General features: G+C 41.8%; 1 protein-coding gene across 1 annotated transcript; it reads right to left on the bottom strand.

The window, feature by feature from the left end:
• Positions 1-14,176: 14,176 nt before the first annotated feature.
• CUL3 (cullin 3) lies at positions 14,177-115,066 on the bottom strand. Its single transcript, XM_037909781.2, has 16 exons — positions 114,608-115,066; positions 91,877-92,074; positions 78,496-78,609; positions 64,116-64,276; positions 62,656-62,770; positions 60,000-60,228; positions 57,012-57,157; positions 52,371-52,547; positions 50,463-50,633; positions 49,206-49,313; positions 41,881-42,005; positions 41,471-41,567; positions 34,172-34,306; positions 27,280-27,466; positions 16,334-16,479; positions 14,177-15,385 (listed from the first exon to the last, which is right to left on the bottom strand). The coding sequence occupies exons 1-16, from the start codon at positions 114,671-114,673 to the stop codon at positions 15,254-15,256; spliced, it is 2,307 nt and encodes a 768-aa protein (XP_037765709.1). The 5' UTR covers positions 114,674-115,066; the 3' UTR covers positions 14,177-15,253.
• Positions 115,067-129,770: the final 14,704 nt, after the last annotated feature.

The raw sequence follows: 129,770 nt of genomic DNA, 5'->3' as shown, positions 1-129,770 counted from the left end.
AACACACAAAACATTTCCTCCCAGCCCAGCCTGTCCCTCCTGTAGACTCTTCCTCCCAGCACTTCCTTGGGGAGATAGTTGTATTCCTTCCACTTGAGTCCTTGCTCCCTATCCAGTCAAGGCAACAGAGCCCAGCCCAGCTGACAATGAACTAGAAGTAATAGGCATTTGTACCTGCCGCTCTCCCTCCAACTCACTGCTGCATTCCGACCCCCTCTGAGCACAAGTCCTCGATCCAAGGATTCTCCTTTAATCTATTCCTGATTATCCAAAGTGGGCACTTCACTGACAAAGAAACAAATGAGGACTGAACACAGGACCAGCAGCTATGGACTAATTAATTCTAATTCTGCCTCTGTCACTAGCTTAGTGTGTTGTGGTGAGAATGGGGCTTAAGGTATGCCTGTTTTTTCATTTGAAAAATGAAAGTAATACCATATACCTGTTCTATTCACGGCATACACGGAAAGTTAGAAAAAAAGGAAAATGTACACTCTTCCTGAAAGGGTGCAGCACACGACTAGACTACTTTATTCCTTAGAACCAGAAATCTAAAACACAACCAATTACAGAGAGAGAGAGAGAGAGAGAGATAACAGACTACTGTCTAAGGCCAAGAAGCACAACTCTACCCACCTTGCTCCAGACTGGCTCTTGCAGACTGACTGCTGAAGACCCAGCCCACAAGCTTCCCTACAGAGCCTCTGGTCCAACTTGCAGGCAAGGTTAACCCCTTACAACTTAAAGTGAGCACTTATAATTTCAACACAGTTTGCAACACACCACATTGCCTGTCCCCACCACACAAGGGAGTTGGGAAGATGAGCATTAGTACAGTGCTTGGAAGATGTAAAACATATGAAGTGTGAAATAATTCAGCAAAGATAGCAGGAAGAGCAAATTCAGTTTTATTACTACACAAGGTAAGTCATGTTTGATGATTCTATGCGCTAAGCATTTTTGCACTTCTGAAGTGACTCTGCTCTTTCCCACTCATACAGTGCATTCCATTTACCTCAGTATTGGCCAGGTTGGGGAACCCTGTTCAACAATTCAGTGGTCACTGAAACAAACACCTCTTTCAAATTATATTGAGAGGTGAAAATGAGTTGAAACTCACAGCAAGTGAAGCAAGAAGCACTTATGTATCGAACAGCACAGCTGAGTATTAATTTATTGTGCAGAGCTTTAAAGAGCAAGCTTTAAGAAAAATAAATGTCCAATAGAGAAATGAGTATAAAAGGATGAATGCAAAATAGCGCTAAACTATGAAAGAAATCCAGGGAGACCATCTAAAAAAGTTTCAGTGCTGGCATAGCCACTTTGTTTGTAGTCACATTACTCCATTGCTTGAAATCCCTGTGCTTACTCTCTCAGCTTTCTCAGAATTAAAACTAACTCTCCATCTTTTAATTCCTACTTCAAGCGTTGATTAGACAACTCACCCTTTTCTCTAGAATCCTGCTGCCACGCTGCAGTTCTCTAACTATAGGAGTTCTCTTCTCCTCACCTCCATGAGTGTATAAAGAAAGCATATGTTTGATCACAGCTCTGCATTCACTCTGTGTATTGTGTCTAAGGAAGCAGAGGGCAGACTGTATGGGCAGAAGCTCCAGGTTAGAGCTGGCTTCCTGTACAGATGGGCCTGAGCCAAAATGCTAATGATCTGGATAAAGGAAAAAAAGACACAGCACTACAAGTTTCAGAGTGCCCTTGACAAGTACAGTCAGAGGAAAGGGAAGCTCAGAAATCTTGGTGGCAGTGACCAAGCGGAGCTGGGATTTCAGCATCTATGTAACAATTCTATAATGGAATGTAACCCTCTACATCTCCCTGATTTTTGGTCTTCCTTCTGTTTCCACTTTCCCTCTCTACTTTATATCCTGGTTTAGATTTCCCATCATCTTTCTTTCTGCTCGCTGGCATGGGATGCCAGCAGGGAATTTCTCACCTTCTCACAGAGCTCTTGTGATGAGAAGCAATGGGAGTTCTGCAGCAAGAACTTCCCCACCCCATGAGGAAGGGTAACACTAGAGACAGGTACCAAAGCCGTTAACTCTCTTTCCCTGAGACAAGGGGAGATGGGAGCACCGGCCGGGGAAGCATCAGGGTCTAGCTCAGTCCTGTTCAATACTCTACCGGGGCTGCCTCTAGCAGCTTCTTCAGCCACGCTCCATTCTGATCACCTCAAATGAAGTAGAAACACATTGACAATGGCTGAAAGAGAGAGAAAAAATCATAAAAGTAAAGGTTAATAATATAAATATTAACTAGACCTTCCTTTAATCTAACACTGTCTGACCATGCCAAGTTTCTGAGTTACACATATCACAGAATATTTCTAAGGGTAACCTCACCTCCATAGCCCACTGATTTCAAAGGAAGTTAGGAACCAAAATACCTTTTAGGATCTGGGTGTTTGCTTAAGAATCAGAGCCAACGCCTACTAAAGTCAACGGAAAGGCAGTACAGGATAAGTCTCTAATTTATCCTTTGCCCTAGACATATCAACTATTGGGTAATTCTCACTATGCACCCATTTCAAAGATCTTTTCATGTATAAATGTTCTGTTCTATTCCTTGGTAAACATATTATCTCTGCACGTTCTAGCTCCAGGAACAAGATTTATTCAAGTAATAGACATTAAAATCAGTTAGACAAGCTGTGCACCAGCATTTTAGTACTCTATTATGCATTTATTGTAAAACTATCCCTAACTGGCTGCTTCTTGAAAAAAATCAGAAAGAGTAACAGTTTAAAAAAGCACCGAAAGCCCATTTTCGAAAGTGACAAAGACACTTAGTAGCCACAGTGCATTGAAAGTTTCAGTTTCTGAAAATTTTACCCAAAGAGTTTGCATGAATTGCTGTTACCTGTGAACTCTGTGAAAATACAGAAATGGATCCGTTGTGGTGGATGTTTTTAAAAGGAATTAAGAACCACCAGTGAAAGGCATATCAAGACCAATGACTGGAAGCTGAAGCCAGACTAATTGAAGTTAGAAATAAGGCACACATGGTGTCTCTAGTGTCTGTTTGTCAGAGGGTGGAGATGGATGGCAGGAGAGAGATCACTAGATCATTACCTGTTAAGTTTACTCCCTCTGGGGCGCCTGGCATTGGCCACTGTTGGTAGACAGGACACTGGGCTGGATGGACCTTTGGTCTGACCCAGTATGGCCATTCTTATGTCCTTACAGTGAGGGTGATTAAACACTGGAGCAAACTACCAAGGCAAGTGGAGGATTGTCCCTCTCTCAAGGTCTTCCAGAAAGGCATCCAATCTTGATTTGAACATATGCATTAACCAAACACAAATTATGCTTTAGAGGGAAACAGAAAAGGTTGATCATATGTATCTATGAATTAAAAATATCCTCTGAATAATTCAATCTACAAGTTTCTGTTCCCCAAACTTAGTGCAGAGTTTTAATATTACCTTATTGATTGCTATACATACTTGCTCCTTTTCAGAGTGCTCTTAGGTGTCTCAATAGATTAATTTCTGAATGAGTCACGTGGAAGTCAACATCCATCATCATCAGTCAATGTGATCATAACACTGTGATGAGAAGATGCGTGTGTGTTGTCATTTACAGTGTCTCTAATGGTGCAAATACCATTATAGAAAGACTGCAGCCTGTTGCCATAAAAACAGCCCTTCTCAATACAGAATACATCAATCACTATCAACAAATTGCTGCTGTACATTAATATCAGCAAGGAACTCCACTGAGATTTGGATAGGAAACTAAAAGCAGTACATTCTGGTACCTAAAAATGGACGTGAAAGGAGGGACTGATACAAATGTGTTTAAAGCACAAAGGAATATAATTCATAACTGGCACTGCACAGTATTAGCAATGTATCGTTTTATAATTACATTTGAGATGACAAAATTTGCAACCTGTTGTGCTGTTTGTGGAAGTTCCAGAAATGCACTACAAAAATAAAAAGGGAGTTTTTGTGGACGTCAGCGCAAAAAAGTTGTGCCCAACTAGGACACTTACGAAGAAGATCTGTATGAATCAGACTGCATTTGTGTAAAAGCACAGCAAATATGAAAACAGCCATACACTTAGCACAGCTCAAGCAAGACAGTAGGTTGTGCACTCATCAGGCAATATCTACACACCTTGGATAGGCTGAGATCAGGACCTTCTCTGATCCTTCCACTTCTTCACTGCTCACAGGCATGTATTATATACCATGCTAGTAAAGGGGGAGAATTAACATACTCAACTGATTAATGATCCAGGTTGTGGGTCCCCCTTTGTCCTAAGTCTGTTTGTAACTCCCTCTCTGTCAGGGATCAGCTGGCACAGCCACAGAAATGGCAGGATCAGCCCACAAGTGATGATTCAGCACCTCAACTGGGCAGTTTGCAAAACAATGCATATATAGGGCCTGATTTTCAGAGTTGCTCAGCCCCCATAGCTCCCATTCACTTCACCTGGAGCTGTAGGGATGCTGGGCATCTGAAATGAGTCACTAAGGGGTGACACAATGTGAGGTAGGCTGTTAATGCCATTGAAGATCTGGGCCTTAGTTTGTAAATCTCTCATCCTATGACTCCCTCCAAGCCCTGACCTATTGTTGCTCCCGTTTGACCCTCACAATTCTATCACGACCCCTGCAGTTTGTGCCTCTGGGTTATTTAAGCTTGACAGGATCGCAGGAGCAGTTTCAGGCATCATGTGACATCCTGTTCTCTCTAAAAGTGGCTATTGTTTCCAAAGGGTATGAAGGCAGGTTGCCCTCATCGAAGATGGCTACATCCCAAGATGGTGTGTATTGCGTCTTTAATGTTGTAGCCTGACGCCAGGAAGGAGGGTGGTAAGGAATTTTGTAGCCCAGCTGCCAAATCTTGTTCTGCTACTTGTGTATAATTTTATGCCGATTATTTAGTGTACTAATCTGCATATGTAACCCCCTTTGGAGTTTGTCACCTCCTGGAATGCTGGCCTGAGCTCAGTCTAAGGGTACGTTTGCACTGGAACAAAAGACCCACGGCACAGCCATGGCCGGCCTGGGTCAGTGACTATGGCTTGAGCTGCAGGTCTAAAAATTGCTGTGTAGAAGTTCTGCCTCTGGGACTCTCCCACTTCACAGGATCCCAGAGCCTCAGCTCCAACCTGAGCCTGAATGTCTACACAGCAATTTTACAGCCCTGCAGCCCAAGCCCAGTGAGCCCAAGTCAGCTGATCCAGGCCAGCTGCAGGTGTTTAATTGCTGTGTAGACATATGAGTAGGGACTTAACCTATGGACAACAACTAACAATGGCTCCAGGGCCTCCTGACACCATTTCACAGCCTGCAAAGTGTCCGGGGCAGAGACAGACTAGACTGGATGGCTTCTGCCTGTGGAAATATGGACAAGCAGTTTGCTGGATCAGTGATGAACCAGGGCTACTGGAGGCGGTGGGGGTGGTGAGAGAGCCTGACTCAAAGACAAATTAGTTTTAGTTTCACTCTTGGAGCTTTTGAGTTTGGAGCTGAGAGAGAAGCAAAAGTTTCTGCTTAGCTCCCAGTCCCCACAAAGGGGGACTTTGAATTGCTGCAGGATCCAGTGTGTGGTCAGACAGTTCCAGCCCAGCAGAGAGCAGCATCAACCGAGGCAGAGAATTGAGCCAGCTGAGACCTTCACAGGACTCCAACCCAGGCAGCCAGGAGGGGACCCACTTGTAGGCGAAAACAAAGTAACCGAAACCCTTTTTGTTCTCTTTAAGCTTGAGAACATTTGCAGCACTGCTACACCCATCTCAGGCCTGGCCCTACGTGTTCCCTCTGCCTGAGAAGGAGCCAGGAGGGTCCTGGGGCTGGTGGTACAGTTGTGAAGTGTTAGGAGGTGGGGAACATGTTCTACTATTAATGTTTTATCGTTTATTAGTTAACAGTGACTCTTTCCTTCCCTAGACCCTCTGTTTTCTGTCCCCAGTAAAGCGTCCCTTTGTTACACTGGCGTTTTTGGGTGTGGCACTTCATTTGTTGAGGTGTGTATTTTGTTTCTGGTGTACTGGGCTAAGAGTAGCAGTACCAGTCATTTTTACAAGAGACAGCACCCCTTGTGTTCCAGGCACAGAGAGGCGTCACCCTGCCTGGAGGCACCAGATGTCGCAACAAAGAACCCAGGAGCCAACCCAAGCAAGGAGGGGGGAGAAAGCCCTCAGATTAGCAAGCACCAGGGTGGAGGCTTGAGCCACGCCTCTGGGGAGGGGCTACAAATGTTTACATATATGCATCTATATGTAACACACGCTGCCGCAAGCAATGGCAAGGGTAGGGCAAGGAGCTGCACAAAACTTGGCAGTTCTAGCTAGGACAGGTGCTTGATGGTATTGGGACAGGAGGAGCAGGAGTGGGAAAGGAAGGGGTGGCCAGTGAGTGCAGGGGACCCCTGGGGGGAATGTAGGAGTACTAGTACTCCTGAAGGAGCATGGTGCAGGTATCACATCCCTCACCTTGTTCTGTTTCTGCTTCCACCTTCTCTCCTCCAGCCTGGAGTGGCCCTACCCATTGTGGCAGCTAGGGTGCAAAATGTTTTCAGCATTGCTCCCAAGCAGCAGGGGGTCGGCGGTAGGGTGGAGGAGGCCAGCCAATCAGCAGGACCAAAAAAAAACCAAGTGGTACAGTCATATGACACCCTAGAACCAGCCCTGCTTCCAGCTGCTGCCACCGCCTCCCAGCTGGTTGCTCTCTGCCCTGATCCAGCTGGGAGAACAGTGAACACACCAGGCTGGCTGCTTACCAGATACCACAACAGCTTCTAGCAATGCAAAGGCAGGACTGCAGGCAAATGTCTGCAGCCACATGCACAACGTCTCCACTGAGATGCAAGAGCACGTGATAGGGTGGCCAAATGCTCACTGTTGCATGAGATGCATGACGTGGCAGCCCTGTTGTAGGGAGCTCTTCAGTCAAGCAAAGAGAGGGTAGATGTAGGGCTAACAGCTCTTTTCTCTCATTCAGACAAATTACTTTCTTCAGTCCCCGCCCCCCCCCGAAATTAGGAGATTAATTCAAACTGACCGTTTTCCATCAATAGGTTCATTTAACAAATTGGCATTTTCAGACAAAAAATGTTTCACTGGAAAATTCCTGGCCAGCCGCAATGAAGAGGCAGTTGTGGGGCAGGACACTGGGAGAGGGGAAAGACAACAAGAGGCTAGGGGACAGAAGAGTGAAAGAAGAGGCTGGTAAATGCAAGACTGGAAGGAGGAAGGGGTACTATAAAGCAGTAAAGAACGCCAGCTCCTTCCCCAACTCCGAGATTGGAAGGTGAATGGCTTCTCCTTCCTCACAGGCAGGCCCTGCATTGTATGTGTACATAAGTGTGTTTTACATTGGGTTGTGTGTTCATTTAAACTTACTGTCAGTCTTGCAGTGATCACACAAGTGCTGTGGAATTGGGGTAGGATAGGGAAGTTAAAGGGATTCCTCCTACATGTTTTCAAAAATTGGGTGGGGATTGCTCTGCCCTGACTTTTTTTTTTTTAATGAAGAAAAATCTCCTGGCATTTAAATTAATCCCTTGATTCTACTGGGAATTTCTTACAGCTTGAGCTCTTGGCCTTGGCAACACTGCTTGGTCTGCACTATAACATTTGGCCTCTACACTGAGCTCTCAAGTAGAATGGGCAAAATTTTTAAAATTCAGGGGATGGCACTGCAAAGAGCTTCTAATTGAATTCCCCTTGGCCAGAGAAAACACCAGTTATCTGGACTCTAGCGCCGTTGCTCACCTTGACTTGGAACAGGAGAGGCCTGAAAGCCCATGCAAGGCTTTGAAAATGGAGAGGTAAGTGTTTTAAAATACTAACAGTCTTTCTCTGGAGGGATTGCATGTTTTCATACCCATATTGCCTCCTCTCAACCACAAAGAGTTGAGAGTTAAACAGAATAGACAGGAGGAGCTGCTAGTGATCATTTCCTTAAAGGATCAATCCTGCAGCTGTTGGTCCTGTCGTCGGTGGGATTAATATAGATGAGGCTGAGTATCAAAGAACCAGGCCTTTTAAGAACTTGCTATTATAAATTGTGCCCGCTGTTTAGAAATAGTATCTTTCCTGAAAAAGGAATAAAAATTAGGCCAAAGGTTATTCCATATTTATACTTAATACTTACCCTAGTTGATTAGAAGGTATTTTAATGGTCATCACTAAGGCTTCAAAACAAAATCTGTTTTTGAGCAATTATTTGTACTTGTGAAGCAGATGTCAAATCCATTTAATTAAAAGCAGTCATGAAGGGAATCAATTTACCAAGTTCATATGGGGAAATAGACAAGAAATATATACAATTTACCAAGGTTTTCGAGTGACTAGTGATTTTGAGTGCACAATTTGAGACACCTTAAGAGCATGATCTTCAGAGGGCAGCTAATCAGCACTTTCTGAAAGTCAGGGACCTTTAAAAGGCGAGACAAGTTGGGCATCTAGAAAATGAGGTCTGAATAAGGGTCTGGATCAGAGCAAGAAACTAAGAAAAAGATTTGATACAATCATGTGCCTTATCTTAAAGCAAGAAGAACCAGTAATAGAAATAAAAGATAGGGGAAAGGGAGGAGCTATTGACTACGAACTAATCCACGTTGTGACACAAAGAAGGACTGCAGAGAGTGGTACCCCAAATATTGACTAAACAAAATGAAAGTCAGCAGAGTAAATTAGACAAGAGTAGAAACTGTAAGGACAGGAATTCAGGACTCAAGCTAAAAGCCAGTGGATTAAGTATACCTCTTCATTTCAAAAATACGAGAGAAAATCTATGTCTAATCTACATCACTCCAGATACTATATCCGTATTGGACTGGGAGCGTACAAAGCTATGTCCCTTCTACTACTACATTCCCCTTCTGTGCATGTAGCTCAGGAGACAAAAGTCAAAAGAAGTGGGGAACAGGTGAAAGAAGGGGGAAGTGACAAATGTGGCAAGTGGTGAACTGGGGTTGAGAAATGGAGAGCGCACCACTATGAAGTCCTTAATGGGCTTTAATGTAGTAGCCTTTGGAAAAGTGTGAAGTTCAAAAGTAACAAAATAGGAAGCGGATAGGGAGCAGCAGGAAAAAGCAGAGAGCAGGGTAGATAATGAGACCATCTGCCTAAGGACTACTGGATATGAACTTTTTGGTAACTCAGTTCTAGAGCAGAGTCAAAACCTCTTGATGCTAACATAGGCATCTCCAAATTTTGTATCAAAGTGGTAAATCAACTTGTCAAGGGAAGAGAGCCCTAAATAAAACCATTTGCACATGATGGTACAGCAACACCAAGCAAAGAGGATAATCGATGCTGTGTTAAACCACAGGAGTTGTGTACTGGTTGTTTTACTTGGTATCCCAAAATGCACTTTTCTACTGACCCTGCTGTAGGATTCTCTATGGGCAGTCGATGCAATGATTATTCTATTACTCCATTGCAAAAATGGTGTCACTTGTAAATACCACTTAAATGCCACATACCTACAATCTAATATGAGTGTGTACAGCTTACTGCAAGACAGCTAGCTGGACCAAAGTTTATTGGTTGTTTTAATTTCATTTTTTCAACTTTGGAAGTGCCCTTTGCCACCTTCTTTTAAGGACTCTTCAAGCTAGAGTGTAAATTAATGCCTAGGTGAATTAAACCAGGCAATTAATTGTTTGGGGGTATGCTTTGAATGGAAAGGTAATGTGATTGGAGAGTGTCTCAGCATTTGCTGTGCTTGTAATAAAAAGAGCTTTTTGCATGGTGGATGGTTGTGATGAATGTAAGTTATCCAATATGTAATAAAGCATCAACAATAAAAATACCACTGCAGCAAGTTCAGGTATACGGTACTACTTCGTTACCAGAAATGGACCTGCAAACTTTTATCTCACTAGTGGCGTTAAATGTTACTAGCTTCAAGGGATCAACACTGGTCTGAATTCTTACTCCAGTAACAGAGGGCTGGAAAGAAATGAAGTTGCTTTGTAAGCTTGACTCACATTGCTGTCAACACAGCAATGTCGTTTAGCAGTAGCAAGTTCTGTCATGTAAATAGGTTAGACCAAAAATCTACGACAGGTTACAGAGACATGGTTCAACAAACTTGTGACTCCTAAAGAAACTAAGTGTACCTACCAAACATAAATGGACTGGTTACATCAGCTATATGGATGTTGCTATGTGTCAGCTACTGTATGCTCCACTTATCATGAAGTGACATCATGTCGCTGTTTTCTCACAGTCATTTGTTCCAGTGCTGAGTTCAGTGTTAGTTAAGCGTCCACTAGCTATTCTCGTCTAAAACTACATAATCCAGTTTTCTCTAACTTTCATTTCTATCACAGTAGATACATGGCCAAGGCAGAAGTGAATTTGCTTTGCAGAGATTCAAAACACTAAATACATTTTGTGCATTAGGTCCATCAAGTTGCTCAGTATACTGAAGGACAGAAGTTGCAAGTCAATGGCCCTCCAAATCTTTCGTTCTGCAGAACACTGTACGAGGAGAGATCCTCCTTGGACTATCTCCCCTCCTAACCCCACTCTGCATGCTTCCAAAATACAGGCAACCTCTCCTGTAACCTGATTTATCAGGAACATTGTAGTTGCTGGAGCCCAGGATGAATTTATCAGGAACCAGTCACTTATGGGGGCAGGTCCTCATGTGTGCCATGCACTACAACTGGAGATCAAAGAAAAGTCCACGTTGTGGCTACTTTGGACCACAAGAAAGGATTCCTCTCTTTGTGCAAGCCTTCCTCAATAAAGGCTGCAGAATGACTCAAGTTTCTCCTGAACAATTAAGGAACTCTCCACTTAAGGAGACAACATGAACAATGCAATGGTAAAAAAATATGATATTTTATATAGGGCATCAGAAAACTACAGTAATAGCTGATTCAATCCATAGATAAAGGGCATTTCAGTCAATGGGTGCACTTAGCTTATTATCCCTTTTGTTCTGCAGGTCCACAACACTGGTATCTTGCAGTTGCTGATTTCCTGATAATATTATAACATCCCAGTATACACTAGAATTGAGTGGGAGAGGGATTTATGTGAAAGGCTTTGGGGCTGTCTGAGCAGGTTTTCCCCAGCACTGAATTCACTTTTACAAAGGAAAAGGAAAGTTCAAGATTCCTGTAATGACTTGCATGACTGCAAAAAGTCTAGGGAAAAAAATAACTATCACCATTTAACTTATGCACTTACCCATCCAAGACTCTGAATCTGCTTTATAAATATTAAGCTTAACTTCCTCACATACTTTTGTAGGCATGGGGGAATTTTTTAGATTGGATTATCTGAGGCACACAGCAAATGGGAATCATAGCTGCTCATAAACCAAAGCCTCCTAACTCCCAATCCTGTACTGTAACCACTGAGCCAGATGTCTACAAAGTGTAGGACATGCCTCCGCTAAGAGGTGCAAAGGAACATTGAGGGGGGGGCGGCTGGGGCCCAGGCCAGTCCACATGGGATGAGGAGGGAGCGCCACCCAGCTCCGCTCCTGGCCTTGGTTCTGCTCCCAGCCCCAGCTGTGGCCCCCTTACTCCGTGCCCCTCCCTGGAGGCGCAGCCCCGCTTCCAGCCCAGGGGGAAGGGGAGGGAACAGACAGAAATAAAGGGGGGCATGCAATAAAAAGTTTGGGGACCACTGCACTAAACCATGCTGCTACTAACACTATGGTATAAATTTTGAATTTACAAGGAAGCTCATAAAAGAAAACTCAGAGTGGCGATGTGGATGGGGAAGGGAGGTAGTTGAAGTTGAGAAGTGAAAGCGATAAGTGTAGATGGGGTAGTTATTGATGCAATGACTTTTTATCATGTGTTGCTGAAGTTGCAGTCATGCAACCTTAACTATTACTTTACAGTTTGCGTGGGAATGCTCAGCACATCTTAAAGTCTGGCCATGTGTGTTTAGAGACCTAAAAATGGATTTAGAAGTCTAATTTTAGGCACCATTGGCAATATAGATTTAGGAGTAATTTTAGGCACCACTGGTTTGAAATTCTGCCCTGAGATCTTACAAGAAAAACTGCAGGGTATTTTTTCTTTTTAGTTTTTCACTTCACTGTCTTAGATGAATATAAAAAAATAAATTTAATAAAGGAATTACACATAGCAGTATTGATAATGTTCATATTCTCCATCAATACAAACAGCTGTGTAAACTCTATATATGCCATTTTAATAAATTTCAGTAGGAAGAGCCTAACTCATTAAGAAAAGAAGATCAGAAGTGAAATCAGATAAGGAACAGCAGGACATTTCCACAGTTTGCACAAGACATTTTAAATTCACATGTATACATTCTAAAAACACAGTACTAAACTCACCTTAAAAGGAGCTGTAGCAATTTTCTGCTGTTCTCTAAGTCTGACTTCAGTTTGAATATCCTCATCTTGATACATAAAGATATCTTCTGCTTCATTACCTCACATTTAATGTTTATGGGTAAGATTTTTCAAAGAATCACACAAGCAAATTTTAAAATCATTAATGTCTTTAAAATTTTGTTGTTTGCAGTATTGTTGTAGACATGTTGGTCCCAGGATATTAGAAAGACAAGATGGGTGACGTCTTTTATTGAACCAACTTGTGTTGCTGACAGAGAGAAAGCTTTCGAGCTACACAGAGCTGCCCAGATCTGAAGAGTTCCGTGTAGCTTGAAGGCTTGTCTCTGTCACCAACACAGGTTGGTCCAAAGAAAGTATTATCCCACCTATCTTGTCTCTTTAAAATTCTAGTCATTTTAAATTGTAAAAAATTCCATTCGTTGTTACTTAAGGAGGTTTAAATTACCCTGCTATCCTTTCACATACTATGCTTATGTAGGTTAAAAAACATTAGTTACACAACTACACACAATTATTTACACATAACATTAAATGTGAGACAGCCAAGAGCTAGAACACATGCAACATTAACATCTATCCCCATTGAAATAAATCCTAAAACTTCCATTGACTTCAATGGAATTAGAATTTCACTTTTCCATCCCCCCTTCTTTTCAAAAACACAGATTATATAGTGTTAAATTTGAATGTCTAGGTTTTTGATACTTTACCACATCGACGCCTTTTAACAAAATAAACAATTTTTTCCTGTATCTGAAAAGAAACCCCTTTATGGAAAATTTGTAAAAGGTACGCATCAGAAAACATGAGACAAAGCACATATTTGGGGAAAATTTTAAATGTCTTAGGACACAACAGTCGATAGAGGCACTCTGAAATAATTCTGTTATCTCATTTAGTAGGTGTACTGTACTTGGAAAACAATCATGGAAGGGTGCTACCTATCCATAGCATTATTGAAAATAAATACCTTTGTCACTTAATATATATTATTCATATACACACAGGTATTTACTAACTGACACCACAGAGACCTTCCAGCCTGGCTGCTTGCCAAATATCAATGTTGAAACAGAAGTTAGTGAAATACAAAGAAAATGTTGAAGCCTGGGAGGTTTCTTTCACTCTGATCACTCAGAACTGGTCTAGTCAAAATTTTTGGAACTTTTGGGGATAAAATGAAAGACACTCTTTTATTTGGACTTTGAAGCATGTTGCATAAATTACAAAATATTCAAGATAAAATGTTTGAGATAGAAATATATTTTCTTAGCTGTCAAATGCGGACAGTGAAACAAAAGTAAAATCAATCTACACATATGCAGACCAGAGTAAAAACATTGCCAAAATGCTATGGAAACAGCTATGTGGCATCTTTATCCATACTGAAATTACGTTGATATACTTTACCATATATTTGAACAGAAACCTTTGTCAGATACAGTTAACAAATGCACCAGCAGTACCTTAATGCTTCATGATCATCAACCAGGTGTTTTTACTCCAAATTGGTGTCTATATTATAAGCAGCCTTTCCCAATTGTATTTTTAAATCTCTTGTGAAAAAGCACAATTAAGGAGAACCGAGAATAAAAGTACAGTAGTTTGATGAAAAATGGAGAAAACCATAGTTATGGAAGAGAAGCTGAATAGAGTACATTGTTTGTAAGGTCAAAACTATATCAATCAAAAGAATCTTTAGTACAATACACATCCGCAGGCAGTGAAACGGACTTATCAAAGAAAAACGATGCCCATGAATCACAATTTTGAAATCCACGGTTTGAACCACATTGACAATATTTGAAAGAAGTTTTGCTGTAAGAACTGAAGATTTCATTAAGATTAAAGTAAGAATATTTATTGCATTTTCAGATTGCATTTTAAAACAATTAATAGTGCACAATGGCTTCACTTTAATCTCCTGAAATACGTACTTAAGGGGGAAAACCTTCTGGTCGGTCATGACATTAATAAACAAGGTGTAGTCTTGGTGTGTTTCTTCAAGGGGCAGTATTTAGTTCAACAAATTGTACTCCCTGTGCTCTAAAACAACTGAATTAGTGGTTTGTGTACACTAAATCCATTTATTTTAAATTTATTGTGTCTACATTAAGTGAAATAAAAACATCGCCCTGTACAATCCACTATCAGCAGTGAGTACAACAGCAAAAATTATTATACAGTTTATACACACTAAAACCTTTTCCTTTTTCCTATAAAGAAACCAGAACAAACCTAATCAATATAGAATTTAATTTGGAAGAACTCAAATTACAGAAGGGAAAGCCAAAATTATTACGGTCTTTACTGAGCCCAAAAAGGTTCCTGATCATATTGCCAGAACAATAATGAGTGCAGCTGGAAGAGTGAAGCATGCTAAAATTGTATTCTTGGGTCTTTATAAATTTACCAAATATTTAAATTAAACATGGCTAGTTAAAGAAATGTCTGAAGCAGAGCAATATAACCGGGAATTCTGTCTTACCAGTTGTGTTGTTTTTAAACCCAACTTATACAATGCGCAAAGTGCTAAGCAACACTACAGAAACACATTTACATCAACACTGAAGATTTGGGGAAATGAAATTCCAACAATTTTATTTTTAATGAGCTGTATTTTCTAAATTTGTTTTTATTTTTTCTGTTTTCATACAGTTTTGAAAACAAACGCAGCACGTTCACATTTTCCCGAGGAATTATAAGAATGATCTCTACAGGGATAACGTTGAAAAGCCTGAAGCTCAATCAATTGATGTTGAAAACTCTCAAAAGGAGTAAAAGGCTTGATCTGCATGGTCTAGAACATGTATTGTAATTTAATAGAAGAGATGGTCGTCTTTAATATTAATGATTTAAAAGAACTTCCCAGTTCATGCGAAGAGTATAGTCCAAGAATAAATCAAATTTGCTGAACGCATTTTATGCTACGTAAGTGTATACTTTGCGATCCTCAGGTGTTCGTGCCAAATATTCTCTCTCAATAAGTCCTTCAATACGTTTTTTAATAACAACTGGACTTGGTAAGAATCGGGCTTTCAGCTGCTGAGTTACCTAGGACATAAAAACAAGAACAATTAATGCTATATTGCGGATGATAATGCGTTAGGCTGCACAACACAAATGCACACTAAAAATAATCATAAACATGTTAAAACAGGTTGTGCGTAACCTTTAAAGTTTACATGGCCAGCTCCACACTTCAGGTACTAATCAAGAGAAAAATGTTGAGATTGTAATAGAAATTAGATTAATCCATATAAAAATTAATTTGTTTTTTATTTCTGTACCAGTGGTCCATCACATCCAATATTGGACCTCCTTTCTTGTCAATAGCTGATATTTCAGAGAAAGACAAAAACCTAATAATGCACCAGGGAAGGCCATTAAGCAGTTATACATATGGGGAAAAACATGCTTCCTCACACCAGCAGCCAATCAATTTATGTCAAGAAGAATGGTTGGCATGAACTCTGTGCTGAAGTTGCCTAATCGTCAGCTTTCTCACTTCTTGGTGCAACTGAGTGTTCATCATGAAGCCTCTCAACCTACACCCACCATGGCAGTTAGAACTGGCTGGAAGACATTTGTTTTCTGTACAGCCTTCAAATTTAGTAACTATGAGTGTCAGGACTCTCCCTACAAAAGGTTCACTCTTTGAAACTCACTCCCCTTGGCAGCTCATAAGACCCCGTGTTTAGCAATTTACAAGTTCAATACAGGATATCAATCTTTTGCAGTCAACTTACTGTTTTTTGTTATAAACCACTGTACTATAAGCAACTGGTTGACATAATAGGAACTAAAGGAATTAAATACATCTATGCTTCCAGAGGTATGAGATAAAAATATAAAGTCTCTCTAGAATCAGTTTAAAAACCTAACAGCTGACAAGGCCTTGTAACTTTGCTACATTAATAGAAGAGTAACAATTGACAGAGAAATCTAAGATGTGCCCTCTTCCTAACCTCTTAACCACCTCAATACTATATGTGATGTTACCTCTGCTACTAGCACATTGTGCTGCATCTTCTTTCTAGATTTCATTATCCGCACTATAGCAGCTTCTATCTCATGTTTTCTGTCGTCATCTACTTTCTGCCTTGTTTCTTTTCTTTCTGGGTCTGATTCCCCTTGTTTGGCAGCAACTAAAAGAGAAGATGAAATACCTTAAGCAAAAGTCAAAATTATTAATTTCAATAACATTAACATGCACAAAATTTAATTTCACCCACAGTGGAATTAAGTTTCTTGGTTTGTAACATTTTCAAGTGTGGTTTTTAATGAAACGTGGCCTCAAGAAGACAGACATGTAAGAAAGTACTTACACATGCATTGATTGCTATGTATGTGTTACTGTGTTGTCAATTGCTATTTACTGTTTAAAATTTAATGTAGTAAACTTCTCTGCTTTTCAAACAGTACTGAACTTTGCAAAACTTTTTTTGGCTACTGTCAGATTGAAGATTCTTTTATTTAAAATTACTCCGATTTTGCCAAATTAATTTTGGAGCTATGGGTTATATATGGTGTTTTCTTATTAAATTGCACATAATTTAGAGTTTGTGTCAAAGAAAAAAATTCTGACAGCGTAGTTGGGTTTTATTTCCTTTGCTTGTCAGGAGACTGTTTCAATTAAGGCAATGTTTCAATTACAGTGGGAATTGCAACATAGTAAGGAAAGGGACAGAATTTTATTTACAAGTTTACTTTCCAAACCAGTTAAACTGCTGAAGATAATTAGCCAAAAGAAAAATATTAATCAACCTATTCACTTTGTTCTCTGCCCCTTTTGGATTTTGTGCATTTTCTACCAATTTCTTATTTCTGTCCTTGCTTCCAGTCTCTCTCCCCCTACAGCTATTATTTCTGGGCACCTCTTCTCCCATACACAAATTCAATATCTCCTGCTTTCGAATAGGATTCTTCTAGCTTCTACTATCCTCTTTTCTCATTTTACTCTCTCCACTCAAAAACCCTGAACATCATAGCAGCCTTCCCTCTGGCTAAGGATAGAAAGAACCTTCTTTTTCAGTTGTTCACTAGAGAATGCTGCAAGATACATCCTCTCATGGAGTCAAGAATTGGTTCTGCTGTGCTGCTAGCAGAGAAAACAAGAGGCCAAAACTCAAATATAATCTCCGATGAAAATAACTGTATGAACTTTGCATCAATGAGTATTTTCAATTAAGAGCCACATTGTACTTGTTTATGTAGTGCAAAGGGTGATGGGAATAAGAGGACCGCACAGTAAGAGAATAATTTAGTATCCCATTGGAATTTAGGTGTTGCCACAGAACTTGGTCCCCTTGTGCCACGGAGTATGTGAGGCCCTAATTAAGGTGCTCTAAAACACCTGTAACCTGCTATTGTGTCTCTGCCACCTTAAGAATACTCCATCCAAGGTAGACATGTTAAATCATGGATACCTTGGCATTTTGCTTGCATCTGCAGACACCCAAGTCCACTGTAGTTTATGCAACAACATATATGTAGTGTAATCATAAGAGCATACTGCTGTGTTTAAGACGTTTGCAGCCTTGTCCACATCCACTGTTAGGAAAGGGTTAGAATGTCTGTAATATTTGCAATGTCTGGCCTGAGAGAAGTACAGTGATTGCAGTTAAAACGTACCTGAGAGACTACCAGTCCCAGTAATATGTTCTATTACACTCTCTCAAAATTACAGAATATTTTAAGATGCTTTTTAAATGCTACCACTGTATATTGTGGGATAGGGGTTAGACAGATCTTAGTTCATACATGAAGTGTATAAATAATAAGTACTAACACACTGCACTCACATATGCATACACATATACAAGCGTTTCAACATATTTCACAAACAATTTAACTTCAAAACTTTAGTGAGCTAGGCAAAAATGGTTACTTACCTGTACTGTTATTCTTCAAGATGTTGTTGCACACAGGTATTGCACTCCCAGCACACCCAGCATGCTGGAGCCAAAGAGTATTCTGCAGAAGTACCCGTCAGGGCATTGCATGCACCCTGCACATACTCATGGCTTCTCCTGAGTCTGTAAAAGGGCAGCGCTGCCCCCATCCCCCTTAGTTCCTTCACGCCAGAAATATGAAACAGGACTCCAATGCACAGGGAAGGAAGGGTTTAGTGGAATACACACATGCAACATCATCTTGAGAAACAGTGACAAAACAGGTAAGTAATAGTTTTTGTTTCTTCAAGTGGCTGCACATGTGTATTACACAGACGTAACTCACAAAGCAGTACTGTTAGAAGGTAGGGCTCAGAGTGACTTTAACAGGGACCACAACACAGCCTTCCCAAAATTTGCATGAGATCTCAGAGCAGTCACGATGGTGTAATGATGAGTGAAGGTATGCACTGAGGGCCAACTGGCAGCTCTACAAACATCCAACATGGATGTGTCCTTCACAAAAGCCACTGAAGTAGTTTATGTTTTGATTGAATGAGCAGACGGTCTCTGTGGAGGTGATGTGTTCGCTATCCATAAACTACCACAATACAGGAAATATTCCATCTAGAAATTGTCGGTGATGTGACCTTTCATTCTATCAACATAAGAAATACACAGTCAAGGAGTCAATCTGAAAGATTTAGTCCTGTCCAGTTCAAAGATTAATGCTCACCTTACTTCCAAAGTACGTATATATTCGTCATCTTTGTGTAAGTGTGGTTTTGAAGGAAGAAAACCAGTCAGTATATTGTCTGGCTCAGATGAAAGGCAGATACCAGTTCAGTCAGGAACTTCGGCTGTGGCCACAAAGCTACATTATCTTTGAAAACATAGTATATATGGGAGTCCTGCCATGACAGCCTGAAGCTCACCCACTCTTCTGGCTAACGTAATGACTATGAGAAAAGATGTCTTCTGACACAGGCGACACAAAGAACAGGTGGCCTACAGGTTCAAATGGAAGGCCCATTAAAGCGGCCAATACAATATTAAGATTCCAAGGTGGCAATGCACCCTTTACCCAGGGAAAGAATTACACAATCTCTTTTAAAAGTCTAGAAACCATCAGCTAGCAAGAAAGAGAGAAAAAGAGAGAGAGAGAGAAAGAGAAAGAAAGACCCCCCTCCCCCCCCAAAACAGATCTTCCCCGAACTGGAGGACAAACTGAACAAGTTCTTGGAATCCACTGGAAACAACTTTTTATTTCAGAAGGTGAACAAAGCAACTAGGGGAGAGGCTGTTCTAGACTGATTCGGACAAATAGGGAGGAAGTGGTTGAGAATTTGATGGTGGGACACAGCTTGGGTCTAAGTTATGAAATGATGAGCTCATGATTCTAAGGAATGGCAGAAGGGAAAATATCACAATAAAGACAATGGACTTCAAGCAGGCAGACTTCAGCAAACTCAGAGAATTGGTAGGTAAGATGCTGTGAGAAGCAAGTCTAAGGCAAAAAAAAAAAAAAGAGTTCAGGAGAGCTGGCAATTTTATTAAAGAGACATGATTAAGGGCACCAGAGCAAACTATCCCAGTGTATAGGAGAGACAGGAAGCATGGTAAGAGACCACCCTGGCTTACCCTGGAGATCTTCAATGACCTGAAACTCAAAATCGAGTCATACAAAAAGTGGAAACTAGGTCAAATTATGAACAATGAATATATATTATATATAAAAACCACAAGCATGTAGGGACAAACTTAGAAAGGTGAAAGCACAAAAAAAGATTAAACTAGCTAGCAATATAGAGGCTAACAAGAAAACATTTTAAAAATACATCAGAAACAAGAAGATCAAGACCAATGACAGGGTAGGCCCATTGCTCAATGGGGAGGGAAAGAGTAACAGAAAATGCAGCAAAGACCGAAGTGTTACATGCCTTTTTGTTTCAGTTTTCACCAGAATAGGTTAGCAGTGATTGGACAACTCTTGCAGTGACCACCAATGTAAATGGGGAAAATCTGAGGCTAAAATAGGGAAAGAACTAGTTAAGTATTACTTAGGCGTGGTCTACACTACAGAGTTAGGTTGTCATATAGCAGTGTATGTCAACCTAATTAGGTCAGTGTACACACTACAGCCTTGCTCCCGCTGACGTACGTGCCCTACTACACAGACATAATAACTTCATCTCCATGACAGGTGTAGGGCTTATGTCGGTTTAGTTAGGGCAATGCAGTGTCCGTGCATTAATTATATTGGTTGTTGGCTGTCATTCTTGTCAATTTCATGGCTCCAGCATGGAGCCGTGATATTGAGAAAAAAGCTGAGCGGTCATCCTGGGGAGGATGGGCAGCTCCAGCTAGAGCCCCGCTACCCCTGGGCTCTCCACTCCGAGCCGGGCTGCGCCCACCTAGCTACCAGTTCCGCACTGGGAGCCTGGGTACTGCCCACAGGGAGCCCAGCAGCTGCACCGCAGCCCCACCAGGAGCTGCCCGGACTTTGGGCGTGGAGCCTAGCTGGGTGGGGGGAGCCGGGCTCTCAGCAGGGAGCTGCGTATGGAGTTGAGAGCCCTGGCTTGAAGATCCAAGAATTAACACTGTCTCGACCATGCTGGAGCTAGAAGAATTATCTTGGCATGGTCTTGCTGCAATTTGAGCCTCACATATGTGATGAAAGGAGAGAAATGCATACATGAGACTCTGCCCCCATGAAGAACAGAATTGATGGCATTTCTTTTGTTGAAATTGGCTGACTGATGGAATACTCCAAACTTGAAAGATGGTTCTTCAGAGACCAGTTGAGATTTTGAGAAAATCCTGAGATGACTGGCCAAAAGGTATTGGGAGCTTAGCAGTAAACTGAAATTAAAAGTAGTAATGCCCTTCTTGATGCAAGTTCCCAGAGTTTCATTACTTCTTGACCAAATTTATTGGACCATGCACCTCCTCATCTGTTTGGGTAGTATATAATGGTTGTATTATCAATCAGTATCTGTGGGACGTTGCACTCCATATTCCTTATGGAAATATGCTTATGATATGGATATGACAATTGAGATGTATTTTATGCAAGATGGATCTTGTAAAGTATCATTGGAAAGGTTATAATTTACTGAAAGTGATTATCCAATTTGTATGCATTTATTATTTCTGTATCTAAAGTTAGAAATATGGACTATGTAACCATTACAACTGGGTGTGTATTGGGAAGACACCCACCAGACAGGCCATCAAATTTGATGAGCCATCAGGAAGGAACAACAAAACCATGAAGATACTAATCTCTCTCCCTCCTTGGAGGTGTCTGGGGATGTAACTGTGACACTACTAGGTCAGGTGGTCTTGTCACCTGATACTAAACATTACAGTGGAAAGTTAAAAGACATCCCAGGTAAAGGAAGGGGGATTAAGTTTGGGAAACAAAGGATTCCTGCCTTATGTAAATCCTCTTTAAGAGTGGGGAGGAAGGCAAATGGGACTCCTCCTCTCCATGGCATGTCTGCCCAAGAAGAAAGACTGTTAAAGCCACCTGAAGGGAAGGCCGGGGGGGTGGGGGGGAGGGGAGGTGGAGACTGAAACAGGGGTCCAGTCTGAAAAGAAATAACTGGAATGCTGAACCACAGAAACTTTTCAACCTGCCTAAAACACCATTTAGGGTAAGAAATTACATTTTGTAACCTGTTTCTTAAGTATATTGATCTTAGCCTGCGTACCTAGGATTATTTGCTCGGTAATCTGCTTTTTTCTGATTTGTTATCTCTTATGTTCACTTAAAATTCACTTTTGTAGTTAATAAACTTATTTCTTGTTTATAACATAACCCCGTGTGTACAATTCATAATTGTGCATACCTTCCTCCACATTGAGGGAGGAGGCGGATTTCAAAATATATCTTTGGGTCTGCACTCCAAGGGAGGTGGACACCCGAGTGTTGGGGCAAATCCCTTAAAATGAGCCTTCCCAGAACTAATCTCAGTGTCTGTTTTGTTCTGCAGTTTGGTGTGGCCTTGCCTGTGTGTGTGCTGTAGGAAGCTTAATAGCTTGGCTCGGCAAGACAGGTAAAAAGGGTGCCCAGGTTGGCATAACAGGCAGGCTCAGTGGTATCTCAGCACATCAGGTGGCATCCAAAGGGGGGCAACCCGTCATAATCTGGACCTACAATATCTTGACATGAGGGAGAACAGCACAGCAAGCCTTGAGAACTGGCCAAAATTTGAGGATATTAGATATGAGGGGTCGATTTGTCTTCTGTCCATAATGCTTGGCTAGCAAACCTATGTAAGCATCCCATCCTATCAGACATACTGATAATGAGAGTCTTGGATGGAAGAGGACAAGAAAATAGTACCTCCCCCGCATACATTTTTTTAATCCATCCACCATTCTAAAGACACTAGGACAGAAGGAAGTACATGTACCAACTTGTCTAAGGGATGTCTGTTTGTTCAGTAGACTGACTTTAGTCATCTGTAGAAGATGTGCACGCACAGCCTGACAAGTTGAGTAACATAAGTACGTGAGGCCTTGTGGCCTAGTAACCTCAGTCAGGCTCAGACTGTGGTAGTAGAGTGTGACTTGAGAGACATGCACAACTAGTGAATTGTCTGAAATCTATCTCTTCTGAGGGAGAAAAGCAGTCAGAATCATAGGACTTCTAAAGAACTTGATTGTGTGTTGGGAAAAATGTACATTTCTAGACAGTTGAAAAGACAAAGGATAAACCTGATGTGGTGGAGAACCTGATGTTCAGATCTGCCCTGAATGAACCATTTGTCCAGATAAGGGAAAACATGAATTCCTTTCCTCCAGACAGGCTGCCAAAATGACGAGGCACTTGGGAATAGTGGCAGGGCTAATGATAGGCTGAAGGGAAGTACTGTGTACCGATAACGCTGTCCCACTATCACAAGTCTTAGAAACTTCCTGTGATTTGGCGTGACCACCACATGGAAGTAAGCATCCTGCAGATTGAGGAAAGCAAACCAGTCATTGCAATCTAGGGAAGGAATAATTGATGCTAGGGAGATCTTGCAAAAATCTCACATACTTGCTGAGATTTCAAAGATCTAGAATGAGTCTCACATCCTCTTGGACTTGGAAATCAGAAAGAATTGTGTATAAAATCCCTTTCCCTGGGGTTGAAGGGGAACTTATTCCGTGGCCCCAGTGTAAGCAGAATCTGAACTTCGTAAGGAGTATTGATTTGTGAGATGGGGCCCTGAAAAGGGATGGGCAGAAACTGAAAAGGATATTCGTTCTTACAGTGCTTAGAACTGATTACTGAGTGATAGCTGTGTTAGTTTGTATCAGCAAAAACAACGAGGAGTCCTTGTGGCAACTTAGAGACTAACAAATTTATCTGGGCATAAACTTTCGTGTTTGTCATTACAAATTCCCAAGCACTGAGAAAAAAGGAAGAATGCATGCAAATGACTGTATTGAGCCGGCTATCCCCTGGGCTCCCCGCTCCAAGCCGGGCTGCGCCCACAAAGCTACCAGCTCCCCACTGGGAGCCTGAGTGCTGCCCATAGGGAGACCAGTGGCTACACCGCGGCCCACCAGTAGCTGCCCAGACTTCGGGCTTTTCCCTACAACTGATTGAGCATGAGCTGCTTGTGTGGTGCTGGAGTCAGTGATTTATGTTTCTTTTTGAAGAATCTGGTTGCCTTGATGTGTTGAAAGACTGCCTGTAATATTGCTGCTGGTATTGGGGTTGTTGAGGTCTGTATTGTCACCTGTTAGGGACTGGAACAGATATCTAATGAGCGAAGCGTAGCTTGAGTCAAAAGAATGTAAGGTCTCATCGGTTTTATCCAAAAAGCACCACAGACCATAAAATGAAAGCCCAACAAGCCCTGCATACCAATTTTTGCATGTCTGTAGCTATTCCTGAGTTCCATAACCAGGAAGCTCTCCTCATTGTTATTGCACAGGCCATCACCCGAGCAGCTGCATCAAGCATAGACTGGACTGATGTCTCGGCTACCGTACAACCTTCTGCGCGGAAAACCTTAAATTCTTCCTTTGTCTCCTCTGGTAACCAGTTTCTCAGTAAATTTACACATTGCATCCCAGTTTGCAAAGGGACATGATAGTGTTTGTCCATGCAGTTGGCTGTTAGAGCTAAAGAGGCTGGTGAATGCCTTAAGGTTTTTGACGGCCCTAGAACAGCCTCATTAATAGGGAGGGCTACCTTCCCTGGAGCACAAGCCTGGAGAATGTCAATAAGGTTGTGTCTTCTTGTTCAAACTGAACTTGTATGCCCAAAGCCACAGCCATTCTTCTCAGAATCTTCTGATGAAACTTCAAATAACCTGGAATTGGAAAAGAAGTATCCAGAATCATGGAGTCAACATGTGAGGAGGAAAAAAGGTTAACAGTAGCAAATGGATCCTCCTGTGATAAAAATCAGTTCCTTGTGCAATGGTTTCTCCTGCAGCACTGGCTGGTCTGGGGTAACAGTGCCTGATCATACTTGCAAGGCAGCTCTGGAAACTGTCATCGTACGCTCTGGTGACCTTCTCCTAAACTGCGCAGATGTTGGAGACCTAGGGGAATGGGAAACACCCCAGGGAATCCAAAATGGCCACTGAGGTAAAGTATAAGGCATGGGATACCAGTAAGAACTAGGCCAGTCAACTGTCCCCTGCTGATGACCTGTCCTGGGACCAATGCTCTCCTTCTGGAGGCAGTCTGGAAGATTTGCTAGACCTTTTGCACCGAGGAGGGAACAGCAAACTACTGAAGGACTCCAAACCACACTGCAGGGAATCATCTGAATAGTCATAAGGCATTTGGGGTGCAAAATCAGATGGGGCCAGGAGGTGACTTGGTTGATCTCCAGCGCATCACAAAGACGACAATATTGGCCATAATGAAGTAGATATGGCGGTCTGTACCCTAAAGGCATCATGAGACATCAATGGTACAGCATCACGAGAGGGTGCCAGGAAATATCTCATAGTTGGTGCTGTGGTACAAACTGTAGTAAGTATCCAAGCTAATTCTCACTCTAGTACCAAGGCTGACTGTGCTGGGACAGAGACAGACAAAAAGAGAGGATGGAGACCATACTGATGCTGACATAATGTGCACCGCGCGCCAAAGATGGTACCAGAGAAGAAGCTGAACCCTGGCCATGCTCCTTAACTGGTACTCATGTTGGTACCACTACAGTCTCTGTACCAGAACTGAGGAGAAGGACCCTGTACCCCAAGAGTTGCCCTCAAAGCAATGGACTCCTAAACTACAGGAGAGCCTGGAACAGAGAAGAAATACAAATACTTTGCTGCCTTGTAAGCTTGCAGATCCCACTGGTATCGGACTCAACAGCTGTCCTGCAGTCAGTTATGGAGTTGATGGCACAGTACCAAGTTCCTCCCATGCAATACTGGGGAAGTAATAGGTAAATGGCTCAGCTCTATCCTGGATACCTGATGACCCCCAAGGATGCTCTGAATCCTTTTTCAGAGAAGACAAAGTTCTTAGACTTCGAGTGACTTCAGTCTGTTTTATGTGTCCTTTCATGGGGAGGCACTGGAAAAGACGACTGCCCACTCTTTCACTGTGGAGAAGAGTCCAAGTCCAGGGATCTGTCTGAGTGCAGGAAACAGGGCGTCAAGACAAGCCTGAAAACCTCTCCATGAGGTCACGGTCTCTCAAAATCTGCATTCTTTTCTTGAAAGAGCAACAAATACTGCATCTCTCCTTAATGTGCCTCTTGCAGAGAAGAAAAGGCAGCACTTCAGGGGGGTAACTATTCAGGATATATACCCACATGACAGGCAGTGCATAAAGCCCAACAAACCCTGCATGTCAATGGTGCCTAGCATTGAAACTAACAATGGCTAAAAAGCAAACTTTAAAATAAAAATAAATTAACAAATATTAACTGCTAACTAACTACTTAGAGATCAGAAAACTAAACTAGCTATCTATGCATAAGAAAAAAATGTGAGGAAAACTGCACAGCAAGCTCCAACTCAATCCATGGGAAAGAACTGGGGGGGTAGAGGTGTCAGTGCCCTTTTGTAGCCTCAGGAGGGGCCACAAGGATGTGCAGGGTGCATGCATCAACCTGATGGGCACTGCTGCATAAAACTAGCTTCAGTGTGCTGGGCATGTGCACACCTGAGCGGAATACATGTTTGCAGCCACTCCAACTAGTAGCAGTATCATCCTGACTCCACAAGTGAGGAAAACGAATCTCGGATTAAATAATAATGACTGAGCAAGGACACAATGAACATCTAGCACAGCCAGGAACAGCACCCAGTGTTCACTGAAGAAAACATCAAATCAGTAATTTCATAGCAGAAGAGCAAATTATACATCTATGAGAGAGACCAGCGGTTCTCAAACTTCATTGCACCACGACCCCTTCTGACAACAAAAATTACTACACGACCCCAGGAGGGTGGAATCAAAACCTGAGCTCGCCTGAGCCCTACTGCCCCAAGTGGGGGGGTGGGTGGGAGCCAAAACCCAAGGGTTTCAGTCCCAAGCAGGGAGTCTGTAACTTGAGCCCCACTGCCCAGAGCTGAAGCCCTTGAGCTTTGGCTTTGGCCCCAGGCAATGTGGCTTGGGCTTCAGCTTTGGTCCCGGACCCCAGCAAGTCTAAAGCCAGCCCTGGCAACCCCATTAAAACAGGGTCGTGATCCACTTTGGGGTCCCAACCCACAGTCTGAGAACTGCTTATAGATGTTTCTCTCGCCAAGTAAATCAGAACACATCCTAGTAAGTTTTAAAACATAGTAATTTAATTTAAAAGTCCTACAGTCCTTCCACCTTCTTCTCCTAGTTGGAGAGGACTACATACTTTTTTAAAAAAAACATCCCCACTTAACTCAACTATTACTTTCTGTAAGTGCTTTGGATTTCCTCGGCATTTAAATTTTCGCTTTCAGGCTACTAGTCAATGACAACAACAAGTTTTACAGATTAATATTTTCCTTTTGCTAGTGTGATGCATTTACCTTCAAGGCAGGTGCCAACATTTTACAACTTAAGTTATTTTTGGAGTATAAGAGCTGAATATAAAAACAGACTTACCTGTTTGAATCTTGACTCTGTGCAATTTGGACGTGAACTGGTCATTCACTGTAAATATATGACCATTTTCTATTTCTTTTGATTTAGGCTCTTTTGTGAGAACTCGTTGTGTTGGTTTGCCACATGCAAGGGACTGTAGGGCTCTAACAAGCTCTCTTTCAGGGATATCAGTTTCTTGTTGAATTTCCTGAAGGAAAATCACAACATCATCAATAGCTTATAAATAATGTCAGAACATGTTAAGTAGATTTATTTATTTATTTATTGGGGGCGGGGCAGGAACCACGACTGCTCAAAAAGATAATCCTGGTCTCTCAAAACTAATTTCTCAAATTTAGATCCTTTAGATGCTTGAAAAGTTAGAATTCATTTAGTGATAGTCTAAGAAGCACTATGCAAAAAGGCTTATGATGAACATGGGTTGATTTAGAGAAAGTAGATTTCTTCAATTATAATTTAAAGTGAACAGCTGCCAGTGTGATGAAAGGAACAAAATTAATAATTAACTGTTATCAATCAATTTATCTCCTGAAAAAGCCAAAAGGGTTTATTTCCATTCTCTCCAATGTTGCTTTATGGAATGAAACCTGAGTTCCAATATTACTTTCATCATCAGTTCAATGAAAAAAGTATACATCGCGATCAAGGACATTTCTGACAGAAAGCTATCAAAAGTACCTTATCAAGCCAGGTAAGGCAGCTCGTTAACATGAAAAGGCGACAGCCTTACAAGAAATATCAAATAGGAGTCTCATCCTGGCACCAGCTTTTTCACAAAAATGTGTTTTCTCACCCTTCTGCACAGTACACTCCTAATAAAGTATAGAGCTGCTTAAGATTAGTTTTGTTTCCACCTTACACTCAGCAGAGAACAAAACTGAGTGTCTGGTTCACCTCAGCTCAAAGTACAAGAGATGACATTTGGAAGATGTCTACTAAAACACTGTTAGAACCATACAAAGCACAAAATTCCTATAGAAATATACCCCAGCAGTGCTTTGCACACAGTCTTCTAAAGCAGAGTTATCAGCTTATCTATCAAGTCCCTCTGAAACTTCCACCAAGTGCTTCTGTAGTTTTAGTGCCTCTCAGAGTCACTTTTTGTTGGGAGAAATATAAACTATGGCATGTTTTGCTGTCTTCCTCATAAAAATGTTAGGAAGTCAGTGTTTCTGAGAGGTCTACTGAGAGCCATTTAGAAGCTGAGGCATCAATCCTCATTTTCCACTTTCTCATGGATGCTGAAGTTTTGAACTACTGCAATGTGCTTTCAGACTGTGTTAGCGGAACACCTTCACATTACACCTGCCAATACCCAAAAAGCCCACCTCTAGGGTGACATGAAGAACTGATATTTGCTCATTTCCAGTTTCATTTAAATAAAACCACCAATTCGGTTCTATCCTATATTTGTTTATCAAGTTTCAGCTAAAGTGCATTTTTAAAGACTAAATTACAGTCATTTTTGTCTTGAAAAATGAATCTTATTACAATGGCATAATCAGGATCACTTCAGTAAACCAGAAGGAAGTGGATCTTGACCATATAAATTAACTGCTTACAACGATGAGTAAGTAAGCTTTTTAATTATTTATTTACATTTAATGCCTCAAGACCAGCAGTTCCAGCACAACCTACCGCTGCCAATGAGATTTCAGTCCAACACCCTGATTTCGAATGCGAAAGGATTAAAATCAATCCATCAATAATCATTGCTGTACTTTTCATCTTAATAAAGTATTCTGACTACTGCCATTGAAAGTGAAATACAGAACTAAAATAAAAATTAAGAACCAGTTTTTATGCTGTACACCCTTATTAACCAGGCAGTGTGGGGCATTCACTACACACTGCGTATTTTAATTGTTAACATTACAGTTCATCCTTAAACTGACACTTGCACTAAATCTGGTCTTTCAGAAATTCACAAATTGGCTTTAAATAAGCATCATAGAAACGGTTTGATGCTGTGATACGACGAGCACCATCCACTAGTTGACTTCGGTGGGGGTGGAGAGTACTAAGCAATTTGTAGCACAGAAAGGTTTCTAGAAGAAGGGTAGAAGAATTAAATTTTTTCTATTAACATGAACAACAGGAGTTACTGCATCCTAACAAAGTTTAAGTCATCAGCATGTTATTTTTAGAAATGCACATCTTTTTATAAAGACACTTAATATCTTTTTAAGATTAAAAATAGATATTTTAAAGTGGTTTTCCCCCTACTTTCAGTTATCTGGTATGCTACAGATTTCATTTTGGGGAGGAAAGCTATAATTACAACCTATTATGCAGCTGAACATATCAAACAGATCTAAAGGAGCTATGTCTGGAAAACTACACAATAGGCTGCAATAACTAACAAACAAAGTGTTAAATTCCAGACATCTTAAGTTTTTTTCTTAGAGCAAGGAATTAAATAATTGTTTCAACATTAACATGGTTGAAAAAATCAACAGAGCCAAAGAATTTTAAATTCTTAGGCTTCACCAACCTTTAAACGCTCTCCCAACATGGAAAAAGGGGAAAAAAGGAACAGCATGAATTAAGAAGTCAGCCTAAACTTTTAATGAACTAGTTTTGCTGAATGATGTAACAATTTCATACATCAAATTTTGAATTTCACATTGGACATGGTTAGGGATGGGACAAATCTTCAGTTTATATTCAATTTGTGAACAAATCAAGCTTTTGATGCTATATACTTCAAAATATTTAAGTATTCTTCACCAGACACTGAAATGAGCAACAACATAAGTTTTGAATATAAGGAGTAGCCCACTTGGAAGGAATGGGATAAGTTATTAAGAGAATGCAAAAGCTTAAGCTATTCAGAAAAACCTCCCTCTCATGTGGAAGCACCATTAAAACAAGCCCATTTTTTCTCCACAAAAATATCCAACTAGTTACATAAAGCCCTAACATATGAACCTCCAACAATTAAAAAGCAAAACTCTTTCCTCAAAGTCTTAGTAATACTCTGTGCTTCTATAGTACCTCATCAAGTATTAAGTGTCAGCACTGCTCCAAAAGAGAAAGTATTTGCCTTAGTTACCACTTATCCAAAATGGGGCTAAGAGCTTAGGGAAATTTAAAAGTTGGTGCATCAGTGGCAGAGCTGGGAACAGAAGCCTGATTAGACAAAACTCCTTCCTCTTTTGCTAAGGCATAATTTTTTATTGGTGCTTCTGCTTATCGTCAGCACAGAGGGTACTTGAACTTCTTCTGCGTTATGCTGTACTATCGTGTCCTTTACAGTACTGACTTTATAAAGTGCTGAAAGCAGAATGCTGCAAATGGGAGCTGGGTCACTCAAAGGTCTATAGAGTGTCACAGGGTAGCTGGTCCCTGTGAGTAGACCAGAACCAGCTTGCATATATCAGAGCAGGTGGGCCCAAATGAGCCAATTAAAGGAACCAGGATTACACCTGGGTCTATACAGACCTATCAGAGGGCAGGAAGGGGATAAGTCACTGGGACAGGCTGGGTCTGAGAAGTGAAGCCACAGAGAAGTGGAGCTAATTCCCGTGGAGAGTCCCTGGAGCAAAGGGCCAGGTACCCAGGAAGTTATCTCTGGTGCTGGTGTTCCAGAAAGGGAGCAGAGCTGTCTGGAACTGGGAAGCTGCAAGAAGCAGGATCACCAGAGACTGTAGGAGGGGAGACCATGAAACCCTAGGACAAGGGTGAGCTAAGGGACTATTTGTGTTTCCTTTATTCACTTATGTTTGGACAATAAGCCTTCTTAAAGGAGACAGTGTGGCAGCGTATGATTGGAAGCTGGGGAGAAGCCCTGGCCTTCCACAATGAGATTTTCACACATACCAAGCAATGTCATGGCTATTTTGGAATGGGGCAAAAGTCTCCTGACCCCCATCAAAGGATAGAAGAAATCACTTCAAGTCAATCTAAGTGGGAGACTTAAGTGGCCTCTCTCCCTCTTGGGCTCTGGCTAACAATAGACCGTGACCCCACAAAAGTGACGAGACCTCCTCGTCCACCTTTTCCTGACACTGGCCAAAATGGCCATCCATCACATCAGAAAAGGAAGCTGGACGGCAGGGTGCTCTGTGACTGTGGGGCCTACTTCTAATCGCTCTTTAAGTCATGTCTCTGGGCAGAGTTCCTCTGGGTGATGTCTACTGCCTCCCTGGATGCCTTGAGGGGCAAGGGGCGCTGTCTGGGATTCTCTGCTCGGTGTCTCCCCCTGGATCCCTGTGACCTGCACTCCTGGTCCTAATTTTTAATTTGTTGTCCCCTGGATTTAGTTGATGCCTGGGTTTGGTGGCTCCTCCCCTCATGCTCGCAGCCTTTAGCAATGGGCAGGGCCAAGCCCATCCACCCCAGTGCCTCAATAGGTTCCCACTGTTTGTGGGGACAGCACTGTTAAGTCAACAGGTCTATAGAAGACAATCTGAAAACTAGAACTCACTGTCCATTTTGGCTGCTGTGGTGATCTCTACCTGTCCAACCTCCCATCAGTACTTGTTACTCCTGAGGGAATTCTGTGCCACTGCATGTGCGCAGAATTTGTGTCCCCTGCATAAAAATCACTTTCTGACAGGGAAGCCAAGGGAAGCTTCAAGAGCTGTCACGCTCCACTCCCTAGCAGCGCAGGTACATCGTTTCAGGTACCCGGAGCAGCTGGCAGAAAGGTAAATCACTGCTGGGCTGGGGACACCCCAGCAAGTGGCTCCTACCATGAGCTGGAATCAGCTGCTAGTCCACGCTGGGCTCCAGGCAGGAGAGGAGTTGCTGGGGCTGTGTCAGACCCACCCCCAGAAACCTCCCGCAGACGCAGCAAGCTCAGTATTCTCCCCTGCTTCCTGCCTCCATCGCTCCTCAGCTCGGGGGGGGAAGGCTCACTGTACGGGGAGCTGCTCCCCCATCCACCCAATCCCTGTTCATCTGGACCTCCCATACCCAGACACCTGTGCCAAGCCCCACGCGGTACATCCAGAACTCCCCGAGCCCTCCATACCCAAACCCCACCCCACTGAACCTCAACCCCTGCATCTGGAGTCCCCCTGCACCCAGACCCCCTGCCTCTGGACTCCCACCCCTATACCTAGACTACCCCCCAGAGCTCCATGCATTCAAACCCCCACCAATGCCTGACCCCCCACATCCAGACCCCCATGCCACTGACCCCCCACTAGCTGCACCCAGACCCCCACCCCACCAAGCCTCACTCCCCCAGCACCCAGACCTGCTGCTGAGACCCCCACAGCCAGACCCCATTGCTGAGCCCCAACCACTTGCACCTGGAAGCCCCTGGAGAGTCCCATTGCCCCTGCACCTGGAACCCCCACCCAGCATGAATCATAGAATCATAGAATATCAGGGTTGGAAGGGACCTCAGGAGGTCATCTAGTCCAAGCCCCTGCTCAAAGTAGGACCAATAAGCCTCTGTGCATCCAGATCCCCCCCACTGAGTTGCTTGCACCCAGATTGTCCCATACAGAATCCTCTCACCCCACACCTGGTTCCCCCACACTGAGCCCCTCCACACTTGGATCCTTCCTGGTTGAGCCTGCCTGCCCCACACCTGGTGCACCTGGCACAGAGGGACAGGGCCCCAGGCCTTGTGCTGTGTCAAGGTCGGGTGCAGCCTCACCACGGAGTGCCCGTATCCCAGGGGTAGAAACTGGAGGGCTGCAGTGATCTCCCACCTTTACGCAGCCAGTGGCTTGTGCTCCCCACCGCAATTCTGGAGTCTCTGCATTTATTTATTGAAAAATAAAACTTGCAGAATTTCTAATTTTTTGGCATGGAATGCCCTCAGGAGCATACTTGTGTGAAACAGAAAAAGAACAGCGAAGTGCAGTTTCAAAGGCAACTGAAAAATAAAATCAGTCTATCAACCTCTATGTTTTGCACAAGCACTTACACATCAGTGATGCTTCTATGTTCTGGCAATCTTATGCTTTTGTGAATGCATGCACTACCTGCAAAGTCATGCTATCATAGGACATCATGAGGTCAACAGAGCAAAGCATCACTATTTTACTGGTACTGAATATATTAACTACTATTCAGCAATCAAATAAAGGCAGATTCTTCCTATTACATGTTTCATATTCTGAGTTATCAAACCTTGCATCAAGAATAAAGATTTCTTCAAGAAAAAAAAAGACCAAACAAAATGAAATCAGTCTTTTTAATGCTTTCGGTACAAGTGGATCCTCATATTCATGAAAGAATATTTAAATAAAAGGACCAAAAACAATCTGGGCCCCATCTTCACTGGCTGGCTATACTGAATTAAAACCTTTTAACTTGAAGCAGTCTTAAAATAGTATTTTATACTGCTGTGAAGAACATCATTTCCCTAAACACAGCTGGGGTCTAAAGGTATATACTTCTAAATCCTGAGTTTCTGGAACAGAGAATGACTAAGGCTATCAGCCAATTTTCAACACCTTTAAAGGAAACAAACGGTTAAGGGCCCTGGCCCCTTTGTAAAAGTGTTCCAAGGAAGAGGGGCTTGCAGCTACACAGCCCGCATCTTTAATATGGGTTTCACAGCATACAATCCCAATGGGGAAACTTCTCTAAAAAATGCACATTCCGTATGTTAAGGGATTAACAATACATCAGACAAGATTATGGAGCTAAAAACAATCTCTCTAACCATAAAAGTAAATTATTATGGACTCTGAACTCTCACTATCAAGTAAAAAAAAGGGGGGGAGCTGGTGGTGGTTAAGGACGAATGAGGTATATCCCCTTGGCATCAAAAAGGTCTGAGTACATAGGTCAAGATTTCCTACACAACTTCTGAAAGAGTACAGGCGGATATATAATACCATAGATCTACATATGCTCTGCATCTATCTGCAGAATACATTTTAACAGTTTTTTTAAAGTCAGCTTAGAAAGCCACAAATCGTACCTCAAACGTGTATTTTTCTCTGTTGTTAAAGAGCATTAGTATCGTCATCTGGAAAGTGGAGACTTGCAATATGTGCTTCCTTGTATTTGAGCCAGTTACTTGGGCACCTCCTACACCAACCTCTGAGCCATCTTCCTGTTTGAATTTAAAAGAAGTCATGAAATCATTTTAGAAACATTTTTTCCATCTCCTGATTAAACTTTTTATGTAGCCAATGGAGAACTAAGCTTAAGCAATATTAAGTTTGAGATTTTAAATCCACAAGTTCCAGAGTAATATATGCTTGGTTCCAATTTTGCCTAACTACTGTAATATACTCTTCAGGTCTTCCTGCTTCCCTTCCTGCTTCCCAATTTATCAAAATAGCTGCAGCAAAAAATCTTTGTCCCTTTGCTCCAATCAGACCAGTTCCAAAACTTTTTAGTAATCCATATTATGGGTGTGTCCTAATCTTACTTTTATGTTTATGTTGCAGTTACGCTTCGATTACCTTCTCTGTCCTCATGCACCATACAATCTCTTCCTTCCTTCTAACCTTTGCTTAGCTTTCCAGTGCTGATCTTTCCAGTGCTTACTACTCCCCATTTCTCACAAATGAAATTTACTTGTTTTGTTTGTATAATTTAAACTTTAAGCTTTCTATAACTTTGAAAAGTGTAATCGACAATAGTGGCATTATGACACCACATTAGGTTTGCCTTGAAAATTTTTTTAAAACCTTAATTCCAATGTCAGGTTTCAGAGTAACAGCCGTGTTAGTCTGTATTCGCAAAAAGAAAAGAAGTACTTGTGGCACCTTAGAGACTAACCAATTTATTTGAGCAGAATTCCAATGTAACAACTGCAGAGAAATTTCACTTTGGTCTGAGTCACAGCACAAAATAAGGTGGGAGGGCAAGGAAGAACAGCTAGTCCTATAAGAAGAGGGGAAGAATCGATGGAGATACCCAGAGTTCAGAGTTGCAGGAGGATACTGGTTGACTCAGAGAAGATTGTAAGGGAGAATAAAAGACAAGAGGACTTGCAGCCAGAATGAACAGGAGAAAGGCCGGAGAATCACACCATCCCCAGGAAAAGGCAGATCTATCTGATTGAGGACTCCCTACTAAGAAGAACAAATAGGCATGTCACCAGAGCTGATCCAGAGAATAGAAAGGTGTGCTGCCTGCCAGGAGCTAAGATACAAAATATGGATCTGAGGCTGAAATGGATCCTAATGGGAGCAGGAAAGAATCGAGTGATTGTTCTTCATGTGGGAACAAATGATACAGCTAGATTCTCGCTGGAATATATCAAGGGAGACTATGGCAGGCTGGGGAAGATGCTTAAGGAAATGGAGGCTCAGGGATTCTACCTGTCCCTAGAGGAGGAGAATGAAGGCGAGATAAGATTATGACTATCAACAGATGGCTTAGGAAGTAGTGCTATAGGGTGGGCTTTGGCATGTTAGATAATGGAAGATAATGGCATGAAAGATAATGGAGCAAATAATTAAGCAGTCAATTTGCGAACATCTAGAAGATAATAAGATAAGTAACAGTCAGCATGGATTTGTCAACAACAAATCCTATCAAACCAACCTGATAGCTTTCTTTGACAGGGTAACAAGCCTTGTGGATAGGGGGAAAGCAGTAGACATGGTATATCTAGACTTTAGTAAAGCTTTTGATACTGTCTCACATGACCTTCTCATAAACAAACTAGGGAAATGCAACCTAGATGAAGCTACTATAAGGTGGGTGCAAAGCTGGTTGAAAAACCATTCCCAGAGAGTAGTTATCAGTGGTTCACAGTCATGCTGGAAGGGCATAACGAGTGGGGTCCCGCAGGGATCAGTTCTGGATCTGGTTCTGTTCAATACCTTCATCAATGATTTAGATAAGGGTATAAGAGAGTACACTTATAAAGTCTGCAGATGATACCAAGCTGTGAGGGGCTGCAAGTGCTTTAGAGTATAGGATTAAAATTCAAAATGATCTGGACAAACTGGAGAAATGATCTGAAGTAAACAGGATGAAATTCAATACGGACAAATGCAAAGTACGCCATTTAGGAAGGAACAATCAGTTGCACACATACAAAATGGGAAATGACTGCCTAGGAAGGAGTACTGCGGAAAGGGATGTGGGGGTCATAGTGGACCATAAGCTAAATATGAGTCAACAGTGTAACACTGCTGCAAAAAAAGAAAACATCATTCTGGGACGTATTAGCAGCAGTGTTGTAAGCAAGACATGAGAAGTAATTCTTCCGCTCTACTCCACGCTGATTAGGCCAGTTCTGGGCACCACGTTTCAGGAAAGATGTCGACAAATTGGAGAAAGTCCAGAGAAGAACAACAAAAATAATTAAAGGTCTAGAAAACATGACCTATAAGGGAAGATTGAAAACAATTGGGTTGTTTGGTCTGGAGAAGAGAAGACTGAGAGGGGACATGATAACAGCTTTCAAGTACATAAAAAAGGTTGTTACGAGGAGGAGGGACCAGAACTGTTCTTCTTAACCTCTGAGGATAGGACAAGAAGCAATAGGCTTAAACTGCAGCAACGGAGGTTTAGGTTGGACATTAAGAAAAACTTCTTAACTGTCAAGGTGGTTAAGCACTGAAATAAATTGCCGAGGGAGGTTGTGGAATCTCCATCATTGGTGATTTTTAAGAGCACGTTAGACAAACACCCGTCAGGAATGGTCTAGATCAGTGGTTCTCAAACTAGGGCCACCGCTTGTTCAGGGAAAGCTCCTGGTGGGCCGGGCCGGTTTGTTTACCTGCCGCGTCCGCAGGTTCAGCTGATCGCGGCTCCCGCTGGCTGTGGTTCGCCACTCCAGGCCAATGGGAGCTGCACGAAGGGCGGCCAGCACATCCCTCGGCCCATGCTGCTTTCTGCAGCACCCATTGGCCTGGAGCTGAACCTGAGTCCTGCCATGAGCGCAGGGGAATGGACTAGATTGCCATTCGAGATCCTTTCCAGTCCTATGATTCTATGTTTGACCACTGGGAGGCATTCATGGACAGAGTACTGTTAGCAAGGGATGGACTCCACCTGAATAGGGAGAGAAGTAGACTTCTGGGATAGAGGCTGGCACAACTGATTGACTTGGGAGAGATGGCTGGGTGATACTTATGTAATCTCCACACCTGAATAATATTGAGAGGGAGGAAAATCAAGTAAGAAAGGATACAGCAATGGAGAAAGGAAAGCAGTGGGTAGAAGAATGGACATTAAGAGGAAATATAGTGCCGATACCAATGAAGCTAACAGTCAGGTAGGCGATACTGGGAGTAGAATGACTGTACCTAATTGGGCGAGAAATGTGGGTGAAGCCAAGCAGCAACAATTAGGATGTTTGTACACCAATGCAAGGAGCTTGGGCAACGTAACGGAGGAACTAGAACTACTGGTACAGGAAGTGAAATCAGATATTATAGAAATAACAGAAACCTGGTGGAATAGCAGTCATGACTGGAGTACAGGTATTGAAGGCTATGTGCTGTTCAGAAAAGACAGAAATAAAGGCAAAGATGGTGGAGTAGCACTGTATATTAATGATGAAATAGACTGTAATGAAATTAGAAATGATGGAATGGATAAGACAGTCTGTTTGAGCCAAAATCACTTTGGGGAAGAAACTACTAGAGGTTCCCTTGGGCTAGTGCAGGGGTTCTCAATTTTTTTTTTTTTTTTTTAAACTGGGACCCCCTCTGAAAATATTTCAGGTTGTGATCCCCCCCCCCCCCCCCCCAAAAAAAAAATGACGACACCCCTCCCATACCATACTTACTTCTGCACTGCTGCTGTCAGAAGTGCTGCCTTCAGATGTGGGGACACGTCCAGCAGCCACCACTCTCTGCTCTGCTTTCAGAGCTGGGCAGTTGGCAAGCAGCATCTTCTGGCTGGGCGCCCAGCTCTGAAGACAGTGCTGATGACACAAGCACAGAAGTAAGGGTGGCAATACCATACTACAATGCCACCCTTACTTCTGTGCCGCTGCTGGCAGCAGCGCTGCCTTCAGAGATGGGTGGCTGGCAATATCAGCTCTGAAGGCAGCACAGAAGTAAGGGCAGCAATACCACGACCCCTCCTACAATAGGCTTGCAATCCACTTTTGGGTCAGGACCCCCAGTTTGAGAAATGCTGGGCTAGTGCTTGGGGTATGCTACAGACCCCCAAGATCCAATATGGATATGGATAGAGACCTCTCTAATGTTTTTAAGGAAATAAATACTACAGGGAATTGTGTGATTATGGGAGACTAACTTCCCAGATATAGACTGGAGACAAGTGCTACCAATAATAGTAGGGCCCAGATTTTCCTGGATGTGATAGAGGACAGATTTCTTCGCCAAACAGAGGCTGAACCAACAAGTGGTGATGCCATTTTAGGTTTGGTACTGGTGAGAAGTGAGGACTTCATAGAAGAACTGGTTGTGGGGGAAAACCTTGCTTAATCATGAGCTAATTCAGTTGAAACTAAATGGAAGGATAAACAAAAACAGATCTGCAGCTAGGGTCCTTTATTTCAAAAGAACTAACTTTAAAAAAAGAAGGGGGGGGGGCAATTAATTAGGGAAGTGAACTGGACTGAAGAACTCAAGGATCTGAATGTGGAAAAGGCTTGGATTTACTTTAAGTCAGTTTCTGCAAATTTATCTGAAGCCTGCATCCCAAGAAAGGGGGGGAATTCACAGGGAAGGGTCACAGACCAAGCATCTCAAACCAGTGATTAAGAGAAAGCAGAAAGCCAACAAGTAATGAAGATGGGATGGATTAGTAAGGAAAGCTACCTCTTGGAGGTCAGAAAGTGTACGGATAAAGTGAGAACTGCCAAAAGCCAAGCAGAGTTGGACCTTGCAAGGGGAATTAAAAACAATAGGAAAAGGGTCTATAGCCATATAAATAAAAAAGAAAACAAGGAAAGAAGTGGGACTGCTAAGCACTGAGGATGGGATGGAGATTAAAGATAATCTAGGCATAGCCCAACACCTAAACAAGTATTTGCTCAGTTTTTATAAGGATAATGAAGAGCTTAGAAATAATGGCAGAGTGGCGAATGGGAATGAGAATATGGAGGTAGAAATTACCACATCTGAGGTACAAGTCCCACTCAAACAGCTTAATGGGACTAATTTGGGGGGCCCAGATAATCTCCATCCAAGAATATTAAAGGAACCGGCATACGAAATTGCAAGTCCAGTAGCAAGGATTTTTAATGAATCTTTAAATTCAGGGGTCATACCCTATGACTGGAGAATTGCTAATACAGTTCCTACTTTTAAGAATGGGAAAAAGGTGATCCGGGACATGACAGGCCTCTTTGTTTGATCTCAATTGTATGCAAGGTCTTGGAACAAATTTTGAAAGAGAAAGTGGTTAAGGACAGAGGTGAACAGTAATTGGGATATAATACAACATGATTTTACAAAAGGTAGATCATGTCAGACCAACCTGATCTTCTCCTTTGAGAAGATAACTGATTTTTTAGACAAAGGAAATGCAGTAGATTTAATCTACCTGGATTTCAGTAAGGCATTTGATACAGTTCCAAATGGGAAATAATTAAATTGGAGAGGATGGGGATTAATATGAGAATTAAAAGGTGCATAAGGAACTGGTTAAAGGAGAGACTACAACAGGTCATACTGAAAGTGAACTGCCAGGCTGGAGGGAGGTTACAAAGGAATTCCTCAGGGATCAGTCTTGGGACCTATCTTATTTAACATTTTTATTACTGATCTTGGCAGAAAAAGTGCGTGCGTGCTAATAAAATTGCAGATGAAACAAAGTTGGGAGGTATTTCCAATACAGAGGAGGACCGAACTATCACACAAGATGATCTGGATGACCTTGTAAACTGGAGTAATAGAAATGGGATGAAATTTAATAGCACAAATTGCAAGGTCATGCATTTAGGGACTAACAAGAATTTCTGCTATAAGATGGGGGTGTATCAGTTGGAAGCGATAGAGGAGGACAAAGACCAGAGCATATATTGGTTGATCATAGGATGACTATGAGCCGCCAATGTGATGCAGTTGTGAAAAAGGCTAATGAAGTCTTACGGTGCATTAGGCTAGGTATTTCCAGTAGAGACAGAGAACTGTTAGTACCATTATACAAGGCACTGGTGAGACTCATCTGGAATAGTGTGTGTAATTTTGGTATCTCATGTTTAGGAAAGATGAATTCAAACAGGAACAGGTACAGAGAAGGGCTATTAAGATGATCTGAGGAATGGAAAACCTACCTTATGAGAGGAGACTCAAAGAGCTTGGCTTATTTAGCCTAACCAAACAAAGGCTCGGGGGAGATATGATTGCTCTCTATAAATACATCAGAGGGATAAATACCAAAGAGGGTGAGAAGTTATTTATGTTAAGCACCAATGTGGACACAAGAATAAATGGATATAAACTGTCCATCAACAAGTTTAGGCTTGAAATTAGACTAAGGTTTCTAACCACCAGAGGAGTAAAGTTCTGGAACAGTCTTCCAAGGGGAGTAGTGGGAGCAAAAAACCTAACTGACTTAAAGACTGAGCTTGATAAGTTTATGGAGAGGGTGGTATGATGAAACTGCCCACAACAGCATGTAGCTGACCTGCGACTGCTAGCAGCAAATATCTCCAATGGCTGGTAATGGGACATTAGATGGGGAGGGCTCTGAGTTACTACAGCAAATTCTTTCCCAGGTGTCTGGCTCATGGGTCTTGCCCACATGCTCAGGGTCTAATTGATGGCCATATTTGGGGTCAGGAAGGAATTTTAAAATAGATCAGATTGGCAGAGATTGGGGGGGGGGGGGGGGTTCGCCTTCCTCTGCACTACAGGGCATGGGTCGTTTGCAGGTTTAAACTAGTATAAATGGTGGATTTTCTGTAACTTGAACTCTTTAATTCATAATTTGAGGACTTCATTAACTCAGCCAGAGGTTACGGATCTATTACAGGAGTTGGTGGGTGAGATTCCGTGACCTGCAATGTGCAGGAGGTCAGACTAGATTATCATGATGATCCCTTCTGACCTTAAAGTCCATTATCATCCTATGATTTAATTAAACCAACAGGTTGGAGAGTTTCAAATTTGATTCAGACTTACAAAATGTATGCTTGTAAGTATATTCCAAACTGCTGCCAAGGTAAGAGTTGAATTAAAAAAAAGATGTACTTTTTTTAAACTTGTACTTATGTCCTATACTGGCAGTTTAATTTATAGCTAAAAAAATCCAAAACTGATTACAAATTTATCTTTACATTTACAAAGTTTTTGAGATTAAATCATAACACTTTCAAATAGACATTTACCTTTTTAACAGGTCCATAGAAAGTGGCGTTGAGATCTGCCGAACCCATGTGATGCTGGAGTGTCAGCTGTCGACCACTGTGTTTGGCTAAATAAAACCTATGAGACAATTAAAATGAAAATTTACATATTTATAAGGCACATTTTACGCAGATGATCCAAAATCACTTTACATACGTAGATAATTTTGAACTCTTCAGGATGGACTGTACTAAGTGTAACATATAACTATTACTCTTAAAAAAAAATTAAATTGAGGTCAAGGTCTCATCTGAAACAAAAAACCAAGTAGTTGGTTTTCTAGTTTTCCCAAAAAAGAACAAAGCAGCTCTCTAACATGCCTTTAATACTCACAAAAGTATATTTATGGTACCCATTGTTTTAAAAATACAAAGCTTGATTTAATACATACCTTCTAAATACTTCAAAAGCATGTCTGGGGGCTGGAGGAATGTTGCACTTTGGTGTGGCTGACTGAGTAGGCCAGTAGCCTGTTGTGAGAACCCGCACCGTGAGATCAACACCACCTAATGAGACCTACAGCAACATTGGAAGAAGACATCCACCGTTTTAAAACAGGACAGTGTTCGCCACTTCCCCTACGTTATAATTAGGCTTTCATTTTTTTATTTTCCACAGGCTAAGGAGAAATTGTAGCTGCCATTCTTTCTGAGCTGCACAAATTAAAATTCATCCTTGCTGGAACAGGAGCCAAAAAGCTCACATTGTTCCCATATGGCAATTTAAGACTATACAGAATATGACAATGTAAAAAATACTATGCAACTGTTCAGTATTCATGATAATAAACAGTAATTCTGAAATTCAGAGCTTTACATGGCCAGATGCATTACAGGGTAATATGTGTCATATTTTGCCTTCTGCTTTTATTCTGTTTCCAATACAACTGACTGGATAGAAAAAAGTATATGCTGTGTTGCTAACAATACAAATGGCAAAGTAACAGTTTTTGTACTTGCCCTCTGGCAGAAAAGTACAAGCAACAGTTTGACATTCAACACTAAGCAATAGGGAGTTTTTCCTGACATTCCCTCTCTGGAGTTTTAAAGCAGAAATCCTCTACATATATATTTTCCCATTGTTTTATGTAAAGGACTGGTTTCTTGCTCAACCTGAAAAAATTATGTGGCTTTAACACTTGTTCTCTGAAAGTCGTTATTAACATAGGTATTCACACAAGCTTGGAAAACTCTACAGCTGATGTTCTAAATGGTCTAAATGGTCTCATCAGCAGGTGGCACACATCTATTTGAAATCAAAGTACAATTGTCAAAAAGTGTCTCAACTAAATTCCATAGTGCCAAACTTATAACTGAGTGTATCTCCAGCTTCCACAGGGAAATGAGGTGGGTTAATGACGGCTTACGATTAATACCTCCAAGGAACATGCTTATAGGTAAGTAATTTTCTTATCTTAAAAAGTATAATTATAAACAGATCCAGGTTCTTACAGACTACAAAAACTAATATACAGCAATAGAATGGATCAGATTAAAGCAAAAAAGTCACAAATATCATTGGGAAAAAAAGTAGAGGCCTCCCAAGTTAAATAGCGACATAGCATCCCTGAGAAGTATTAAGAATGCTATTTTTATATTAGAAGAATAACATGCACCTAATAAATACATTAGAACTAACATCAAAAGACCTCTTAGGGGAAAAAAAAAAAAAAAAAAGTCATCTGGGCCACACAATCCAGAAACAGGGTTTAACAGAGACTGGACTCAAGAGAACAGTCTAAAACAGTATTTTACAAATATACATAAAGAACTGTATTGAGGTTTCTCCAGAGTGAACCAAAGGCCATCCAATGTTATTGACATGCTTCTGATTTCATGAGCCTTAACATGACACTGATGTTCAGAGAAATGCAGTCAATCATCCATCTAGAGATGGGGTACGTCTACACTGAGATTAAAAAAAGTACAGCCCCAAATCTCAGAGCCAGGTCAGCTGACAGACTTGAGGGGCTCTGAAATCACAGCATGGATGTTCAGGTTCGGGCTGGAGCCCAAATGTCTACATTGCAATTTTATATCCCCATAGCTTGCGCCTCATGAGCACAAGTCAATTGACCTGGGCCAGCCACAGCTGTGCCAGAGGTCTATTATCACAGTGCAGACATACCCTTGAACATTAAGCCAATGCATACAATCAACCAAAAGGTGCACTGAATCAAAATATTTTTGTTTGTTCCAGATCATACCTTGCTTGTGAACTGTGGTATTAGCATGGGCATGAGGGTATGGAAAATATGTTTACTGAATATAGTGGAACCGCAACATCGTATCTGGAAAGAAGAGTGTGCTTTCTTACCCACTGAATCTTTGAAACATCTTAGTCATAGACAAGAGCCTGAGCTCGTTCAGATTCTCACAGATGCAGTGCTAAACATAATGGGTCAGATATTTGATTTGGAATAAGTTTTAGGAACGCCAAGTCTCATATGACTCCTCTTATCACCAGCATGTGTGTAGCATGGACTAATAGAGGGACAGTGTCTTTCAAGTCTAGAATTGTGCTGCATGACCTCCAAAACCCAAGGTTTCAGGTTCATCAATCTGGAAAATGCCTAAAGTCCTATAATCTTTTGACTTCTCCTACTTCAGCTTCTCAGTGAAAGAAAGTACTGCTGCATGTACAAAGTTGATCATCAGCTGCATCATCCTTCCCAATACTTACTAACTCAGTTTTATATCTATGAGGCTTTTGGCTTCTGAATGAGGAAGAGCTGGCTTGTGACTCTTATCTAGGAAGGATCATATGCATGCATTACACCACAGTTGTTTCAAAAAAAGAACACGCTGGGGCTATTTGGTTAATAGAAACTCTAGAACCTCTTGCACCACAATGGTAATATGAAGAAAGACTTGTGATTCCTTTCCCAGCGCCATCTTTTATTACAGAATTGTTCTGCTAGAGCAGTGGTTCTCAACCTATTTATCATTGTGGGCTGCATATGCGACCCACTGTGTGTTACCTGGGCCGCAGGTTGAGAACCACAGCGCGGCCCGCCTGGATCTCCCCTACAGACCCTTATGCCCAATGCCTCCTGCCCAGAGACCCCTCCAGGGAGTGGGGCCAGGAGCAGAGCCCTGGGCGGGGGGCTGAGTGGCAGGGACCCCCGGACCCCGCTTTGTGGGGCCAGGTGGCAACCTCGACCCTGGATCTGGCTGCATAGGGCAGGGATGCAGCCCCCCTGCCAATCTTGCAGGGCCGGCCATCTGGCATCCCCGGACCCTCGCCGCACGGCCCAGCTTTGTGCTAATTGGGTGGCATGCGGCCCGCAGGCCAAGAACCACTGTGCTAGAGAAACACATGCATTCCCATTCTCTGTACTCTAAGCCAGTGGTTCTCAAACTAGGGCCGCCGCTTGTTCAGGGAAAGCCCCTGGCGGGCCAGGCTGGTTTGTTTACCTGCCACGTCCGCAGGTTCGGCTGATCACAGCTTCCACTGGCCATGGTTTGCCGCTCCAGGCCAATGGGGTCTGCAGGAAGGGCGGCCAGCACATCCCTCGGCCCGCACCACTTCCCTTCTTTTCATGTGTCAGTATATTTATGTCTGCATCTGTAACTTTCACTCCATGCTTCTGAAGAAGTGAGGTTTTCACTTACGAAAGCTTATGCTCAAATAAAATCTGTAAGTCTTTAAGGTGCCACTGGACTCTTTGTTGTTTTTGTGGATAAGACTAACACGGCTACCCCCTGATACTTGACACCATGTAAAGAATTTAAGTTACTGTATTTTCATTGCCCTGAAACTTATAAACCATGATGTGACAATTTGAGGAACCTGTCTATATATAACTTATGAATTCCAATTTGATTTTTTCAACTCTCTGATCCCTTGTCTTACGATTGTCTTACTTTTTACTGCCTTGGGCTCCTTGTAATAAGGAGACAATGGTTGGCACCACCATCTTTCTCTCTGAATAACCCAATCATTAAAGACTGTCAGTACCTGAACAGATCTCCTGAAGAGAACAAGAGAGCATTCTAGGGTAACACCAGTTTTCCCCAGCTTCTCTGCAGGGGACTTGGGTTAAGAAAATGGAAAAATCCTAGACACTGCAGCAAGTGAACCGGGAGTTGATAGGACTTATAAACTTAAGGGACTCTCAGATCTAGAGGAAGAGAGGAGCCTGCTCCCATAGCAGAGGGTCCTGTTTAACTGTGGGACCAGCCAAGAATGGAGGACACAAAGTGACAGGAAAGAGATACTCCATGATTTGAAGCACAGTGCAAGCCTGTACAGGAGCATGCGGCGGCCGGGGGGAAAGAGAGGAAGGAATTGCTGAACAAAGACACACTCCCAAAGGAAGGATGAGCTAGAATGAGGGGAATGGTGCACAGAGGTTTTATTGTTTTGTCTGGGTCTGTATATTTCTGTGCTATCTAAGGCCATGTCTACACTCAAAAGCTTACAGCGACAGAGCTGTATCAGTACAGTTGTGCTGCTATAAGAACGCTTGCGTTATGCTGACAGGAGAGAGCTCTTCTGTCAACATAATAAAACCAGTTCAACAAACGGCGGTAGTTATGTCAGCGGGAGAGAGTCTCTCCCTGACATAGCACTGTGAACATGAGCGCTTATGCTGGCAAAACTTATGTTGCTCGGGGGTCTGTTTTTTTCACACCCTCAGTGATAAAAGTTTGCCAACGTACATGCTAGGGTAGACATGGCCTAAGTGAAGAGTATTTAAGAAATCCTTACAAAGCCTTGTGTCTGTTTGCTTTTCACTCTTCGTATCCCTGAAGAGGTGAACTATAAACCCAGAGTATCCATAAGATCGAACTCTGAGAAAGGACGTGCTTAGGCTACTTGGGAATCTGAGGAGTCAGCATTGATCCTGGGGGTCTAGGGAAGTCGGGCTGCGGGGCCCCATTTCCAAGAAGGGATAACAGACAAAGTCTGTTCCTGGGAAACATGCGAGAAGGGTCAAGAGAAAAGAGGGTCCAGCCTACTTGGACCTAAGAAGCTTAGGTCCCATGTGCTGGGGCTCAACACAGCAGTCTGGTGTGTTCAGTCAGGGGGAGCTCTACAAGGGCTGTGTATGACACGTGCTTGAGATAAGTAAAGGCTATTTGGAATGCAAGGGCCCCCAAGACCTATTGAGGCAAGATACAGTAAACTTATCTCACACTACACCAATATCTCGTGTAGTAGCCATGGGAAATTTATGCTGCTTGGGGAAGGTGAAAGTTCAAATTAACTGCTGTTGTGATTCTTTGGCACAAGATATTTACTTTCACCTGTTCAGCTACAGTAATACAGAAATGAGGATGCAGCCATATGGCATTAACTTACACAACACAAAACCTTGTGGATACACACTTACACAATAAACAAGAGCCTTTAAGCTCAAAGAATCCCATGTCTGCCCAGAGTTTCAAGTGCTGCTGATAGAAAATGGGAAGGTTGTAGCAATCCTACTCATGAAATCAACATACCTCAGTCTCTGGGAGGAGTTTTCTGTTGTGGTTCTCTTTGATACCTGAGAAACTGTAAAAGATCTAGGTGGACTTCTTTGATTTCTCTAAATAAAACATGTCTGTGTAATCCATTTTCAAATCACTTGTGGGACAGCCTCACCTCCCAGTAATCAGCATAAGGATTTTAAGTTGCCTGCTTCAAGGTGGTGAAAATTTCAGAGTGCATTGCTCAACCGAGGTGCTCCCATAAGGCAAAAAATTCATTCACAGTATTCAGATTTCTAAAATGGCTTGGCACAGAGAACATCCAGGTTTGCTTGGTGAACAGGAGTCTTTGCGTATTTGTGAGCTGGTAGTATTTGGAAGCCTGTTAGCATTATTGTCTACTGTATTTCAATTACTGTGAATTTTAAGTTATTTTTTTTAAAAAATGTTGAGCACAAAGCACTTTGGACTGCTATAAACAGAAATAAAAACATGGAGCTTGTAATGCCAAACCACCTATGAAACAAAATGAGCACATTCTATAGGCAGTACACCATAAGGCACATCCTCGTTCCTCCCAGTATCAGGAATAACAGTCTCCAGAAACTGACCCATGTACTAATAATGAGCAAAAGTGAATGAAGTAGTAAAGTCTTGCTGTGTGTTTTGTGGAAGGATTAAACTAACCTTCAAGTCACCGCTGTCACAGAGAACACGGACATAAACTGATGCACTGTTCTAATGTTTCAAACACCATAAAATGCTTTGTTTACTTGCACTGATGTAACATACAGGCAGAAACTGCACCTTTAATTATTTTTAAAGAATCAGGAAGGAAACAAATTTTGTTGGTCGTATGGTCAATGTCTAAAAAGCGCACCATAGGTGACAACAACTATCTAAGATCTAACTCATATACATTCAGAACAACAGAACTAGCAAGACCACCTGTAATAGTGCTATCTGTGACTCCCAACAGAGTTAGTACTATCAAAATCTCCCCATAAAAATTGGAAACATGTTTGTCAAAGTGCTGCCATAAAACTAATTCTGTTGGATGTACACCAAAGTAGATGGATCTCATACAAAACTTTGACTCCCAAAAGGGCAGAAACTCAATTCTGTAGCCTTTAAACACTTCAAGGTATTTCATACCAATTAAGATCCAAACACAAAGAAAAACTAAATGTCTAAAAGGAAACTTGACCAAAATGAGATAAAAAGAAAGGCCCCTTGATAAAAAAACATGGGAAAAAAATCCTTGATAAAAAATTAAAACAGAACTGACAGACAATAACAAAGAGTTGCACAAACATTTCTTTAAAAAGTGACATACAAAAATGCGACTTTAAAGTGGAGCTCATGAGTTCAAATACTAACTGATGATTAAACATTTACCATCTATTTGCCTCAACAACAAGTAAGTGTACGCCACCTGCTGGTAAAGCAGTTTAACAGTTCATAAGTTTAGCTACGAAGCTTTTCAAATCTTGTCATGTACTGGTGTATTGACAAGACTGTATGTCCACTGTAATTATTCCTACTTTTACTGAGCACTAAGTCTATGCAAATATACTGTATAACTTTTACTTCATGAATTAACTTTTATTTAAATTATTACATTATGTTTTGGCATAAATTAGAGTTTTGCAATTGTGTGACTCATTTATAGAAGACAGTCCATACAACTATTTAGAACAGCAGTGGGCAAACTGCGGCCTGCCAGGGTAATCCGCTGGCGTGCTGCGAGACAGTTTGTTTACATTGACCATCCGCAGGCACGTCTGCCCGCAGCTCCCAGTGGCCGCGGTTCGCTGTTCCCAGCCAACAGGAGCTGCAGGAAGCGGCGGGCAGCACGTCCCTGCAGCCTGTGCCATTTCCCGCAGCTCCCAGTGGCCGGGAACAGCAAACTGCGGCCACTGGGAGCTGCGGGCGTCTGTGCCTACAGATAGTCAGTGTAAACAAAGTGTCTCATGGCTCGCCAGTGGATTAACCTGACAGGTCGTGTGCGGCCCGCAGGCCACAGGTTGCCCACCACTGATTTAGAAGAACATTGACACAGTAAAAGACTCAACAGGACTTAAAGAATATGTAATAAGTCAGGCTTCAAACAAATCTCAAGATCCAAATATTTTCAGAGTGAGTAAGAAAAAGGCTGCAAGGTTAAAAAGTTAAGTTAAAAAGTTCTTATTTTGTTGAGAGAAGTGAGCAAATGAAGAGTAATGCAGAATCTCTCCAGTGCAGGTTTGTGTTTATATGTAAAAATAGAAGCACAAGAAAAGATTTGAATGATTCTTACCCCTGTAGCCTGTAGATGTTGCCTGAATTCATCCATTGTTGTGTTTGAGATGCTCATATCCCTGAACATTCCTTCCAGTTTAGATGTGAACTGACATCCACATTCAGTCTACAAAAAAAATTATTTGCTGTACTGTAATTATAAAATGGATCTGCAAACACAAATCCTGAAATGTTTGAGACATTCAGTGACTAACTCCGACAAACACGGAGAGGACATTCTCTATACTTTTCTTTAGCTTAGTTCTACCCCTAGCCCATTTTCAGGTCTTGGAAGCTCTTTTGCATGTGAGGAAAGCCTACCCACATAAATATGGTAAAATCTGTTTTCTCTCGTCTCTCCTTACACTACTGCATTTTTTCTAAATACTTCTTTTGAACATCCTTATCTCTTATCATACAGGACAATTATGCAAAACTGTCATGAAAATTCACCAGGACAGGCATAAACATTTACCTGTCATTTACCATGACACTGATAAACAAAGTCATAATAGTTTATTCATCCATCCAAAAAGTTCATTTGCTCTAGACAAGTAGAATTTTTTTAAGGATGCTATAGGTTATGAAGTGAGATTATTGAAAATTTTAGAAACCGCATGGTATTGAGTATGAGGGAAGTGAAAGAAACTATAAGGTAAGTTTGTTTTCAGAGATTAGTATGGTATCAATATTAGAATGCATATGGGTGAAAGGAGGATTCATACAGAAGAAATAATACTTGGTGCTTATCAGAGAACCTTTCACCAAAGGACCTCAAAGTGCTTTAGATGGTTAAGTATTATTAGCATTTAAAAGATGAGGACATTTTGATACAGAAATGGTAAGCATCTTTTGCAAAGTTACATAGTATGTCAGTGGAAAAGTTAGGAATAAGATCAAGATGAAACTCCTGGTCTCAAACCACTAGATCACACTGCCTCACTGGAGTCACTTTCTTGCTGAAAAATTGTTCTTAGAGCCACCCTCCTCCCCGCAAAAGTTCAATATTCTAAAATGCCCTCCTACCCAACGTGGGACATTGAACCCTAATTTTGTAGTAGTATTTCTTTTTTCTGACAGATAACCTTTAATATATGGAAATAAAGCTGATTAGTGTTTTCTCTGTTTATTAAAAACTTTAATTTGATTTTAATGAGTATATTGTAATCAGTTTTATGCCAACTAAACATTTATTAAAAAGAAAAGAAATAAAGGAATAAAACTCAATTTAAGAACAGTTTGACGGAAATAAGCTGCGTGCAGGTAGCCATCTTACCTTTAATTTAGATATCATATTTTTCTCAGAGTCATCTGAAACACTCTTGTTTGTAAGAAGCCTTCTTGCCAAGTGCTGTTTATAGTAACGTTCAAAAACATCTTTCTCTTGCATAAACCTAAATAGAACCATTGCCTTATCCAATATAGTCTCTACTTCTTGCTCCGTTAGCTATAAAATAAATAAAAAATTAATTTGCTATTTTTACTCTCCGAGTACAAATTTCTTATACAACCAAAAGTAATGGAAAAGTAATCTACAGCCAGCACACACAACCAATCAATACTAGAGTACATTTCACTGTGAAACATTCCAGTTACATACCCAGGACAAAGTTAGGCGTGCTCTACACTAGCAAATGAGGTCAGTTTAACTACATCAGTCAGTGATATAAAAAAACGCACACCCAAGCGGTGTAATCAAGCCGACCTAAGACCCTGTGTAGACAGAGCTAGATTGACGGAAGAATTATTCCACCTCTCAGGGGAGGTGGATTACCTATACCAAAGGGACAACCCCACCCATTGACGCATGCAGTGTCCACACTAAGGTTTTAAGTATAGACAAGCCCTTAGATCAGTTTGCACCCATGACAAAGCATGGAAGTTCTAATGCTAAAATGTCTGATTTAATTGAATTTAACTCCTGCATCCTTAAGCATTTCCTCACCACCACTATGGCAAATTAAAGACTCTCTTTTTATGATTCATACCATCAACGCAATTTGCTTCCCTTAATTAGAATCCCATTCTGCCTGTGGGAAGTATGATTGCAGATTGGCAGAAGTGGAACCACTGTGGTAGCAAAATGGCCAAAGGGCAGGGCAGTCATATCATGCAAAGAAGAAAACCCACTAGTATGAAAATGGAGACGAGACAACGAGGAGGGGAAAAGCTGTGATATACAATAGGAAAAAACAGCATTTTATTCAAAAGCTGCAAAGTGAACAGAAGTGCTGCTGAAATGACATGTCATTTTAAATTAAGACTGAAAGCCTGTTCGTAACTCATTTTATTGAGTTTGACTGTTACACAGAAAGTGGGTTAAAAGACAGTTTCAGACTGCAACCTGAATTTCAGATTTCATAGTATAAATTATAAACTCTATTTATAAATTATTTTAATTTCTGAAGCACAAGAACAAATATAAACTATAAGGATCTCAGAGATTTTCTTGCAATATGAACATGTTAAAGGAAACAATTACAAAATAAAAAGCAAGCAATTCTGACCAACGCCGTCAGCAACACTCAGCATATGCAGCTCTAATTAAAAATAGTCGTGCTTCTTTCCATTTTGATTGATCTTTCAAACTATCCTGCTTTGTTTTCTTTCAAATTAGAAAGAGCCAATAAAACAGAAAAACTGGCCAGTGTCTTTTTGAGTAAGCTGTAACATCTTTTCTAAAGGAAAATCTCTTGGCTTAGTATACATTTTTATTGTGTAATATTTTATATTCAAGTAATACTGATCACAGTCCAGCAGAAATAAAAAAAACTTACTCTTAAAAGTTAATTCTTTTGACTAGACTTCCTCCACTAACCATCTCTGGCCCCCCACTTTCATGCCTAAGTGTAACTGTAACTTGCATGCCAACTGCAATTTAAGACATAAAAAAATAAATAAAAACTGAGCAACTGTTTACCATGCTTAAGTCTAATTTCTTCCCCCTCATCCTTTGTCTGTATGTTAACTGTTTAGCTTATAAGGCTTTTGTGACAGGCAACTTTTTTTTACATACCTAAAGCATTACACACACGAACGCACTATATAACAGTGCATTTTTAAGAAGTTTTACACACACAGTCATATAATGCTTTATAAAAGTATAAAAAGATAAATAGCTTAGTTTAACCTGCTACTGTTTTCCATAGATTCTGTATAGTCTCGTAACTGAACTTGTACTTACTCCCTTGACTCCTTTTTTCAGCTTATCATCAATAAATAATGAGAGGTACTCTGGAGACCTAGAGTTGAGGTTGAGGAAATACTCAAAGTCACCCGCAATAGTTTGTTTGAAGAGCCGGTCATTATTGAAAGATTCTTGAAGAAACCGATCAAACCTACTCTTCAAATCCAGTAAACCCTTAAGAAAAACAGAGCATAACATTTTATTTTTACAGATATAATATGGCTAGTAAGAAAATTACACTCCAATATTGCATTTCAGAAGACCATAGTTAAACAGAGATGCTAATTTAGCATTTACCTACATATTTTGCAGTATTATTCAGAATCTTTACTTCGATTTAACATTATGTTTCTAGTTGCTGTAATTCAAATTTATGGTCAGACTAAACTGAAACCCAGGCAAATAAATGGACTAAAACAGCTGCATCAATGGTGGTGTGATTATCATAATAGGATGTTTAATAAAGAAATATTACTACATGCTTTAATCTATCTTTCTTTAAAATTGAACTGCTTTTTTATTTTATTATTTTAGGGGAATGTGCCTTTTCAATACTACTGCTTGTGGTTCATTCTTTGAAATGGAGCACTTTAGAACAGTAATGTATGTAGGAAAGGGTGTTATAAAGTAATTTTATCCTCAAAATTACCAAGAAAGTATATAGTCTACAGAAAGAAATGCTAAGACAAATCTTAATTGTTTCTCTTAATGCCAACAAGGGATGTGACACTCACTATTTTAGTCACATGATGTTGTTCCCATGCCATAGGAGACTACAATCCAAGACAAACAAGCTACTCACTATTAATTACAAATACGTATTAATAAAGGAAAAGACGGGAAAACAAAAACAAAACAAGCAATTTCAGCTACAATCTCTTCTGTAACTTACCTCTGCCCATCATAAATTAATTCCTATGAAACTGAAGAAAGTATTTAACTAAGTTACTTAAAAGAAGCCATTCAAGCGTTAAATGAAATAGCATGTTTCTTATAAATCCATCAATTTAAAGAGTGTTCTTGAGACAGGCAAGTTAATGACTATGAAGAGTCTTGAATTCAAGTAAATAAAGTTATTTCTCTGTCTACCCAGGTTCACTTATGTGTTCTTTCCAGGAATACACAACTGGTGTTAAGAGGAGAAGTTGTCAGTACCTTAAATTACAATAGCATTTCAGTATCCCATTACCATTACTACAAGAACAGTTTAAGTCTTATCCTTTGGCATTGCTTTTGCAAACATCATCTCACCAATGGTGCTGAAGTCTTAGCAATGTGTCATGTTGCAGAAGCAGTGCTGGACTGGAAGGTTGCTGCTTCTTGATGTGGTATTGTGGATTCTTTGTCTTGTTGCTGTTTGCTTGCTTGAAAGATACGAGATGACTAGACTAAGGCAAGATTAGAGTGTTGAGGTAAGTGCTAAATTGGTATCTTAATTTAGATACTCTTCACCTTCCATAACGTCACTTAAAGCGGAAGCAGCACCACTTTCAGGGGCATGGCAGAATACAAATATGAACTGTTGTAACACTTTTATTGGCTCAACATCTTTGTGGGATGGTTTTGGTTGCATGTTCATGAGCTGAAGATGCTGTCTGCTAATGCATATGTAACTGGGTTGCAAATCTTCAACTTTATGGTCATATTGCTTTTGTCTTTGTAGCAAGAAATTCTCAGCATATCATTAAAATCAGTCTTCACTCTTTTTATTCAGTTCATTTTCTGAGATATCCCTTTAGAGTTCCATCAGGTTTTAACACTTGAAATTCTGTTTCAAAGTAGTCTGAAAACTCCTAGTTTCTATATTAAAGTCTTTCAGCTTTTTAAAATAGATGTTTTGTTATGCTTTTTAACTTAAAATTATCCTTAGAGTTTTAAAACTCATCTCATCATCAAAGGCATTTTCTTCTTAATCCTTTGAGAAGTGGTTCTTGTCTTTGAGTCTGGTAAAGAAGTTGCTTAAGCACTGCCACATAACTAATTAATTCCACAATTAATATCAATATTTTTATACTCAAACGGCTTCTTTTACTAGTAATCAGTAATAAGGTCATTTGATTCCATGTTGATAGATAATACACCATACTCTTAATATAGCAATGATAATTAGGAAATTACACTAAATGTTTGCATTTAGATACAGTATAAGACATTTGCAAATGACCATCCTCTCCCATACACCCACAAATTTAAGAGTTTAAGGAAGAAACAACAGTTTTCACCTTAAAAGAAAGCATGGGGTAAGAAGTAAATCAATAATGCCCCAACTACAGGTTTTCCTTAAAAAGATAAAATGAGTGCTTAGAAAAGAAATCAATTTTAATAAGAACATTTCCAGACTTCTTTGCGTGGGTTTAAAACTAAGGTTTTTTCCTCTATGAAGAGAGAGGACAGAGAGTGGAAAGGATGACAGTAGGCACCTCAGCTTGTGTGACCTTGATAAACCAGGTGCTACACATCACTTTCCTCTAGAGCCTAGGGGGGGAAAAAAGTATCTCATTCCTTAACAAAGAGGATACGTCCTGCTTTTTGAGAAGACACCCATCGGCAGGTTGTTGCATTCAACAGTAGCTTCACACATAATACACAATTAATAACTACCACCAAAAACTCTAAACAAGATAAAAATTACTATTACTAATATTCAGGTCCCTCTTTCAAACATCCCATACAACTGTAGAGTATTAAAGTAAAACAGAAGTTACAAAGCTGCATTTCAGAGCCTCTGCTTGCCTCCCTCTGCCCCCACACTCAACAGGGCATGCAACACTGCCTGGAAGAGGTATTTTGGGTGGAAGTGAGAGCATGCATGGCACGAGTGAGGGGCTGTCCACGTCCCCATTCAGATCTGCCACCTTCCCATTGGCTAGGAGATATTTATAATTACTTCCCAAAACCTCTTCTTCCCACCTGCCTATCCTCCCACCTTTCCCCTAGTCTCAGCTGAATTTTAGGATGTTGCTTTAGGAGTTGTGTTTTTAGGATGCTCAGTCAGACCAATCACGTGTTTTGAGACCAGGAAGGAATTTTTCCCACAGGACCAAACTGGCAGAGGTCTGGTGGGTTTTTTCCACCTTCCTCACGTCATCACAGGGCATGTCTATGCTGCAATCGGGAGGCGTGAGTGCAACACGCGTAGACATAGTTGAGCTAGCTTCCATCTAACTAGATCAAAACTAAGTGGAGTAACAATAGCAATTAAGCCATGGCAGCATTATGAACTGACAGGTCAACCACACACCTCATTTGGAACCAGAAGCACACAATTGGGCAGTCGCAGAGACCAACCAAAAAAAAAAAAAAAAAAAAAAGGCAATTACAGTATTGTGTTCAAATGTAAACTACTAAAAAAAATAAAGGGAAAGTTTAAAAAAAGATTTGACAAGATAAGGAAACTGCTTGTTTTATTTAAATTAAGATGGTTAAAAGCAGCATTTTTCTCCTGCACAGTAAAGTTTCAAAGCTGTATTAAGTCAATGTTCAGTTGTAAACTTTTTGAAAGAACATAACCATAATGTTTTGTTCAGAGTTATGAACATTTCAGAGTTACGGACCACTTCCATTCCTGAGGTGTTCGTAACTCTGAGGTTTAATACTTACGCAGCTGCTGCCCTAGCATATAGCCAGCATCCTGGGTGGGTGGGGCCGGCCTGTGCAGTTGCCTCTGCTGCCATAGTTTCACTGCTATTGTTACTCAAGCTAGCTTTGATCTAGTTTAGGTAAGCCTACACATGCTGCAATCACACTTCCCAATTGCAATACAGTCATACCAACAGTGACACAGTTGAGCTGTACGAAATAGAACATGAATGTTTAATATTAGGAAAGGTAAGACTGTTTAGGTTGTTGCAATTTATGGCCGGTGTCCAGCAAGGATAAGGGGAAGCCTGCTAGCTCCTGAGATAAAGGAGACCTGAGCTGATGGACTCTGCATCTATACAAGAAAAGGAGATCTGAAGTCTGTGTACTAAGGTCACCCCGTTGGCCATCTCTTCCCCATTCATGTGGGGGAAGGCAAAGAGGATTCAGGCACAAGTCCTCGGAGTAGGCCTACAAGGGGTCTACCCCCAGGTACTGGTTTTATGGTGGGAACTTTAACTCTACACTCCTAGTATGTGGGAGCAGGGCATGGGTGCATACTCTCCCTGTCCTCAGTGTTAAAATTAATAAAGTTATGGACTAAAAAAGTGTACATCCATCCATGTGGTGTGTTGTTCATTTGCCTACAACTCCTAATCATTACACCTGGAGTTGCTAAGTACAGATTTCTGGTCAAGAGGAACTATTCTCCTAGAAACTTTTAGTGCCTGTCACTTATTGGGAGGAAAGCAGAGATTTCCTAGGAATTTCTTTAATTAGCCTGAATATATTTCATTTAATAAAATGAGCAAATAAAAACAAATATATGAAGTATTATTCTCCAAGCACCATGCGTATGAAAATAATTGAAAATATTTCCCAAAGTTCACCACAGACAGGTTTGTAACAACCTAAAACTGTAAGGTATAGTTTTATTACTAACCATTTGTGCATCAGTTTGGAGGTTTAACTCCCAAACAAGGCATTGCTCAAAAATCTTTGCTACCCTGTGAGACAAATAAAAAAATTGAAAAGACAACAATGAGAAGTTTTATCTACCTGAATATAGTCAACTGGGTTCTTTCCTTCTCCCTCTTCAGATACTAGAGCTTTACCTTGCTCCCTCAGGTACGAACTCATACACTCACACATTGTCTTCAGGCCATTCGGCACACGGCTAAATAACTTGTACATGCAAGCAAGGTCTGAAAACAGAAACAGTGAAATATTGTGCACTACAGCCAACATGTACCATATCTGCATGCATCTCATTCATTAGACATGCAAAATAGGTATGAATAGGACAAGTTCTGTCTCAGAAGATTCACATAGAACAGCCTCTCCAATAAAAAAAGCCAACATCTGCTAACAGAACAAAACAATACAGCATCACAATTCTCTAGATAATGAGACATTAGTGGGGATGTGCTGTAAATCTTGTTCAGCAATGTACTCTTCAAATTCACCATCCCAAAGATCAAACACCTTATTTAAGGATGAGAGAATACTTAAAAAATTAAAATAGAAAGGGGCTAGTTAAATGACAGTTTCTAGTTTTCACTTAAAATTGCTAAAATGTTAAATTCCCAAAGCAAAAATGAGTTTTTAGCTAAAACAGACCCAAATTCATCGTTTTATATCTGTTTGTCAATAACGTAAAAAACTTAATCTTATTTGCAGTAACAATTTTCAGTTCTTGCCTCCATTCCTGTGTTGAGCCCCTTTAGCCCTGCCCTTCTTTGGTCCAGAGGGTTGGGGGGGGGGGGAGAAGAGAGGGGGGTTAAGTTATATAATACTTCAACACCCCACCCCCCCCACACACACACTTTCCTCTAGAACCATCATCATCCTTTGTAACTGTGTCGGAGGTCTTTTCTACTACTTGCCTCTAACCCATGCCTACCCCATTGAATTTGTGCCTGTTCTGCCACCACCAGCTCCCTATTTTGTTCCTATCCACCCCACTTACCTTTAAAGGCTCTCCCACTATTAGCATCTTCTGCATTCAAGCATGCTCTTAACTTGAAAAAAATCTTGACTTATCCCACTTGCCTTTCTCACTCTCTTCCTACTACACTCACTACCATCTCTTTTTCCTCCTCCTGTTAGCCTCAAAAATCTTAGTATCTGCCATCTACTTGCACTTCTTTGACTTCCTATTCTCTAGCCCTGGAACTCCTCCTATTAAATTAATGGGGATTCTCTATCCCTTTCTTCTTTGCCTGCTGCCGATTAATCTTCCATCTTTAGCTTTCTGTTGGCTCTCCCCTTACCAACCAACCGCTCCTTCAATATCTCCTTACCTTCCTTTCTCCTCCTCTCTGTTGGTGTCATGTTTTTGGTATCTGGTATCCGATTCCTCCCTCCACACACTCTTGACATCATGGTCCCCTAAGTTCAGTCACTATTCTTATGCAGATGATTTTCTAACATAATACTTCATCCACAAATATTTCCCTTCTATCCAGTCTTACTTTGAGCTCTCTCTCATACAGTTTTGAATCCCTAGTTAACTCAGATTAGATATGCTTCCAAAGATGAAGATAACTTTCCATACAATCCTTCATTGACCATTCAACCACTCGTCTCACCAGCTGGAAACCTCAGAGTCACTTTACTTTATACACCAATATCCAGTTAAACATAGTCCTGTCACCTCCTCTTTAAAGAAGATGAACATTTTCTCTTTCCACACAGCTAATATCTTTGTCCACTCACACCTTGGTTCTCTGTCACTGACTAGTGTTACCTTCTATCTGACTTCCTCGTGTTTCTAAAGTTGCTTTGGGAACAAGGAACCATTTGCATAAGAGACAGCTCAGTTACCTTCCTGTTCCTGCTGTTGTGATATGAACACTGTTGTACAATTTATTGCACAGAAATACTGATACATTACTTAGCACTTCTGTGCCATTTCTCCTCTGAAAAGCCCTACAGTAATGTAAACTCAAAACCCCGTTGAGTGATAAAAGATATTTTTAAACAGATGAGGAAATTGATACAGAGCTTGTGTGATTAATATTCTTCCTTAATATGAGCCTCTGCATTTGACTGACTTTCTTGATTTCCTCCTTTTCTCATTTTTTCTTCACTCCCCTTATTCTTACAAGCTTCTCTACCTTAAAATGGTGCTTTAGCCACATGACTGAAGTTCTGTTTCCATTGTATGTTTCTTTTACGGTCTCTCCTTTTAAGTTACAATTCTGAAGTCATAAGAGTTTTAGTTACCTCACACCCTTTTGAAATGTATCAATTCCTGGATGTACTACTACTTTGAAGATTGAGGATGAGTGAATATGTACTGAATACTACTAGAGCCACTCATACTACACTCACCTCTTTGCTGTCCTGAAGGCTCAAGGCCTCTCTTGCTGCAGGAAATTATAACCAATCACTCCATGTCTCATGTTCACCTCTTAAATTGCTATCTTGAGGAGAGGAAAAATTGTGTGCTTTTTTTTTTTTTTTTTTTATTATTAACAGAACTGAGACAATTCTCTGCAATGCAGTTTTTAGTCTCTTCTGTCAATGCATTCATCATGCAAGTCTACTGTTAAGTGAATGGCATACTCTAGCAGTTCTCAAACTATGGCCTGTTGGCCAAAATTAATCCATGGAACCTTTCTGACACTCCACAGAAAGATGCATTTTGAGAACAATGCATAGGAAGAGTGGCAGGTTGGCATTACAGTGGTTCACAGAAGGTAGGAGACATACGACAGGATAATACATTCATTCTTTTGCCAATGACTCTTATATTTCACTGAGAAGCAGAACGTTTGGCATTAAGCAGAAATATGTGACATGGATGGCACAGTCCCTGCCCTGAGGTGACTGACCTAATTTACTTAAGATGCATTTAAAACTTGTAGCAACTTTCCCAGATATATTTAACATAGAACTAGTGGGGGTTTTAAGCTTCCATAGGAACATCAATATTAAGGTGTAAAGAGAACCCATACTGAGACTTAAAAGCAAGGTTACAAGTGTCACAAGAATCACAGCAGCATTCCAGGCATTTTTGCTTCCAGTGTGATCTAGTCTTACCTTCTGTCTTTCCATTTTTCAGCATATGAACAAGCCCAGAGTTCTCCATTTCCACTATAGTCTTCATGTGTTTGGATATAAGTTCCCTTTCAACAACTTTCACAATTGGCTCTTCTGTTGATTTATCAAGGCAGTGCATCACCCGTTCTATTTCTTCATTAATTCTAGCTTCTACTTTCTTTATATATACTGAAGCACTATTTTCAGCTAAAAATTTCTGACTTTCCATCTGTGATTAAAAAAACCAAATTAATACCTGAGATACTTTTAAAGTGGGAAAGTACTATGAAATTTATTCTGTATTAATCACATCATTTATAAATAGGCCCATACCAAACAAAAAAATGACAAAAATGTGAAATCACCATACCCATGATCCTACAAAGATTTATGAATGTACTTAACTCAAAGTATGTGAGCTCAAAGGGCCTACTCATATACCCAGGGTTAAGCTTACGTCTCTGTGAGCACAAGAAGAACATCAGTTTCTCTTGGCATGGCAAATCCCGTGCCCAATTTCCAATAGTAGCCATGGTCATATGATCCAGAGAAAGGCATAAAACCCCCAATACAGTGTACCGAGCTGTATAATACTATACTATGGGGGAAAAGAGGAAAGAAAGGAAAGATAGAAATTTCTCTTTAACGCCCCTGGTGATAAATTGAGATGTGAGGATTCACAGCCTTTATTATTCCAGCTAATTTCAGTGAAGAGTATACTATTTCATATCAAATTGTTTTTAATCCCTATTGATCAATATTATACTTTTATTTCTCTTATTATACAGCCCAACATCTTTAAATCACTATAACCATAAATGCACACAAAACAAACATCTTCAATCAGTGTTCACAGTTACTTTGAGGTATTTAGAACTCATATGGAAAACAAGAATTGAAATCAAATTGTTCCACTGGATTATTTCAATTTAGTCTTCCAATGTACTTTACCTTGAACCTATGGTAAATTTTGTCTGCCATTATGATGCTGAAATTGCTTAGTTTTATTAATATAGGTTTTTTTCGGAGTTCAATTATTTGGAATTGACTAACCTAAATTGCTGTCAGCAAATTTTGCTATCTGATTTTCTCACTCCCAGATAGTTAATACAGTGAACAACGCTAGCCCTAGCCACTGGTTCTTAACCCACGGCCCAATCAGTGCACAGCTGTGGCCCATGACGACATCCTCAGGGCCATATAGGTAGTATATATACCATGTGGATGCAGCCCACATAACACACAGAGAGCTGCATATTTATCACAATAGTAAATAGGTTGAGAACCACTGACTTAAGCACGCCTTATTCAACTCAAGACACACTGAGATTTAGCTATTTATTCCTCCCCCACTTTCTGTATCAACAAGATTTTAAAATTAAGACATAACTTTCTCTTTCACAGTTGAGAAATTTCTTTAATAGCCTCGAGTAAGAAATTTTACCCAAACCCTTTTGGAAGAAAATTCTTCACTTTTTAAATATATTGTTTGTCAAATTTTTCAAATAAATAATACTTACAAGTTAGAGATGGACAGTTTCTCTCTTTTGAAAATTGTCCATCTCTAACTTTCTTCCTTCCTCTCTCTTTTTTTTTTCTTCTTCAATAAAGAGTTAAGATAGATAAATCAGAAATCCTGCATTGATCATTTTTCTTTAAGAAATTACCTAATATTGAACTAAGGCTCTCCAGTCTCCTTTCCAGAATTATTTTTGGTAATCTGACTTTTTAAAAAGTCAGCACATGTACACCATGCTGCAGTTCACAAATGAAGTAACATTTTTGATTAGCAACTCATTTTAGTTCCCTCAGATTAGGGAAATTCAGGTATGGGAATTTTTCTGGATTATTTTGGACACCTAAATACTAATCACACACAAGGTACATACTGCTGTGTAATTTTTTAAAAATCATGCTGCACACGCTTGCTGATTTCAAGTAATTTTGCAGGATACAGGAACTCATCCCCATGAATATGAGGGCAGGACTGAATCGCAACCATTTTTAACAAGTGGCATTTTTCCCCCAACTCAATTTTTAGCTATGAAATTTGTTAAACTTTCTTAATCCATTATTCAGGTCCACCCTCAAAAGGCTATTTACGAAGATTTCATTATTCTTCCTTTATTTTATGCAATTAGAGCCTGTGAAATTAAAAATTCTGCAATACGCTTAATCACTCTCATAAGGCAGTTTCCCAAATAATTTCCGTTTTCTACTGACATTATAAAGGACCCTAATTTAAGATTAATTGGAAATTTTTGTTATATAGTCACACACAAAAACACAGACACCCTCCCTATTTATCAAGTTACAATTATCGAATGCTGTGCTTTGATTCTTATCAATTGTCACACTATTCAGGAAATTATAAATAAGGATATGATTTGGTCACGGACGCCGTAACTTTAGCAGATCTCTGTGAATTCTTCGGCTTCAGCTTCAGTACCGGGCAGTGGGGCTTCAGCTGTCAGCCCCAAGCGGCGGGGTTCTGGCTTCAGCCTCGCTGTGACCATATCTTGATTTTTATACATTTTCCCCCATAACTGTTGCGTGAATTTTGTTTAACTTTACCAAGATAAAATCATATCCATAATGTACTAGCTCTATTCCATATATAATTAAAATACAAATTTAAGTGGCAACATTGCCGTACCTGAAAGAATTCTGCAGACATCTCCAAAAATGGAGCCTCAAAGTCTTCTTCATAGACTGATCTTCCTTCAAGACCTAGAATCATTAACATCTGGCAAGCATTTCTTATTGCGCCTCTGCCAAAAGATGTTAACAATTTATAAATTCAGACATGCTTTGAAGATAGAGCAAAAAGAAGAATAAAAGTTAATAAAATGGTACAGAACGCTGCTAAGATGGTTTCTCTCATTAATGTCCCAAACCGCTAATTTGGTGGGAGAGAGGGGAATCAAGTCCACTATAAGCAATTTTAAAATATAACGGTCTTACATTTTCTATTTAATTAAATTATAAAAAAAAAAAAACATCTTTCAAAGGAACTAGTCTGACAAGAGCAGTAAACAGTTTTGAAATCCATTTCAGTTTATATTGACAGTAAATTCCACAGTACAATGGACAACCAACAGGATTTTTGCTTTAAATGAAGCTAAGTTGAAAGCTACCAACGTGGAGTGAACTGAGCAATTTATTTCACCCAGAACAATCCCACAATTAAAGTTGTAGCACTGGTCTAGTCTAGTGAAAGTATACAGTATTTTTTATTACTGACAAAAGAGATAGTCAGCAAGTCGAAACATGGTTAAGTACATGTCAATAAAGATAATGTAAGAGTGCAAAGGATTAGTCAGGCTGGGAAAAATCCCACTGTGTGGCACTAGGGGACAATATACAGCTGCTGACAGACAATATTATTCTCTTCATAAAATGCCTGTTGGGCAATCCCAATGACACTACTGCAACTAAAGCAGCATGCGGTTTACATGCCTCCACACCCAACAGCTGCTCTGAAATTGGAGAGGCACAAAAAACTTGCAAATTGCAAGTTACTTCAGGTGTAGCATGAGGCATGGCAATCAGCACCTGATCAAATTGTAAAACAGAATAAGAAATGTATTTAGAAAGGAACAAATTAACAGAAAAAGGCACGTTAAAACTCTAGAAAAGTAAAATGGAGAGGAAAAAATAAACCTTCCCCCACCCCAAAAAGGTCAAACAAGGAGTGTCCAAGCAAAAGAGAAAACAAGGAGAAGGAATGCACAAGGAATTGCCTCAACCGCAAACTTTAGAGCAACCTGGAAAGCAAAGTAATGGGAAAGACTTGAAACAAAAACAAAAAATAAAAGCAGGGAGTAAATACGAAACCTTTGTAGTTAAACTAAATATTTATTTAACAGTTTTCTTAGCAGTACACTTTAAGTTATCCAGACATATGCATTCAACGTTTACAGGAGACAAGTGCTCAAAAATCTTTTTTTTTGTCTCCAGACTTTTAAAGAACAACTCTCCAACATACCTGTGATCAGAATTACAGACTAACTGGTGGTTTGCAAAGCAAGCTATACATATTTTATGTTGTAAATACTACTTACCACTCTATGATTAAAGATTAAATAGAACAGTAATCAGTCAGAGCCATCATACCTATCTACAACTTCTCCTTTCCGCTCTCTTGCGATCATATCCAACAGAGTCTGTCGTAGGTGATCTCTTATACAGCCATAACGTACAACTTGATCTCGAAAAATTATTAGTCCCAAATTGTAGACATTCTCCACATTATTTTGTTGTACATATACACGGTCCTATAAGGAAAAAATACATAAATGTAAATATAAGTTTATATCCCACACACCTGTGTAATTCAAAATGTGTTCAAGAGATTGTTCACGGTTTAAACTGCATGGAAACAGCTGAATAATTGAATTACATTTCCCCCCTCACACTCCAACACCCAGACTGCTACCCTTTATAAACTCAGTATTTAGCTTTCGAAGTCTTTATTTACACAGATTAAAAAAAGGCTAGACTAATCAACACAACGCTGACATTGTTAGTGGCGACATTATATGAAGAAAAACATGTCAAAGACAAATCTGTATCCTTTATGCTGTTCAGCTGTTCATAGGAGAAAATCGCCATACTATGTGGAAATGCCCATGTATAATCTGAAGTAGCTCCCCCCACCACCTTTTTTATTTTTAAAGGGAACAAACCAATTTAATTATGTTTCCCCTAAGTGAAAAAAAACTTAGTACTGCACAAATTCGCACATTCCAAATCTGAACCTTAGTTCCCAATCAAAAAAACCCCTATTTTAAACTTTAATTCTATAACAAATATCTATTGATTCACGACACTGCTGGAAATGAAATTTTCAAATTGCTTTTTAAGGAAGAGACAAGGTGGGTGAGGTAATATCTTTTATTGGACCAACTGCTGGTGGTGGAAGAGACAAGCTTTGGAGCTTCACAGAGTTCATCTTCAGATCTGGAAAACATAACCAGAGCATCACATCTAAATATAAGGTCAGACAGTTTGTTAAGCATGAGGAGTTAACTTAACACATGTTGCAACAAACCAGGTAAGATGAAGTGGGCAATTAACACCTCTACAGACAGAGGACAAGGGAAGGTTGGTAGTTACAAATTGCTGTAATGAGTCATAAAACCAGCATCTCTGTTGAGACCACAATTTTTAGTGCCCCAATAGAATTATGCATTTAAGTTCCCATCAGGCCCGGAGTGCTTTTGCTTGATTCCACATCCACTTCCTTCGGGAGATGGACCGTGGCTCCCTCTTCTTCTATGCCCTGGAGAAAAAGAAGGGGGCTAAGAAGCACATCACCTGCCTTCTGGAAGAGGACGGCACCCTCCCTCAGAGATCCAGAGGAGATGTGTGGGAGGGCCAGGGCCTTCTACACGAGCCTTTTCTTCCCAGATCCGACTGATCCCAACGCTTGCAGAGTGCTCTGGGATGGACTCCTGACGGTCAGTGTGGGCAACCGGGACCAGCTAGAGCTGCCTCTCACTCTGGCCGAGTTCTCAGAAGTTCTCCGTTGCATGCCCACGAATAAATCAACTTTTGAAGATGTTGTGAAGATTTCCTTTGAGGACAAGGGCTGCTAGTGAGCGACCTACAAAAGAGCTCTGGAAGCTCAAAAGCTTGTCCCTTCCACCAACAGAAGATGGTCTAATAAAAGATATCACATCCCCTACCTTGTTTCTCTCATATCCTGAGCCCAACATGGCTACAACAACACTGCACAAAATTGTTAAAAGACCGACATTTTTCTTTAAGATCATCTCAAAAACTTATTCCACCTCCATCTCTCTGCTTAGCCTCAACCTGAAGCATTGGCCAAGAAACTCATATATCCAACACTATTTAATATACATTTCAAATATGGGCCACAAATCCTCATAAAACAGTATTCCACCTATTACATATGGCCTAAAGACCATTCCTCTAGAGCCCACCTGCCCATTACTGGATAGTGGCTCCTACTCTCATACACACAGACCAAAAGAAAATCACCGATCCCACTTTTTGTTGAGTGTTCTAACATTTGTATTAGGAGAAATGGTAAATAAGAGAGTGCCTGATAAACTTTCCTTCCCCATTCATTTGTATGTCTTTCTTATCTCTATTCATCTCTCCAAAAGTAAACAGGATGAGGTGAATAAATCAGGTAGGGGCTACAATTGTTATCTGGCATTTAATAGTATAGTGCTAAATGAAACCATGCATGTGACATTACTAAGAGACCATCAAGAGGAGGAAGTTCTTGTGGTTTGTACTAGTACTGTTGTGAGATGATACAATGTTTGCCTTTATTTTTAAGAGCATGCTCCATAACTCCAAATAGCAAATCAGCTACTTACTGAAAACATTCCTACACCAACATTTTTAAGGTCTCAGGATATTCATTAATTTTAATACACATTAGTTTCAAAATGTGCTAGTTCATTCCTACCAGCTTGTACAATATAAAAAATTATGGAGATTTTTATAGCTATGCATGTCAGAGTGCATACAAATTCACTAAAGGAAAAAGGTCCGTATTTGAATTGGAGATATAAACACTTAATTGATATTCCGTTAAGCCGCACCAGTTTGTTTACCTGCCGTGTCCGAAAGTTCGGCTGATTGCGGCTCCCAGTGGCCGCAATTCGCTGCTCCAGGCCAATGGGAGCTGCTGGAAGCGGTGCGGGCCAAGGGACGTACTGGCCACCACTTCCAGCGGCTCCCAATGGCCTGGAGCAGCAAACCGCAGCCACTGGGAGCCTCGATCAGCCAAACCTGCAGATGCGGCAGGTAAACAAACCGGCATGGCCCGCCAGGGGCCTTCCCTGCACTAGCGGCGGAACAAGTTTGGGAACCACTGCTCTAACAGATACTATACAAAGAGAAATGAAACAGTAAAACGTGAACAGGTGAGAAACATACACTCTGTGGCACTTATATGAATCATTTAACAATTTGGCCTCAAAGCAATGACTGTTACTAACTGGCCTAACAAATTCACCCTCCACATGTCACATAATGAAGATGGACGCTAGAGGATATCACCATTAACCAGATTTTCCTGATACCTTGAGACATTGTTATTTATTTCACTGCCTTGTTTATAGGCTTGCACGGAAGAAAATTATAGTCCTTGTCTTGTGACTCTCGAATAAAACCAAGACAAAGTGTACTTTTGTAAAAAAAATCAACAAAGTTGAGGCAATTAAAAATAACTTAATATTCTAGGCAACTTTGAGGAAAAAAGGGCATACTAGCTCCAAAGAAAATTTATGAACAGAGTTTAAATACTAGGGTATCAATTGACGAGATTAAAACCAGAAAAGTGACTGATCTGTATAGTATCCATGGTATCAGTATTAATGATGCTATTACAACAGTAGCACCTCACGCTCCAGTGAATCTGTGATGCTACAGAGTTAGAACAGCACTACTGTTGCTCCTGAAGCTGCAGATATGCTTCCCACTGGGGACAAGTTACTTTTATTTGATGCTTTCAAAAACTAGAGACAACTGTGGGACTAAAGCCCATGTGGCCTAGGTTTAGTACACAAAAGTTGTAGACCAGGGAGCAGCATTTACATCCCAGGAAAAGCAGCAGCAGCAGCAGCAAGTGCTTGAAAGGATAACAGAAACTCCCAGGAGCCAGGGGTTGGCAATGACTCACAAGCTAGAATGTTGCTGAAGTGATTATGGACGCAACCTAAAACAAGTTACCTACTCTAAAATCAACTACTTTCCCAGTCTCTCCATGGGTATACAAAGGAAGAAAGTAAAGATGAGTTCTCTGGGGCAGGAACTGTCTTCAGTCACCTTTTTTGTGCCTAGCACAATGAGCATGTCTACACTGCATTTTAAAACCCAAGGCAGCCAGTATCAGAGCCTGGCTCTACAGACCTGGACTCTGCTATGACGCTAGAAACAGTTGTAAAAATGTTTGGGATTGGGCTGCAAAACGGGCTCTAAAACCCACCTCCCTCACCAGGTTTCAGATCCCAAGCTCCAGCCTGAGCCCGAACATCTACATAGCTGTTTTTGTGCTGTAGCATGAGCCATGCAAGCTTGTGTCTGTAGACCGTGGCTCTGAGGCCGTGTCCATACTAACCATGCAAGTCGATTTAAGTTAACTTAAGTGGACGTAACTTACAGCGGCATCTACTTTGCGCTCGGTCGACAGGAGACACTCTCCCGTCAACTTATCGCATCCACAGACCCGCTAAAATCGATGCCCGCTGCATTGATCGCAGCAGCACTGATTTAGTCTGTAGTGAAGACAAGCCCTCGAGACTTGCTGCCAAGGGGTTTTTAAATGCAGTGTAGCCACACACCCATCCTGGACCGAGCTTCCTCCGTGCTACCATAATAAAAAATAAATAGTAATGAGCCTCTTCTCCCTGCCCCCACACATATGAGCCATGCACAATGGGAGTCCCCTGTATTCAGAGGGCAGAACTCACAGGCCTATCCATCAGTGCGGACCTAAGCCAAGGAAATGTGGAGGGCCACGGGCTCTTGTTCTGTGCCCCAGTCAGCATGGAAGTAATACACACAGAACGTTCTTTAAAGGTAGCACAGAATATGCATTCCTAGAAAGTCCTGGATGGCATTATGCTCTACTTGCTAGAGCTCCACTAAGGCAGTACATTCCACACCACCCAATCTAGGGCTCGGCTGTAGCTTCATGTCACAAGCTATCCTTAATTGTTTAAATCTGCCTGTCCATTCAGATTTACAGAGAATCTTTGGTTATATGCAATTTGGCACTGGCTGTCGTAGACTAAGTGTAAATCAAAAGAAGTAGAGCTTGTTTACATACGTAACAACATATGGTATAGCTAAACAACTCAAATTCAATTATGAAACTGAAATATGTCAAGTGAGCTAATACTGCCTTTAAAACACAATTACAGGTCACAGAACCATGCACTATTATGTAATGGACCTACATGAAACTCAGATTGATGCCAGGAAACATTCAAGGAAGACAGAACTAAACAAAAAACAATAACGTAATGCACTTCTGCTTTAAAGAAGCTGTAACTCAAAACTAGCAAAGTCCTTGAAAAAGAAGGTTTTCAATATCAGAACAACAATATCAGGCAACTGACACCATAAATGTGACTCACTACAACAAACATCTTGGCCCTGGTGTGATTATTAGTATAAAAATGCATAAAACTATATGTATATACACATTATTAACCTAACTGAAAATGGTATTTTAACATTAAAGAAGTAAAATTAAACAAAAAAGAGGAAACAAAGGTACAATATTAGCTTACCAACATTACGCACATATAACTTCCTTTTCTCAACTTGTGTGTAAGTTTGAAACTTTCATATTTTATTTTAGGTTTTTGTAATACAAATTATTTCTGCAGTTTGCAAAAAACAAACCTGCACATTAGTTAATTCCACCTTTTCCTGATCGTCATTGCTTTGGATACAGTGTTTCAGAAAGATGTGACCTATGCAGTTAAGTACAAGTATTTATAAACAATAGTCATTCTCCAAGGGCAGCTCAAGTAGTTACAGTATAATAATATGATCTATAATATCTACAATATAATAAATGATCTATAATCTCCATAGGCACATTTAAAAAACAAATTTGTAGTAAAACGATTACCAACAGCCAGTGCTATTTCAATGGCTTTTATGAAATAAATTGGTATCTTCGCTCCAGTTTTTAGTGGAAATGTGTACATTTGATAAAAACCATCACCATATAGTTGGCATCCTTGTTTATTTTCTTCACTTAGGTGACTAACATATAAGAGACTGATGGACCCAGCTACTTTTGGCCCTATGTATTTAGCTTTCAGCTCACATTAAAACAACTCTAGGAAGGTGTTAAACTTACTTGGTAGAAAGATTCTAATAGATTCAACCCATTACAAAACAATTAAACAGTGCAGTAAACTAGGTAGACTTTTTGTAAGTCATTCTGTAACAAAGCTATGTATATATGATTTTCAAATGTTTTTAGTACCATCCAAGCAAGAATGAACTGTTCTTTGTGGGTAAATCCACCATGCTGAGGAGCCCTGTACTGGGGAGGAGGCTATAAAAGAAGGACCGTTTATTGGCATTCAGTTCAGCCAGGTTGCATGTATATCAGTTGCATATCTGTAGATTAGAGGAGTTCTGAAGATTTTTGAAGAGTTTTCAGAGATTTAGCTCTCCATTAATTTTAATAGCTATTAATTAACAAGTTGGACACTTACCAGGTTCCATTTCACTGCTGTGGGCACTAAGTGGGAAAATGAGGGAGAATCACAGCTGTTATGCCCTTTGAGGCACAGGGCAAACACCTGGCACTGATCTTGCACTCATGGAGCCCAAGAGCACCTATAATGGGATCCACACCAATGCACACTCGAATAAAAACGCACTTTTTAAAAAAAAATATATATATATTTTTAAGGTGCTAATATGGTTTGAAAAATGTGGGTAGACCTGAGGCTTGAAAGCAGACTGGTGGCATGGTATTGTGCATACCTGGTTTTCTGAGATAGTAAGGATTCTCAGTTTGTAGCCCTGTCCATCTGACCATTCAAAGAGACATTTTAAACCAAAGGAATTTATCATATGTTAAGTTTATGCCTTGATATTAATTCACTAGCAGTTCAAACGTATTTCTGCTGATAGACCATGGGAATCTGAATTCTGCAAATAATGAACCTACACTTCAAAACCAAGAGTTCATAAACATCAGAAACGCCAAGTGGAAGCAGCTGAACTTGGGACCCACATTGTTAGGTACTGGTGAATTATACATGTTTGATGGATGGAAACTAACACACATAAAATGGATAATAATAAGTGCAATGCATTCACTGAAGCATCAGCAATAAGAATGCCAACAATGGGTACTCTGGCTATCCTGAAATGTTTACTAATTATCCAACAAGTGGGTAAATAAGTAGAGTGAGCCTGAGGACATGGTCTAGGGGATGTCCCTCATTTAGAATGTACAAAACATTCTCCTTTTCTTTACTAAACAAAAGCATCTCCGCTGACAGTATCTGCAGATAAACAAGGTACAAAAATTTGGCTACATTTAGATATTGTTTATGACTTTACCTGTGCTTATATGTGGGGACGCGTATAATAAGTTTTGACATAATGAGCATCACAGTGTAATGATAGATGCCAGTCATATTTACTACTTTTGGTTCAGACTCATTTTAGAGGATAAAATAAGAGCAAATAATAATACCTAGCATTACGCAGTACTTTACGTATCTTTAAAGAGCTAAGCAATTAAGTCTCAACATCACTGGGAGATGCTACTGGTTACTTGATCACGTCGTACAACTGTGATTAAAACTCAGACATACCTTCCTCCCCGTCCTATTTTAAACCAATAGCATACGTTGTATCAAGGGTCCATTCAAATGAAACAAACAGAAGAAGTGTAAAACTGCAAAGATACGGGAGTGCTAAATTTTTAAGCCAACACTTAAGCCTTCTGTTGGATCATAATACTCATTTCCCATGGCAGAGCCCTTCAATCTACAGCAAGCCCTCCAAATCCATAGGAAAGAAAGCACCCTGCCCAACACGCTGGTTTCCTACCAGATAGGGCTATCTGGAAAAAAAATGATAGAGGAGGTAAAATGAAATTTTAAAATGAAAGGTATAGACTGGCCTTTTAATAACAGAAGACTATCTGAAATGGTAAGTCTACTTAGAAACAGGCTTTAAATAAAGCTCTATGACTTTTGAAAGTTTTATTAGACCAATTCTTTTTACAACATGTTAATAGATAAGAAACATGTATTGTTTTTGTTCAATAGTTTCTTAAAGTCTATCATTGTAAAAGTTTATAATTCAGTGAAATAAAATGACAAATATGTAGTTCAAGTTTCAGTATTTCTGCTGCTGTAGGCAAAGCTATTTTCTTCTAATAACATTTCTTTTTATGTAATTCATTTTTCTCTATTAGGTTCTCACTTTGGTGTAAGGGAAAAAAAAGCCTGCTGAAAGAGGCAGCTAATTAATCAAATGGAAGCCTCAAGAGAACAGTCGACTATTCTGGAGTATTAAGAGCTGCCAAATACTGCACTGAAGGTTTCCACAAAGTAACCTAGTATTGGTTACTTCTAACCAAGGTTAGTAAGTGGATTTAAACACAGATGGTCAACTTTACTTCTTTGGCACTACACAATGTCTCATATATTACTTCTGGGGGAATTCTGTACCACTGCGCAATGCCGAATTTTGCAGAACTTAATGTTGTGCAGGCAGAATTTCCTTTCCCTGACAGAAATGGGCTGCAGTGCTGCTAGCCACCACTAGGGGCTACTGGAACCAGCAGAGCCCAGCTCGCACACAGAAGACACTACTGGGGGGAGGAAGCAGCAAAAGGGTTCCTGGCAGCTTCAGTTCCCAGAATGCCCTGAAGGAAGGAGAGAGCCGCACACAGGAAAATCCATGCAAACCTGGGACTGAGCATCAGACTGTTTCTCCCTCTGGATCCCTGGGCTCTGGAGGGGGAGGGAGATGGATGTCTGGGTTGGGGGGCGGGGCATGGCTGGGCTCTGGGGGTGAAGGTATCTGGGCAAGGGGGCCCCACAGCTGGGCTCTGGGGGGCAGGGGGAGATTTGGGTGTACTGGCTGAGGGGGGCCCTACGGCTGGGCTCTGGGGGGAGGGGTTGGGGTGTCTGGCACCCTGGCTGGTCTTGAGGGAGGGAGGGCTAAAGGAGGCAGAGGAACAGGAACTGTGTTGTCATAGGGGTTTCTTTAACTCTCTATTCCTGGGGGAATTTTTGTGCAGGTCTGAACTGTTACAATGAGGTATTTTGAAATAAATGACCAAAATAATTGAAACGGGCATAATTATGTAGTGTTATTTTGACAAATAAAATGTGCAGAATTTAAAAATATTGTGCACAGAATTTTTAATTTTTGGTGCACATTTTTTAGTGCAGAATGCCCCCAGTAATAATAATATATATACACTAAATAAATAGCCCAGCCCAGCCCAAGCCCAGCCTCACTCATATATAGGAATCTGAGGCAGCCCTACCAAGTTCAGATGGAGAAGAAAAAGAAGACTGAACATGTACCTAGTTATCATTTGTATTTACTCCTGGGGGAATTCTGCACTCCCCCCAAAAAAAATTATAATAAAAAAATAAATTCTGCTCACAATATTTTTTAATTCTGCAAAATTCTGCATATTTTATTTGTCAAAATAACACAGTATAATCACACCAGTTTGAATTACTTTGGCAATTTATTTCAAAATACTTGTCAGCAAGTGTGTCTAAGAAAACCAGACAAAAACAAAAGATTCAAGAATTTTTTTGGGTTGACAGCTTCTTTAGTAGGCATATTAATATAGAACGTTGAGTAATTCATTTAAACTACAATAAAGAAATGTATTTCATGACCCCTTTGAAGTAGTGCAAAGGCTTGGGGGAGTCAGGGGTAATGGAGGAGCTAAGGAAAAGGGAAGGAGCCTGGGAATGAACCTGGAGGTTTGTTGGGTGTGGACAGAAGCAGCATGGAACTGGGGTTTTTGGAAGGACGGGGGGAAGAACAGTTAGGGAGCTGGAGAGCCTCCCCTATGCAGACCCTGGCAGACCCCTAGCCTCTCCCTTCACTGTACTTTCAAAAGTCAAAACACTGAAAGGCTAGTGGGCCCACTACCGTTTTTATCCATCAAGCCCTGGGAGAAGGAAGAGGAGTGAATGGCCCCAGCAGACACTGCTTTTTTTTCCCCTCGGGATATAGCTACACTGTTATTGAGACAGCGTGTATGGGCATACCTGCGCTAGCTTTGATTGAGCTAGCTTGCTAAAAATAACTGTAGCTGCAGCAGCACAGGCTCAGCTAGCCATCCAGATACAATCCCACCTGGGACCCCAGGTACATAAATCAAAGCTAGCTTGGGTATGCCTGCACAAGTTGTAATTGTACCTCCCGACTGCTGTGTAAACATACACTAGAGAAGACTACAAGTTCATGCGTCAGGTGTGTTAATCCTGAGAGTAGGAACATATAGGAGCAATTTTTAAATGGAGGTGATTATGTCCAAATTTATGTTAGTGATTACAACCAAATATTATGAATTAATACAACATGATCCACACAATGGCTTCCAGCACAACAGTAAAACATGTGCCATTGATAACAAAAGACTGCCTCCCAACAATCTGGAAAGTTTCAATAGTGTATTCATCAATCTTAAGGCAGAGATCCCTGCATGGCTAGGACTTGTAACTGCAGAGTAATTCATGACTGTCACATGCAAATTAAACCAATACCACACTTTGTTGATAACACCAAAATAAGAGGCGTGCGCGCACACACACACACACACACAAGTGACCTTGAAGGTTTGACATAGTGGGCTCAACCAGAAAGTGTCCATATTAAACTTAAAATACTACAACTAGGAAGGGGGGGGAAATATATATACATATGAAGCGTTAGGAGGAAATAAAGCCACATCCATCATATTAAACCAGCCTCATTCATCTTGCCTCTTATCTACTGCTTTTCACGTAACCAAATACTCCAGTTGCCACAAAAAGATCCTACAAGGGAATCCCTACTTTAAGAAACATCATACAATTTGAAAGTTGGGAGAACCACTGGGTTAGAGGATAAGTGCACACTCAAACTCTATCATAAATGGCACTCACTGGTATCCTGATTGGCGCACACAAAGGAATACTTACTCTGCATGAAGACTGAACCACTATATTTTTCCCTGGTGGTTCCTTCACACCGCAATTAAGGTATACTGACAAGTCTGTATCAGGAAACTGGATCTTCCTGGGACTACACAAGTTCTGTAGGTAAAGGACTTCAGTCTCCAGGACTGTTAGTACTGCACCTTTACAAACACTAAATTTCACTCAAATTTTATAATATAAAACCAATAAGGGAGCAGGGTTTCTATACAGTCTTAATATTTCAGCTCACCATAACTTGGAGACTCGTGGAGTGTAGCACTACTGAACAGAGTCCCACAGCACAAAGTTGTTTAACTTTTAGTAGTGTACTGACCAATTAAAACTTTGTTCTAGCTAATTCAAACAAACTATGATCCTCCATCTTTATTTTATTGGATCCACTGGCACTCTTGACATGCTGCAGCACAAGCAATCATCTCAGTCTAAATTTGGTAACCAAGGTGCAGAGCACTTTCTTGCTTAACCACCTTTCTGAGCACCTGACTTTTGGTAAACTGGGGTATTAATCCAACTTCTTATGCCTTACTACTAAGTGTTTCACAGGATTTATTTAAGTTCTATATTCCTTTATATCAAAAGCTGCATTAACTGGTTCTTATATACAGATGGCACACAACTCAATACATCTCTATATTTTCTCAAGATATTGGTCTTATTGTTTATTATGAGTTACACTTAATAGATGTAGACCAATCCTTTTTGCTTTCCTGTCTAGTTACTAGCCTTGCCGAATATATCTCAGAGTTTATCTCAAAACAGAATCCTTTTGGTCACTTCTGTTCCAATTTATCTGTATATCCATCTACTTATTGTGTTTAGACCCATAGATTTACATTAATAAATATGTCTAAAATTCATGTTACTTTATAGTTAAAATGAAATGTTTATTTCCTTCTTTTATCTGCATACTTGGGCTCTGGCTTAGAGGATGTGGTACTGTGGTTCTTTCCCTGTTAGATTACAGCATGGTCTAGCAGAATGTGCTGGATCTGAGCCTCGAACTCCAGAGTCCGTAAATCACAACCTCTGTCTCACTGCCTAGTCTGTAAAACAAGCATCATTCTTTCTTAACTAATTTGAAGATGTCTTGGGGATCAGTTAATGTTTATATAGTACTTTATTTCCAAAGTGCTAAGTATTTAAATTACATTCTCTGGAGAAACAAGGGGTTGACTTGGTCTTTTAATGCTTGTGTTTTTCACCCATAGACTGTTTGAAGTTTTAACTATAGAATTAAAAGGCCTGATCTACACTTAAAAGTTTTGTCGGCACAGCTATCTCAGTTAGTAGTGTGCAAAAATCATCCCCATAACTAACATAGCTATGCCAACAAAAGCTTTACTTCAGATGCCGTTACACCAGCAAAAAAGTAATTTTGTTGTAGACCTTATTTCATTTGGGGGAACAGCTTTAAGCTTTGTCAGCAAAAGAACTCTTGCTGCTATAAACAGTGTCTACACCAGGAGCGTTTGGCAGTATAGCTACGCCAGCAAACCCTTTGTAATATAGGCAAGGCCTAATGCTTCATATGTTGAATATGATCTGACTTCCAGCGACTGATTGATTGGTGTACACACCTAACAACTTGTGTTCACTTGCAGAAGTATCTGTAATCATCCTCAGTATCACTCACTAATTCTAGATACCAGATCTTGATCCAGCCTGCTGGCACTCTCCACTGAAACATTAATGCAGAGTGTTACCACAAATTTTAGAAAAAGATAACTTTTTTACTAATTATCCTTTAGCAGTTCTGTTTGTTGTAAAAAGCATGTTGTTAAAATGCGTAAAAGCAAACTTCAGAAAAATACTATTCTTAACTACGTTTCCTGTGTTGCCTTGAAATATCTGAACGTAGGTAACAAAATGCAAGCCTTTCTGCCATTTTGGATGTATGCATTGTTACATAGACTTCGTTGCCAGAAGATCACCAAATCATATGAGTATTAATTAGAAACTCTTAGAATAAAAGATCTACCTCAAGGAAAATGCCCACTAAAACACACATAGAACTTAATGAATTAATTGTAAAGACTGCAAGATGTGGTCCACAGGAAGTACCCATAGCCATAACTTGTATATTTTTCTCAATTCAAGTTCAAAAATACCTCAAAAAAAAAAATCTTGTGTGCACCAAGCTTTTGCACAGATAATTTTATTCAAAAGCTGTAATTGGCTGACAACAGGTATTTAGAAAGGAAATATTAATGTTGGCACTTGAGACTTATAGAAGGTCAGATTTCCTGCACTGACAAGCTTAAAGATTAATAAAAAACTACCTACAGGGGAAGAAGGTGAAGTGAGAGAATTCAATGAAAGATTTATTTTAAACTTGATTGTTCCCCTCCTTTAACCTAAGTCCTATTTTTAGTCGTCTAAATTAAAAAGTAGTACCTACTAAGGAACATAGCAATTGCCACACCAATCAGAGGTCCCTCTAGTCCAATACTGTCTCCTGACAGTGACCAACACCACATCCTTTTATTTTCCTAAGTAATGTGGCAGTTAGGTACACTACTGTCATTTTGCAACCCTAACTGGTTTTTGCAAACAAGTTTTTTGGCTCTGGAATATGAATTGTGGTTTGAGAGCATATAGGAGTCCATTCTACCACCTCCTCACCAGAGACTAAATTCCCTTCTGAGAGCTCAAACTCCATAGTGGCTAACTTAAACCACACTAAAACCCTAGTGCTACAGACCCAAAAACTAAGGACTCCATCATCCAAGTTGAAAGAAGACCTCTATTAGCTATCAGGCACTGAAGGATCTTTATGTTATTTTTGAATTACAACCACCCAATTGAAGGCAACATGTTCACACATGCATCATGAATGATTCTGCTCCCACTAAGTCAATAGCAAAAATAATAATTTGGAGCCACATAAATCCAGAACAAGACTCGTAAATAATTTTGCTTACTGTCTATTTTCCTCAAACACAGCTAGCACAAAGTTTCAAGGAGATTCCACTACGCTGTAAGTTTGATGGAAGAGTCACCATCTGGTTTTCAGTTTCAGGATAACAAAAACATTAGACAAAAGAGAAATTCAAATCAGGGCAATTTTTTGTCTTCCTGTAATTCTACAGCATCCTGATTATATTATCTTCAAGATTTGCTGAGCATTTATACTGAGTATGTTTGGAAGTCTCCAAGCCGAATTTAGAGGTGATAACAGAGGTGTCCTAATCTAGGACTTTAGAGTGGAACCTCATTGCAATTTTACATCTCTCAGAAACCTGGCAATCTGTAAATTGGGTTCTCACTCATCAAGGGATAAATAGCAGACTACGCTGAACGTGTAAACATAAATATCATGAGGCAGTTTAAGACTACTATATTAGACTGGCACAAGTCTGAGAAAAGTGAAAGCTCCTTTAATTGAAAGAGAGGAACCATTCAGAACCAACTGCCCAAATAAAAACAAAGTAAACCATGTATTCTGAATCAATTACCCTTACCTTTTTACTTGGCTTTTGAAAGCCTTTTCCATCCCTGAAGCACGAGTGACAGCAAGAAACAAAGAATTGAACAACACTTGCAACAAGCTCTGCTCTGTCTACCAAACAACATGATGATGAAATAAAAAGATCAGTTTACCATTTTCTTGTTCATGTAGGCTTTTTAGTAGTTTATCTTTGAGATAAATTACTTCTCTAGGAAAGCAGATTACTGTGCATACCTTACTGCTCCTCCTCCTGCCACAGTGGTCTAAAAGAAAAGCAGCTTACATTTCTGAGGACCAGGCTGTAAATGATGAAAAGTGGAATACCACTATTACCCACCATGTACATGAGAATGTCTCTAATCATCACCATTGCTGTCTGATGATCATTCCACGCTTGGTTTAGTGTTTGAAGAAAGTTGTTATTCAATGAATTTAACACATCTTCTCGCACCTGTAATGAAACAGGAAGATAATGACTCATTACCAAATTAGTTTTGACACTAGAAAGTTCTTCTTCAAATCTGCAGACCGCTACTCCATATGTATTTGCTGTGCTACTATCTCAAGAATGCCAGCTACTAGGGTATTGTCCGAAGTGCTGCCCACCAACAGCTCCTATTCAAATTCAATGGAAATTGCAGGTGCTCAACATCTCGGGGGTGGCGGAGAAAAGGCCAAAGCTTACTCACCATTATCCGTTTTGAAAGTGATGCCTGAATTATCAAAATATGAATAACGCACATAACCTTTACACATACTAGTATTGCTATTTAGCTTGCCTAATAAGCAGTGTCAAAACCAAGTGAATATTCTTAGATATTTGAAGTCATTTTGTCCTGATGACATCCACTCCATGTACTTAAATGAAACCATAGTTTAATTTTAATGAAAAAGATTCATCTTTAAGACAAACAAAAAGCATACACATACTTACATTTTGGACCAATCATACAAATATTAAACAAACAGCTAGGAAAAGGAAGGTTTACTTACCACAACTACAAAGGCAAGGACTGTTACTAGCTAGTCTACAACATTCTATATTTGTTCTCCAAGAGTATTAGCTGCATATAGCTGGTACAGTCCCTTTGTAAGTAAGGGGCAAATCAAAATAAAAACAAGATTTCTATGACAGAAATGAATATTATGACTCCCACTGCACAGCAACTCAAAACAATGAGTATCACTGTAAAGTGTTACAATCAGAAGTGAGTTTAGGTGGGCCATTGGACATGGCAAAGTTTAAAAAGGGATGGTATGAAGAATTGGCAGCAAAGAAGAGTTTTTAAAAGGAGCATTCATCTAGTAAGAGATTCCTCCAGAGTGTAGCAGTGCAGTCACTAACAACAGAACTCCAGGAGAGAGAAAGGACTAGGGAGCTGACAAGCAGTAATTGATAGTAAGGAGGTTAAAAATGACATTTTATGAACAAATTCCCAACCTATGATATTCATTTATTTTTAACCATTAATGCTGTTTGTCTACTGTTGCACTCAGTTTACCCAGTGAAACCAAACTAGTTCCAGTTCTCATAAGCTACCACCGTGTTGCAATGTTTGGGTGTTTAAATCATAATTAATTATTGGAATGTTCTAATGACTGAGTTTATTTATAAAATTTTGTAAAACATTTGGGGGGGGCGGGAGGTGACAGTATGTTGTGCCATAACCCTCCTTTCTCCTCTTCCAGGTCTTGCCATATACTTTTTGCCCTTTACCTCTTGCCTATGGTCAGTCAGAATTCTCCCCCCACCATCTAGGGGGATGAATTCTGTTTGGTTTCAGATCTCTGTATTCGCAAGGGCAGTGTGAATGATTCAACTGCTGAAAATTTCATATAGTGTCTAACTGAGGTTATTTTGAGCTTGGTACCTTATTAAAGAGACAGTTTGAAGGCTCTGGTACTCTAGTTTTGGCACAGTCTTATTTAAAGCTTTTTCCAAATTATCAATCTCTTGCTTTTAGCAGTCATTAGATAGACACAGAATGTGCTGCCAGTCACTGTACAGCAGGATTTCCCCTGAATTTATCATCCCTTACCCTGTAAGTGAAGTTACTGGAACAAAAACAGCATTAGATGGCTTTGTTTTTTCTCAAATTTACAGTCCCATAACATTTATCTCCACATGGGACTGTTTTAACATTTTCTGTCATCTAGAAGCCCCAGCGTGCCTGTCGGCTCCTCGTCTAGATGGCTAGACAAAGTAGAATGCCTTAATCCATACACTACCTTTTACAACTGAGACAGAAGTTACTACGTGGCTAAGTTGAGTTTCATCTTGGATGCATATACATCAATGACCCTCAACATGCAAACCATTCGCACTTGGCACCATAACAATATGGAATAGTTAAACACTACATGTTGTTTCTTACAGAATAAATTGTAATTAACCAATATCACCCAAAAGTTAGCTGTTTGCAGGTGACAGTAAGTTAGCAGATATAAGAAATATAGACATGTGCAGACCTCTATATTTCTCAGATACCAGAATTTACTTTAAGCTGTATTTGGAATGTTTTCAAAGATGCTGAGGTGTTATGCTGAGTGTTTTTAAAACACGTAGAAGCACTTAGGATGCTGCTTCTTTGCACTCACTTTCCCACAAATATTTCTCTGCCGTTTCCTCATCTAAGACACATATTAAGTCTACCACAGTTTGCATAAAAAGAAGGATCTGTGGTCACTATGGGTGTCTTCACTGCAGTTACTGAGGGCTACAGTCCAGACATTGCCCCTAACCCCATTCCATCTTCCAAGAAAAACCTCTAACCAGAGCTATGAGGGTGCTTCAAGCCTAAGCTTGCAGGCACAGCTGAGTACAGGCGCAAAATCAGTTTTTTTGCTTGGGTTTTGCTTCAGCCCAGGTTAGCAGCATCTACTTTGTGGTGAGAATGCCAGCTAATCAAGCTTGGGTGCTGTTAGCCCTTCAAAAACATATCCCACAATTCCACCTGGGCTCTACTTTGTCGACTTAATTCCTCCATTCTTCTGCACTGGAAACCACTGGGTCAGTGTTTAACCCCCACATTCCCCAACTCCACTTGAGCTGCATTCATATTTGAACAGAGATACTGCTCAAGAAATCCTCCTCACAGGCTGCTAGTTGGCCAGAATCTGACATCAGCCTTTTGGTAAAAAAGTGGTGTGACATCAGTAAGACCCATACGCTAAGGATGAATTCAGAGAGTGGCCCACTTTAATGCATCATTAAGAACCAGGGATGTCTTGCTAGAAACCCAGCCCAGCACAGGAGCTAGTACAGTACCATTGTACACACAGCCACATAGCTCTGACTTGGTTAAGGCTTTGCAGTGTGGATGGCTCATGCAAGACTAACTCTGATAATACGACAAACCCTACCTAGCCTTGCTCACATGTCACAACACAATTAACTCTTTGGAGTTGTATTTTATGCAGATTAGTTTATAAAAGTAACTGTGTTAAAGGGTAGCTGAAGCCTTGCAATCAGTGACACAGCTCTGTCACTGAACTTGTCTTCAGACTTCGAGACAAACTGAACAAACTAGCAAAGACCTATCTGAAGGTTTTCTGTGTGAGTTATCTATAGAACTATACAGAAGATACACACGTGTTTAATTGCTTCAGTGTATGTATTTAAGAATAAGTTAGATAGCCTCCTATATTCACAAAGGTGACAGAAAGCTTGCACAAGATTTGTTTTAGACTTTCATTTAGACTAGGGCTGTTGATTAATCGCAGTTAACTCACACAATTAACTCAAAAAAAAAATTAATTTGCGATTAATCGCACTGTTAAACAATACCAACTGAAATTTATTAAATATTTTGGATGTTTTTCTACATTTTCAAATATATTGATTTCTATTACAACACAGAATACAAAGTGTACAGTGCTCACTTTATATTATTATTTTTGATTACAAATATTTGCACTGTAAAAATGAAACAAAAGAAATAGTATTTTTCTATTCACCTCATACAAGTACTATAGTCCAATCTCTTTATCGTGAAAGTGTAACTTTCAAATGTAGATTTTTTTGGTTACATAACTGCACTCAAAAACAAAACTATGTAAAACTTTAAAGCATACAAGTCCACTCAGTCCTACTTCTTTTTCAGCCAATCGCTAAGACAAAGAAGTTTGTTACATTAATGGGAGATACTGCTGCCTGCTTCTTATTTACAATGTCACGTGAAAGCAAAAACAGGCGTTCACATGGCACTTTTGTAGCGGCATTGCAAGGTATTTACGTGCCAGATATGCTTTGGTACCACCATTCCAGAGGACATGATTTCATGCTGATGATGCTCGTTAAAAAATAATGCATTAATTAAATTTGTGACTGAACTCCTTGGGGGAGAATTGTATGTCTCCTGCTCTGTGTTTTACCCGCATTCTGCCATCTATTTCATGTTATAGCAGTTTCGGATGATGACCCAGCACGTGTTTGTTTTAAGAACACTTTCACAGATTTGACAGAATGCAAAGAAGGAATCAATCAGATTTCTAAAAACCAGCTACAGCACTCGATTCAAGGTTTAAGAATCTGAAGTGCTGGCCAAAATCTGAGAAGGACAAGATGTGGAGCATGCTTTCAGAAGTCTCAAAAGAGCCACCCTCAGATGCGGAAACTACAAAACCCAAACCACCAAAAACGAAAATCAACCTTCTACTGGTAGCATCCGACTCAGATGATGAAAATGAACATACATCAGTCCACTCTGCTTTGGATCGTTATCGAGCAGAACCCGTCATCAGCATGGATGCATGTCCTCTGGAATGTTGGTTGACGCATGAAAGGACATATGAATCTTTAGTGCATCTGGCATGTACATATCTTACAATGATGGCTACAACAGTGTCATGCAAGTGCCTGTTCTCACTTTCAGGTGACATTGTAAACAAGAAGCAGACAGCATTATTTCCTGCAAATTGTAACCAAACTTGTTTGTCTGAGCAACTGGCTGAACAAGAAGTAGGACTGAGTGGACTTGTAGGCTCTAAAGTTTTACACTGTTTTGTTTTTGAGTGCAGTTATTTTTTTGTACATAATTCTACATTTGTAAGTTCAACTTTCATGATAAAGAGATTGCACTACAGTACTTATATTAGGTGAATTGAAAAATACTATTTCTTTTGTTTTTCACAGTGCAAATATTTGTAATAAAAATAAATATCAAGTGCACACTGTATACTTTGTATTCTGTTGTAAGTGAAATAAATATATTTGAAAATGCAGAATATATCAAAAATATTTAAATAAATGGTATTATATTATTAACAGCTCAATTAATCACAATTAATTTTTTTTAATCGCTTGACAGCCCTAATTTAGAGAGATCTTGGCTTTTAAAGAAATTTAGCTTTTTCTTTTTTTTTTAAACTGTTTTTCTTTTTAAAATTTTCTCCTTGCATAGCTTTACTTTTAACTAACTTAGTGTTAAATAGGCTGTGCAGTAGGTTTATGGTATAACATTTTTCCTTTTGCAGTTTTGAAATCTGGTACAGCACAAACAGTTCAGCCATGTAATTCCCTAAACTACACCACTTGGCCCAGCTAGCCATATCCATCTTCTGTAGGGAGGAAAAAAAATTATAAAATATATGACTCCCATTTCATGAAGGTACTTAAGTATGTTTAAGTACCTCCTGAACTGGGGCCTAAATCTGCTTTTTAGCTAAAATTCGAGTTAAAAGCTTTTATTGCGGAAGTTTTCCATTCATTATAATATGGTATTATTAAAGTAAAAGAGTTTCTACATTTGTGATATTAGATACTCTGTATTCACATGTAGCTTTAAAATAAGGTATTAAAGTGTAATTTTGTATTTTCCATGAGGAATATTTGTTCCTCACCCTTTGCCCCTTTTCTAGAGGAAAGAATAAAAAACATGATACTGAATCACATTTGCTTTCTAGTAAAAGATTTTTACATTTTTTTAAATATACACAACAGATTACTGTAAAATGTAAATACCTTAAACACACACACACACACAATATGCCAATTACCCATGAAGGAAAATACTCTGTGGTATGGTATTTTAGTGTTAGTTTGGATTACCTACCAGGTTTTTTAAAAACAAAAACAAAAAACCACCACACAACTCTCTCCTCTAACATTTTAACTTTTATTATTTTTAACTGTACTTTTTCCTTTTTTCTAGCCATGGTATTGCTTATCAGCAAAAGGTTCTGGGGCTCTAGGCCTGCTGGCTTTTGTTATATGTAGAGTGAGATTTTTGTCCCGGCATAGCTGTGTCGCAAATGGAGCAAAGGGACAACACTATCTGGAATGTGTGGGACCAAGCCATGGAAGGGTAAAGCCCCGAGGTAAAGCTAGAAGCTAAGCCCAGGGCAAGAAAACAGATACAAATGAAGTGCAAGGTGCCAGATACAGATGGCATAGGACCAGCAGTGATGTCACCAAAAAATGGTAACTTGCCTTTCGTAACTGTTGTTCCTTGACATATGTTGCACATGTCCATTCCACTCTTGGTGTGTGCGCACCCCACACATAGATGCTGGAAATTTTTCCCTCAGCAGGACCTCTTGGGGCAGCTTGAGCACGCTCTGCCGCTGCACACCACTGGCACAAGGTTAAATGGCCCAGTCGACCCTGAGCCCCCTCAGGTCCTTCTTTCTGGAAACTCCGATGTAGAGAGGTAGGAGAGTGGGTCATGGAATGGACACATGCAACACATCTCAAAGAAAAACAGTTACAAAAGTTTAGTAACTGTTTTTAATTCTTCAAATGATTGCACATGAGCATTTGACTCTTGGTGACTCCCAAGCACAGGGATCGGAGTTCACATACACACAGACTGTAGTACAGCTCGACCAAATTTGGTATTGTCTCTAGAGTACTAGATGATGGCATAATGGGAAGAGAAAGTATGCACTGGTAACCAAGTTGCTGCTTTACACATGTCCAGGATAGGGAATCTGTGCTAGGAATGCCGCTGAGGAATGCTTGCGATCTTGCAGAGTGAGCAACCAGCTTGCATGGTCAAATGCTTACTAGATCATAACAAGCACAGATACAAGATGAAATTCTCTGTTAGGACCCTGAAAGATTTTTCCTTCTGTCCCTATAGCCACAAAACGGTTTGGTCCTGTCTATGTAGAATGCCAGTGCTCATCTAACATCCAATGTGTAAACCGTTGCTCGTCCCTATTTGCATGTGGTTTGGAGTAAAATACAGGTAATTACATGGATTGATGTAAAAATCTGCAACTACCTTAGAGAGAAAACTCAGATGAGGACATAAGTGCACCTTATCTTTAAAGAAGGCTGTACAGTGGATCGGATGCAAGGGCACCCAGTTCAGAGGCTCTTCTGGCAGAACTGATAGGAATTAGGAAAACCCTCTTCCACGAAAGGTATAGTAAACAGCATTTTGCCAAAGGCTCAAATGGTGGTCTCATAAGTTTAGACAAAACCAAGTTCAAGTCCTAAGAAAGGAACAGGCTCCCTTAATTGAGGGCACAATCTTTCCAGCCTTTTAAGGAATCAAATTGTCATGTCATTAGAAAAAACATAAAAGTTATCCATGCAAGAGTGGAAAGCTGATACTGCTGCCAGGTGAACCTTGATAGAGAAAATGGCTAAACCTTGCTGTTTCAGGTACAGCAAAAAGTTGGGCATATGTTGGATGGACATCTGCATTGGTGAGACTCCGGTTTGACAATCCCAGATAGAGAACTGCTTCCATTTTGACAGGTCGGTTGCCTTGGCGGAGAGCTTTCTGCTACTTAGTAAGACCCAGCAAACTTGTTCCAAGCCAGCTTCCTCTTTGGGATTTAACCCTGGAGCTTCCAGGCCATTAAATTAAGGGACTGCCAGTTCAGGTGGAGCAGCTGATTGTGGTCCTGAGAGATCAAATCCGGGTGCAACCGAAGTGAGACTGGAGTTGCCACTGAGAGGACCAGCAACTCATAACCTCGGGCAGGCACATAATGCTTGTTCTCAGCCCGTTTTGAAGTGGGGAGAAGAATGCAGAGGTCTGCCACAGACCCTTAACTGTCTCACTGAGAGGAAGAGCCATTCTAGAAGGATCTGCAGTGGCTAAAATACTGACGAGGCAGTGTGAGGATTCTTTTACTTCCTCCACCTGTATGCTCAGATTTAAAGCAACCCTCTAACAATTCTTGGTGTGCCTTAGTGTCATCTGGGAAGATGACATGACCCCTCCTGAGACTCCCTCATGAGGGGAAGAGGAAGAGAAGCCCAGCACTGGCTGCAGATGCTCCTCCATTCCTGATCTGCACGGTCCTGTTGAACTCATAGACTTATAGACTTTAAGGTCAGAAGGGACCATTATGATAGTCTAGTCTGACCTCCTGCACAATGCAGGCCACAGAATCTCACCCACCCACTCCTGTAATAAACCCCTAACCTATGTCTGTGTGAGCTACTGAAGTCCTCAAATCATGGTTTAAAGACTTCAAGGTTCAGAGAATCCTCCAGCAAGTGACCTGTGTCCGACGCTGCAGAGGAAGGCGAAAACCCCCAGGGCCTCTGCCAATCTGCCCTGGAGCTGGTTCTTGCTGTCTGGCACTGGACTCTGTACCAGAGTCAAGAATGGGTGCTTCCCAGTGAGGAGGTGCCGCGGGCCTTTCCAATGCCACCAAATAGAAGTGCCCGGAATTCGATCTGGAAACGGGGAAAGACCCACAGACGCCAAAAAAAAAAAGACACTGGACAGGTATAGGGCCCCCAGTGATCTCCTGGCCACCCACTCTATGGTGCTCCCGTGACAGGATACATGAAAGGATGGAAACATCTGGAGGAGGGGTAGAGAGTGTGGCTCTGAGACTGGGAAATGTTGCACCTGACCTCCAATTCAGAAGACGACAACTCTCCTTCCACTGACCATGGAGGCGCCATTCCAAACAATCGGTGTTAGCGATCGGTGCCAACATTGAGAGGCCTGCAGTAAAGTAAACATTGTGGGTTTTCCCTTTGATGGTACAGAAGGACAAGCCATCAGGGGTACCTGAGGCTGGCATGATACCGACTGCTGTAGCAGTCCTGCTGGTTCTCCTTTGTTCGCCAGAACTGATAGCATCAACTCTTGTACTGCCAGCAATACTGGCACTGACAGAGTCAGGAGGTCTCTGGCAGCTGCAAATGCCTCTAGTATGATCGATTCCAAGATAAACTTTATACAATGCAGTGCCACAGATGTGGAAGGTGCTTCCTCTAGCTCTGGGCTTAACAGAGCCTACCTAAGCTGCTGTAATCAACAGTGTCATCTTCTGTGGTTCTGAAGCAGAGGAGTGCTTATACTCAGACTGCACTCCACTTATCCCCATGCCAAGTAGACTTCAGTGCTGGGGATCTCCCCCTTTCAGCAGTCTGCTTCTAATACCTCCTAGGCACTGGGGATGGCAAAGTGGTTGTTGGGACTCAGGCACAGTAAAAGGCGCACTCCTTACCGACGTTGAGGCATTCGGTGCCACGTTTTACCAACCTGGCTCAGATGGAGGTCTCCATGAGTAAAAAGTTTAGCCTGACTTCATGATCTTTCTTCGTGCAAGGCTTAAAGTCCCTGCAAATTTGGTAATGCTCCTCAACATGATCTTCCCCAAGGCACTTCAAGCAACTTGAGTGTGGGTCGCTTAAGGGCATAGGCCTATGGCAGGAAATGCAGGCCTTGAAGCCTGGTGACTGAGATGTCCCTCAGAACCAGGAATCAACCAAAATCATCAGATGGAGTAAAAACCTAACAAAGCAAACACTAAACTATTTACAATAAAATGCAAGAGAACAGAGTCCACTGAGAGTACATGGTCTAGATAATACTTAGTCCTGCCGTGAGTGCAGGGGACTGGACTAGATGACCTCTTGAGGTCTATGAAGAGCAAGAAGAACAGTTTGAGCAACCATCACGGGCAATAAGAAGGAATTGAGTGGGCTCATGGTCAGCTGGCCATTTATACTACTAGATACAGTGGCATGCAGCAGGAGAGGGGCTCAAACCACCCAGATAGTTACCACTGAGGAAAAAAATTCCAGCAACTGTACGTGGAGCAAATACACATGTGCCATCACTTGAACAAAGTTATCTATCAATCTATTTAGATTTGATAGACAGTATGATCTCCCACTACTTAAATGCATCATGGTTCAGTAGATATGGCACTGGACTAGGTGTTAGGACATCTGGTTTCTATTCTGATCTCTACCACTGAACTGCCATGTCATCTTGGACACAGAACGTCACTTGTTCCACTTCCCTTCCCATTCTTTACCTGTCTTATCTATTTAGAATGTAAACTGTAGGGGGCAAAAATGATTTCTTGCTTTGTGTTTATGCAAAACCTAGCTCAAAGAAGCCTCAATCTTGGTTAGCACCTGAAGGTGTAACTATAATTCAAGTAACTACAAAAAGCTATTTTTAAGCTCATTAACTACACAATACACAGAAGAAACTGCAAATGTAAAAGTTAGGTGTTCCACTACCTACAACAATTCAGACCTATTTCATACTTGAACCACTGTGAGGGTGGTTTAATACTTTTATCTAGCTGAAGTTAATATACAGGGTTTTTTTTAATTTTATCTTTCTTAAGTTTTATACTTGTTACATTTTAATTTTAGTGCCAGTGCTCACAAGTGGGGCTGGGACTTGGCAGGGGAAAACATTAATGATTTTAATTACAACTAAATATATTGCAAAAAAGTATCAGCTAGTGGCTTTTTGTTTTTTAAAGTTACATAACTTTTTTCCTCAAAAGGTCTGGTCCAGGGGTGAGCAAACTACAGCCCACAGGCCATGTCCAACCTGTTGGACCTTTTAATCTGGCCCTCAAACTCCTGCCAGGGAGCGGGGTCAGGGGCTTGCCCCGCTTCGCGCTCCAGCCGGGGAGCGGGGTGGGGAGCTTTCTGTGCGGCTCCCGGAAGTAGCAGCATGTCCCCGCTCCAGCAACTATGCATGGTGGCAGCCAGGGGGCTCTGCACGTTGCCCGCACCCCAAGCACCACCCCCGGCAGCTCCCATTGGCCGGGAACTTTCAGGTGAAGACGTTTTAAAGCCTTCCCCCCCCTCCCCCGGGGCCACACCTCTGCTTAGGAGCTGGAGGGGGGGACATGCCACTGCTTCCAGTAAGCACCACCTGGCACCTGCACCCCCGAGCCCCCCCACGCCCCAGCCCTGATCCCCCTCCTGCCCTCCAACCTCTCAGGCCCAGCCCAGAGCACCCACCTGCACCCCAATCCCCTCATCCCCAGCTCCACCCCAGAGCCTGCACCTCCAACCAGAGCCCTCAACCCTCCCACACCCCAACCATCTGAGCCAGCCTTGATACTCCTCCCACTCTCCGACCCCCTTGGTCCCAGTATGGAGCACCGTCCTGCACTCCAGCCCCACCCCAGAGCCTGCACCCCCAGCTGGAGCCCTCACCCTCTCCGCACCCTAATCCCCTACCCCAGTCCTGAGGCCTCTCCCACACCCTGAACTCATTTCTGACCCCATCCCAGAGCCCGCACCCCCAGCTGGAGTCGTCACCCCCTCCTGCACCCCAACCCCCAATTTCGTGAGCATTCATGGCCCACCATACAATTTCTATACCTAGATGTGACCCTCAAGCTAAAAAGTTTGCCTACCCCTGGTCTGGTCTCTTCCTAAGTAAAGTCTGGCTGAACACAACTTTCAACAAGCAATTAAAGATAGCAGAGCAAGAGTTCCCACCTACACAAGAAAAATATACATTTGTGTTCCAAACCTGAACACCACTAACCATGAAAAATGCTTTCAAATAGATGAGTAGCAGCTCGCTAATCTCTGGTGTCTATTAACCACAGATAAACCTCTGTATTACATGCACAGCACAAGCACCGTATCTGGTATACTTAATTACGAGAACGTAACCTGTTCTCACAAGGGTATCCACAAAGAATGAAGCCCCAGCTCCAGTGCTGTCTACTCAGTGAGTTGCCTTGGAACCACAGACCCTGCAGTCCCCCTGTCCAATGCAGTCTGCCAGGTGAACTGACAGGAAACCAGGCAGTTTTCTAAACATGCCTGTATTCTACTGCAACTTCATCAAATCAAGCTGTCCCCACTAAATGTTTTGTTTTGACAAATTAGCAAAAAATGTTTTGTCAGAATTTTCCCAACCAGCCCTAGTATCCACCATTTGTTCTTTGAAGGTATAGATAAGTGAACACCTGTGACTAGAATGCATTCCAGTGATTTAATTAGATACTTAATGTTTCAAATACTGACATAAGAAGTAGTGTTGGAAAGAGCTATCAAAGATGTAACGATTTTTCCACTAAACTTTCAGTTAAGTAAAATGCTCAATTAAATAGATTGAACTGTAATTAGTTGTTTCATCTGCCTTGCAACAAGTACTACAAGAAAACTGAAGAGATGTCTAATTTCAGAACCGAACCAACTTCTACCACCTGTGTATATGCTCCTAAACACCACTAAGTCCATGATAATGTAAAGATGTTTACAGGCATAGATTTCTAAAAGTCTCAGACATTTACCATGTTACATGACTAGTCTTGACAAATTCATTAATATCTGAGGCATTAATATATTACAATAAAAGGAAATATACGTGCAAAATCCTATAGTCATTTTATACTCAACCTGTCCTTGCATTCACACAGTGTAAAAAATATATATATTTAAAGCATATTTTAGACTGAAGTGGTCTGGAGCGAAGTCTTTAAAACGTCTTCACCTGAAAGAACCACCAAAAATGGGAAGCAGTCCACTGATTACTTCAACTCACTAAACTGTGCAGTAAGGGCATGATAGGCTGTGATGCTACCCGAGTGCCTTGGTCAGTACATACAATGGGCACAGTGGAAAAGCAGCTGTTCTCCAGGCTGCATCTTTCATTCTGCCACAAGTGCTGGACCTCTTTAGAGCAATAAGTTTTCAGCCTTGTTTCAACTCAGAAAAAGGTCAAGTCAAGGCTGGGTTTAGCTAACGTGAGCTAGCTATGCCAGATCTAAACAGGACTGCTTTTCTTCACCAACACAAAGCCACAGAGGTCCAATCTGTGGTTTGAGGCGAGATGGAAGGTCTTTATATCTTATATATTCAGAATCAAAAGGATTGTTTATTTAAAATTTTAGGCTAAATTAAATGTATGTTTTGAAAAGACTGAAATTTAAGGACTCAGACTGTTCAGGATGTTTTTTGTCAAGTTGATTTTATGCATTGAACGATGCCTCTCTACTCTCTATATAATGTAATGCCAGCACAACTATTGCATTAGATCATGAACAAAGCCCATTACAAGCAAGTTCTTATTTCGGGATGTAGTTAGTTCCCAGACTGAAAAATGGGGTTATTATTACTAGTAAGTGAAACCGACCTCACCCAAGAAAGCCACTCAATTCTACCAAAAAGCCACAACTTAAATAAATGAATAAATAAACAAACAAACAAACAGGTTAGCAGACATATCTATGCAATCATGCAATAATGATTCAACTAAAAGTGATTTCTTGATTCACATATTCATAAACATTTAAATTTGCACATTTCATTATTCATTAGTAGTTTAAACATAAATGGTACCTCTAACATGAGATCATCTTATGCTTGACATTAGTCCTAAACTGGTATTATATATGAGTAAAAACATTGTTTTAAAACTAAAGTACTAAAAATTTGGATTTTTGTCACAAACCACAATTATATAGTGTTCATCTTACATATCAGCAAGAAAACCACTGATTTAAAATTTAGTTTAGTTAGATACCTTGTTTATGAGATGCTCAGTGACGACTTCTCGTAGTCCAGTGTACAATTTTTCTCCATGTTTATGTAACACCATAGTATATGCATTCCTATACAGTTCCTCAAAGCTGAGACCACTGTTGTTCTTACGCTGGATTTCTTGGATCGCATTTTTCAGGAGATCCCAAATGCTGTTTACATATTTCTCATCCATGGTCATCTGCAATATTGAAGAAAAGAAATTAGTATTTTCCAGAATTAAGAACTGTGGCTACCAGAAAATTAGCTGGAAACCACTGTAATTTGAAAGCAGCAGTAATGGCTTCTGTCATAAATTTTGACTCAGAGAAATTTGACATTTATCAGAACCTCAGATCAACGGAGTTGACAAGATTGGTAGGGATTAACTCCACTGAGTCAAAGATAGCCTTTGCTATGATTTTTCCAAGTACAGTAACGCCTCACTTAAAGTCGTCCCAGTTCACGTTGTTTTGTTGTTACATTACTGATCAATTAAGGAACATGCTCGTTTAAAGTTGTGCAATGCTCCCTTATAAGTCGTTTGGCAGCCGCCTGCTTTGTCCACTGCCTGCAGGAAGAGCCCGTTGCAGCTAGCTGGTAGGAGTTCGGAACCAGGGTGGACTGGCAGCCCCCCTATCAGCTCCCCACTCCCCTAGGTTCCCTGTGCAGCAGCCACCCAGCAGGCTATCTATTGGGCAGTTCAGCTGTCCTTTCCCCCACTGCCATTTGCTGCTCCTGTCCTCTGCCTTGAAGCTGCTCCCCAAGCATCCTGCTTGCTGTGCAGGGGTGGGGGTCAGAGGGAGGCTAATGTCAGGGTGTCCCCCTCCCCTGCTCCTGCACCCCACTTACCCCATCTTCCATAGAGTAGGGGACACACACCACAGGGCTTAGGACGGAGGGAGCTTCCTGGCAGAAGCTGTGGTCTTGGCTTGCTGATTAACTTAACAAGCCAGGTACTTAAAAGTGGGGTCAGCCTACTTAAAGGGGAAATGCGCATCTCTCTCTCTCTCTCACACTCACACACAGAGTTTGTGTGTCTGTCTGCCATGCTGTCTCCCCTCCCTCCATTCATGCTGCCTTGTAGAGTATCAGGCTACAACAACAACGAGTTAACCCTGGAGGGCTCAGTGCACTGCTAGTTCATCATTTAGCAGTAAGGCATTCCCTGGGAAATATCCCACCCTCTGACTTCACCACCTCAACCAAACTTCACAATCATCATTGCTGTGTACAGTATTAAATTGTTTGTTTAAAACTTATACTGTGTGTGTGTGTGTGTGTGTCTTTTGTCTGGCAAAAAAATTTTTTTCTCTGGAACCTAACCCCCACTATTTATATTAATTCTTACGGAGAAATTGGATTCGCTTAACATCATTTCACTTAAAGTTGCATTTTTCAGGAACATAACTACAATGTTAAATAAGGAGTTACTGTACACCATCAAGAGCATCTTTTTTTTTTAATGACATTTTTTCCTTCAAAAATAGAGTTTTCATAGGACTCAACCCTGATTCCACAGGGAAAAAATTCTTGTTTTCCCCCGAAATATAACAACCAATCTCCAAAAAGAAAAGGAGTACTTGTAGCACCTTAGAGACTAACCAATTTATTTGAGCATAAGCTTTCGTGAGCTACAGCTCACTTCATCGGATGCATACAGTGGAAAGCGTAGAAGATCTTTTTATACACACAAAGCATGAAAAAATACCTCCCCCCACCCCACTCTCCTGCTGGTAATAGCTTACCTAAAGTCCAGGATTTGTGCTGGAAATGGCCCAACTTGATTATCATACACATTGTAAAGAGAGTGATCACTTTAGATAAGCTATTACCAGCAGGAGAGTGGGGTGGGGGGGAGGTATTTTTTCATGCTTTGTGTGTATATAAAAAGATCTTCTACACTTTCCACAGTATGCATCCGATGAAGTGAGCTACAGCTCACGAAAGCTTATGCTCAAATAAATTGGTTAGTCTCTAAGGTGCCACAAGTACTCCTTTTCTTTTTGCGAATACAGACTAACACGGCTGTTACTCTGAAACCAATCTCCAGTTTTCACCCACACTAACATACAACCTGACAAATTTTAGGCCATGGTATAAGCCTCACCTATGTGGAGTTCTCATACGGAAGTAAAGTGGCCTGCATCGACAAGTCCTGAAATATGAATACCCTAGAGCAGTCAGACTAATTTCTGCGTAAATATATACCTTGTCCTCTTAACTATGGCCAAAATTGGGGTTTCACATATCCAGTACAAAATGAATGAGAACAAATGGCAAGAATCTCAAAATTGGGTTCCCAAGGCTTTTAAATAGTACACAACTTATGTGGACTCTGGCCTCTTAAAAGATTAATTGCAAAGAATTTCCCCTCCCATCTTCAAAATGTTAATATGTATTACTAAGTAATCCTATTTTTAATATTGTCTTGTTTATCTTTAAAATTTACATGTCTGATACTGTCTCTCTTCTGAAGCTTAGTTGGCACTAATGAAGTCCTGTTTTAGAGGACTTCATTAGTGCAAACTAAGGACTTTTAAGTTTGTGCCCACAGTGTCCACACAGGGAATTACAGTACAGCACTTTGGTGCATGCTGTAATTCACACCCTCTTAGTATAAACTGCAGGTCAGTGTAGGCATGCACTTAGTTTGGAACTAAAGGCTTGTATACACAGCACATTAGTCTGCACCAGAGGGGTGTAAATCTAGTGCACACTTGTGTGCTGCGCACTAACTGGCCTGTGCAGACCCTGCTGATGTGCACTAAAAAATTACCAAATGTATACTAACGTAGTCCCATTTCAAACAGTACTATGTTAACACACACTAGGGAAAGGAGTAGAGATATGTGGTCCCTATGAGGATTCACTGTGGTGCGCATATGCTTTGAATCAAAAATTCTTCGGCAGCAGGGTCCATTAGTTCATAACTGTGCCACCTCATGCTTCCATCCAAGGGCATAAAGGATGGAGCAAATTGACCAGCCCCCAGTTTGGACTCTACTGTGAATCAGGTTGACTCAAGCAGAAGGTAAGGAGAGAGGTCATGGAATACCCATAGGGACCATACATCTTCAAGAACTCCAGTTACCATAAGGTAAGTAACATTCCTTTTTTCTTAAGAGTGCTGCTCCCTAGGAGTATTTACTGTGACTCCCAAGCAGTGGTCACTGAAGAGGAGGGTGTGAGGAAGTATTGCTGTAACACAGAGTGGGGGATTGCTGAGCCAAAGGAGGTATCTGTAGTCAAAGCTTGGAATACCTGGTGAAAGCGTGTAAGGAGCCCCAGGTGGCTGCTCTGCAAATCTCAGAGAGGGGAATTCCCTGTAAGGAAGCTACTGGTACCACTTGAGCAATCATAGAATGGGCCCTGACAGTTTGAGGAGGAGGGGCTTTCATAACATCATAGCAGAGAGAAATGCAAGAGGCTATCCACTTAGTCTTTGGGAAGAGACAGCTTTCCTTTCTATTTTCATGGCGACAGCAATGAACAACCCTGGAGATTTCTGAAAAGGAGTTGTTCTTTGCAGAGAGAAGGCAAGAGCCCTGTATGTCTAGGGAATGGAGACTTGCCTTCTCCATGTTTCAGGGAGGTTTAGCATAAAACACTGGTAGGTGTATAGCCTGATTGAGATGAAACTCAAAAGGCACCTTAGGTATGAACTTAGCACATAGACCTAAAAAAACCTTGCCCTTGTGAAAAACTGTATAAGGTGGGTCTACCATAAGAGCTCCAAGTTTCCCTACCTTCTAGCAGAGACAACAGCTATCAGAAGGTGACCTTCAAAGAAAGGTGCCGGAGGGAAAAAGGGGCTAAAGGTTCAAAAGGACAGCAGAAAGAATGAAGTTCAGATCCCAGGCAGGAACTGGTTGCAAAGCTAGAGAAAATGTCCTTATGATGCCATTCAGGAACTTTGTGATAGAAGGATGACTAAAAACAGGGCAGCCTCCATCAGGGACTGGAAAGAGCTAACAGCTGCCAAATGTACTCACAGGGAGCTGATCGACAAGCCAGGTGTCTTTAGCAAAAGAAGATACTCCAGTAGGGGAGGGATACCTGACACCTCAATAGAAAGTGATGCTGCTGGCACGAAAGAGAGCAGTAGCATTTTCCCATAGTGCATCTCCTGCTGTTCTGGAGGATGGCTCAAATGTCTTGAAAGCAGGTTTGTTCTACGCTCATTGTCCATCCTAAAGCTATGCTGCCAGATGTAGGGATGCTGGACTGGGGTGCTTTACACTGCCCTCATTTTGGGACAGTAGGCCCTGGAACATGCAGATGCAATCATGTCAACAGGGTGACATAAGTGCATGCCCCTACAGAACCAGGCAGGATTGGACTGTAGTCTGAGGGCTGAGATGAAGCTGGCTGAGGAGATTCCTCATGCCAAGGAATTGGTCCAGAGATAAGCAAGGCCCTGCTGTGTCTAAGTTCAGGTCCACCCGATTAATTGTATGGTTTGTGCAGGTGTTAATATGGACTTGTCCAAAATGTCTGAAGTCTTAGGGAATCAAAGAGTTGAATTGTGGTAGTGACTGTTGCTTGTATCTCCTGGTATGACCAACCAGTAAGCAGCCAATTGTCCAGGTAAGGCTATATCGGTCTCCCCTGTCTATAGAGGTATGCAGCCATCACCACAACACCTTTCATAAATAACCTGAGGCAATGGAGAGCCTGAAAGGGAGCATTCTGTATTCAAAGTGCTTCTGGCCCACTGTGACCTGCAGGAACCTTTTGTGAGCAGGATGAATATCCAAACGAAAAGAAGCATCCTTCAAACTGAAGCCTGTAAACCGGTCACCTGAGCTGAGGGAGGGTATATAGGGGCCAAGGTGCCCATTCTGAACTTTCAATGCTGTATAAAGATGTTCAATATCTGAGGTCTTGAACAGGTCTTCACCCCCTTTCCATTCTTTTTGGGACTGAGGCATTACCTTGAGTAAAAGCCCTTCCCTGTAATAGGAATAATAAATTCTGTCAACTTTAATTTTCTGTTCTTTGGTGGGATTGGGATTAAAGTTAGAATTTGCTATTTTATCCTTATCTGCCCCAAATATAAAGGTAAACCACCTGCTGCTCTAATCATAACTCACATACTGGGGCCACTTCAGAGAACTGCAGAAGGGAAATTCCAGGAAATTTCAAGCTATAGAAGACAACTTTACAAAGTTATCACAAAGAATATTTGAAATATATTACCTTTTAATATTTAATATTAAATACTCCATCTTTCGGTGTAGCTTCATATTCTCCTTCAATTAATTATCTCTCTCTTTCAAGTAGCAGCAGCACTTGAATAAATTTTAGGAAATGGGTTTGCTGAAGTTTTATCATGACAAATTAAGAGAATATTATCCCCTACTTAGACATCAAAAATAGTTGACTTGCTTTGCAACGATGGTTTTCTGGTAAATCAAAGCTTTCTAAAAACTTAAATGACTATGTATTGCAGCAGTGAATAAGTTACGTATGTAAGTTTTAGTAAGAAGAGTCTTACAGTTTTCCCCTCTGTTAAAAAGCTCTGTTTAAAACTTTTGCACAAAATACATAGGACCTTACACTGGCCAATATTTGCTTCCTCAAAACTAAATAAGAATGTCAATGAACCGTTACCTCTGGGTTGTTTAGCTTGTGAGGCTGTCACAAATGAAAATTTTTAAATAAAATGAAAATATTTTTCTAAAGACAGCTGTAACAAAAACTGTCTCCATAAAAACAAACATACTGAAAGTTCCAATATGGTAGTTAAGAGACATAAAATTAGTTTGTGATGTCATAAGAACATTTATGTACTTCTGAGATCTAGATTGAGATCCTTGGATAAGAACAGGCATATATGTATTATTAGAAAATTAAAGCCCTGATTCCGCAATTTGATCCACTAGAGCAGACCCCTCACAACAAAAGGGTGCTCACAGATCCACACTAGCAATTCTGAATGAAGAACCAGTCCCCTAATGTTCTTCCTTGCTCATTCCCTGCCTCGCATCGATAGATTTACTTGAAGTGTTGACGTAAATGTTTTAAAATAATGAATTGCTGTTCAGTTGTAGAGTTCAATTCATGCACTATATTAGCTTTCAAATGAAAACTAAAAATTAAATCACTGCTGCTTGTGAGGGCTTTTCAGAGCCCATTTCTCAGACAGTTTGAGGATGGGAGAGAGAAAGGAGGCGGGTTCTTTTAAATTAAACAGTAGGGTGAGTTGCAACAGCATTTTCCAAAGACTTAATGGAGAAGGGACAGTTCTTTCCAATTTAAAAGATTAAATTAATGGCAACAGCAACAAGATATAGACAGAGTCAGAAAGAAATTTTCTAACATGCAGATCTGGTTGGCGTTTCATCATCTAACAGTATTCAGTGCCCCATATAAAATAGACTTTAAACCATATCCTTATCCGGATCTGGCAGCGTTTTTGACAAATTTAGGAGACTGAGAATTTAAACTAATGAACAGAAATTTAACTATCCTTCCTCTTCTAGAAATGGACCCAACAGAATAAGAGTGACACACATTAATTTCCTTCATTGCTTGACGAATGAATCTGGATTTCAGGTTCTATTTTTATGACATTCTGTATTTTTTCCCACAATTGTAATATCTTGTAAATTCCTAGGAAAGTAATTGTTTTTATAGGTTTGTTTGAATTCCAACTGTAAATTAGAGCAGCCACCAGTTCTGAAGCAATCAAAGAAACAGAATTAATATACTCAAAAGCTCTTTATAGTTGAAAGCTTATTCTAGAAAATTTACAACTTTAGGAATTCTGGATGTCAGTCTAAATATAGTCATTGCTGCCATCACATTGTTCACTGCTTGTGTGTTCTACCCCTTCCCCTCACCCTGCACCTCTCGTCTATTTAAAATGTAAAGTCTTCAGGGCAGGGACTGTCTTCTACTCTATACTGTAGCATAGTGGGATCCCATGCTTGGCTGGCCCTTAGGCACTGATAAATAATAGCTAGTCATGGAATGCTATTGTCCATGCTGTCCTGATTCTGTGAATAAAGAAGACTTCCTTCCACATCTGTTAATCTAGCACCTTTTTCCATCACTAAATTTACTTTTAAAATAAAATATTTGTGACCACCAGAAATACCACCGTAAGCTGAAAAATCTCTAGCCAAGTACAGAAAGACTGAGACCAGCACGCTTTAAAAAACAAAGATCGCATTTCACAGGATATCACAACTGTGAAAGGATAAGTTTTTCGATGTCTCTAAAATGTGGTGGATTACACACATCACAGGGTCAGAAATTAAATCACTTAAGGGTTATGTATAACAGTACACTAACTCCTCACTTAACGTTGTAGTTATGTTTCTGAAAAATGCGACTTTAAGCAAAACGATGTTAAGTGAATCCAATTTCCGCATAAGAATTCATATAAATGGGGGGGGGTTAGGTTCCAGAGAAATTTTTTTTTGCCAGACAAAAGGCATTATATACATTTTAAACAAGCAATTTAATACTGGTATAAGTTTTAAACAGTTTTACATACAGTACAGTACTATAGTTGGGAGGTGCCCCTGCCATACCCCACACAGGTACAGCCCACTGGCACTGCAGACAATGAGGCAGCAAGGAGGCTGAAGGTGCCATAGACTAAGAGAAGCGGCAGCTTCCCCACTGTGCAAGCACAGGCACTGACTTTGCCGGGGGCTCAACCGCTGGCCCGGCCACTCCACCCCTTCTCCCAAACCTCCACCCTTAACCCGCCTCTTTCCCCCCCCCCCTTCCCCTTTACTCTGCATGCCGAGTCCTCACTCCTCACCGCTCCCTCCCCTGCCTCCTGCCCGTGGCAGTCAGCTGGTTTGCGGCATTGAGGAGGCCTATGCGCTGTGTCCTTGCTCCTCTCCTCCCCCCCCCGAACGCCACAAACCAGCTGACTGGTGGGGAAGCAGGGAGAAGGTGCTGATTCGCGGGGTCTGCCAGCGGGCGGGGAGGTGCTGGCGGGAGGGAGGGGCATGGGGGGGGCTGTCAGCCGTGGACAAAGCAGGCAGCCAAACGACATTATAGCAGAGCATTCCACAACTTTAAACGACCATGTTCTGTAGTAGAGCAGGGATGCACGATCGAAACAACATTAAGTGAGAGGATGTTAAGTGGGGAGTTACTGTATTATTCCTATTTGGAATCAGAATTCTGTTGCCTTGTATACTTATTAGGGATGTAAAAGATGAACTGGTAAGCATTAGCCTTACCGGTTAACCTGCCTTAACTGTTAACCCCGAGCCGGTCGCCCAGCCCGACCAGAGCGGCCTCAGCCCCAGCCATGCCAGCCGGATCAGCCCCAGCCGCTCTGGCAGGCTGGCCCTTTAATCATTTAAACGGTTAATTTTAAAAAGGTATGTACATCATTAATACTTACTTCTGTTGTGATAATGTAACAACACATAATTTTGCTATGAAATTATTTGTGGTGCAAAGTTACAAAATCTATGGTAGACAATTTACTCCTTTTGTTACAGATAAAAAACAAAATACTGCCTACCACCAATTAGAAATTCAATGCATAAATCAAAACCAAGTCACCAATTTCAGTTCTAATATTCATGCCTATGAACTATGATTCTAAAAAAACCCACCACACAAGGTTGCAACATGAAGCACTTGAAGTAAGTGAATATCGTAGTTTCCTTACAACAACCTTAATTCTTCCCTTTGTGTGTAGGCTTTGTTCTAATCTGGACCTTACTATTTGTTTTCCCCAGAACACGTACAGGTCAGTTGGTGAATTAGGCAACGTTCTGAAGGACACCATCCTCAAACTGCTGAAGTTGGACAGTGTACTGTGAATGACGCAGCCCTGTTTTGTTTCCACTTTTACATATTGCATTGAATGAGGCGGTGCTCCTCAGGGGTCTGGGTTCCAAATGAGCCCTGCTTCATTCCACACAAATCCTGAAGTATCATATTAATTAAAATGAGAAATTACACTTATCTTCCCTTTCTGCAATCCCAATAGAAATGTTTTTCAACCGATCTCTCATTTCTGCACAAAGTCAGTGCATGTGCTACATAAAGTCATAACTCTGCCAAATATAAATGGCTCTTCAACAGACCACCAAAAGATGTATCTGTAAACTAGGCACCATCTCCCTGCTAAATTTCAAGCTCCTATCATCTCACACTGAGGTGCTAGAGCTGTTCAAAAAAGAGTTGCAATATTTTGGTAACTTGTTTTTAATGGCTTAGCTGATCTGCTCAAGCTTTCAGATTAAGTGAATCTCGATCAGAAATCAAATAGGGAAGGTTTCAGCTCAAAAGTCATAAATTGGAGAAAGTTATATCAAACTGCAAATGGCCTTTTGAAATGGAAATGCTTATATAACCTAAAATACAGACATTGCCTATAATATTAACCAAGGATTACAGCAAATATTTAGAGACATTTCCATGGTGGTCATTTCCATAGTGTCTCAAGTCAGAAAAAGTTTAGCATGTATTATAGAATGGCCAAAATGAAAGTGCTCATTTTCAAAAATATCTGAACCTAACAGTTTGGGGGAGAGAGAGAGCTGGCTATACTGTGGAATTTTTCTAATTGATTTTAAGGCTAGCTCAACCTAACCTAATTTTAAAACTTGGTTAGAGCCAAAGCAGAGACCTAGATTCAGGGGTTTAAAATAGCCTGAGCAATTTTATAAAACTGGTTTGAAAACAGGTTAGAAAACTTCTCCAATGCAGACAGATCCAGTCAGCCTGGTGCATCAGTATGCATGGCAATTTGGTTTGGGAAGAGTGAACAATCAGAAACTATCCTTGGATTCTTACTTAGCAAGAGTTGTAGGAGATGAATTAAGTGTTTTGTATCTGGGAAGGCGCATTGTGTGTTTTGTCTGGTCCAACTCACTATCTCCAATACAAATGTGATATAGCTAACATAGGAGGCCACATCTCACTGTCTCGGCCTCTTCAATTCAAGTAAATTGCCTTGCTTGTGATCCGTTAAAAATTACAGGAAATAGTTTACCAGGAGCTCAGAATTACACAGTAAAAGAAAAATTAATACATCCTGAATGAACTGGGAGAACAAATGCAAATTGTGATATCTAACTCCTCTTACTCATCCTCCACCCAAAATAGAACAAAATGGTATCATGAAACAATAAAAACTGCAGTATACTGATCTATGAAAGAGGAATCTAGTTCAGACTTGCCACAAAGCAGGCAAGGAAGTCCTTTTGTCACATGCCACAAACATCAACAGTTCCAAAAACAGTTTCTTTAAAAGAGAACTAGAAGATAATCATTGTTTCTAATTACAAAGAAAGGTAAGTCATTAAAATACTGTCTTAAATGTAATAAAACACTCAATCAGGAAATCACCACCTTGATCATTCAGAGATACCAAGAACTTGGGGAAAAAAAATTCTCCTACTAGAAAGCATAAGAAATGTGAATTTCAAAGTTGCTGGAACTTAAGTTGTTTAAATTTAAAAATCTATTAACATTGATCTTAAATTTCTAAACAACCATTAAATGTTTTTAATATATACACCTTACAATGTTGAAACTCATCTCCAATATGTTCTAATAGGAAAGAGGATTAATTTAATCTTATTTGCAATCACAAATTGGGCTTCCTGTATATGTTCATCTACATGTTGAAATACGTTTATATGCATGATGTGTGGGCACAGTTTACTGGTCATTCTGGCAGAGGTGGTGGATAGATCTCTGAGTTAGGGCATGATCCTGCGCCACTGAAGTCAATAGGAACAGGATTAGTTAAGCACATAAGAGTATGTCCTTGCAATATGGTTTGTATGTGCTTCACTGTTTAATCTGATTGAGGTTTCGGGTTGATGGAAACGTCACTTCAGCAACCCTAACTCCAAATTAACAAACTTTATTGTGCAGTTATTATGTCAGCCCCACTATTATAACAGCATCAACCACATGCACTAGAGAGATTATGAAACAATGACAGGTGCAGTATTTTATCAGCTGCTTTGAAGATTCCTTTTCCTACTTATATTTATTAATTCCTTTTACTCATTATATATAGTAAGGATCAGATTCTGATACCCTTATTCACAATCAATACCACCTTATGCAGTGCTGAAGTCACTGGAACTACTCATGGAGTACGGTACTGTATGAGTATCAGAATCTAACCATAAAGAATCATTTACCTAAAATAACTACTTATCCATCAGTCTTAATGGGATCTGAGTACCTAACTTCCCTAGGCTCCTCTGAAAATCCTTGTGTAGGATTCAAAGTGTTTCAGATGACATTCCATACAACAGTTTGCCCTGTAATTACTATAACAGATAAAGTGTGCCTGTTCAAATAAGTGGCACTATATTTCAGCCTTCAGATCAATGGGAGGTGGGGGAGGGAAGTGAGGGGGAGAATGCTCTGAATCAGGCAGGGCAGGGACCTGAACTTGTGTCTCCCCATCTTAGCTTTGATAAATATTTCTAATACCATTTAATGCGAAATATATAGAGCAGCAGTTCTCTCTCTCCTCACATATCACAGCTTGAGTATAATATTAGAATAGGAATCTCTTATAATTACACTGATTAAAGTTATGACGGTGGTACACAAAGTACTTCTGAGTTGTAGATATGGTATACTAAGTCAGTCTGAGAGCCATTGCTGGAGAACTGCTCTAGAACCAATGTTTGTAATAAATATTTGTAATGAAATAATGGGAGATTAGCTGACACAAAAGGGTTGTGCAGGGCAGTGGTTCTCAACCAGGGGTACACATACCCCTGGGTGCACACAGAGGTCTTCCAGGGACTACAGCAACTCATCTAGATATTTGCCTAGTTTTGCAACAGCACTAGCTAAGTCAGTACAAACTAAAATTTCATACAGACAACTTGTTTATACTGTTCTATATATTATATTTACATTCCAATTGATTTATTTTACAATTATATGGTAAAAATGAAAAAGTAAGCAATTTTTCAGTAATAGTGTGCTGTGACACTTTTGTATTTTTATGTCCAATTTTGTAAGCAAGTAGTTTTTAAGGGGGTATGGAAGATAAATCTGAGTCCTGAAACGGGTACAGTAGTCTGGAAAGGTTGAGAGCCACTGGTGTAGGGCTTCCCAAATCTATCCGAAGAATCCTGACTTAGAATAAAATGATTATGTATATTTCAAGATCTGCTCTGACAAATTTTCTTTAAATAGATGTTTTTAAGGTAATACCCACTAAAAAAAAAAAAAAAAAAAAAAAAGAGAGAGATTTAAATGATTTTACACACAGTAGGCAGAGATAATTAATTTCTCCTTTTTGCCAGCTCATGTCTATTGATTACTACAAAAACTCAGACATTAAAAAAAGATACTCACTTCAGAGCATGATGCAGATACTATATTGCCAGGTCTTAGTTGGGAACTAGTAGGAGAAGGGAAAATATTACTTCTAGAGAAATTGGGGCATGGGAAGGCACCAAGTCTACTCAGAGGTACGATCTTCCCAACTTAACAATTTGTTAGTTCATTAGCCTTTCAGCTCTCATTCAAAGTTTCCTTGAGCCACAATACTAATTTCGATCTAAACGCCACTAGAAACATACCCATATGATTTAAAAAAAAAAAGTGAATCTACAAATAGGTAAAATGTTTAATATTTTGAAATTGTTATATAAATGTTAAAGAGAACATATCAAGATCAAAAGGAAGTGTTCCAAGCACACAACAATATATACAGGAAACTTACAGAGATTATAACACCATTTCCAGAATGCATTCCAAAAGAAGAAACATAAGGGAAAAGAAATGCTTTAGACTCCTTCTGGGCTTGAAGACAACTATTTTTTTCTCGTGATAACCCCACAACACTGCAAGGAGTTTTATGAGAGAGGCCTAAAAGGGACAAAAAAGGCCTACTTTTCCACTTTGTTTGAAGAGAGTTGTAATACATTTAGAATTTTGTGGGTAATCTATATTGGTGCACTATGGTAACATTTTTTCTTTTTTCTCTCATATATTTAACATATTTACCATAATTTTTGGCACACAAGAAAGCACTGCCTGGAAAACCCTAGCACTGGAACAACACAGGAAGAAAGCAACGAATTAAGAGTTGTAAGAGAAAGTTTAAAGGGCGTCTGGCCTCACTAATCTTAGTTCCAATTTTCTCCCAAATTCACAAGCATCGAAGTTTCTCCCATCCCTCCCCACCACAAGTAAAAAAAAAAATCAGCCAAAGAGAAGGGGTGGGGGTAGAGGGGAGAACACTAGCACTTCAATACTCTAGACTGGAAGAGTGAATGTGAAGAGCTGCAATGGACTACTTAAACAAAACCCCTTTTAGGTTCAAACTAATGTGAAACATAAGGCAAGCTGTCAGTTTGTATTGCACACATCTTAAACTAAGACTAGAAATAGTAAAGATTCGCTCTCCATTCCATAGTTGTTGGGGGTCTTTTTTAGAGAGAGCTGAAGCTCACATAATTAAAGTATATAAACAAACATGAATTGATAATACATTTAAATTATGCAGATGTTTATTGTTATTAATATTAACCTAATAAATCCTTATTTCCACACAAGTAGAATAAATCTTAACCATAACAATTTATATCTCTCACCTCTCCTAATTCCACCTTATTTTACCCTCAAAGTATCAAAAAGGCTTCAGGCCTATAATCAGCAACAACATGAATACCAATTTAAAGAGTCTAATCAATTTTGCAGCACACATTGTCCTAATAAAAAAAGTGATTCCATCTTATGGTATCGCACAGTCCCCTGGAATTTTTTTCCCTCTTTATTTCTCCTCACCGCATACATTTTATAAGTCATAACTAACTACCATATACAAAAATCTGCCCTGATCCACTTCCGCTTATTCTCCAGAATGTACAACTTCATATCATTACCTGAATATTTATTTTGATTAAACTCCAAAAAGAGTAATTATAAATTATAAAATCTACTTCATCCTAACATAAAGCTGTCATTTTTTTCTATTGCAATGCTTTCCCATACCTTGTTTCTCCACATTCCACTAATTCTGGGAGGATCAGTCCTTTTCCAAAAAGAAGCTAACACACTTCACTTACAGCAGTCATTGAGTCAATATCCCATAACCATGAGAGCAATCCCCAAATCAATAACCTTCTTTGATCTGTAACCTAAAACAGAACCATTATGGGTTAGGTGGATTGGCTAACTTCAGTTATTTTGAAAATTCTATTTATTTTCCTCCAAAAATCTATTATCTTAGAGCATCGCTGCCACATGTACAGAAGTTATCTATTTCTCCAAATTCTCTTCAGCATTTATGACTCCTTTTTAACTTAAATATAGTGAGGTACTATTGATATAGTTTTGCAATAGTTGTCCTTAATAGTTATATATAGAGCTTAGGTTTTGGTCCTCCTATGGACATTTTCAAATTGCTGCAGAAGTGACATCTATTTGTAGATCCTTTTCACATTTTTCCAAAAACAGAGATCGGGAAGACAAGACTGTCACTAACAATCTGCTAACACATGGAAGTGAGGCCCAAACTACAGTTTTAAGGAGCTCTTCATTTTCTCTATCCTGAAAACTCAAAAAAGTAAAGATAGTCCTAACACTACTACCTGTAGCTTAATTTAAAAATGTATGTCTCACAATCAAAATAGAACCTTAAACTACTAAAAACCACCTGCTTTCTTTTGAGGGAGCATAGATGGAGAAGTCCACTAATTAGAAAACTGCAAAAATTTTATTTTACATTTAAATCAGGAACCTGCGCTCACACTCCTATAGAACATTATTACAAATGTTCCAGGCTGCATCATATGAAGGAAGCAATTAACAAATGAAACACAACACAAAAGTGAAACAGTATTTTTTCAGAGACCCCAATAATTTATGCAACCTTCATCTAAAAGGTCTTACAATAAAAAGCATCTTCCATCCTGCGTAAGTTGTAAAGCAATTCTCATTTAACTCATTCACCCACCATTGATGCAGATACACCTAGGACAAAAGGGGGTCAATGCTTAACAGCAGTTAAACTACACAACAGTTTAGCAGAAAACAAATACCACCAAATCCACTGAAAAAAGCAGGAAGAATTTAATCACCTAAATTAGAATTTGGCCTGACTACTTCTGTTGTCTCCTTCTCTTGCAAAGACTGCCAAAGAATTTTTATCAATCACAAATGGCCAAGATCTTTTGTTTTTCCGTCTCATTTAAAGGATGGTAGTAATCTCCAGCAGCAAGGTGCTTTCCAACACCATTCTGAGGTATTTAATTCAGTACCAACTTAGCTGGAATCATGGGTACCCAATACCTATCAAGACCAGGCCCGCAGAGAGAAGTGCTGCTAAATAACTAACACCAAGAAGACTTGGGAATCGCCTTGAAACTCTTCCATATAAGGGCTGAATAGACTTGTCCCTGCCTATCTTGAAAGATCTGATGACACCACAGCTAGACATAGTATGGTCATAGAATTAGGAAAAAAAACACACAAAAAAAACATACGAATTTCTTGTAAAACTTCTCCTAAAATTAGTATTAGCACACCTTTATCAACTCAAACACCTAAAACATGGTGAAAATGAACAGATGGCTAGTTTTCAGAGTCCAACCTGTTCAACTCATGCCACCATTTAATCTGAAATATTAATTAAATCCAGTGATGCTCTTTCAATGTTCATGATTAGGTAAAATTTAAGAGCATTTTCACATTAAAGAATGTATACCACTGTTAAATGGGAATTTTCCAAAACAATGCCCATTTCCTTTCAACAAGGAAAATAATGTTGCAGCTTTGTCTTTTTTATTTCAAAGCCCTAAATGTGTTACAGTGAAACTTAACTGATGAATATCCAACTTATTACTACATATTTTAATGCGGGCCAAAAGCTCATTTGCTTTTATAAAAATATGGCTTGTGCATGTGAAATACAGCATACGCTCACAAACGGATGGATGTGATATGTTTATTTAACTATATGGTCTGAAGAGAATAGTATCAGTCATTATGTTTATATTAATTCATTTATTTGGAGCTGAACAAACGTGTGACAAACCATCTTCCCTTTCGCCGCACACCCCATCCCAAAACGCACACCACAGAGAACACGTACTATGAGTCTAAGGCCATGACTACACTACCCGCCGGATCGGTGGGTAGTGATTGATCTATTGGGGATCGATTTATCGCATCTAGTGTAGACACGATAAATCGATCCCCGATCGCTCTGCCGTCGACGCCGGAACTCCACCACGGCGAGAGGCGGAGTCGACAGGGGAGCAGCGGCCATCGATCCCGCCCCGCGAGGACGCCAAGTAAGTGATTCTAAGTCGATCTAAGACACGCCAACTTCAGCTATGCTATACTCATAGCTGAAGTTGCGTATCTTAGATGGATCTCCCCCTCCCCACCCCCCCCAAGTGTAGACCAGGCCTAAGGCTATGTCTACGCTACAGCTTATGTCGACATAATTTATGTCGCTCTGGGATATGAATAAACCACCCCTCTGAGCTACGTAAATTACACCAACATAAGTGCCAGCGTGGACAGCACTACGTCAGCGGGAGAGCTTCTCCCACTAATATAGCTACTGCTGCTCGTGGAGGTGGTTTTATTATGCCGATGGGAGATGAGCTGCAGCAGTGCATGTGTAGAATGCCCTAAATGTAACAGCTTCTGCCACCTGAATACTCACAGTTTTAGTCTACATCAACAAATTATCCAGGTTCTTTCTGAAATCTCAGCTCAGACTCATTCATGTGAATCTACAGATGTTAAAGCAACTTCTTTAATGCTTGGACGGATCCATGCATTATGGATATGTAAATTTTAATTTCACTTCAAGGTACAGCATGTCCCCCCTATCCCGTCCCTCCTCCTTCTTCTTCCCCCCCCCAGGTCAAAACAAGCCATAAAAGAAGCTAATGTTCCCAAAAGCAGAGTTTTCTTTCAGCAATGCAAAGGCCACAGGTACCAGCCACTCTGATTTGCAGGATGTAGGAGTGCCAATGAGACTATCAGCCTTCTTTATTTTTTAAATACAAAAATTAAGCCACTATCTCTTTGCTCTGAATCAGTAGCTTGGAAAACTTAAAACTAATGTAAGCTGATCACTGGGGTTGAAAAGAACAAGCATCCAAGCTACACTTATGCAAAAGAAGGCTGGGCAAATTGGAGCATAACTATCCTATCCATTCCATATTAAATGCATCAGTTTACGGTTTGGGGTATATTTAAACAGACTCTCATTTTACATAACACACATGTATGGGATCTCTCTAACCCTCTCTAAAAATCTTTAAGTAGCCCTGTATCTATGGTTGCAACAACAGCGGACAGGAATAGTTGGTTATGTTCCGGGGGCTGGCAGAAAAATATTTCGTATTTTTGGATAATCCTACAAAAGAGAGCTCTACAGGAAATTAAGATGGTCAAAAGCATTAACAAAGTATGATGCATAAACAAATTAATAACTCACTTCAAGTCAGACTGATCTAACCAACCAATTTCTTGTAGACAACAGTTAATTTCTTGTGATAAAAGTAATAAGAATCCTTGGTGAGAGTCCATCTAATAGCTCTTAAAGTAATGTTATTTGTGTAAATTTATAAAACACTTCTTGTTGTTAGCCCAATTCTCACGTAGTATGTATTTTCACAAGAAACTTGTAGAACTGGATATATTAAGGCTATTTTGTCTTTTCACTATACTCTGACACTTCAGTATGCACTCATGGCCTCTATGTTCACTGGTCAGAAGTCATAACAAAACAGTTCAAATGCAGCTGCAGTAAAGTCAGGCCTGCATTGACTCATCTCTAACAAAGTTTTAAAGACAGAACTAGCATGCTTTTGCTCCATCCACACAGGTCAACTAAATCATGTTAAAAATTATATTTGTTATAATGTTGTTTGAGAGCTTTTTAAATAGTCCTTTAACCAGCAACAACAGGCCCATTGTGACTTGAGTAGAGAAAAGCAACATAAGAATGCTAGAGTACTTTAACAAGAGGGTAAAAGAGAGCAAAAAATATAACTCCTTCCCCACATTTTGGAAAAATAACTAGAACTTCAATGTGTGTTTTGTGCAGCAGACTTAGTACTCTGCAAAGGCACTGTTTTAGTCCTCAAATGTGAACAATGTTTACAAAATATAGCTAATGTACAGACATTCTTTATTATCAATATACAACATAATATGAATTAATCACTTGCCACATTTAACATGTCAAATCAAATTGACTTGAACATCCATTGCACACTAAGTTTTTCTGGTTTCTGTGCAACAGATAGCCAACCAATTAAAGAGAGATTTGTTGAAAAAATTTGCAGAGTTTCAACCCTACGCCAAGTTTCATCTCCAAATTTTTATAGCTGAATTATTGATGCTGACAGAGGTGTGTGTATGAGTACATATTTTAAGTGTTAAGACTATCCTGTTATATTTTTGAAAATTGCATTATTGTACAGGCTCTGAACTCCTGAAAGTTCATACACAAGATTATTTTATTGCACAGCCTTAAAGTAACCATTGTATGCTTAATGCGAACACACAGAACTTTAGTAACAAGATGATAAAAAGTTATTTCCATTATTCTTTCTAGATTTAAGTAATTTCAAAAGGTAAAATTAAAAAAAAAAACCTATACCATCTGTTTTTTGTGTTTGTTTTATGGCCTAATCCCACAATCTAGCCACACTCAAATACCGATATGCTTTAATGTGCATTTAATAAGACAATGTTGCATAAACACCTGTTTTAATATGTTAGAGTTAAACTGGTCACACAAATTTATTTGTTTCTATTGTGAATAGGAAGGGCGGTTTACTGCTCAGGGAATTCTAGTCATTGACTGCTTCTGACTACTGAACAGCCCACTTCAGTCTCTAGATTCCTAAGTACTCTAAGCCTCTGTCTATCCTGCAATTAGACACCCCCGGCTGGCCTGTGCCAGCTGACTCAGGATCTCGGGGTTCAGGAGCTTTTTAACTGGGGTGTAGACGTTTGGTCTTGGGCTGGAGAGCTAGGATCCTGTGAGGTGGGAGGGTCCCAGAGCTCAGACTGCAGCCTGAGCCTATCTACACCACAATTAAACAGCCCTTTAGCCAAGCCTTGGGAGCTGTCAGCTGGCACAGGTCAGTCATGAGTGTCTAACTGCAGTGCAAACATAGGGACTGTTTAACTGTGGTGTAGACATTCAGGTTGCAGCCTGGGCTCTGGGACCGTCCTGCTTCACAGGGTCCTAAAGCCCAGGCTCCGGCCAAGCCCGAAAGTCTACACCACAATTAAACAGCCCCTTAGCCCAAGTCCCCTGAGCACTAGTGAGCTGGCATAGGCTGGTTGCAAGTTTTTAATTGCAAAAACATGCCCTCTGCCACTGCCCTTGAGGGAAGGAAGAGCAGAGTCAGTGAGATTCTGTATACCAGCAGCAGGTTAATACTGAATGACATTTCTATGGAGGGGCATTTGCCACCAAGGTGTGTTTTTACACTCCTTAATTACCAGAAACTAAAAAAACTGGGAAGAAAATAATTTTGCAATAAAATAACGATTCTTAGATAGAGCATTTGTGACTGAGCAACAGTTTTTAACACTGAGTTTATACTTATGCTATTTTTAATTCATACATGAAGAAACAGCAAAAGCATAAAAATTTGAAAAGAAAATTATTGTACACCTTTCCATTATTATTCACCCATGTTTATTATAGGAAAGAAATGCTTAAAATGTTATAGGTAAGTACAGAATATGAAGGGCCATGGCCATCATTAGGGAGTAACCATGACGTTGCTAGATTTCAGGAACTTTACTTGTCCAACAAGGTTACCTTTTCCAGATAATTCAATAGTAAATATTTATTCCCAAATGAAAAACTGAAACAAAATGAAGGAAATGGAGATGTAATACTGCTGAAGATATACGACAAACTACCAGAGAGCACAGAAATGGCGTAACACTGGCAACATTAACAATTCAAAACTAAGAATGATGCATCGGAATTGGAGGTGAAAAGAAAGAACAGTAACCAGATATGAATGTAAATACTAAACACAGGTCCCAGTCTTGCAAACACATGTAACTTCATTTACATGATGAGTCCACTGACGTTATCTGAGCAAATTACACACGTGCCTACATCTTTAGAGAACTGGGGTTATAGTTTTTGGAGTGTGAGATAACTTTTCTCTCTTATAATTACTCACATGATAGTAAATTCTTAAAAGCTGTCATTCACTTCCATGTTCTTTTTTCAGTTAGAAATCCTTTGTGAACTTTTGACTGGGTTTGGTTGCAAAAAAGGAAATGTATTTTAAATAGCAAAACTTGAAAAATACTATCCACAGATATCAGCTTCTACTTTGGAGTTTGGAGGCCTTGATGTCAATATATACTTAAATAATGTGTTAATTTTTAAGGAAGATAATTAGGTAATTTTTGTGAAATAACTGTAATCCATTCTTTAAACAACTCAAAAGGAAAAATTAAAACAATGCTAACAAGAAGCAGTTTGATGGGTAAAAAAATATCAAGCATTCTCAGCATTTATGAGAACAGGGCTACGGGTGAACATTTTTCACCCACGAACAGCATTTCATGTGCTCGGTTATAAGAACTGTCAAAAAATAAAGTGCAAAATAATGTTTATTCTAATCATTGAATTTGCCCTAGTTAGTATACCCTCATCTACATACATAAAGAGATTCTATGCATGGATCCTATTAGCCAAATTTAAAACTTTTATTGTACAAGAGTAGTTTCCTGTAAAATAGATGTACAATTTTTGTCATTAAGAATTTTTGTCATTCTTAATTTTTATGATCATCCCTCTATGATATACAAGTTGTCTAAGGCTGTTTCAGGCAATCAATTATTATTTTTCTATTACTCCAAAAGTTCTAATAATATGAGGTTTATGCGTTGAATAAGAGTGTATTAAAAATAAATAATTTCTTTGGAGATCACTAGCCATAGATCACTTAAAACATTCTAGTCTTTTAATACACAGTATGCAGTGCTGCTTTCTTTGACATTCACTGTTCAACATAAAGAATTATTGCTGATTAGAAGTAGAGTTTAAGGGGGAAGCTGTCCAGTTGAATCAGAGTCCTAAAGATAACTTCCAGCAACTTAAAGAAGTCCTAAAATCCTCAACTTCATTGGCAAGAATTTTGGCTTAGCAAGTCCTCTGCCATATTACATATTGGTAAACTGATGTGAACAGGTATGTCCAGTTTATATGTGAAGGCAACACATTTAATTTGTTTGCCACTGGCTACCTGCATCAGGTGTAACATCAAAAAGTTACAATAAACACTAAAAGCCAGTGACTCAACAGAGTGTCTCCTTTTTAACACGTGTGTGTGTGTGTGTGTACACATACACACACACACACTTGCAGGAAATCACGAAGGATGACTGAAGTTTTCATATTTCTTGTAATGCTAGAAACCATTAACAGCAGTCTTCGCATTCATTTGCTCTAACCTTCAACTGAAAAAACTGTTTAAGCACCAGCACAGATTTATGGCAGTACAAGGTAATAACTAGGCCCATTCACTGAGTAACTAATGTGGCTAGCAATCTCACAGCTGGATATATGAAACAATCCTATGAAAGTTACACAGAGGCTATGTTGCTACCAACTCTTCATGTCACCTGACATTTTACCATCTGACCTAAAATCCCTGCAACATGAAGTTGCAGGAAAACTAGCCCAGAGATGGATTTATAAGACTCCTTATTTTTTTTTAATGTGCATCTATAACTTCTGATTCCTTGTCTGAGAGTCTTTCATTGGAAACTGCATTAAATATATTTTCATAACATATTTGCATAGGTTATGAAAAGGGAAGAACCGCCACAGGTGCCGGTTCCTCTGCATGCTTCTTGCTGGGATGGGAGGGGTCCCCCCCAACTGTCTGTAATACCCACTCTTCCAATCCCAATCCCCTGTAAATGCCTGTGCTGCTCTCCCCCAATTCCCAATCTCCAGTTTCTGTAAAGTGCATCCCCCTCCCAAGCTCCAGTGAGTGCCTGCACTGCCACCCCTCCCCCAGTCCCAGCCCCTAGTGAGTGCCTGTGCCACCGCCAGCCCACTGAGCACCAGTACCACCACCCACAACTCCAGTCAATACCCACCTTGCAGCCACCCCCGTCCTGGGGCCATCCCCAGTAAGTGCCCATACCACCCTCCTTCCACTAGTCCAAGTCCCAATCCCCAGTGCCTGTGCTGGCCCTCCACACCCCTCAGTAAGTGCTCATGCCGCCTCCCCTTTCCCCCCCAGTAAATGCCCATGCTGCCACCTCACCCCTCAGTCCCGGTCCCGGTCCCCAGTGAGCGCCTGTGCCACCCACCAGTGCCGGCCGCAATACCAATGCCGCCACTGCCCCCCAGCCCCCAGCGCCGGTCCCAGTCCTCAGTGAATGCGCGTGCCGCTGCCGCCACCTCCCCCCCCCCGTGCCAGTCCCGGTCCCGAGTAAGTGCCAGTGCCGCCGCCCCCCCAGTCCCCGTCCTTCCTCCCCCGCCTGGCCGCGGTGACAGGTTTCATTGTGCTGATAACAGATGGGGGCACAGAGCGTGTCATCCTCCTCCTCCTCCCGCCGGCTCCCCAGCCCCCCAACTCCTTTCCCCTGCCCTCCCCCCGGCCCCCGGAGTTTCTCCCCCTCGCCCCCAGCCCGCCCCCCGGGGGGAGCAGGGTGACACACCGGGCGGCTGCGGGGCCTGCGGCCGGGCGGAGGCCGGGGCCTGGCGCGGAACCGGTGGCCGGGTACTCACGGGGAAAGCTCGGATCCGCATCTTGGTGTCCTTCCGGCTGCCCGTCCCCTTGCTCAGGTTCGACATCTTCGGACCCGGCTCGAGCGGAGCCTCCTGCGGGGTGAGGGGGGGCTGCGGGGAGACCCCAGGCAGGAGCCCCTGGCGACCTTCACTCCGGGCGGCGGCCCCCGGGGGCTGCGGGGCGGGGAGGAGGGAGGCAGCTACGGGGGGTTCTGGGCGGCGGCGGCGGCGCAGGCCCCGTCTTCGGAGGCGGCGGCGGCGTTTCCTTCACCCTCGTCCGCCGCGATGGCGGACAAACATCGCTCAGTGCGCAGGGCCAAGCGCCCCCCCACCCCTGAGACAGATCCGGCCGCGGCGGCAGGAGGGGCGCGGGGAGGAGCAGGGCGGGCGAGGGGGTGGGGGCTCTGCTGTCTAGATCTCGCGAGACTTCGCTCCGAGCTGTCACTGGCTGCAAAGGGGCGGGGGGAGAGGGAAAGGCAGGAAGAGAAAGCGCGCTGGGGCAAAGGTGGCCGCTGATTGGCTGAATGCGGCGCGTGGGCGGGGGGGCAAACGCAGAGGGGGTCCCGTGGCTGGCCTGGAAGGGGGGAGCAGTGGTGGGATTCGGGGGAAGGGGTTCCTTAGCAGCCCCAGCTGCTGTAAAGAGCCTGTCAGGAGTCTCTCCGGGCCCGTAGACACCACAGACTGAGGTTCTCCACATGCAGGTTTGCGGCGCAGAGGGTCTTCGATGAAACTGACTGCTCACCCCTCTCTGCGACAGACAGGTGTGCAGAATCCCCCTGTGCAGCTCTTCTAATTTCTGCTCCCGTCTGTAGTAGAAATAAAGCAGCTTTGCTAAATGTAAGGTCTTGTGCTCACACAAGAGACCACTGGAATTGCTCTTAAGTACCAGTGGTGTCAATCAGAGGGGAGATGGGGTGGGTGAAGAATAACAAGATTGACCTATGAACTGCTAGTAGCCCTAATGCCCATCTTGGTCAATGCCAGCTATGTTATGTATACATCTTCAAATATTCCTACAATAAAGAAAGTAGTAACTAGTTTTGGGGAAATAACCTTCAGTAATAGGGGTTCAGGTTCATGTGCCATGACTACTTCTACCCTCTATCCACCCACAGCCTCCTTCACGCTAGTATGCAAGCTTGCAGTATAAGGGCCAGGAATGCCTGCTCTAGTAGGTAGAGAACAGCTCTGCATGGGGACTGACTAGTATGCGTTTATCAGAGTAGCAGCCGTGTTAGTCTGTATCCGCAAAAAGAAAAGGAGTACTTGTGGCACCTTAGAGACTAACAAATTTATTTGAGCATAAGCTTTCGTGAGCTACAGCTCACTTCATCGGATGCATTCAGTGGAAAATACAGTGGGGAGATTTGCATACACAGAGAACATGAAACAATGGGTGTTACCATACACACTGTAACAAGAGTGATCAGGTAAGGTGAGCTATTAACAGCAGGAGAGCGGGGAGGGGGGGGAGGAGGAACCTTTTGTAGTTGTAACCCTTCTGCCCATCAGAGCTGGCAGCAACAAGGGCCGGGTTCAATATCTAGGGGATCCATTCCAATAACACAATGCAAACCGGCTCGAGCCCCCACCCAGTGACCTGGGACAAATATATACCACCCCCCTGGGCGCCTCCAAGAGGCAATACTTCCCCTCTCGCAAGCACATAGTCTGAGTGTAGCAAAAAGCCTTTTAATAACAGAGAGAAACAATGTGGCATTATGTTGGGGAAACACCACCAACAGGATTCATAACACAACCCATGAGCAAAAAAAACCACCCCAAGCAAATTGGGGCATGCCCCTTTCCCTCGGGTTCTTGAGTCCCAGCACCCAAACGTCTCTTGAGTCCAGCAATCCACAAATCACCCAAAGTCCAAAAGGTCCAGCCCCAGAGTTCAAAAGTTCATCTGCATAGTGTTACTCCCCCAGTCTGGCTAAAATGTGCCTGTGTGTGGGGGAAAAGGGGTAAGGGGCACCTTACGTGTCCTGAAGCTGACTGCCCCACAGGGCTCTGCTCTGCTACGCTGTCTCACGAACGGCTCTGCTCCACCACGACCGGCTCCGCTTTGCACAGCTCGCCGTCTCACGAACATGCCGCTGTCTCACGACCGGCTCTGCTCCACCACGACCGGCTCCGCTTTGCACAGCTCGCCGTCTCACGAACACGCCACTGTCTCACGAACGGCTCCGCTCCACCACGACCGGCTCCGCTCTGCACAGCTCGCCGTCTCACGAACAGCTCTGCTCAGCTCGCCGTCTCACGAACACGCCGCTGTCTCACGAACGGCTCCGCTCCACCACGACCGGCTCTGCTCTGCACAGCTCGCTGTCTCACGAACAGCTCTGCTCAGCTCGCTGTCTCACGAACGGCTCCGCTCTGCACAGCTTGCCGTCTCACGAACAGCTCTGCTCAGCTCGCCGTCTCACGAACACACCGCTGTCTCACGGACGGCTCCGCTCCACCACGACTGGCTCTGCTCGGCACAGCTCGCTGTCTCACAAACAGCTCTGCTCAGCTCGCTGTCTCACGAACGGCTCTGCTCTGCACAGCTCACCGTCTCACGAACAGCACCACTGCAGTCTAGATCTTCCGGCTCCCCACTACTTGACACAGTGCTCAGTGATTTCAGCTCTTAGTGATTTCAGCTCTCAGTGATTTCAGCTCATAGTAGTGGGGGCCTTAGTGCTGGTTCACCATAAGGCCAAAGTGAATGCAGCACAGTGCCTGTAGCAAGACTCTTAATAGACCCAAAATTAGCTCTGACATTCCACAGTGGAGAGAGACAGAGGTGCAATTGGTGCTTCAGGCCCTCACAAAGGGGCCCACACCACCAGGTACTAATACCTGTCTCAAGTCTCTCTCCATTCACACAGTTTTGGAACCCATGACCCTTGCCTAGCGAGTGCTACTCAGTTGATGGTGAGTCCCTCCATCATAGCAAAAGGCCAAGTACAGTTCCAAGCACAGTTCCCCTAATCAGGGTAATAACAATTTATTCTTCCTGCCCCAATAACAGAGACACTGGGGATCCCACAGCAGCCGAAGTGACCATTTGGGCAGCTATGGCCTCAGTCTAGGCGGGGTGGGTGTGCCTATGCAAATGAGATCAGCCCCTGAAGTTTTTTTTTTCACAACTTGCCACACCTCACCACCAGATGTCAGGGTGGAGCTCATCCTGACACTGCTTACATCCTCCCCCCAGCCGAGAATTTGTCGTCCCGACAAATCACACGCCCTTTATACCAACTCATTGGTTTCCTCCAAAGGGCCTCAGGAAGCCCACTTTAGCTTCCACAAGCCTGTGTGCTAAATGTATTGGCTCCTCACTAGTCACCCCAGGTGCATCATAAGTTAACCGTTTCACTGGTCTTATCACCCTGTCTCGTCTATTGAGACTCTCTGTTGCCGAGGTAGGGGGAACATCCTCTTGAGTGACGGATGGAGAGGCTTCCCTGGAGGGTCCCTCGGCTACTGGCGTAGGCCCCTGCACTCCTAGTTCTAACGCTGGAGGGTCCAAGGTGCCCAGGGCATCCTCTACCTGTGTGTCTCCACTGTCCAATAACCTGTGTGTGTCATCACAGGGGGGTCTCATCAGCGGCACCAGGGTGTCAGAAAGGGGCCTAAATAATTCCGCCATGGGGTTTAGGGCGGAAGAGGGAAAACTCTCGTTTGGTTCAGCTGATCGAGACTGAAATCTTGTCTCCATCCCAGGATACACCAGGGTTGTGTCTTCCTCCTCAGACTCACTCTCAGATGTACAGAATAGGGGTAAGTTAGCTGCAGGGGGCCCGCTGTCTGTGTTGGATGGCGGCTTGGGTCTAGCACCTCTGTTCTGCCCGGCTGCCCTGTCGTGGCCCGTCTCATAAGGGATGCTTACCAATTCCCCCACAGGGAGCAAAAGGTTTCTATGCACCGTCTTTATTTGCCCTGGGCCGTCTTCAGGTTTGATCTTGTAGACCGGCAGATCTCCCAGCTTTTCCATCACCACGTAAGGTATTGCCTTCCATCTGTCAGCTATCTTGTGTTTGCCAGCAATACCCAAATTTCGCAGCAGGACTCTGTCCCCCAGCTGGAGCTCCTGCGAACGCACTCTAGCATCATATCGATGTTTGTTGCGGTCTGCGTTCTTCCGAGCTGCAGCGGTAGCTAAGCGATAAGCATCCCGCAGCTTTTCCCTTAGTCGGGATACATATTGCTGGTGAGTTTCATAGCTATCTCCATCCTCTGATACACCAAAGCACAAGTCTATGGGTAATCTTGGTTCTCGCCCAAACATCAAGAGATATGGGGTGACTCCCGTAGCATCGTTCTTTGTGGCATTGTAGGCATGCACCAGAAATGCGACATGCTGGCTCCAGGTTGCCTTCTGCTCTGGTCGCAAAGTTCCCAACATATCTAATAGGGTTCGGTTGAACCTCTCTGGCTGAGGATCACCTTGGGGGTGATAAGGCGTTGTCCTAGACTTTTTAATTCCTGCTATCTTCAGCACCTCCTTCAGAAGGTGACTCTCAAAATCCCGCCCCTGATCAGAGTGTATCCGAGCCGGGAATCCATAGACTGAGAAATATTTGTCCCACAATACTCGAGCGACGGTCGTGGCCCTCTGATCACGTGTGGGATATGCCTGTGCATACCGTGTAAAATGGTCAGTCACTACTAGAATGTTCCCAACATTCCTCTTGTCTACCTCTACAGACAAGAAATCAATGCATACCAATTCCAAAGGTTTGTTGCTGGTGATGTTCTTGAGATATGCAGCCCTCGTGGGCAGAGTTTTCCTTTGAACACATCGAGCGCAAGTCTCACATTTCCTGCGAACATCTTCAGCCATTCGGGGCCAATAGAACCTACTACGAATAAGTTCCAGGGTCCTCTCCATCCCTAAATGCCCAAAGTCATCATGCAGAGCCCTCATGGCCAGGGCTCTGTACTTTTTTGGCAGCACTAGTTGTGCTCGTTGTTTTTGTAAAGGGTCAGTGGTCATTCGGTGTAGCACTCCCTGAATCAGTTTTAGTTTGGTCCATTCTCTCAATAGTAGTTTACCCTCCGGGTTAGGTGGGACAACCGCAGCTGGGCTTCGCCCCTCCCTTTTGGCAAGTAGTGTATCACGAATGTCAATATCTTGCCGCTGGGCTTCTTGCCAGTCCGCCGCATTGAGCATGGGCAAAGGAGATTGGTCCAATGCAATATAGTTCACTGAAGCAGAAGGCATGCATTCAGGGGGCAGGCCCAAAGCTTCTGCAACACATCCCTGAAGGCTCTCACGGGCCTCTGGCTCTCGGCGACTCACACTGCAAATAGCTCTCACTCCATCTGTGGGTATCACAGCAACTTCTGGAGCCTGTGGACGCCTGGACAATGCATCTGCATCTACATTGCTTCTCCCTGATCGGTACTGAATGCTGAACTCATAGCTAGCCAAGGCGGCTACCCATCTCTGCCCTGTAGCATCCAGCTTAGCACTTGTTAACACATAAGTCAGTGGATTGTTGTCTGTCCACACCTGGAACTGAGCACCATACAAGTAGTCTCGAAATTTCTCAGTGATGGCCCATTTCAGGGCCAAAAATTCCAGCTTGTGGGTGGGATAGCGAGTTTCACTATCAGACAATCCTCGGCTGGCAAAGGCTACAGGTTTACGTTTGCCTTCCACTTCCTGGTACAGGACTGCTCCCAGACCCTCCAAACTGGCATCAGTATGCAGGATAAAGGGTTTGCTTGGGTCAGCAAAAACTAGGACTGGAGCATGAGTTAGGCAAGTAATGATTTCTCGAAAAGCCCTTTCACATCTCTCATCCCACCGTGGCCCAAATGGTTCAAATGGGCCATAGTGTCTCTGCACAGGGGGCTTTGGAGACCTCCCCTTATTCTTGGACTTAGATTTGTTCTTGCTGGACTGATGTCCCCTGGTGAGATCGTTCAGAGGCTTTACAATCGTAGCATAGTTTTTCACAAATCTGCGGTAGTAGCCACTAAATCCGAGAAAGGTCTTGAGTTCTCTGTAGTTACTTGGATGTGGCCATGTAGTGAGTGCTTCTATTTTATCAGGATCAGTACTCACACCCTCTTGGGACACGATGTGACCCACATACTTCACTGAGGTTCTGCAGAACTGGCATTTGTCAATTGAAAGCTTCAGACCATAATCCTCCAACCTATCAAGCACTTTAAGAAGTCTTTCTTCATGCTCCTCTAAGGTTCTTCCAAACACAATCAGGTCATCCAAATAAACTAACACTTGCAGTAAATTCATGTCTCCCACAACTTTCTCCATGAGACGTTGAAAGGTGGCAGGTGCTCCAGAAATCCCTTGGGGCATGCGTTCGAACTGATAAAACCCTAATGGGCAGATGAAGGCTGTCTTCTCCTTATCTTCTTCTCCCAGAGGGATCTGGTAGTATCCACTTCGAAGATCCAACACAGAGAACCACTGGCTTCCCAGCAAACAGTCTAAGGCATCTTGCACTCGAGGCATAGTGTACTGGTCGACCACAGTACGGCTGTTTAGGGTGCGGTAGTCAATACACATCCGAATTTTCCCATTCTTTTTACGGACTACCACAATGGGTGAGGCGTATGGGCTGCGGGACTCTGTAATGATGCCATTCGCAGCCAGCTCCTGAAGATGATGTCGCACATCTTCCATCTCAGAGAGAGCAATCTTCCTAGATCTCTCCCTGAAAGGTCGAGAGTCATGGAGTCTGATATTGTGCTCTACTCCTTTTGCACATCCCACATCCCACTCATGCAGTGAGAACACCTTGGATCTTTCACAAAGTTTCTTCCTCAGGCGATCTTTCCAGTCCTCGGACACTGGTGAATCTCCAAAGTCAAACTTTGCTGGGTCTATTGTGGGAACTTGAGTTTCACACTGGGGTTTTACAATCGACTCAGGCTCAAAGAGGTCTGCTATCTTTTGTCCTTGCTTCACAACAACATCACGACTCGTTTCATTAGCAATCAGTATAGTCACCCTTTCCTGGGCGTCAGCAGGTAGGGTTATGACTCCACTGGGGACCAGCACTCCTTCAGGGAGCTCTCCTCCCATCGGCTGCTCTATCATTGCTAACGTCCGTTTACTGCCTTTCAGACAGGTACTCATGACAAGCACTTCTTGCTCCGTCCTTGCAGGCACTACTAAGGGGGTCGTGCCCGCGTACTTCAGTGCCCCAAGTGGTAGCTCAGATGTCTCCCTTTTAGAGCTCTCAATTTTCCTATAGGCTTCAGCACAAAGCGTATGGATCATCAGGGTATTCAGGTACTGGTCCCCAGCCCGCCTTCTGCAGTAATCCGCGAGTACCTTGAAGAGACTGGAGTTGGTCCCTATCAGCACAGACATATCAGAGGTCCCTTTAGGGTCAGGGCATATTAAGGCAGCTGTGTCTACCTCTTCTCTTACCCCAGCAACCTCCTCTGGGAATTCCAGGTGCGCTATGACATACCCTTGGTAGGGGTATTCATCCATGCTGAGGCCACACAGGCCAAGGCCAGTCAGTGGCTGTATAGGCAGGTGCCTAAGCATCTGCTGGTAGAATGACTGAAATATAATAGTCACTTGAGATCCAGTGTCAAGCACTGCTTTACACTCCACCCCTTCAATCCTCACCGTGACCTCTGCTCGAGGCCCTATCAGCCCTGCGGGGATCCCAGCTGGACAGTCTTTTCTGGGGGAATCTTCAAATCCTGCAGACCTGGGGGGTCCCCGTCCCCAGACCCTCTGGCAGCTACCGGATCTCTCCCAACTGATCCTCAGCTTTCCATACACTAAGGAGGGGTTTTCTTCATTACGGCACTTGGCAGCACTGTGTCCATCCTGACCACATCGGTAGCAGAAGAATTGACATTTCCCCCTTCGCCTGGGTGGGATGGTGGCTCTAAGTGTGGGCTTCTCAATTGCCACCGTTTGAGGCTTCTTATTCCTGGAAGTCTTAACTTGGTCAATGGTACTTTGCAGCTCAGCTATCCGTTCCGTCAGGACCTGCATTTGTTGGGCAAGTTCCTCTCTGGTGCTCACCATCAGTACACTGGCCGCTTGCAGTGGTGTTGTGCTGGCTGGATCCGATGTTTGGGCTTCCCAAAATTCACTGGCAGCCTGCCTTTCTTCCTCCTCTCTGACCTCTTTTATCAGCTGGGAGTAACTTGGGGGATGTTCCCGTCGTTCTCTTAGCTGGAGATGAAGTAGAATCGGGTTCTGATACTGAGTTCCTCTTACAATTTGAGCCAGTCTGGTCCGATCCATCTGCTCAGCAGTCACTGCTCCCCTCAAGACAGCTCTCTGAAGCAGTCTCTCCAGTCTCTGTATGTAGGCTGAAGCCTTCTCGCCCTTTTGTTGTCGGGAATTAAGGAACTTACAGTAGCTGTCTTCAGGGTCCTCTACGCTCCCAAAGTTGTGTTCAAGGGCCTCTAGGCAGTCCTTCACACTGACCCCAGGGTCAGTGAGCTTCAGGGTGCGAATCACATCTAATGCCGGGCCGCCAAGGCTCTCTATGAGGCATCTTCGCTTTTCTGCATCTGGTACGGCCCACTCTTGCAGCATTTCAGTGGTATGCTCTAACCAGGGTTCAAACTCCTCCTCCCCAGCAAATAATCTTAACTTACGACAAGAGTTTGACGCAGCATGGGACAGCACAACCTTTTCCAATGTTTGCCCCAGAGCTTTTGTCCAATCATCAGCCGAGGCTGCAGCCTCTGAGCTAGAAGCTGCTGAGCCAGGGCCCAACAAACCTGACAAATTAGCCATTATACAAACAGTAATTTCCTCAAAATATAAGCACAAACAAAAAAAATATAAATTGTTTTCCAATGTAGTGGATCACTCAACAGGTGCTTGCGAGGGGTACTGACCCAGGGATCCCGGACGAGCCCCCAAAAATGTAACCCTTCTGCCCATCAGAGCTGGCAGCAACAAGGGCCGGGTTCAATATCTAGGGGATCCATTCCAATAACACAATGCAAACCGGCTCGAGCCCCCACCCAGTGACCTGGGACAAATATATACCACCCCCCTGGGCGCCTCCAAGAGGCAATACTTCCCCTCTCGCAAGCACATAGTCTGAGTGTAGCAAAAAGCCTTTTAATAACAGAGAGAAACAATGTGGCATTATGTTGGGGAAACACCACCAACAGGATTCATAACACAACCCATGAGCAAAAAAAACCACCCCAAGCAAATTGGGGCATGCCCCTTTCCCTCGGGTTCTTGAGTCCCAGCACCCAAACGTCTCTTGAGTCCAGCAATCCACAAATCACCCAAAGTCCAAAAGGTCCAGCCCCAGAGTTCAAAAGTTCATCTGCATAGTGTTACTCCCCCAGTCTGGCTAAAATGTGCCTGTGTGTGGGGGAAAGGGGTAAGGGGCACCTTACGTGTCCTGAAGCTGACTGCCCCACAGGGCTCTGCTCTGCTACGCTGTCTCACGAACGGCTCTGCTCCACCACGACCGGCTCCGCTTTGCACAGCTCGCCGTCTCACGAACATGCCGCTGTCTCACGACCGGCTCTGCTCCACCACGACCGGCTCCGCTTTGCACAGCTCGCCGTCTCACGAACACGCCACTGTCTCACGAACGGCTCCGCTCCACCACGACCGGCTCCGCTCTGCACAGCTCGCCGTCTCACGAACAGCTCTGCTCAGCTCGCCGTCTCACGAACACGCCGCTGTCTCACGAACGGCTCCGCTCCACCACGACCGGCTCTGCTCTGCACAGCTCGCTGTCTCACGAACAGCTCTGCTCAGCTCGCTGTCTCACGAACGGCTCCGCTCTGCACAGCTTGCCGTCTCACGAACAGCTCTGCTCAGCTCGCCGTCTCACGAACACACCGCTGTCTCACGGACGGCTCCGCTCCACCACGACCGGCTCTGCTCGGCACAGCTCGCTGTCTCACAAACAGCTCTGCTCAGCTCGCTGTCTCACGAACGGCTCTGCTCTGCACAGCTCACCGTCTCACGAACAGCACCACTGCAGTCTAGATCTTCCGGCTCCCCACTACTTGACACAGTGCTCAGTGATTTCAGCTCTTAGTGATTTCAGCTCTCAGTGATTTCAGCTCATAGTAGTGGGGGCCTTAGTGCTGGTTCACCATAAGGCCAAAGTGAATGCAGCACAGTGCCTGTAGCAAGACTCTTAATAGACCCAAAATTAGCTCTGACATTCCACAGTGGAGAGAGACAGAGGTGCAATTGGTGCTTCAGGCCCTCACAAAGGGGCCCACACCACCAGGTACTAATACCTGTCTCAAGTCTCTCTCCATTCACACAGTTTTGGAACCCATGACCCTTGCCTAGCGAGTGCTACTCAGTTGATGGTGAGTCCCTCCATCATAGCAAAAGGCCAAGTACAGTTCCAAGCACAGTTCCCCTAATCAGGGTAATAACAATTTATTCTTCCTGCCCCAATAACAGAGACACTGGGGATCCCACAGCAGCCGAAGTGACCATTTGGGCAGCTATGGCCTCAGTCTAGGCGGGGTGGGTGTGCCTATGCAAATGAGATCAGCCCCTGAAGTTTTTTTTTTCACAACTTGCCACACCTCACCACCAGATGTCAGGGTGGAGCTCATCCTGACACTGCTTACATCGTGATAATCAAGGTGGGCCATTTCCAGCAGTTGACAAGAACGTGTGAGGAATGGGAGGGGGGGGGGGAAATAAACATGGGGAAATAGTATGCATTTGAAGGTCACATGGCTAAATGCACCATTGGAAGGTGCTCCAGTACTACAGTGATGAGCACAGTATAAGGACCTACACAGAATACTTTCCGTTCAGTATGACAGGCATGCTGCTTTTACTAGTATTTTTTCAAGTGACATGATCATAGAATCATAGAATCTCAGGTTGGAAGGGACCTCTTTGTATGGCCCTCCCCACCGTGCTCCTCCCCACATCCCTCCTGCCACCTAATTGACAATGCCTATCTGCCACTCAATTGAAACCTCTTAATAGTAAAAAGAAAAGGAGTACTTGTGGCACCTTAGAGACTAACCAGTTTATTTGAGCATGAGCTTTCGTGAGCTACAGCTCACTTCATCGGATGCATAGCATATCGTGGAAACTTCTGCAGTTTCCACGATATGCTATGCATCCGATGAAGTGAGCTGTAGCTCACGAAAGCTCATGCTCAAATAAACTGGTTAGTCTCTAAGGTGCCACAAGTACTCCTTTTCTTTTTACGAATACAGACTAACACGGCTGTTACTCTGAAACCTCTCTTAATAGTAGTACATCTGCAGTACTTTACCCTCAAACCAAACAGGAGACTTTGGAAAAGTTGTCTTTACATACACATAGTGCCAACAGGGATCAAAGCGGGAGTGGTTGAGCAGTTAGTGTGGAGAATTTCAATTCAAATTGAAATGTATGTGCCACCCAATTAGCCCCTTGTTTAGCTTCACACCTTCATTAACTACTTTCAGACCACCTCACTGAAGCAATAATCCTCTGCATTACAGTCACAGTATAAAAAACAAAATAACCGAGACTGTAAGGGGGCTGAAATAAGACAAGTTTATTTAAGAACAGTGATACAATGCACACTTTCTATACATACTGCCATAGGAAAACAACCTTCAAAACCTTCTACTATTTCCATTCACTGAAGAGCTGTGTGAATTTCCTTCCAACCTAAGGTCACACTAATGGAGAAGCGCGTAGCGATTGCACTGTGGAAGCTGGCTACTCCAGACTGCTACCAATCAGTCGCTAATCAGTACGGAGTGGGAAAGTGAACCGTTGCACTTGTGTTGACAGAAGTCTGCAGGGCTATTAATCGCATCCTGCTCTGAAAGACCGTGACTCTGGACAACGTGCATGACATTGTGGATGGCTTTGCACAAATGGGCTTCCTTAACTGCAGAGGGGTGATAGATGGCACACATATTCCAATTCTGGCACCAGACCACCTAGCCACCAAGTACATTAATCGCCAGGGGTATTTCTCAATGGTTCTCCAGGTGCTTGTGGATCACTGTGGGTGTTTCACAGAAATTAACACAGGCTGGTCCGGAAAGATGCATAACTCATGCATCTTTCAGAACACTGGTCTGTTCAGGAAGCTGCAAGCAGGGACTTTCTTCCTGGACCAGAAGATCACCGTAGGGAAAGTCGAAATGCCCACTGTGATCTTGGGAGGCCCCGCCTACCCCTTAATGCCATGGCTTATGAAGCCATACGCGGGGCAACTTGACAGCAGCAAGGAGCTGTTCAACAAAACAGGCTAAGCAAGTGCAGAATGACTGTTGAGTGTGCTTTTGGCTGTTTAAAAGCCCGCTGGTGCTGCCTCTATGGAAAGCTGGACCGGGCCGATGACAATATTCCTATGCTTATAGCCACATGCTGTATGCTCCATAATATTTGTGAAGGGAAGGGTGAAAGCTTCACTCAGGGCTGGACTGCAGAGGCTCAGCGCCTGGAGGTTGAGTTTGAACAGCCAGAGACCAGGGCTATTAGAGGGGCACAGCGTGGGACCATAAGGATCAGGGATGCCTTGAGGCAGCAATTTGAAGCTGAAAGCCACTAATATTTGTTGCTATGCTCGGGATTGCACTGCTTGTAATGCTAGGAGGTGATTGGTGCGCATGATGCAATAAGGGGGTTTAACATAATTGTATGTTGCTTTGCAGTGCTCTTTTTGCTTTCAATTAATAGAATAAAGATTGCTTTCAAACCAACACAATTCTTTTATTAAAAGACAACAACCGGAGGAGAGACCAAAAAAAAAAAAAAAACATCAGCAGTGAGGGGCATGGGGGAAGGAAAGGTCCCAGGAGGGAGAGGGGTCCCAGGACAGCTAAAGATTTGTGTATGTCCAGGGATCATATTCAACCTTCTCCTTTGGAGTACTGTGCAGTGGGTACTGTACTTCAGCAGGGCCAAACTGCAGAGGGATGGGTGTTGAGTACAGTGGGAGTCCACAGTGCTGGACTGTGAGGGGAGAGGAGTGGAATGCCGCGGGTATAGACTGGAGCCAGGAGGTTGATAAGCACTCCATAACCTTTAAGAGCCGCTCCGCTGCTTCATTCTGGTGTGCTGCATTCTCCTTTTGGTCCCTCTTCTCACTGTCCTGCCACTCCTTCAATTCCTGTTTCTTGGTGGCGGAGTGCACCACACAGAAAGTCCTCCTTCATTCTTCTTGGTCGCTTTCTTATTCTGCACATTCAGCTGCCGATAACAAAGAACGACGCTGGGCTCCCAATGTCATCTCTGTGAAGTTTAAACGCAACATTTTACAGAAGCAGTATTGTTTGCAACACAGAGAACACTGATTCAGTGATTTAAAACACATCCAGTACTCACACACCTGCCACTAACTGGCTGACCCCAGGCAAGCACACATGAGCCACAAGACCCGCAAAATGGTGAGTAGCCGCAGGGTCAGGGTAAATCACTCTTCCCAGACCCTGCTGTACACTGGGCACATGGCTCTTGGGGAGAGCCAGCACCGTAGGGGGGGCGGATAATCATTCCTGTCCCCACACTTTCCATAGGATGTGATCATTATGGCAGATATTTCGCTGCTGAGGGTGAACAGGGAGTCAAGGGGGGCAGCTTCCACCCTGCGGCTTCCACCCTGGCCCCTATGCAGCTTGCCTGTGTGCAGCAATGGTCCTCCCTCCCCCTTTCCCCCATGACGGCACAGTGGTGTGGGAAAGTTACCGTTAATGGGGCAAGAAAAAAAGCAGTTCTGCTGAAGAACGTGTGGCAGCAGATTGCCCAGTATCTCCACGAGAGTTTCCTGGAGATCTCTGAGGGAGATTCCCGTGAAGTGAAGGTGTCAGTCAACAGCCTGTTCTGCCGCTCAGACTCGGCATGTGGGGGGAGACAAGCCTGCTGTCTGCAGCCCTCCTGCCCCCAACAACTCGCTTCAGCAATTCCCAAAATCAGATCCACTTACCAGGGGCCTCTTCTCCTGTTTGCACTTCGCCACTCTCCAACAGCTGTGACTGGCTACCTTCCTCCAGGGTAGAAAAGAGCTCCTGGCTGCATGCATCTCTGGCCTCCGAGTCTTCCTCTGCCTCTGGGTCCTCCTCCCACTCCACATCCTCGTCCAAGATTTCCTTCTCCTGGCTTGGTCCAGTCTTGACAGGCGCATGAGCCACTGAAGTATCCACAGTGGCCTTCGCAGTGGAGGTGGGGTGGCTGCCAAGTATTGCATCCAGCTCTTTATAGAACCGGAAGCTTGTGGGTGGGTGTTCCGCAGCTCCTTCACTTTGACCCTGCACTGCAATGTGTCTCGGTCATGGCCCCTTTCTGTCATGCATCGTGAAATCTGTCCGTAGGTATAATTCCTACGGCTGGAGCACAGTTGGGACTGGACAGCCTCCTCTCCCCAAATGCTGATAAGGTCCAGCAGCTCGGCATTGCTCAAGCTGGGGATCGCCTGGTGCGTGGAGCAGGCATGGCCACCTAAAAAGATGGGCTGAGACCACTGCATGCATCACCAAGCAAACAGGAAGGGGACTTCCAAATTTCCAAAGGAATTTACGGGGTGGGGATGAGGGTTGGTCACCTGAGGCAGGGCAGTAGAGTTCAAACCAATGACCAGCGAGGCAAGAACAGGCATCGTGGGACACCTCCCGGAGGCCAATCACAGTCCTGTAATCGCCATGGTGTCTACACTTGCACCGCAGCGCTGTAGCCCTGGCACAAAAAGCTGTATGCGTCTCGTTGGGGTGCTGCTAAGTGGCTTGGCAGTGTTTACACCTCAGGAGTTACAGCACAGAAAGCTGCTTTACTGCACAGAAATCTTCCAGTGTAGACAGGGCCTTACAGCTGCACAGCTGCATTGGTACAGCTGTGCCATTGTCAGCTTGTGAGTGTAGACATGGCCTAGCTCCTAACAGCATCCTAACAGAAAACGTCCTAACAGAAGATGTCAATCCATAAAGCAGGGGTGATGTAATAATGAAATACTGTTTTTGACAACAGAGTCTGTATGCTTGGGCATGAACACAGTACTAACGTAGATTCTAGTGCATGCAAGGATACCTGGCAATGAAATAGTAGATAAAGAAGCAAAAAATGCTTTTAAACATGGAGAAAATGATATAGAGATTCCTCTCAGTATTCAGGAATTTAAAAGGTTAATTAAAAAAGGATTTAAAAAGGAATGGTAAAAATTGTGGACCATGAATAAAAGAGGAAGAAGATTGATTCTATGAAATA

Source organism: Chelonia mydas, chromosome 9 (genome assembly GCF_015237465.2).
Source record: "Chelonia mydas isolate rCheMyd1 chromosome 9, rCheMyd1.pri.v2, whole genome shotgun sequence".
NCBI classification, from domain to species: domain Eukaryota; kingdom Metazoa; phylum Chordata; order Testudines; family Cheloniidae; genus Chelonia; species Chelonia mydas.
This window is presented reverse-complemented; position numbering and strand designations above follow the sequence as displayed.

Coding starts and splice junctions, on each gene's coding strand:
- CUL3 (XM_037909781.2), bottom strand. CDS start 114,673: ATGTCGAACCTGAGCAAGGGGACGGGCAGCCGGAAGGACACCAAGATG. Junction 92,075..114,607: donor TGCGGATCCGAGCTTTCCCC/GTGAGTACCCGG, acceptor TCAATATTGCAG/ATGACCATGGATGAGAAATA. Junction 62,771..64,115: donor AAAGGAGAAGTTGTAGATAG/GTATGATGGCTC, acceptor ATCTTTTGGCAG/AGGCGCAATAAGAAATGCTT.